This window comes from Staurois parvus, unplaced genomic scaffold (genome assembly GCF_062004578.1).
Source record: "Staurois parvus isolate SC_StPar_1 unplaced genomic scaffold, SC_StPar_1.0 ptg000054l, whole genome shotgun sequence".
NCBI classification, from domain to species: Eukaryota; Metazoa; Chordata; class Amphibia; order Anura; family Ranidae; genus Staurois; species Staurois parvus.
In genome coordinates, this window is record NW_028317850.1 from 4,969,708 (window position 1) to 5,083,256 (window position 113,549).

Consider the following 113,549-nt stretch of genomic DNA (forward strand, 5'->3'; position numbering starts at 1 on the left):
CTATTACTCTCAGGGACTGACTAATCCACTAACCAGTGGAGGATTAGCTACAGTCTGCCAGTGTTGGGCCCTTTAAATCTTGGTGGAGTGCTCATTCTCAAATGAGAGTATTTGCAATACATTAAGAAAGTGAACATTGTAGTCTTCTTTGGCAGACCTCTGCTCTCAGCAGCGCAGAATCAGCAGTCACCAGCCAACAAACACACAATGGTGGTCAATAGGCCTCTCATCACACTGATGCTCTGCAGATGTCCTCCTGGGTGCATTTTGTTTTTTGATGGCTGCTTCTACAGACAGGATGAGAGTAAAAAAAAAATCACATACGTCAGGTTGTTTTTTGGTGTTTGTAATGGACCACAGACACCCACGACTGAGTATCTCTGTCAAGAAGCTGCATCTCAGGCTCTGGTACACGAGACCAGTGAATCTGGCTATTGTTACTGCAAGATCCAGATGACACCAGATTTCAAGTAAACCAGAGGTAGACTACTTTATCTGAACACAGATACAAGATATATACACTCAGGGGACAATCCTCCCTCCCTGCATAATGTCACAGGGCAGGACAATCTACATTTACTAACAAGAGACACACAGGTATTCAAACTTCACACCAGCAGACAGTCCCATCAGGAGGGAGGGCTGCTGGAGACACCCCCCCCCCCCACTAAGCTAATACACATAAACACATACATCCCATAATAGTTTGCTCCCAAGGAAAACAAACAATAGAACAATGGGATGCAGCCACATAACATACAATCAACAACCTCCACCCCACCTATCTCCTAAACATGTCTACACAGTCTGAGACAAAGCCCACACAATATTAGGACAGATCACTCTGTACCCCTAACAGGCACAGGGTGATTTACACATAAGAGGAATATGGGGAGCTGAGACAGAGGTCTCCCCACCTCTCCAAAGTGAGCTGGGTTCCATGGGCCCCCCACCCAAAGTGACTCCTATCACAGTATTGTACCCTCAAATTTTGCGGCACCCAGGGCCCAAATCCAAAGTACCTTTATGATAAACAGACACTCACAATTGGAGGGAGATGATTGAATTGTAGACCACAGCACCTTTAACTGCGTGATCACAGACAAAGATGTAGACTGCACTGTCCTTGGCTGGACTCCACTCTGTTGGCACCCTTCTGGATGAAATCAGGTGAAGTGCCGCCTACTACACTAGGCCTCCCTCTCCATCCTTCCTACTTGGTGATCTGTGGAGTCTCCCTCTGCTCTGGGTGGCAAAGCAAAGCTCATAGTATATGTCATAGTCCTTCAGGCTCTCTGGCAACTCAGTCTCCTCTGCCTTGGACTTTTGCCACACTTGGCCCAGGCAGAGCACACAGCAGTCACATATGCAGCTCTGTCTCTGAAGCTCAGTAACTTCCAGGGCTCTTCACCTTGTACACATAACATCCCTCTAGGTTACCTTCTGCCCCCCCAGGACTGTCTCTCCCAGCAGTTTCCAGACCCTCTCTGGGCTCTCCATTCTCTTTCAAGTTCCGTGGACAGGGCCCAGTTCTTAGCCATGGTGGCAACCAATCTGATACCTCAATCTTGTTTATAGGGGCAGTATCCAGTCCCAGGCTGCATGCAACCTCATTCTCCTTTTGGCTCCCTTCTCCATATGCTGTTAGTCTCAAGCTGCAAGGGAGAAATGAGCCACAGCCCAGGTGAAAATGTTCTGCTATGCGGCTTAAAGGACCAGCTTCCACGGCTACGCATGCATATAACAATCAGCTTTCAGCCCCAGTGTCCCTTCTAACATCTATATGTACTATGTACATCTCTATGTACTTTTCTTCATAAAGAACAGCGATGTACTTGTATGCTTTACTAATGTATTTAGCACTTGCTTTGGGATTCTAAAACCAACAAAGCCTCATTTATTTTAATGAATGTGGAAAAAACAAACAAACAAACAAAAATGCCATTAGAAGAGAGAGTCCTGTGACATGACCTCTCAGGTGATCATTCCTTCCACCAATCACAGAGTTCTTTGCAATATAGTATCTGTATCTGCTCTCTGATATGAATAAACTTCTAAGAATCAGCTTACCTTTGCCCATGGTTTTCTTTAAGAAAACCTAGGGGTTAAGTGCTGAAGGAAGGTTGGATGTTAAAATGCAACTCCAGTTTCAAGTATTTTGCCACTTTGGGCCCACTTCCCCCTTTGGAGCACACCAGCCACCAAAAAATCTTTATACTCACCTTTTCTTTCAGTTGTGTTTGCTCCTCTTCATCCCTTGCTAGTGTGTGGATCCTGAATGCTGCAGAGGGTGTTGCAATGTATTTTCCAGTTAGCCCATGGTGGGGACAGAGCCTTGAAGAGGAGAGTAGCAGCATCATGGGAAGTCTGTGGAGAACAGCACTGGAGATCAGGTTAATATAGCAGTTGTAGCTGTGTTTTTATTTTAAAGCAATCACATCAGGATTTAAAGCTTACCTGCCGGTCGATTCCCAGTCATGAATCTCTGCTTGTGAAAAGGCTGACTGATTTTCAAGAAAATAAGATCTCTTTTGGGTGTTCCTATTGTGCAGCTTGAAGTGATTCTAAAGGTTGTAATTCTTTTAAAATAACAAATATGTTATACGTACCTGCTCTGTGCAATGGTTTTGCACAGAGCATCCTGTTTGGGTCCCTGCTGGTGGTCCTGGCTCCTCTACCCTGCTAAGTGCCCCCAATAGCAATCCTCTTGCTATGGGGGCACTCGAGCAGCCTCACACATAGAGTGTGGATCAGACCTGCGCCCCCCCCCCCCATGACTCACTGTCTGTGATTGAAAGCAGCAGAAGCCAATGAGGAGATAGATACCCAGGAGAGCCGCTGATCTCATATACAAGGGGTATAAGGGGTGAAGCTGGGGGGAGGGGCTACATCCACAAGGTTTGTTTACCTTAATGCACAGAATAAACAAAGTAAAACTTGAACTGGCATTTAAGTCCCTGACCTACTTTCTGTATCTCTGTCCCTGAATGGACAAGTCCCTGAATGCCAGTATGACTCCTGACTCTTCATCTACGTATGAACAAGTTGGTTTTATGCCTGCCAGAGAGGCAAGAAACAATGCCACCAGGGCCCTAAATGTCGAATACTAGTCCCTCTTGAGGACTATCCTATGTCTTTTTTCCACAGATCCTGAGAAGGCCTTTGAGAGGATCAACTAGTCAATCCAGTGCCTCATCCTTGAACTCATATGTCCAGGCCCCCCATATGCACACATAGATATTAGTGATCTATTCTGCACCCTCTCCAAGAGTCCAAATAAATAGTGTGCTGTCTGACCCCTTCCCTATTAGCAATGGGACTAAACAGGGTTGCCCTATTTCCCTAATGCATCATCTGAGCCAACCTAGACATTTCTGGAATGTAACTGGGTCCGCACCACCATAAAGTCATTGTTAACACAGATAATCTCCTGTGTTTGATAACCTTCTTAGAGAATCTATCAAACTTTCATATCAACAGTCAAAAATCAGAGTTTGTGAGTCTCTCCCTTACAAAAATCCAGCAAAACTTTCTATTTAAATGGACAGCTCTCCCTATCAACCAGCTGGGGATCCACCTCCCCAAAGCTCTTCCCCAAACGTACACCCCTAACCTCCCTCCTACCCTACAGAAGATTAAAGAAGACCTGCAGGCGTGGCCCCAGGGTAGGTTTGGTGGGTTTGGTCGATGTAAAATTCTTAAGCAGAATATCCTGCTGAGGATCTTGTATACTCTGCCAACAGTTGCCATACATATACCACAGTTCTTTTTTTCTTCAAAACAAGCCAGATGCTCTTTAACAAATTCATGTGGGCAAACAAATCTGCCAGATTGAAATACATCAAAATTAAACTTTACCATACAGTGATGTACCTTGCACAGATAGTAAATTTGTGTAGATAATAAGCTTTAACAATGGATATCTGTAAATCAGGCCCATTTCCCCATTCCTCTCCCTGTACTCCCATGGCGTAAGGACTCACCCCCCACCCCAACAGTGGGACCTACATAGGTGGTGGTTCAAAGGGTTTTCCCTGATAAGAACCTCCCACCATATCCCTCCCCACTTACTTCAAATAATTGGGAACTCTGTGTGTCCAACTGGACTTTCTGACCAAGCTTTCATATCTTTAAAATGGGCAGACAGGTTTAGAGTGAAACAGTTTATCATACTTCCGGCCTATCCATCAGATATGTCTCAGGATCCAGACCTACACACCCTGAGACAATAGGTGATGGAGACAACTTTTGCACTTTCTGTCCCCCTTACTCAAAGCAGCAAACTTTGCTCACCCCCTTTGTCATGCCCTCTGATGCCTCTCCAGCAAATGTAATCTTTTGGTAATGCCCCAAACCAAGCCAATTTTGAGATCAAGTTCATTATATTACCCAGAAGTTCACCAACATCCAGATCTCTAAAACCCTGAACTTATTTCTTCTACATCACAATCTATTCTTTCAAAACTTACAAGTGGTCTGTCATAATCCACCAGATCAATGCAGACAGAATCCTACGCTTCGGAAGCAACCAAATCCTCCTTCTTTAAAATAGTGGTTTAACAGCGTAAATTATATAAAAATAACAGATAAAAAAGTTTGCAACACTTGGTTTTATTGGTAAGACTACACCAATCAGCAGAATATAGATATCTCTGGAATTCCTAATACCCTATAACCATATTTTTGACTCTTACTAGCTCTGAAGTCCCCTCCTAACCCAATGTCCTTCCTTCTTCCCACCTCCCCATCATATTCCCCTTATTCCACTTCCCTCCCAACCATAACCTGTTTCCCTTTTACCCCTTCCCATGTCCCCCACAACCTCCCCTTACCTCTCTTTCCCCATCCACCTATGTGCTTCCTAACCAAATCTATGTTTTTTGCAGAATGCCAATGACACCACACTCTACCAAGCTTGATCCTCCAATGCACTGATTTGTGCCCTTGCACAACTTCTACACACCATCTTAATCGATCCTCCTAATCACCCCAGCCTCACAACCCACCCCCACACACACACACTTACCCTTGCCCTGATAAGCGAGTCAGCCCCTCCTGTCTCCTCGCTCATGGTGCCACAAGGTTCCCACTTTCAGGTTACTACAATACAAAGGTTGTGTGCCCCCTGTTTGTAAATGTTTGTTTGGTGTTTTATGTTAAATATGCAGTTATAAGACAATCTTGCTCATTTTTGACGCACTAATAATAATGTTGGATTTATGTTTACTCTGTACCTGACTGCAAAATTCTATGTCCTATTTCTTTTTTTTGTTACTGTATTGAAAACCCCTATATAAAACATTTATAAAAATGCACAGAAAATCCAGATTAAAAGATTATGCCTAAGGGAAGAATTGTGGTGTTTCCAGACAATGAGTCTGATGTTTACAATTTTTTCTTGTGCTTATGGGATTTACCATCTAAGAACCTTTCTCATGTAGATAGCAAAGCCAGTGTAATCAGACTATCCCTTGAAAAGCCATTATCCCTAGTGATACAAGATGCTGTGATTCCTGTCCTGCAACACTGTTTTAATCGAACTTAGAAAATGTATTGTTAATCATCCTCTTTATCATGAGGAAGTAACCCCTACTTGCAGTATAAATAAACATTTAAAACAATTTTTGTGCCACAGACTAAATTATTTTATCTTACTAATATAAGTGTAGTTATGTTTAAAGTGTTCCTAAAGCCAGGACCCTGCATTCACTATATCTGGTCTTCCACAGTACACACAACATGGAAATGCAATTATTTTAGTAAATTTAAACTGCTAAACACCTTTTCTCATCAGCAGTATATAGCAGTCTTGTGACTTCTATCAGTATCCAGTTGAGCACTGGTTAAAGCTTGTAGGAGGAGTTTTTATTCTGCTTTGCTTGTCCTATGAGACTACATGACCAATGACCCTCTGTCTGGACAGTGCTGATTGGCCTTGTGCAGATCACATGCACCTTCCCAAAGAAAAAAAAAACTCTCTAGCAATACACACTAAACTGAGCATGTGTAGAGTGACTCCTAGAGCTCTGTTCTATCAGCAGATGGATTGGGGACAGTAGAAGAAGGGGAGGATCAGAGAAGACAGGACCAAACATCCTTTTTACACAATGCAGAGGATTAACTTCTTCAGTTCCACAGTGAGTATAACAAGCATGCTTTACTGCATATACAGACTGATTTTACTGTTGTGGGTTTAGCAACACTTTAAAATTTAACAAATGCCACATAAAATGTATCTAGGATTCCCTTTAAAAGAAAAGTAGTCCATGTATGTTATCTGTTTTTTGGCTAGTTTTAGACAAGGGATGACAATTAAAGGTTACTGTAGAGCAGGGGTCTCCAATCTGTATGGAGGCCACATTATTTATATTTACAAATATTCATAAATCATTTTTATAAGTGAATGAATAAAATGTAAATGACTGAATCCATTTTACTTGGAGTTTTTACGTAATCAGCATGATGTTATTTAGAACAACAGAAAAACTATTTCAGTAAAACCAAAGGAATTCAGAATACATTTTAGCCCATCCATATATTTTAGTCCCCATCAGAGCCCCCTTACATCAGAGTCCCCCCTTAGATTAAGGTCCATGTCAAAGCCCACTCTTGCATCAAAGAGTCAGATAACACCTTTCAATGGGCAAGGTTTGGCCCGCAGGCCATAGTTTGAAGACCCCTGCTGTAGGAAATTAGACTTGCAAAGGCCCCCTGGTTGGCCACAAGATGTCTCCATTGCAAAGAGTGAACCTTGACTTCTATTGCCACCTGGGGGACATGGTAACCCCACCGCTGACAGTAAAGGGGCACCTTGGCATAGCATATGATATGTATAGAAATTCAGGTTGTCTGTGGAGTGGGACAGTGTAACTAGACTCTCTGCCTGGGGCCAGGATATGGAACATATTGTTTGCAGTAAACCAACAACACATAGCTTTGCCAGGACTTCAGATCATCTCTCTCTTGCCCAGTTATGGGTCTCTATCTCTCTAAGTTGCATCTCTGCCTATCTAAGTTGTTGTGAACAGTTTGCCACTACTGAAGTATTTTCCCACCAGGAGTGGCTGAATTTTTATGTTTGAAATGTTGATTAAGTAAGCATTCAGAAGAGACTTTTCTTGTATGGTCTGATTGCTGATTCTGCCAGAAGGGACCTTTTCTTGGATATGGACCTGTGTACTGTGGTCCCTGCCGGGCCCATTGCTTCCAAGGCCAGAGAATGTCAGAAGAGGGCCCTGGGGTCCTGGCCAGGCCAAGTTGGATCACACTCAGGGAAACTTTGGGAATTCTGAAAAGCCCCATGCCAGAGGACTCCAGTGGGCTACATGCATTGCAGTTAGACAACAATGGATCAAAGAGTGGGCATGTTCCTCTCACTACACAACAGTACTATCACTGAAAGACATTTCCAGTTATTTAAAACTAAACATCATGTAGTAGTGTGAAAGGTGCTAATCAGTTCATATGCTGTCAAGAAGCATGTTAATAGGAAGAGAAAGCAGAGTGAGAGACATGAGCTCATCACTGTGCTGCTTCTCATTTCACTGTCCATTCGAGGGTGGGGAGGGTTCAGGATGATCTGGGCTTAGAAAAATCAGGTGGAATGATGCTGGCCATCAGGCCGAGGACATCTAGAAGCAGAAGAAAAATACTGCAGGGGAAACCTCTAGATTAAAAGGTGAATATTGCAGCAAAAGCTGTTTTTTTGTTTTTTTTTAAATCTTTTAATGGGCTATTCCTTTATTATTTTTTCTAATTGATTGATTCTTATTAACACAGGTCTGCAGACAAATCTCAGGGAAAAATGGGTCAGATAAAAGGGATTTCCCCTGATACAGGACCAGCTCTAGGTATAAACACACACTTCACTCCCCCCCCCAAAGATTGTTTTGGAAATATCTTTCAGCAGTTAAATCTTCCAAGTTCTATTTGTTGCCTATAGCTAACCTTAAAATTAAACCTGTTTTATTTATAACTTTAGCAAACTAACCCAGTTACCCCAGAATCCTGGGCCCTTACTTGCACATATTTGATCAATAAACCCCCATAAGTGACAAATAGTTTAGTAAACAGAAATGATTGACCAGAGCTCAACTTTCTTTCCCAGTTCTGGCAGTTCCACATTAGGATGCCTGAACCTTCAGGACTTCAGGGGTGGTCAGGCAACTGTCTGAAGATCTGTATCGGGACATGTTGGTACCCATGGAGTCCTGAAACTTCAAGTACCCTAATATGTAACTATGTCAAATTCTTTGCTTCAATCTCCCCTTGAGTCCTTGCTCCAACAGTAGGTGTAGGCTTCCTCTCCAGTTCTTCTACAGCTGTACTGAAATTTCAGCATGCAAGAAAAATTGAGGACAAATTCCAAACTTCACTTTCTGATAAAACTTTATTGATCCAGTGCTCATTCTCCATCCACCTGAGCCCTTTACTGACACATTTCACTTAGGAAAAGGCTTTGATACACTGCGTCCTTACACCTAGGGGAGAGCTGTAAAGGTCAACTTCACTAATAGGAAAAAGTCAATGCAGGTTCAGCTTAGAAAATATTTCATAAACTAAAATTTAAGAGCCAGATGCTCAAAAGTGGTGTTAAATGTGGAAGCTGAAAAGAAAAACGTGTTCTGGAGTTCATTACATTTTTTTTTTCCTCATTTTGGTTTTCTTATTATTTCTCAGCAGCTCAGTTTGAAAGATTTCCTAAGATATATCTACCCTTGAAAATCACAAGATAAATTCAGTAAAATAAAATGGCATCTGCCCAAAATAAATGTAACATTTATCTAACATAGTCTTTAACCCACATATTGTTCATTTTCTATATATTCTTAATCACTCCCCTTGTTGAGTTCATCTGTTGTATTTGTAGAACACCGTACTAACCTTTTTATTATGTGAATCCTCTTATAATCACTTGTGCTGTGGGTTTTTTTTTTTTATGTTTCCCTGGAGCTTATTGTCAAGTTGTTTACAAAATGTGATGACATTAGTCTATATCCAAAACCAGCTGTCATCATCCACTAGGAAAGGACTCTGGGTCTTCTTTAACCTATGGCATGTTTTACTACGTGCAACGCTTCTTTTTCTACACAGATACAGGGTGACACATTGTTTTCTTCCCGGTTGTAGCCTGTGATTGGATGATTTCTAGAAAGTAAAGCTTATTCTCTACCCAGCTACCAAGGCAGAATTACAAACACACGCACAACTGGCGAGGTCAATCTGGGTTACAGTCAAAGTGCTAATGCTCTAATGGAGGAAGGGTTTAAGAGTTTAACACAGCTTCTGCATTGTTGTTTACTATCTGACCTGCTGAAAAAAATTAGCAAAAACAAAATCTGTAACAAAAAAAATTCCTTGCTTCTATTTGGGGATTTTTTGAGTGGCTCCCTGCAGAGAAAGCTATCAATAAATGCAATATTTGAGGAGTTAGAGTGGGCATTCGTCTCTTGCAGTCAGTCCTCATCACATCATAAAGACATGAACAGGTCATATGTTGCTTGGTTTAGCCTCCCAGTAACATTAGTTGAAGCAGTGCCAGTGGTTGGTGATTTTTAAATGGATAATACCCTTGTAACTCTTCACTGGCAGTGATACATTAATCAAATTAGAATATTACACAGAATTCAGCACCCAGCAACTTCCTGAAATTATGAAGGTGCCCTCCCTGATTTGCTTGGGTCACTAGGTCGAGAGAAATTAAAGTTATTAAACCATTTAAACACTGGAGGGCAAAGTATTGCCTATGAAAACTGTGAATAATTTGCATTCCTAAATTATTTTTTATATTTTTTTCCAATTCTTTGTTTTCATCACAAGATATCAATACAGGGAAGGCATAGCATAAACATCAGACACAACAACATGTCCATCTAGGGGTTCAGCAAGAGAGAACCATGTGCCAACATAGTCAAGTTTCAATTCAACACGATGTCCATTAGAGCCACGAGAACCAAACAGAGAGAGATAAATTGTGCATGCAAAAATACCCCAAGCGACTAGGTGGCAGGTTGTCTCTGTAACCTGTGTTTTTTGGTTTTAAAGTGTTACTAAACCCAGGACCCTGCATTCACTATATCTGGTCTCCCACAGTACACACAACATGGAAATGCAATTATTTTAGTAAATATAAACTGCTACCAGGGGCGGATTGACCATTTGGAAACTCGGGCACTGCCCGAGGGCCCAGGGTCAGTAGGGGGCCCCATGAGATGCCCCTGGTACCTTTTTCATAGGCTTTTTTGAGTTTGAGCAAGGACACAGGGGCCCCATGATCCCCTAGTGCCCGGGGCCCCATGAGTTGTCAGTCCACCCCTGACTGCTACATACCTTTTCTCATCAGCAGTTACAGCAGTCTTGTGACTTCAGCAGAGCACTGGTTAAAGCTTGTAGGAGGAGTTTTCTTTCTGCTCTAGGAGGATGTAAACCCTTGACCCTTTGTCTGGACAGTGCTGATTGGCTCTGTGCTGATCACATGCACTCTCCCAAGAAAAAAAACCTCTCTAGCAATACACACTAAACTGAGCATGTGCAGAAGGGCTATGGGTTTAGTCTGTCTTTTCAGCATGGGCATTTGAACAAGAGGAGGGGCAGAGAAGACAGGATCAAACAGCCGTTTTACACAATGCACAGGATTAACCCCTTAGGTTTCACAGTGAGTATAACAAGCATGTTTTACTGCATATACAGACTGATTTTCCTGTGTGGGTTTAGTACCACTTTAAACCAGCCTTTCTTTACCTTTTCAATGCAGAGGAACCCTTGACATAACCTTCCAGTCTCAGAGAAACCCTGCTAAAAATGGCTTTATCTACAATTCATGATACATCAGTGTGATAGTCACAGGTAAGAATGCTCCTTACACTTGTGGTCATTGGAAAGAATTACCCCCTTACAGATTGCTAAAAAGATCAAGGGTGTCAGTGGGAACTTACCTTAGAGGCAAAAATTGATCATTGCTCAAATAACTCTTGCCAACCTCTGGAGGAACCCTGGTTAAGAAACCCTGCTTTAAACTCAGGTAGGAAGAGGGGAGCAGGGAAGGCATAACAGGGGAAAAAGGGGGCAAGAGGAAAAAAAATGGGGGGAGGAGGAGGGGAGGGTGGGGTGGGGAGAGAAGAGAAGAGTATGGAATAGGATAGAGCCTCTGTCCACTTTTCTGTCCCCCCTGACCCGGCAAAACCAGCAAAGCAGCCTCCAAATTCCACAGGATGACAATTTAGCCATGAACTCAACACACTGCAGAACACCAGTCTGTTCTCTTGAAGGAAAGGGGAACACACTTCTAGCTCACTTATACACACTCTTCAAAAAGCATACAGGAACAGAACTGAGGCTGTCAATCACAGACTGCGCCCTCCCCTGTCACCATTTTTCTCTTGGTGTCAGGAAAACTCATCAGAAGTGACTCATGCTTATAGCAGAGGAGTGAGGCAGCAGAAAGAAATGACAATTAGTGCTCTGGATTGAGACAAGTACACACTATAGAGATATATGCTTTGTTCATACGTCATGTTTGAGGTTTAAAACCACTTACACTCTTGGTGTTCATTCACTTTACAGCATCATTGCACTAACCAACTGTGCACCATCTTCATTACATGGTGCAACACTTGTGGGGGGACACCGTGGAGCCTGTATCGCGCTCTCTAGCCCAGCTTTGCTGTCATCTCAATCCCAGTGACATGCTGTTGGGGATCCTCTTGCACATTCTTCCCTGTGACATACAGCTAGATACAACTGTGTTCAAAATAATAGCAGTGTGTTTAAAAAACTGAGTAAAGCTAAAAATTCTTATAATAGCTTTTATTTCCATACACGCAAATGCATTTGGAATACTGCACAGTCTATTCACAATCAAAACACAAAGAAAATGTTTCAAATTTGTTATTACTTTATAGAAAGTGCAGAAAAAGGAATATTAGGCTGTTCAAAAAAATAGCAGTGGATCACCTTATGCACATTTTTTGGACATGTAAACATTTGACTTGTTTTTGGCATTCTGTCTTCCTCTTTATCTCTAACACAACTGGTATTATCACACCATATGAACCTGGTCTTGAGATTCTAAACTTAGGTATAGATACATTTCCTGCCTCCTGCAGTACAGTAGTAATCCCCATTTTGTTAGCAGCTAGAATGCTAATAGTAAAAAATGGAAATCTAATAGAACACCAAATCTCTCAGAAATTCTGAAGATCGTACGAATACATTATCTTTATGAATCCTTGCTTGCTAATAAACGTGGTAGTAGAACTCTCTTTGAATGTCAATGGAAGATCTGGTATGAATACTCCCTGTTTAAATAAGTATCCATTTGTGACTCTGACTTGTCTTTTAATAACATATACCTCCAAGTTGCAGGAACCTCTCATACTTTTTGTCAGACCTACTGTTCACTGGTTTGTTAGGTTGTTTATTTGTTCTGTTTGAATCATTAGACTCTTTGTGCTGAACATGCTTACCTATTCACATAACCTTGTCTAAAAGATTAATGGCTAATTGAGTTTGAATCCTGTAAGCCAGCACTAATCAGTTCTCCCTTTCTTTGCCTTATCTTTTGTACCATTTTGTATTATTTTGTAACATTTTGTACTATTTCTGTACGATACCATTTGAAACTAGTAATAATTTAATGGAAAAAAAATAGCAGTGTCTGAATTTTTCTTTACAAACTTAACTATTTACTGTATAAATTGAAAAATGCTTGAAGATTTAGCTGATATGTTACATATTGGATATGTTTTATAGCAAAAAGTGAAAAATATAGTTTTTTTTTCAAAATTGTCAGTCTTTTTTTGTTTATAGCGCAAAAAAATGAAAAACACAGAGGTGATCAAATAACACTGAAAGAAAGTTCTATTCGTGGGGAAAAAGTGACATACATTTCATTTATGTACAGCGCTGCATGACCATGCAATTGTCAGTTAAAATAATGCAGTGCTGTATTGCAAAAAATGGCCTGGTCAGGAAGGGGAGTAAATCTTCTGGAGGGCAAGAGATTAAAGTGTAGTTCCAGCTGATTTAAAAAAAAATATGTCAGCAACTACAAAAACTGTAACTGCTGGCTTTTAAACTACAGACACTTACTGTCCCACAATCCAGCGGTGTCCTCACCATGGCTTGGTACACCAGCCGTCTTCTCTCCCCGGCGCTGGCATCTTCAGTATGGGCACCCGGCTGTGACAGCTTGTGGCTTCACAGCCGGGTGCCCACTGCGCATGAGTGAGTATCACTGCACTTTGTGAATGGTCCCGTAGTCTTCTGGGACCTGTCACATGTAACAGAAGACTATGGGGAGGGAACAGAACTTCCGGTTCCGATCACCTTAGGTGATTGCAGCGGAAGTTGGAGAGGGTACCTGTCAAATTTGGGTACCCGCTCCCCCCATTCCCCAAAGGTGCAAGTCCTTAATGGGGAGTGGGAGACAATGCATTAAACCGGAACCTCCCTTTTGGGTTGAGTTCCGCTTTAAGCACCAACACACTACCAGTTACTAACTTGTAGACCTTGGTAGCACACATCTCCTGCTGTACACCTGTTCTTTTGATACACCTGCCATACATGAACCCTTTAAACAGACTTCAGACCAGATACTTTGTAATTTAGGAACTTTTACGGAAGGTTCTGGCAATTACACAGTTCAGTCTTCCACAATTAATTACAGATGCAGTTCAGTTCATTCTAAATAACTAAACTAATTCAGGCTGATTCAGGCTGCCCATGCCATATCTCTTAAGCAAGGAAGAATCCTCTAACAGAGTCCATGATCTGGCTTCAGCCCCCCTGACTGTGTTTCCCAGAAGGGTGGCCACGGGTTCTTAGAGGAGCTATATCTTGCAGCAGGAGTTCCTACAAGTTCCCATGTGGGAACCTAAGAAGGTTACCTCCCCTTGTATTGTAATTGGCCACAGAGACAAGACCATGAACACCTGGAAGTTAGCAGCCTTAACCCTTTCCTACCTTCCTGTGCAGCCTAGTATATAGAACTCACTAATGCAGATATTACTACAACACAGTGCAATGCAATAACATGACATAATGTACACCCCAAAAGTAGGCACCTGCTTACACACTCATGAGTAAGATTTTATTAAAACCCAATAACCTAGCAGTATGTGTTTAGGTAGGAAGCCAGGGTACATGAAGAAAATACAGGATCCACTTATAAGCTCCATGCAAATAGCATCCTTGGCTAGAACTGAATCCATTATCTCAACCACTTTGGCACCATGTCACCCTTTGTGCCAACCACTGTGCCAATGTGCCTTACTGTGGTAGATTGGAAGCCAGTCAGTGAAATAAAGTGGTACCTTCCTAGGGAATGGTCCTTTAATCATGCAAGGCCTTGCAAAGTAAGTGAGGTGGCTCCACTCTTAGCCCTCAGACTGGGCACAATGAAGTGTATAGTTTACAGTGTGAGAAGAGCTGATAGAGGCAAATCGGTGCTCAATGCTATTTACCTCAAAATTACTCTGTTGTCACTGTTGGGACAGGTGTTACAGACAAGTGTAAAGGACATTGTGCTGTATGTGGGGCCCAGAAAAGTAATTTGTCCTCCAGCAATAAGGTGCCGCTAACCTGCATGTAAAACAATATAAATATAACAGCATGCAGTTCCCCCATGGTAACACCTGAGTACTGCCAACCCAAGCTCGGATGGAGTAGGGTGAATGGCATTGGCTGGTAAAGTAGCTCTGTGGTTAAACAATTGCCAAGTATATGTATGCATTTAAACCTGCCAATACAATCTGAAATTCCTGCTTGTAAGGGTGTGTGTGGCATATGTCTAGCAACATAACTCTTTCACTGTTGGTGCTGCCCTCTGCTTTGTATCTTACAAGGGTGAACCCATATTGGAATTAATATACACATTGCAGTCTTAAGTTTTTTCAAAAGGACACCTTCCCGATTCACATATTTTCTGAAAGACCAGGATCTGTAGGATAAAAAAAGGATTAACAATATTGTTCATCACATGAGAGTCTCGCCAGCATTTAGCAAAACAAAATTTTAGATAAAAATGCTCTATTTTTAGTGCATTGAACATCTCCAAAATTACTAAAACATATATAAGAATGAATCTTGTGAATAAATAGACATGTATACAAAACATGTTGTAAAACAGTAAGAATCAAATAGGTGCAAAACTGTAAAACAACTTATAATTTCACAGCCTCTGTGCACAAATCTTGCTTGACACAACCAGCGCCTGCACAGCAACTTTCTATAGACTTGAATGGGCTGTACCTTGGGCGCCTTGAGGTTTCTTCAAATGCCTAAAAATTACCCAAAAATTGTATACAAGCTAGAGGTGGATCAAAATACCACGTGGATCGCGCATAAATTAAGTGCATTAAATTTGACAATACATGAGTAATAATGCTTCACATATACAAAGTGAATAATTGTAACATTCAGTCCAAATTCAGAAAATAAATGCTGGTCATCATCCTATTGGTTACTATCAGCCAGATCGCATGATTCCCAGGAATGAATATTGGTGCCATTGTTGCCATCACGCATTGGGCTAGTCCCAAACCAGGCGCTTAAGACCAACCTAGAGATAGGTGGTCCACGGCTAACAGTGAGTGCACATCCATGTGGGGCACCAATTGAGCACAGAAGAACACCTGTCATTTTTTGCACGAAGTTCACCAATTAGTATTCAACACTTGGACACTTTATTTTTCTGAATTTGGACTGAATGTTACAATTATTCACTTTGTATATGTGAAGCATTATTACTCATGTATTGTCAAATTTAATGCACTTAATTTATGCGCGATCCACATGGTATTTTGATCCACCTCTAGCTTGTATACAATTTTTGGGTAATTTTTAGGCATTTGAAGAAACCTCAAGGCGCCCAAGGTACAGCCCATTCAAGTCTATAGAAAGTTGCTGTGCAGGCGCTGGTTGTGTCAAGCAAGATTTGTGCACAGAGGCTGTGAAATTATAAGTTGTTTTACAGTTTTGCACCTATTTGATTCTTACTGTTTTACAACATGTTTTGTATACATGTCTATTTATTCACAAGATTCATTCTTATATATGTTTTAGTAATTTTGGAGATGTTCAATGCACTAAAAATAGAGCATTTTTATCCAAAATTTTGTTTTGCTAAATGCTGGCGAGACTCTCATGTGATGAACAATATTGTTAATCCTTTTTTTATCCTACAGATCCTGGTCTTTCAGAAAATATGTGAATCGGGAAGGTGTCCTTTTGAAAAAACTTAAGACTGCAATGTGTATATTAATTCCAATATGGGTTCACCCTTGTAAGATACAAAGCAGAAGGCAGCACCAACAGTGAAAGAGTTATGTTGCTAGACATATGCCACACACACCCTTACAAGCAGGAATTTCAGATTGTATTGGCAGGTTTAAATGCATACATATACTTGGCAATTGTTTAACCACAGAGCTACTTTACCAGCCAATGCCATTCACCCTACTCCATCCGAGCTTGGGTTGGCAGTACTCAGGTGTTACCATGGGGGAACTGCATGCTGTTATATTTATATTGTTTTACATGCAGGTTAGCGGCACCTTATTGCTGGAGGACAAATTACTTTTCTGGGCCCCACATACAGCACAATGTCCTTTACACTTGTCTGTAACACCTGTCCCAACAGTGACAACAGAGTAATTTTGAGGTAAATAGCATTGAGCACCGATTTGCCTCTACCAGCTCTTCTCACACTGTAAACTATACACTTCATTGTGCCCAGTCTGAGGGCTAAGAGTGGAGCCACCTCACTTACTTTGCAAGGCCTTGCATGATTAAAGGACCATTACCTAGGAAGGTACCACTTTATTTCACTGACTGGCTTCCAATCTACCACAGTAAGGCACATTGGCACAGTGGTTGGCACAAAGGGTGACATGGTGCCAAAGTGGTTGAGATAATGGATTCAGTTCTAGCCAAGGATGCTATTTGCATGGAGTTTATAAGTGGATCCTGTATTTTCTTCATGTACCCTGGCTTCCTACCTAAACACATACTACTAGGTTATTGGGTTTTAATAAAATCTTACTCATGAGTGTGTAAGCAGGTGCCTACTTTTGGGGTGTACATTATGTCATGTTATTGCATTGCACTGTGTTGTAGTAATATCTGCATTAGTGAGCTCTATATACTAGGCTGCATAGGAAGGTAGGAAAGGGTTAAGGCTGCTAACTTCCAGGTGTTCATGGTCTTGTCTCTGTGGCCAATTACAATACAAGGGGAGGTAAAAATACCTGGATCAAAATACCATGTGGATCGCGCATAAATTAAGTGCATTAAATTTGACAATACATGAGTAATAATGCTTCACATATACAAAGTGTGTTGTGGTGGTTTATGTAAGGATATATATTATTTATAAAGGGCGTGTCCCTTTCCCTTAGATGAAATATTACAGTGCCTCCAGCCGTTAAAATACGGCAAATATTTAATAAACCAATAATTTGGACACTTTGATAATTTGATCACCACTTATTATTATACCTTGAATTCTTTTAGCCAATATGATTTCGTACCATACACACAAAATTTGCCTTATAATAGATAAATATAAAAATTTATTTATGTACAAAAATTATATATATATTAACACAAAACGCAAAAGACTGGTGATAAATGAATATTGGTACACACAATCAAAAATATATCCTACCAATGTAAGACACAATAATAAGGTCTGTAACTAATTACATCAATCACAAATTTTAAATGATATGATATTTATTAAATTTATTAATAATTAATAATTTCGAATATCTCAAAGGTTATATTCTTACAAGCCGTGGCCATAGGATTGCAAGAAGCAAGCCCTTGATATATGATACTCTGGTTATTAATATTCAATAAATTATGAAATATAAAAAAATTTATAATATGGCAATAAACAATTTTTTAACAGTAACACAGTATCTTTCTACATATATCTAACTACTCAATATTGTTATGATACACTAAGGTAATTTTATGATTCCACACAACAGAGAAAATAATTAATACAAAAATCAAATAAATATCTCACCACACCCGGAATTCAGACTAGGCAACTCTCCCGTGGATTTAGCTGGCAGTGGAACGCCTTTAGACTGATATATATGGCAAGTGATAGATTCAGTAGGGGAGAATGTAGGAAGTTATAAGATTAGAGGTTTAAAGTTTTAGGAAGTTTGAAAAGATGGAAGAGTAGTTATTCAGCAGATCTTCTTCAGATGTCAGGTCTTTCCATGAGGTTTTTATGAGGGATCTTTTTTTTTCTTAAAGCACATGGGCTTTTATATCCACTAGTCCATTGTTCTAAGATACCTTCCCACCAGGCTTCCTGATTGGCTAGTAGAGAAATGTGTGTACATAAGCTATTTCTCACCTGCCCGCCAGGTGGCGGTCATGTATCACAGAACAATGTGAGCATTTGAGATGACTCATACCTTGGGTGGAATCTTCAGGTAATTTCAGGAATAAAATATACGGCTCTTTCCAGATATAGCAGTGATCATACCTATATTATTCTAAATAGGGACCATGGAATATAGGTGTATATTCAGTTATTCCTCCTTGAAGTACCATCCTGTTTGTTTCCTGATAAGACATGTAACTAATGCTAGTCTATAATACATCTTACTTCCCATCATCTCAATACTCAAATTAGTGATATATAGTTCCCATTGCTGAGTATTTAGTGGTGTTTAAAATCTATAACATCTTATTTATGATATGTTTTTGTAGTATATTTTTGTCATGATATACAGTGAACTTTTAGACTTAAATGTCCTGAATTTCACCTCTTTGTTTCAGAATCAACATTTTCTCTGTGTAGGAAAAAAAAACTCTCTGTTTGCATGGCCCTTGTATTGGACTCATGGTAAACAATTGTTAATGCTTTCACCCTTGGTGAACAATAGTATATGGTAATAGTTTCAGAGGTCTGTTAGTTCATCACACTCTACAGGTTTTGGTTAAGCTTTCAACCAGTTGAGTTCCCGTCTCATTATTGTTGAAATGTTTAAAAGTCAAAGTCCTATCTGGCTATGTGTTTGACTTTTCTGTATGTGCATTCTTCTCAACCTCCATATACAAATAGTCCTTGTTGACAGTTCAAACAGTCTTATTGTCTTGGAAAAGTTTTACTCCCCCCATTCTCTTCATTTCTTTAACTAGAATTCTTGATGGTTCAACCAAGACAAAATTAACTCTTAGCATCCGGCTATGCTGAGCTGTTTGCCATATAATATTATGTCTTGATAAAAGTCATATTTTTGAGACATGATTCAAAAGCCCACAACAAGTGAATAATTGTAACATTCAGTCCAAATTCAGAAAAATAAAGTGTCCAAGTGTTGAATACTAATTGGTGAACTTCGTGCAAAAAATGACAGGTGTTCCTCTGTGCTCAATTGGTGCCCCACATGGATGTGCACTCACCGTTAGCCGTGGACCACTTATCTCTAGGTTGGTCTTAAGCACCTGGTTTGGGACTAGCCCAATGCGTGATGGCAACAATGGCACCAATATTCATTCCTGGGAATCATGCGATCTGGCTGATAGTAACCAATAGGATGATGACCAGCATTTATTTTCTGAATTTGGACTGAATGTTACAATTATTCACTTTGTATATGTGAAGCATTATTACTCATGTATTGTCAAATTTAATGCAGTTAATTTATGCGCGGCCCACGTGGTATTTTGTTTTTGTCTTATTGGTTCACAAATTAGGACTGTAGCGTATACTTATCAAAGTTGCATGAATATTTATTCCTAAGCGCAACAGCACTATATTTTATTTACAGGTGGATCAAGCCTGCCTTTCAGTTACACAAAGTCACAGGTTTTCATTGTGCACCATTACGACCTTCTAGTGACTGGCATCCAAAAAAACAATGACATCTTCAGTTTATAAGGAGGACAGTGGGCTCCTGCACAGCATCCTTTATTGCCTCTCCCCTGCCTCTCTCCATCAGTACTGGTGTCACATATGCTGAGTGATGGAGGAAAACTGAGAGAGAAACACTGGAATACTAGTCAGTACCAGTGTGCAAAAGTGTGTTTGATTTGGAAGAATAAATCACATTAAACATTTGGTACCCTATGTGTATGGATGTTGATGCATTATGTAAAACTATTAGAATAGTTTTTTATGTTTTAGAATGGGGTACCTCAAGGTTGTCCATATTTTTAAAGGGTGCCTTGAGATTGTCCATAATTTTAAAGGGTGCTTTGACTGGTTGAGAACCGCTGTTTTTTAAGAAGGTTACTACCCAGGTGCTGGCAGCAGTTCTTCACCACAGCTGTAAGCACTGTGAGAGGTGACACCTACTGAAAGAAGTAAGTAAGATGTGAGGAATTGAAGAAAAGGTGGGTTAGCCCTCCCTGACCTCCAAAGTTTTCCTAGGGTGGGTCTGGGTGTTATCATCAGTGATGTTCTAGGTGGAAGCAAAGGTGTCAAGACTGTATTCTGTGTCAAGAAGTGTTTGTATTGTTCGGAGTAGCGAAAAAGTAGGGTACCACGTGTATCTACATTTGTCATCTTTGTCATGGGAAACAATTACATCAGTCCTGTATGGTGGGTGTGTATGTTTTTTTCCAGAATATCAGAATGATCATCCTAGCAGCATCGGCTAGATGTATTTGTTGAGGTCCATATAATTCAAATACAGAAATAAGTAAGCAGTGTATGCAGTGGGCATCATGTTGGCTAGTATGGGAAATAATGGGGTAATTGCTTGCCAGAACAGTTATTTTGAGCCATGTCCAAAGTAGATGGAGTCTCATCAGAGTTGAAGCAGCGTCACCACAATGGGCTTGACATAGGAAACATTTTTGAGGGCTTTCTTTGCAGTACCAATGAGAGAGTAATTTGTAGCCTGATTCTTCTTAGAATCAACTTAAAAATACAAGTTTATGTGTGAGGGAGAAGATCGTTCAATGAGACTGTGAGCGCTCTGTTAAGCTCCTTTTCCCATGTGCCGCAGAAAGCAGGCCTGTCTGTTTTATCAAAGTTAAGCCTTGTGGAAGAAGATTGTTTCTGGCATATTTGTTCTAGAGATGATAGCGATCTCAGAGTTTGATCTCTAAAAAAGATTAAGTTGATGAAGTGTTCAATCTGTAAGTAGCCCCATATGTCAAGTTTATGGCATTCTGTGGTGTTCTGGATTTCTGGTGGAGGAAGGCACCTTTTTGAGAGTGGAACATTGAGGATCCCTGCTTCTTTCCAAATAGTAAAGCTGTCATTCCTTATACCTGGGGGAAGAAATGGTTTTCAAAGATGGGCTGGAAGGAAGAGGGTTTAGGGGATAGACAAGCATTCTTGCATCATTTCACAAATGCTTTTAAGGTACTATCTACGTATAAGGGAGTGAGGGGCAGAAGACAGGATACTTGCAAATGGGAGGGAAGAGAAATTTTTGGGGAAACAAGCTTTCGTTGCATAGCCACCCAATGGTTTGTGTGAATGTGGCAGGGCCAATCTATTGTTCTGGTCAACATGGTTGATGTCCAATATGGAAGAAAATTTGCAGTTTCTAATGCTTGGCTAGGCTAAATAGTTTAGGTTGAAACCTATTTTTGGCTCCAGATGAATTTAAAGGTCTGTGAGGTCAAGATGAAAGAGAAGGAAGGGTGATTGGGAGAGTTTGGAATAGATATAGAAATCTTGGTAAGATTTGAGTAGGAGCAAAATAATTGCAAAAGGAAATGTCTTTAGGATTGCATTTTAATTTAGTGCCTAGGTAGGTGAGACCTTTTGGTATCCTTTAAAATGGGAAGAACTGTTTTAAGAGTTAGACCAGGGGTCTCCAAACTATGGCCCTCCAGCTGTTGAAGTACTACAAGTCCCATCATGCCTCTGCCACTGGAAGTCTTGCCTGTGGCTGTCAGAATCTTGCAAGGTCTCATGGGACTGGAGGACCTGGATAGTTTGGAATCCCCTGAGTTAGACAATGGGGGATTCAGGGTTATGTTCATGGCTTATGATTTGTCGTAGTTTATTTTGAGGTAGGTGAGGGAGCAATATCGGTCAAATTCTTTAACTATTTGTGGTTGGTGATATAACATAATAAATCATTGGTGTAGTGTCTGTTTTAGTGTTAAGTCCTGAGATGTTGTGAGGTGATCTGATCTGATAACAAAATGGTTCCAGGCTAAGAACAAAGATTAACAGGGACAAGGGGTAGCCTTGTCTGATGCTAATTGAGATGGTAAAACTGTCCGAGATGCTGTTGTTTACTTTCACCCTGGTGTGAGGTGAAGAGCAGAGGGACATAATTCACTGTAATTTATATTTGGGTGTTTGAAGGATAAAATGCCATGCTTCCCTATTGACTGCCTTCTAAGCATCTGTCAATAAACATGTAAGCAGGTTGAAATTAGCTAGATAGGTGCTGCCCAGATGGGAGGGTAGGGGTTAATACCTTTCCCAGTTCTTTGGTTTTTGGCTGAATCTCTGGGTCTGACCCACTGCACCTGTGGCTATAATAGGGGACAGTGGGTCAAACCCTATAGTCTTTTTGCCTCTGAGCCGTTTTGGTCTTTGTTCTACCTTTTTCCTGATTCCCTGAGGAAGAGCCGCACCCAGGAGGAGTACAGAATGTCACTTCCTACTACTTGGATGTAAAGTCGTCAGAACTTGGGGTTTGCCTTGAAGACACCAGCTGCTGGAGAATGAATCTGATGGACTCTAATTACATGGACTCTAGCTTTTGCAGGTATGCAGGGGCAGCACATAGCCCGGTTAGGACTAGGGACATACGATTTTGACCGTTTTGGTTTTTTTTTTGTTCTACTGGACTATCGTGTCTGCTTTGGACTCTTTTGTAATGTTGCATGTTAATTCAAGTAAAGTGTTAAACTTTGCTTTTTGCCTGGTCTGAAGTCCTTGAAACTGTGCATTGCAAGTAACCATCACTATCAAACACTTAGTTTACAACTTTAAACTGCTAACTGAGGCCTGGTAGGATATCTGTTTCTATGGATCATCAAAAACTCTACAGATTAACACTTCCCTTTTGTAAAAAAAACAATGACAAAATCTGTCAGTTCTGTCGCACATGATGTGTAAGGAAATTAAAGCACTAGGAATGCATAGCATGCCCCTAAAACGTCTACCCAGAAAGCAACCGGGCGTGGGTGACCTCTCTGAGACCTCTATGCATTAAACAGCTTAACAAAATCCACACACAATTGATAAAATCCAACCGGACAAAGACACAATAATATTAAGTATATATTTGAATGGGCACTATCATACAGAACAAATCAAGATCAAGATCAAGCCAGCACATGCGAAAGGGGAGATACCAGTCTCCTTTCTCCTGGGTGACAGACTCATCCGAAATACTTTGTGTTTGGTGTTCCTAGACAAGAAATGTAATACTGAACAATAACCTACCTAGTTTCCAGATTATAATATCAGGATAAACAGCTCTTAGGACCTCTGGTGGAAATTTTATCACAGGTAAAGATTTCTTATCAGATCCACTGTAAGTTGGTGACAATAATACTGCCCCATAGGCTTCAGTAGTAGTTTATTTAAAAGCATGAAGACAATTTTAAAACCAGGAAGTAATGGATGCGAGCGAATGGTACCAAATTCCAGACTCTGTGGCTATGATGGAAGATCAGCCATTCTTCATTGGGAGAAATGGGCAAAGATGTCACAATTGCCAAAGTGGGGAAATGACAGTGTCCATTGATGTGGTGACTGTCTGTCTTGGACGGGAGCAGCGGGGCGCCAGAAGTGCTGTAGCCAAGACCCAGAGAGCAAACCAGAAGCAAGCCACAGGAAGCCAGAATGGACTGCAAGCAATCATGTTGCCATTTTGTTGTTGTTGCAGTTTTCAGAATATAACCTGTACATAATGAAAGATTTTAATATTAGTATATAACTGTGCGTAAGGCTAGGTCCACACCTACACAGGCTGTATTTAAGCTCTTTCTGCATTGCGTTTTGCACTTTTTGCGCGTTTTTGATGCATTTTGCATTTATTTTTTGTATTTTTCTTGCAAAACGCATCAAAAACATGACAAAGACGCAATACATGCTTTTCTGCAGCGTTTCCATTGAAGTCTATAGAATCAAAAATGCAACTTTTTGTGTTCAAAAAAGTCCCTGACCCTTTCCAAAAAACGCACCGGGTGAAAACTCGCAGATGTGAACATGTCCCATAGGAAATCATGTTAAATGGACTGTAACATTATTATTATACAGTATTTATAAAGCGCCAATAGTTCGCTCAGCGCTGTACATTACAAAGGGGAACAGAACATGTGACAGAACAATACCAATACAATGCAAAACATGAGGGGATTGATAGTGGTACAGGAGGAGATAGCTGTGGGGGATGGAGTGGTAGGAAGAGTGGAGGAGGTTGGCAAGTTAGCAGGGGGTGGGGTAGGCTTCCCTGAAGAGATGGGTTTTCAGGGTGTGCCTAAAGGAGAGGAGAGTAGGTGATAATCTGATGGGTTGGGGCAGGGAGTTCTAGAGGATGGGTGACACCCTGGAGAAGTCCTGGAGGCGGGCATGGGAGGAGACCAGGGAACTAGAGAGAAGGAGGTCTTGTGAGTAGCGGAGTGTGCGTGCTGGGCGGTACTTGGATATTAGGTCAATGATGTAGTTCGGGGCAGTATGGTGGACAGCTTTGTATGTCATTGTTAGGCTTTTGAATTTGATCCGTTGCGCAATCGGAAGCCAGTGGAGGGATTGGCAGAGGGGGGTGGCGGAAACGGAGCGGTTGGAAAGGGGAATGAGTCTGGCAGCCGTATTCAGGATCGACTGAAGCGGGGATAGCCAGCGGCGAGGCAGGCCAGTGAGGAGGGAGTTGCAGTAGTCGAGTCGTGATATGATGAGGGAGTGGATGAGCTGTTTAGTGGTTTCTGGGGTTAGGAACGTGCGTATTTTGGCGATGTTGCGGAGGTGGAGTCTGCATGAGTTTGTTAAAGATTGGACTTGGGGCTGGAAGGATAGGTTGGAGTCCAGAATGACACCAAGTACTCTGGCCTGTGGGGCGGGTTTGATGGTGGCGTTGTTGGATGTGATGGAGAAGTCAGTGGGGGGTGGTGTCCGGGCTGGGAGGAAGACAAGAAACTCGGTTTTGGAGAGGTTCAGTTTAAGGAAGTGGAGCGACATCCAATCTGATATGTCCCTCAGTAGGTGTGTGATTCGGGCAGAGACTGGGGGGGTGAGGTGGAGGGTTGAGAGATAGATTTGTGTGTCATCGGCATAGAGGTGATAGTTGAAGCCGTGAGAGTGTATGAGTTGGCCAAGGGAGGAGGTGTAGATGGAGAAGAGAAGGGGCCCAAGGACAGAGCCTTAAGGGACCCCAACAGAGAGGGGGAGGTGGTAGCATTATAGGTAACTCTGAAGGAGCGTTGTGACAGGTAGGATGAGAGCCAGGAGAGAGCAGAATCTCTGAGGCCGAGGGGGTGTAGTTTTTTGAGGAGGAGGGGGTGGTCGACTGTGTCGAAGGCCGCAGAGAGGTCAAAGAGTAGGAGCACTGAATAGTGGCCATTAGCTTTGGCGGTTAGCAGGTCATTGGAGAGTTTGAGTAAGGTGGTTTCGGTGGAGTGTAGGGTTTATGATGAAAGATTATTTATTTGCAATATTTTATAAGAAAAACACTTTTTTTCAAAATTTTTGGACTTTTTCATTTACATAGCAAAAAAAATAAAAATCCCAGCGGTGAATAAATACCACCAAAATAAAGCTTTATCTGTCTCAAACAATCGTCGTAAAAAATTCATATAGGTACAGTATTGCATGACCGCGTAATTGTCATTCAAAGTGTGATAGTGCTGAAAGCTGAAAATCGCCCTGGACAGGAAGGGGATAAAAGTGTCCGGACATGAAGTGGTTAATGTGCCAGGATGCATCACATTGTGAAGAACTTACTTTAACCTCCCTAGCGGTATGATTATGTCAGTATTTCTGTGCTCAAAGCGGTACATTGTTTTCAATGAAAATATGTTTTTTTTTTATTGAAGCCTTGTAATTCTTAGGAATAACTCACTGAAATCTGTCCGAACAAGAGTCTAGTAAACATCCCGGGTATGATAAAATTTGAAACACAAAATCATAAATTATAATATAATAATCATAAAAAATAATAATATAATAATACATTTACCATATTTTTCGCTCCATATGATGCCTTTTTCCCCCAAAAAAATGGGGGGAAAATGTCAGTGCGTCTTATGGAGCGGCCGGTCCGGTATTTCCACCGTGTCAGAATACCGGGCCGGCCACTCAGCTCTTCTCAGCAGCAGGACCTTACCTGTTCCTCGGTCCAGCGCTGTACAGTCTTCCCGCGCCGGCATCTTTAGTGTGGGCACCCGGCTGTGACAGCCAGGTGCCCATTGCGCATGCATAAGAAGAGCTGCACTTTGTGAATGGCCCAGCGTCTTCTGGGACACATGGCAGGTCCCAGAAGACGCCGGGCCATTCACAAAGCGCAGCGCTTGTCGCCCATGCGCAGTGGGCAACCGGCTGTCAGCCGGGTGCCCACACTAAAGGGAGGACAACTCTGCGGAAGTGGGAGCGGGAACCTGTCAAATTCAGGTACCTGCACCCCCTCCTTCCCCAAAGGTCCACAGTCTCTGGTCATCTCTTGTACTGTCTGCAAACTCTTGGTCATCCCCTGTACTGTCTGCAATCTCTTGGTCATCCCTGTACTGTCTGCAGTCTCTTGTTATCCCTGTACTGTCTGCAGTCTCTGGTCATCCTTGTACTGTCTGCAGTCTCTGGTCATCTCCTGTACTGTGTCCGCAGTCTCTGGTCATCTCCTGTACTGTGTCCGCAGTCTCTGGTCATCTCCTGTACTGTGTCCGCAGTCTCTGGTCATTTCCTGTATTATGTCCGCAGTCTCTGGTCATCTCCTGTACTGTCTGCAGTCTCTGGTCATCCCTGTACTGTCTGCAGTCTCTGGTCATCTCCTGTACTGTGTCCGCAGTCTCTGGTCATTTCCTGTATTGTGTCCGCAGTCTCTGGTCATCTCCTGTACTATGTCCGCAGTCTGTGGTCATTTCCTGTATTATGTCCGCAGTCTCTGGTCATCTCCTGTACTGTCTGCAGTCTCTGGTCATCCCTGTACTGTCTGCAGTCTCTGGTCATCTCCTGTACTGTGTCTGCAGTCTCTGGTCATTTCCTGTATTGTGTCCGCAGTCTCTGGTCATCTCCTATACTATGTCCGCAGTCTCTGGTCATTTCCTGTATTATGTCCGCAGTCTCTGGTCATTTCCTGTATTATGTCCGCAGTCTCTGGTCATCTCCTGTACTGTCTGCAGTCTCTGGTCATCTCCTGTACTATGTCCGCCGTCTCTGGTCATCTCCTGTATTATGTCTGCAGTCCATTGGTTCAGAATATTTTTTTTCTTTTCACCTCTAAAACCTAGGCGCATCTTATGGAACGAAAAATACGGTAATTCAATAATGTAATCACACCAAAAATACTGAAATTTGAAACAGAGCGCCAAGTTTGCACATCACTGAGCTTAGTTGCAGAATCGTTTTCAGTGTCTGATGATGAATTTCCCCACAAATCATCACTCAATTCTGCAAGTGGTTCTAATTTACTATCGCTGTTCTCTAGCTGGTCTAAAATCATTTTGACCTAAAGGGACACTTTTTGGACGCCATGGATGTTTCTCAGTTTCCAGGCAGAAAGAACGATAAAAATGTAGGCAGGGCACAGGACAAAGCACTCGGGACAAAATGTATGTGAAATGGTTTGATACAGTAATGCAATACTATCAGATTTTAGTGTATTGAGTGAAAGTCACATTTTTACATTTTTGAAATTCCCGCCAGTTGCGTCCCCCGTACGTCCCGACGCTCACAGGGAAAGGAACCCGGCATCTGCCGGAGGACATTGCCGGGGACGCTGCAGGGGGGACATCACGGGAGCGCAGGACAAGGTAAGTGAAGAGATCCCGGAGCAACGCTGCAATGTATTCCAGAGTGTAGCTCAGGGTTACCTCTTCTGGTACTGAAACATTACCCCGAGCTACACTCAGTAATACCGCCGGGGGGGTTAAAATAAAAACCCTCCAGCACCGCACTGTCACCGCTGCAGAGACTTCCATCTTCATCTGGTCCTCCTTCAGGGTTCACAATCTCCGGCTGACAGGACGGGCCTCGATGACATCACTCCTGCACATGCGTGCGGGAATCCTGGGCCACGGCACACAGCTCTGAAGGAACGGCACAGGTACGACGAGCACATGGACCAGCTGCATGTTTAGATGTTCATTTTGGTGAACTTTATTGTAAGCTTACCTGTAGGTAAAATAAAAAAAGAAAAAACTAGTTTACTACCACTTTAAAAAACGCGAGTGTGCATGGAGCCATAAAGCTACTTCAGCCCATTCCTCCAGGACTCCTTGTGTGAGCAGCTTCCCTCAGCTGGAGGTGCGCCGAGCTCTCCTGGACCCAGCCTCAGCCCCATCCTCAGCCCCAGCCTCAGCATTCTACAATAACAGGATCGGTTTGGAGCAACCAATCCACTCCAGTTCAGAAACAGCGGAGATCACATGACCTCATCCACACTGAGTCATCGAGGATTCTCGCGAGACTGCTGCATGGCCGTAGCATAGCAACTGAACGCCGGCGCGTAATTGCAACATGAATCGTGCAATGGCGGATAACCGGAGACCATCGGTGTCCTCCCGGAAGGTGAGCGGCTGTGGAGACGGTGATATGTCCGTGTTGAGCGCTGTACAGACATGTTATATTTCTCAGACGGGAGCCCCCTGAGTGGTTCGCATTCTCGGCTCTGGAGACAGGTGTATGGGGGGTGCAGCGACCAATCAGATCGGATAGTTTTCCGATACATGAAGCACTCAGGCCTATTCAATAGAACATTCAATGGCAACCAATTCACCTCCATCCTGCATACAACTGAACTAAGGCTTGCTTCTCTCCATACATGCACTCTGGGGGGGCATGACTAGAATTTTGGGGGGCACAACCCACCCCAGCACCCCCCTAAATCCGGCCCTGACACCCACTGAGCACGACCCATTCAAGCAAATGAAAACTGAAGCTACATACAATGCAAGTGGTTGCACCTTCTCACCACTCATCAAATGCTCTTGGAAGAGTGATCTGAACGTGTATCACTCTTCAGAGACCGAACCAAGTGTGAACAAGCTCTAATGATGGCCATACTGACAAATGATTGCTAGCTTTTCCAATCAACCTCTCCTGATTGGAATATTAAATCTAATTGTAAATATCTATATCGACAACCCATTTGATACAGACAGGGAAGTGGATTTTGTTTGATGTTTGGAAGATAAGGTCATGAGTTTGGACTCTTTCAGGGAGATGGCAGTGCTTATCGCCCACTGAAAAGTGATCTGCGGTGGAATGGATTGCTTTTCAGTGCAACAGGGGCAGACAGGCATATTGTGTGTGTTCTCAGCACCTAACCTACGACTAGTTTCACATCTATGTGTTTCGGGAACCCACACAACGGTGCACAGAAACATGCTGCAGAGGAACAGTGGTTGCCGTTTGGTAATTGTTAATGGCACCCTACACATCTGTAAGGCCCCTTTCACACGGGTGTTCCATCTGTGTTTCATCCATAAATGGACACCCATGTATTTCTATGGACTAGCAGGTGTAAACAGATGATCATCTGTTTACATCCGTTAATGTCCGCATTACGGATGTAAACAGATTTAAATAGACAAAAAATGGATGTAAATGGATGAAAAATGGATGTAAACTGTCAAAAACTGATATAAATGGACAAAAATGGTTGAAAAACTGACTTAAACTGATGAAAAACGGATGTAAACTGATGAAAATTGATGTGAACTGATCAGTTTTTTTCTTGGAAAAAACATGACTAAACTGAGGAAAAAAAAAGAAACGCCCGTGTGAAAGGGGCATTAATGTGAGCATCTTCAGTTTGGTGCAGTGATTTTTTGGAAAAAGAGTAAGGGCTTCTTTTCTTCGTTTCTTGCACATAGGACCCTTTCACACGGGCGTTCCGTATGTCCGTTTTTCATCTGTCCGTTTACGGATGAAAAACAGACACCCATGTATTTCTATGCACTAACGGATGTAAACGGATGATCATCTATTTACATCCATTAATGTCCATATCTGTTAACATCCATTTTTTTGAGCGGAAGATAACCCTATTTTTCTTCTGTTAAAAAAATGGAACGGATGTAAATGGACAAAAAAATGGATTTAAGCGGAACAAAGACACAAAATGGATAAAAACCAGATGTAAATGTTCAAAAATGGATGTAAACGGACAAAAACTGATATAAATGTATATAAACGGACAAAAAACTGATATAAATGGACAAAAAGAGATGAAAAACGATTGAAAAACAGATGTAAACTGATGAAAAATGGATGTAAACTGATGAAAAACTGATGTGAACTGATCTGTGTTTTCTTAGAAAAACTTGACTGAACTGATGAAAAAAACGGCATGCCCCTGTGAAAGGGGCATTAATGTGAGCATCTTCGATTTGGTGTGGTGCATTCTTGAAAAAAGAGTCAAAGACTTCTTTTCTTCGTTTCTTGCACATAGGACCCTTTCCCTTGGGCTATCCATATGTCCGTTTTTCATCTGTCCGTTTACAGGTGAAAAACAGACATCCATGTGTTTCTATGGACTAGCAGATGTAACAATCCGCATAATATGAGGTCAAGCCTGAGCACTTTCAATTTGTATGCAGTCAGGCAGGTTATTGCACTAAAGTACTGTGACGAACGCAAGATCTCTGCCACCAATATGTGACGAACGCGGCGTCAGACCCCAGCCCTTCTCACCAAATTTGTGACCGAAGGACTAACCAATCTAAAACCGCGATGTCATTACATTACATTACATTACATTGAGTTTATATAGCGCCAAAGGGTTTGCTCAGCGCTGTACAATAGAGGGGGGGACAATACATGAAACATTACAGCAGCTACGAACAGCACACGAGGGGTAAGAGGGCCCTACTCTTTCCACACCCAGCTGCACAACGATTTTCCAGCTAATTGGACCACAATCTATGTACCGGCAGCCTGAGCGATTGTTACTGGGTCAGGTTAATTACGCAATTAACCCTTCACACTGCCACCACCTCCTTTTTGTACAGAGAAAGAGGAAACTCGGCAATCTCAGCAATAACACTATAATGGTTGAGATAATCGTCTCTATTACACAGTCACCGCAGGCTGGTTATACAGAGGGTTAAACAAACACAGTAGCGCTCTTTTAGAGGCAGGAATTCGTAAATTGCCATAAAGAGCTATAGAAACAGTTCAACACTTTCAGAAGGAAAGATTTATTACTGAAAGGTCAAAAGGGTGCAATACAAATATTTACAGAAAAAAGATGTAACCAATAATAATAATAAATATACAGAGAACAACAGCACAGCAAAGAGGTAACAAGGAGGTTAAAGGGTTAAAGTACTTGCCAATCAGCCTTGGTTTTGCAGATCAAGTTTCAGAGCGAAAGGGTACGGGTCTCCCCAGGTGGTTCTGATGTTAAAATGGGAGACTTCTTCAACTTCCCTTTTTCTTAGGGCTGACAACCCAATTTGTAGTTCCCCAGCAGGGGGTGTCTCTGAAGTCAAGGACCAATGTCCCGTTTAGGGAGGGATCGTTTGGGCGTAGGCCTAAATTAGAGCCAAAATCTCTTGTAGTTCATACTTTGGCTCTTAACTTTCCATATGCAAAAGTGACACAACACCCGTGGGTAGATTATTATGTGGACACGTCTGAGGATTGATTAGATATGAATTATGAAATTCTATACTGCATGGTTCACGAGATCTATTCCAACCATGGAGAGTGACATCAAAATGTTCGTCTCCTCTTGGCCAATCTGATGATATGCCTGGTTTTTATGTAAGTCTCTCATATTCCAAGATAGGAGACATAGGGGAAAAATTTATTTTTTAAAAAGGTTATCTGGTTCAATGTCTTTTGAACTGCTGAGAAGGCTAAGTTATCTTTTTACGAGGTGTTAAATTGCACAGGTTCTTTGGACAGTGAGGCACTTCGTGGCTCCCTGCTGGGCTCTGGCCTGTGACACTTTTAACACACACACACACACACACACACTGGCCAAATGTCACTGTGACTCTCAGAGAGGGAGGGGGGAAAATGAGGGGGAAATATGTTTGCCAGGATGGTGACACTGTGTTAACCCCTTTGCCAAGATGGAGGTTGAAGCCAAAATGGTTGAACCGTGTCCATCTCTGGGTGTACGCCTGCCACAAGTACATCTATCTCTATCTATCCATTCAGTCGTATCCGACCCTTTGGCGATTGCATGGACCGTCACTCGTAAGCGACTTTTTCCATAAATTCTCTTAGCAATTATTTTACAGGGTAGGTTGCCAGGTCTTTCCCCAACCCCTACCATGCAGGAGATTCCGCATGGCCAGGGATGAAACTAGGACAATTTAGACAGGAGCCAATTAACCTACCAGCATGTCTTTGGAGTGGGGGGAGGAAACCGGAGAACCCGGAGGAAACCCACGCAAACACAGGGAGAACATGCAAACTCCATGCAGGAGGCGCCATGGTTGGGAATTAAACCCATGACCCAATTACTGCAAGGCAGAAGTGCTAACCACTAAGCCACTGTGCCGCCCCTACAGTACATAGTGGAAGATAAATCCTAAGGAAATTGAATAAGAAAATTGTATAATGTATGGTCAGCTTTAGGCAGGAATTCTACTTTTAGCCTCGGTTCACCTTAGCACAGGTGGAAGGCACAGGGGAACCCGCACTTTGTCCCGCAGCTGCAACCACCCTCACACAAATGTGGGACCCCACGGCGAATGCTATTATTTTAATGGCACGCTTTCTGCACTGGAAATTGCACTTGCATTGAGAATCTCACTGTAATACGGTTTCCAGTGTGGGCTGCGATTTCTAGAAAGGTGCAGTGACCTTTTCCCGCGTTTTGCAAGGCATGACACCCCATTCAAATGAATGGGCAGCTGTATCGTGTTCCACAAAACCACACTAGTGTGAACCAAGTATAAAGTGGTTGGAAACCCTTCTATATACCCGCTGATGTGACTGGCCTCAGGTGATACATAGAGATGAAACAAATCCTCCCACTTAAGATGTACCTGTTTATCTGTAGCACTCTCTACTTGACAGCCGTTTATTAATATTATTATTATACAGTATTTATATAGCACCAATAGTTCGCTCAGCGCTGTACATTACAATGGGATACAATACATGAGACAGTACAATGACAATACAGTGTGATACACGAGGGGTTCGAGGGCCCTGCTCCTTGGAGCTTACAATCTATGAGGGAGGGGATAGTGGTACGGGAGAAAAAGCTGTGGGGGATGGAGTGGTGGGAAGAGAGGAGGAGATCGGCAGTTAGCAGGGGGCAGGGTAGGCTTCCCTGAAGAGGTTTAGAATGCTGAATTTATAAAGCTTGTCTGAAAGTTCCGAACAAAGGGGACGAAGAGCTGAAATTACACTCTGCAGCGCTCAATGAGGAGAACTCATTGGAGGGAAGAGACACACCCCCATCTCCACACACCTTTCCCTGTCACCAATATTCTCTTGGTGTCAGGAAAACATGTCAGAAGTGATTCATGCAGAGGAATGAAGCAGCAGACAGAAATTGCACTTAGTGCTCTGGATTGAGACAAGTACACACTATAGAGATATATGATTTGCTCATATTTCATGTCTGGGGTATACAACCACGTGGATGCGTCTTTTCACATTTTTACAGCACATTTTCAAATTGCGGGCAGAATCACGGCGGTTCCGCCTACTATTTGAAACACCCTAGTGTGAATAGAGCCTAATGTTACAGAATAAGACCTTGTTCACCATGTTTTGCCTGCACAGGTGTTCCATGTATCTGTGTGTAGGCAGTCCTATTCATGTCAACTGGGATGACATGGACACAGCCGCTGCTCCCAGTTTGACATCTGTGTGGGTGCGTGTTGCTGAATGCAGACAGTGGGAGTTAGGGGACACACGTATGTTGAATAGGGAACAGCAACTGTGTCCCAGTTGAACTCCGTGTCCCAGTTGAACTCCGTGTCCCAGTTGAACTCCGTGTCCCAGTTGAACTCCGTGTCCCAGTTGAACTCCGTGTCCCAGTTGAACTCAGTGTCCCAGTTGAGAAGAAAAAAATTAGGCAGATCACTGTTATCAATCACTGATATAATGCATCTATCTATCTATATATATATATATATATATATATATATATATATATATATATATAAAACACTTAATTTTTTTGCAATTTGTTTTTACATTTTAAAGGTTTAGGAGGGCAACATAAAACTGTTGGGATATTTGACACTGTTTTTGATACATTAATACATCAACATCTGGTTCAATGGATGTAGTATGAATTCTCAAAGTGCTCATCAGATATTTTGGTTCCAATTTTTCTCTTTGTGTACTTAATCCTTGAAAATAGTTGCTCACAAATATAGGTGCTGCTGAAAACTGATGACATGAATAAGGAGTGATTGTGAAGAGTGGGATATTTTTCTTTGGGAAGATAAAACTTATAAAAGTCCATTAAAGAGACGCTGTCAGATTTTTCTTTGGCCACATGTGTTCACTAAGCGTAAATGGATTTTTACAAAAAAAAAAAGTAATTGTCTTCACCTCCGCAACATCTCCAAGATATGACCGTTCCTAACCTCGGAAACCACTAAGCAACTTATTCACTCCCTTGTTATATCTCGCCTTGACTATTGTAACTCCCTCCTCATTGGCCTACCTCATCGCAGGCTATCCCCTCTTCAGTCTATCATGAATGCTGCTGCCAGACTCATCCACCTTACTAACCGTTCTGTATCTGCCACCCCTCTCTGCCAATCCCTCCACTGGCTTTCCGTTGCTCAACGGATAAAATTCAAAACATTAACAATAACGTATAAAGCCATTTATAACTCTGCCCCAAATTACATCACCGATCTTGTCTCTAAATATCACCCAAACCGTACTCTCCACTCTTTGGAAGACCTCCTACTCTCTAGCTTCCTTGTCTCCTCCTCTCATGCTCGTCTCCAGAGCTTCCCCCATCCTCTGGAACTCTCTACCCCAATTTATCAGACTATCGCCTTCTCTGCTCACTTTTAGGCGATCTCTGAAAACCTATCTCTTCAGGGAAGCCTATCTTGCCCTCAGCTAATACTGGAATCTTCTACTCTTCCAATCAGTCCATCCCCCACAGTTATTACCTTTTGTACCACTAGCCCCTCCCTCCTAGATTGTAAGCTCCAAGGAGCAGGGCCCTCAAGTCCCTCTTGTATTGAACTGTATTGTTACTGTATTGTCTCCCGTTATATTGTAAAGCGATGAGCAAACTGTTGGCGCTATATAAATCCTGTATAATAATAATAATTGTAAATGTAAAATATATAAGTTTACAATTTTGTGTTGGGCTGCCTTCATACCCGTCCTGGTGTATGCCCATGATGCTAATAAGGTTTTCAAGCAATCGAGGTCTCATTAATTTCTTTCAAGTAAACATTTGTAAAAATATTTCTTTTAGGGGCGAAAGACAAATGGCACTGGTCAAGTTGGTCCTGAGTCTGTTAAAAAGACCACACAAGACAGTCTTTTGGCAAAAGAAGAAGAATACAAGTATAGTTTTCTCTTGGTTTTACCATACCTTTTATTCCTGCTGATTTCATGTATTAAATGTGTCTGTTGGTCAAGGTAGAATAATACATGTTGATTTATTCTTCAGTCCATTTCATCTTTATTGTTCTAGGGCTCTATTCTTCAGTGTCTTATGTACTTACCTTCTATTTGAATTTGAAGAGCTTTATATTCACACTTTCAAAACACTAGCTAAAACCACTGCTATAAACTAGCAGTTCATTAGCTCACCTCACCCTTTGATGCTCACAAATTGATAAAACATAAAGTCTCTATGTAGCTGCTCTGCTTTTGAATTTTCTTTCTATTACATTTTGGCATACCATAGCAATTGATGTCAGAAGTGGGGGACTGACAGTGGGACTCCTATCCATATGGTGTTTGCCAGCTTTTTGGCAAGGAATTTGAAAAGAGCCTCCAGCCAGACTGCAGCCTCTGCCTGTCCATTGCGGCAGCTGGGGCAAGAAGTCGGAGGAGAGCCAAAGGGTCATGGCTACACTCCAGGGCATGATTACACTATTTAAAAGGTAATAAGAACGTTGCTAGTAGCTATGGTATTTCATCTTTAAATTATAAAAATGAAAAATGAACATAGTGTTTTTAAAGGTTCTCTTTTTTTTTGTGTTTAGTTTTATCTCCAGTTTTTAAAGTAGTGCATATATAAAAGCAAGGTGCAGTGCTACGTGTTGGCAAAGCAGTAAACAAAGTACATAATTAAACCTAGTAATTAGGGCTTGTTCACACTGAACATTTAGCCTCAGTGCATCAGGCTCCAGTATGTAGGTGTAGATGGAAGGTTCAGTTCACAAGGTGCTGGAATTCAAATGCCGATGGAAGGTACAGGTGCACCGTGCAGCTCCGCTGCCGGCAGCTTATAAAAGTCTTATCAGAGGCTGACAGCTGGTACAGCGAGCATTACTTACATTTATTGCAGTGTGTTCCCAGGCAGTCTGCGTTCTGGGCATTCGCCCCTTGGGCGCATACTGTGCTAAACATAAGTACCACTGGGTGCACCATCCAGCTGCAGCATCTGTCAGCCTTTCATCAGCTGGACCTTCCACCTGCAACTAAACGCCAGAGCCTTGTACACTGGGGTTAAAACACAGTGTATATGAGGCCTTAAAGTGGTTGTAAACCCTTACATATACCCAGTGAACTGGCTGCTCTCAGGTGAAGTGAAACAACAAGAAGCGCACCAACCTTGTGCATTACCTCAGTAACCAAAATTTTCGAAGGTCATGCCTTCTTCCTCAGAGCTGAGTCAGCTCTGAGGAAGAAGGCATGACCTTCGAAACGCGTCAGCTGGACTGAGTACCTACACCCATGATGGGATTCGCGCTGGCCTCTTACCTTTGAAGTCCCTTGGTGGACTTACATGCCTGTTTTTATTCGCTGTTTGTGAGTACCTTTCCTTCATTAAATAAATTTTGGTTACTGAGGTAATGCACAAGGTTGGTGCGCTTCTTGTTGTTTCACTTCGCAGTTTGTTCGGGCTTCCCCAGCCTTGGTTTGGAGCTGCACGACCTTGGATACTCCGGTGGAGTATCTCTCCACTTCTCCGCTTCTCTGGAGGTTTTAATTCCATCTACTCACCACCGGCCTGGGTCCCAGAGCGCAGGAGAAATCGCTTTTGCTCTCAGGTGATACACAGAGATGAAACAAATCCTTCTACATAAGTTGTACCTGTTTATCTGTGGCCCTCTCATCTCTATATCTGTTCAAAGTCCAGAATTTATAAAGCAGGGATGTCAGAAAAAGGGAGTGGAGAGCTGAAATGACACTTTGCAGAGTTTAGTGAGAAGAGCCCTGAGAGCTAATTGGAGAGAAGAGACATATCCTCCTTCACACACCTCACAGGAACAGAGCTGAGGCTGTAAATCTGCTGGAGGTCCCTCCCCTGTCTCCATTTTTCTCTTGGTGTCCAGACAACTTGTCAGAAGTGATTCATGCTGATGGCAGAGGAACAAAGCAGCAGATACAATTGACACTTAGTACTCTTAAAGTAAAGCTTTAGGCAAATTTTTTTTTTTTTCATTTTGGGTAGAGTAAGGGAGGGTTATAACCCGTCAGGTTTTTTTTTTTGCCATCTGTGTCCCATTGCGGAGATATCCCTTCACTCCTGTCCCATAGTCAAACAGGAAGTGATAAGAAGTTCCTGCAAATTAAGGGGATTCCTTGTGGACCCCCTAGGTCACCAGAACTAATGCCCCCATTGAAAGATCTCCCCTCTGTTACTTTTCTGGGGACAATCCAAAATTAAGGATTCAATGATAATGGTAAACAGGACAAAAAGAGAGGGTGAATCTCTTTAATGGGGACACAGACATCAATAAAACCTGACAGGGGTTCTAATCCCTCTTCACTCTATCCAAAACTTAAAAAAAAAATGATTGGCCTTTAGTATACTTTAATAGAGATGAGTACACATTATAGAGAGATATGCTTTGTTTATACTTCATATTTAAGGTTTACATGCACTTTAAAAGATGAGTTCACCTTTTCTAACATGCGACACCTATATTCTGAGTGTAACATGTAACATGTTACTGCTGCAGCTGGCCCCTCACCCCGACTCCCCCCGAAGTCCCTGATGTGACAGCGGCTGTCAGGTTGTTCTCAATGAATTACCAGGGTGCTGTTGAGAACTGTGGTAGTTTAAAACTGCCTGCTTGTTCGAGGTACATGCAGACGGCTTACTCACAGAGTCTGCAAGAGTCCCGCATAGCAATGCAATGCTTTACAGGATCCCAATAAAAAAATAAATACACATTTTTTTTACCTGCAAAAAAGATGTGCATTTATTCTGTTTTTTGAAAAGTTAAACTTATCCTTTAATAAATTGGGATGTTCACACAAAAAAAGTCCTTTCTCTTAAATTATCCAGTCATGTATATATGAAATAATAAAAAAATAGCTTTTTACTTATTTGGATAATTGAAATGAATCTGCATCCTGGCTTGTGTGTGAACATTCTCAACTTCTATAGTAAGTAAGCCTCCATATCCATTGAGCTGCACTTTTTTGCATACCACTGCACATGTGTAGTGTGAACAGGGCACATAGAAACAATTGTTTTTGGTGTGCCCTGTTCACACCATACATGTACAGTGTTAATAATGCAGCTCAATGGACATGGTGTAAAGAAGCCCTTAAGGGACATTGTCCCTACTCCCAAGAATGCCAGCACATACCTTCCTGCAAAAACAGTTATTGACTCCTTACTTTTTATTTTTGTGAGTATTTGTGAGTGTGCCTAGGCACTCCTGTGTCTTCATTCTTATCTGCAGGGTATGTTGTTAGAGGCAGTAGCGCCTTACCCCTAGTCTCCCAAGATTTGATGAAGTCACTACTGAAGTCATTACTGTGCTGATCACTGTTTTTGCTGGAGGCTCTGTCACGAGGAAGCAAAATCTTGCCTCCACCAAACAAATGACTCAAGGAATATGACTACAATAATACAGAGAGACAAGGCACTGGAAGTCCTTAGTGGGGTAAAGATCAGGGAGACCATAAGTGATACTAGTTACTTAGTCCTTTGCCCTCCAACTGCCTATATATATATATATTTTTTTTTTTGGGCACAGTTTCTATAGTTCAATTACTCTTTAAAGGTATTGTACACTTTCATTGTTTTGTTGTTTTAAAATGGTTGTAAAGGCTCAAGTTTTTTACCTTCGTGCATTCAAAGCACGAAGGTAAAAAACCTTCTTTGTGCAGCAGCTCCCCTAGCCCCCCTAATACTCACCTAAGCACACTCTCGATCCAGTGATGGGCACTGGAGTCAGGCAATCCTGGGACTCCCTCTCCTCACTGGCTGAGACAGCAGCGGGAACCATTGGCTCCGGAGCTGTCACGCACGGCAAGTGAGCCATTAAGAAGAAAGAGGGGGCAGGGCCAAGCCACGGCTCCATGTGTGAATTGACACACAGAGCAATCGATGTCCCCATAGCAAGGTGCTTGCTGTGGGGGCACCCAACAGCAGAGAGGGGCCAGGAGCGCCAGTGAGGGATCCGAGAAGAGGAGGATCTGGGCTGCTCTGTGCCAAACCATTGCACAATACCAGTGTTTGTTTGATTTTTTTTTTTTTTTTTTTTTAATTAAGCCTTTAATATTACTTTAACTAGGTAATACTGTAGTTATATTCCCTGTGTCATTTGTTTTCCTTACCTTGTATTGATGGGCTCACATGTTGTGGCTGCGGTTTGCAGTGTTATGGCTCATCAATTCACCTATGTCCATATCATCATTCACCTAGCTTGTCCCTATTTGCTAAAGTAACAAACAACCTCTTTTTCTGGGTCACAGTGAGTGCACGTGATGAAAACACATCTCTATCATTGGGATCTCTCTGTAAATGTTCTACCGCTTTGTGGCTGTGCCAAATCTAATTGCGGCACTTCACCAGTGGTAGACTGCAAAACCAGGGGTTGTAGAATATGTAGTTTCTCAGATTACAGAGAGAGGTCATGTGCAGTTAAAGGAGTGAAAGGGTGCTGCGCTACTTAGTGAAGCGCTACTTAGTAAATGAACAGTAGAAACCTAAATACAATAAACTGAATAAAAAATATACACCTCATCCAAGTTAAAACATAACATATCCAAAAAACGTGAATGGGTGCAAAAAAATGACAAATGACAATAACAGCAGCACAAAAGGCTATAAAGTGCTGGTGACAAAGGTGAATACATCAATAATGATGATGTGTATGGTACATTAAAAGTGACTCAGTCCCAAAAAAATCAATAAGTGACTCGGTTCCAAAAAATATATATATGGCAGTCCCAAAAACTCAGGGAAAAAAACACACCGTAAATCTTCAGGGCACGCCGTGAAACATCCAGTGCTCCAAACATATACGAAAATATCCTCCACCTTTTTATCATCATTTATTAGATTACTTTGCTGTATCTGGGATTGTATTGCTGTACCATGGTCTTGTGATTCCCAGAATTAATCACCGCCAGTTAAAAAAAAAAAAAAAAAAAGAAATTTTCAGCTCCGAACAATGTAAAAAAAGAGTAGAAATTGATATTAATGATCCAAATTCCATTGTATTTTTCTTTATATAGGCGCCTGAATGCTGAGTTGGAGGCAAAAACAGCTGAGCTTGTTCGCAAAGCTGAAGAAGTGATGGTAAGTACAGTATGCAGGTGTTTATCTCTGTCAGCACAAAATCCAAGTGGAATTTCACCCTTCAGTTGTCTATAGTTTATGGTTTGAAAAGTGTGAAACATTATTCAGGAAAAATATGTCCACAGAAAAAAAGTTAATTTGACATGTAAGAATGGAGCCTTGTGGTTGAAAATGGGAATCTGAAAAGACAGCTTTTTACCAAACATCAGTTCTCCTTTTGTTTTAATTTCTTGGCTGGTAATGAAAGTAAATGTAATAAACAAATGGAATATCAATGGCAGGTAAACCCCCAATAAAGTCCTAAGGTTCTCATATCACTTTCCTACTAGAACGGGTCAAGACGTAAAGTACATTGATCATACTGTTTGGTCATCCAGAAAATGTTTTATTATAAAATATTTTATTGGAATAGAATGAAAACCAACCATAGTACATTTTTTTAAAAGGCTCAAGATACACAAAAAGACTAATCTTCTATGCTTTGTAGGTCAAAGATTAAAAAAATTGTACCATACCAAATATCATAATACTTCTCAGATTCGAGTACCGTAGAATAATTCTGCAATTTTGTCCACCTGTCAGCAGTGATTCTTTGATCATTGTAATGGCCATTTGTGTCTTTCTCTTTGCAATTAGCACTTATGCAGCAGGAATCAAATGCATGTCACAGGTCTAAAACCAACATAAAATAAAACAAACCCCATAGATTTAATGATTTCCCAAAGCAGTTGCATTCAAGGCATACTCTGATTGATAATGGCATAGTGTGAATGGTTGGACTCTCAACTAAATTGTCAAGCCACCAGGTGGCTGGTGTCATAACTGATCACATGTGTAGCACCATGGCAATTGTAGATCAAACAGAGGCTAAGATGGCAGCTTCCAAAGGATGGGTTGGTTTAGTTCTGTTGTAAGTATTTTTTTAGTTTTAGTCTGCAGATTGATTAGAACTGCTGTCATGTGTTTATCAATGCACCAGCTTTCAAAGCTGCTGGTGCTGAGTGATGCCTTACCCTAAGGCTTCATTCACATTATAGCATTTTGACATTGCTGCTATTTATCACTTTCTCCTCCATAGAGTAGAGCCACCCAGGTGGTGACTGGCAATCTACAATATATTACATTTTTGTTTTTGGGTTTAGATATGCTTTAAGCCTTACCAGCCAATCAGATTTTATCAGTCATAACTGGCGTGGATTATGGCCATTTGTTCTGATTCTTAACATTAAACAAACTTTATTGTAATGAAGAACAGGTACAAAAGTAAAAGAAAAACATGGTACATCAATGACACTTGTTACAGCAGTAGGAGATTACATGTTTTGAAACAGGGAGCATATCCAGGAGAATTTGGAATGACTAAAAAAAATGAGACCACAAACATATAGATCAAACAACATGGCAAAGTGCACTGATATTGAGTGCCTGTGGGTAAAGTGATACAGAATTCAATGGGGGGGGGGGGGGGTGGGCTGGAAATCCAGCCATGAATATCGCCATTACATCAGGTTGCATAGGTGGTAGGTGAAGCAAGCCATCTATCCCATATCTTGTTATACTTCGTGGGGCATCCTATGTGGATATAAATACGTTTCTTGTACAGAAGAGTTGAATTAACTTCAATCAACTATAACAGAAGAGTAGGGACGATTGTTTGCATCCAGTAGCGTGCAACTAATTTTCAGGCACTAAATAGCGATTCATGTAAGAGGGTAACAAGGAATTTATCCTCGGACAGGTCTGGGAGGAGACCAAGAAGACACATCCTGGGATCTTATTGTAGAGGTGAGCCCATGTGATCAAGCAGGAACTTGATGATTTGTTCCCAGTACATCTGAATAATTGGACAGGACCATATGAGGTGAAAAAAGGTACCAGGGTCCCTGAGGCATGAGGGGCAAAGAGGGATCTGCTTAGGACAAAATTTAGAGACCTGAAGTGGGGTAAGGTAAGCTTGATGCACTATATAGAGCTGAATAAGTCTATTGGGGAGTCTCGGTGAAGCCAACTTGGTGCCCTCCAATATCTCATCCCAGATCTCTGTCTCCAATGGCCCGATATCTGGTTCCCAGCGGGATTTGGCCCCCTCCACCACACAATGCAGTATATAAAACCGAAATCGGCTTGGTAGGCTCGGACCCAAGCACCACATCTATCAAAGTTATGGGTTGAGGTACAGGAGCTGGCTCTGGAAATTGGGCCCGCAAGGCATGATAAAGCTGTAGATATCTAAATAACATATGGTTAGGGAGGTCAAATTCCTCTTTTAAGGTTTGTAACGGCTTCGGCCCAGAGGGTGCAACCACCTGATGGACATATATGATTCCCCTAGAAGACCAAATCTCAGGGTTAGGGATAGTGAGGATTTCCGATTTAGCTAGGTGAAAAGAAATGGGAAAGCTGTGCCGCCAGATAGTAAGCATGAAAATCCGGGAGGGCTGCTCCCCCCATTGTAGTGGGGTTCTTGAGTACGAGCCAGGAGAGCTTGTGTCTACCCGATCCCCAGATGAACGCTTTAAGAGCTCCTTCAAGTGTTTTGAAGGTTTTTAGGGGTAGCAGTATCGGGGAGTGCCAGCATATGTAAAGGAATTTAGGCAGGAGGATCATTTTAACGATGTTAATCCTTCCCATAACCCCCAGTGGGAGCCTTGCCCATGATTGGATGCGTGCCGTAAGGATGGTAAATAATGGCTAATATCACAATGACGTCTGAGCAAAATTGCTAGGGGTTCCGCCGCAAGCACGTACAACAAGGGGGACAGAGGATTTGCTCTGAATCTTAACTAAGCCTTGGTAGTTGACCCTTGGAGGAATGGTGTCATAAGAGAAATATGTAGGTTTCCAATGCTGAAATCCCCTTTGTGAAAATACTTTTATGGCGGCCATACATTAGACTAAAAATCATTAAAAAATCTCATTTGGATAGTTTGTTTGTATTTTGATCAGTTAATGGGCACAAATCAAAAGGAAAAGTTTTTGGAAAAGTTCTTCCGAACAGATAATAAATCGAAAGGTTAATGTATTTCTAGCCTGTTAAAAATGTAACTGTTGATACTGTGCATATGTGACCCAAAAGCAAAAATGGGTGAAAAATAGATTAATTTATGTTCATTGAACGATTTATCGTTTCGAAATTTGGTCAATGCATGATGGCAATATCATTTGCTGTCATGACCATGTGTTTGTTTTTCGAAATACCATTCAAAAGATTTTCTGACTAGTGTGTGGCCAGCATGATTATCAGGACTGGCAAGAGACTGCCAGGGTTTGCAGAATTGGACACTTCTAGGCTAGAAACAGTGAACAGGATCATGGTTGATAACTAATCGCACTGGTAAAGGAGGAGCTGAAGATTTAGATCCAAGCACAACTATTGACAAATGGCTTGAGCAAGGTCATCTGCCTACAGCGGTGCCATTTCACATACACTGCAAGCATTTTATTAGTCCTTAATTGCCTCCCCCCATCTTAATTGCTCTGCAGACATCATGTACCAATGACAAGATTCTAAGTTGCACCACAAAAGGGAAACTTAAGGATTAATATAATCAGAGAACAAGCAAATGGATGGCAAGCTAACACTGCAGCTGAAGACAGAAGTGGGGAACCAAGCAACAAGCTGAGGGACTGAATGCATTAACTGGATAGCTGTCGTGTAAGAGAGACCAACTTGGGTATGAACAGGATAGTGCAGGGGGAATGGGGTTGCGAAACCTTGAGCAAGTCAGTCAGAATGAACAGCATAGTATAAACTAGAAAAAAAAAGGGAGCTAAAGATGAGACCAATAAAACATGAAGATGCTAGGTCATAAATAGTTGCTAGGGTCAACTACACTGAGCAGAATCAGCCAAACAGCAAGTGCTGGGACAAAAGGTTTGCCACTCTGCTGAGAAATGGAGTGCAGACCCCAGAAGTCGCCTAAACTCAAAGTGGGAAGCAGTTATAAAAGTTAAATCTGAATTCCAGGAATTATTTGTATTGCATACCTATATTGGTCCAGCTTGGCAAAATCTACTGTATACATGCCTTCTTGAATGTGATGGGGAACTTCAAAATCAATGTAGGATGACATAGAGATTGTGGTGTCACCACTCCTCCTCTTCACCTCATCCAATCAAAGTATGTCTTGTTCATTGAAAAAAAAAACCCAAGGTGCTCTATGAATGGTGGTGGTGACAAGCAAGTGACCCCCAGTGGTCGGCGTGCAGAGGGTAAGCTGCTTGCACGGAACCTGAGGGGACCTGAAGGATCGTGGCTATTACTGTGGTAGCTCATACAGTGATGATCAGAGGTCAAGGTGAATTAATTCCAGGAGTTCAGCTTTTCTTTTTTTCCTTTTATGTTTAAATGGGAAATTCATTTAAACAACATTTTATACATTAACACCATTGGGACAATCCGCTACACAGGATGGAAGACAAAGCTAAGAAAAGGAAATATCAATAATACATAATATTTAAACCAGAGTGAAAAAAAAACATACCCCCCCTCAAAATCAAAAAATAAAATAACGGGACCTAACAAAAAGAGAACATATGTTTCATCCATTGAGGCCATATAGCATTACATTTATGCATAGAATTTCTCAGATAATAAGTATGTTTTCTCATAAGAAATATAGCTATTTAGATCTGTTATCCACTCAGAAGAATTGGTGGGTGAGGGGAGGCCCATTTTAGTGCAATCTACCTACAAGTTCTAAAGAAAGCTCATGGCTAATAGAGGAAGAATCAATATGGCCTAACAGTCACGTAAGAGCTTCTAGTAGGTTAATAGTCCCCAATATGCCATTTAAGGTACCTACCACCTCAGCCCAAGATTTCTTCAACTTGGGACATCTCCACTTACGGTGGATAAGGGATCCTGAAGAGTGACCACACCTATTACAATACGGGTTATCTCTCACCCCAATTGTATTTAATGATTTAGGAGTTCTATACACTCTATGTAGAATATATAGCTGAATCCATGCATGTGAAGGACAGAGACAAACCTATTGCACTGATTGTAACATATCTTTCCAAAAGTAATCTGAAATACTGCCTATATTCCTCTCCCATCGTGCTTTAAAAGTTAACAGGAATCTCAACAAAAAGTGGTCTTTTAATGCCACATACGTGACCGTGATCAAACCCTTCGTAAACTACAATGTACAATGTCAGTTATATGCTTGTGAGAGAAGAAGACAGAAGCCAAGTTAGATTCTACTTGTATGGCATGCTTCAGTTGGAGGAGTTCAGCTTAAACAAGGGAGGAAGAACAGAATATGTAATAGTTTGTTTCTAGTCCTGCTTGAGGTGATTATAGCTGTATTAGTGTACTTACAACAAAACCAATTGAGTACTGTCTGTGATACCTTTTTTTAATTTGCACTAACATGCAATTTTTCAAGACACGTTTTCGGAGTGTACTCCCTTCTTTAAGGTCCAATTATTAGTACTGCTTGGACCTTGAAGAATGGGGTACACCCCGAAAGCTTATCCTGAAAAATTGTATTTCTTGTCCTAATTGCTGCAAAAGCAAATGTTAACATTTTTCCTTCTTTCAGAGAGAGCAACATGAGCTGCTATCACAACCAGCACTGACACAGGTTAAACTTTTTGATGAAGATGAGGATGAAAGCCTGAGGTTAGTGTTTTTGTTTTGTTTTTTTTATATACAGTTTAATAGGGTTGAGATTTTTGTTATTTGTTTTTTTACAGCACGCTCAGCAGGCAATTCTGTTATTGAATGAAATGGTTTGTTGTGGCCATCTTGGCCCCAACAAACTATTTAAAGCCATAGTAAATTTGGAATTAGGATTTAATCTGCAGCAGAGGAAAGATGACTCCAGGATGTTGCCCTCAATAGTAGAGTTTCAAGGAAATAGAAGCCAGATCTGAAAATTGCAAATAGAAAGCAAGGGATAAAAAGGGCAAAATATAAGAAAACTGTGGTAGGTGACAGGGAAAAATATCATGGATGGAGGAAAAGACTAAGGGTCTTATTTATGAAACAGCAGATTTGACAATCTCTTAACATTCACTGCAGTTGAAAATTACAGGTGCATGTATTTTAAATGGCATTGGTTCACCAGCAGAGAATGTTTGTAGAAATCATATGGTCACTTGTGATATAATTAAAGTCCCACATATCTACATACCTTCCTTGTTCGAGTTTTGGGATTATACCCTGGTAGATCATGTGCTTTAGGTTACTCTCTGAACATTTCACCTCAGTATCCTCAGTGTTTGTAGAAAGTTACATTCACTACTTGATCCAAATACCACACACCTAGGGGTCTATTGATGAAGGAGCAGAACATATGTGGGCTGTAGAAGAAATAAAAGCCTTAGGCCTTGATGGCCTTTGTCAAGCATGATAGAAGAACTCTAGTGGTATGGGATAGATTTGGTGCTGGTAAGGCTGGAGATGTACACAATGTATAAACAATAATAAACCTGAAAAGTTAACACTCTGTCTTACAACAAACTGCCATCCCCTGTGGTCAGTGCTTGACTGTAGCAATTGTTTTCATGCAGCAGGACAATATTCTGAAACATATCTATATGGCCACTTTCATATGAAGCTTCCAGTCAGGTCCACCTGGCTGTTTTTCAGGTGGGTCCAATAGGAACCTCCATTCTCCTCTGTGAAGCAGCGGATGTAAACAGACATGTCTGTTTACACCCTCTGACATCCAATCTGATCCGCGAAAAACAGACGGATGGGGATCCCCTTCCATCTAGCAGATCGGATCAGATGACAGTCAGGTGTAAACGGACAGGCAGTCCATTTGCATCCAACCGCCTATAGAGGAGAGCCTGCTGTATCCGTGTTCGTTCTGCTAAAGCAGAGCGGACATAAATCTGTTATACGCCTGCTCAGCAGGGATCAGTAGACAGATCCCCTGCAGAGAAAACGGATCGCAGCATGATTCTGCCCCTTGTGAAGGTACTTTCTTTGATTGACTGGCCAGCACAAACACTAGATCTTAATTATTAAGCTCTTGTGAGAAGGAGTCTCCAAATGGGTCCAAAGCTTTATTCACTGGTCACATCTTATTACAAAAGCAACGTTTCGGAACCACGCTGGGCCCCTTCATCAGGAAGGGCCCTGCGTGGTTCCGAAACGTTGCCTTTATAATATGAGGTGACTACTGAATAAAGCTTTGGACCCGTTTCGAGAATCCTTGTTGTGCTGGTGACCCATTTCCTACTTTGTGACACATAGTCGCATGACAAGTCAAACCACACTAATTTCAATAGGTGCTGTCAATAAATACGACTCAAGTTGCAACAACAACAACAAAAAAAAAAGTTCTTGCACTAGTTTGGTGTGACTTGAGTACCATAGACTGCAATGTTAAATCACTTAAGTCGCAAGCAAGTCTCACGACTTTGGAGTCGAAGCAGTGTGAACTCAGCCTAAGCAGGTGTAAACTCAATTACTAAACACTTTCCCTTTTAATAATTTTCCTTTGGAATTAATAAAATATTCTGGTTCTTTCATGTAAACAGCCTTGTCTGCATTGCTAAACAGCCCAAGCTTACATTTACACACATAACAGAAATAGAGCAGCAACTAATCCCTCTATCCAGCTCCATCTGAGATTTCAGCAATACAAAATGAACCTCAGTGTAAACTGTTTCTGCGCTGCTATGTCTAAAAATACTCGTTGTGCCCCAGAACCTCATTATCATATATTAAATAGTTATTTTTAAAACAACAATTGTGTAAAAAAAAATAAAACCATTTCAAAATGTATATAAATAAAACTTTAAATGAAAGTTACCACAAACCAATCTCTTTAGATCTTTCCCATGTTTCCAAGCATCATGACTTCAGATATTTGGTGAAAAAGTTATATGTCATCCTTCTTTCTATTTTTTTTTTAATATCTGTTAGGTATTTGTTGTCCCCTGAAGTACCAACTTTAACCCTTCCACGGAATACGGTATGGAAATGGTTCACTTGTATCTATATTTTTACAGGCTTGATTTTTAAAAACTGGAATAATTTTTTTTAATGCAAGGTTTTTCAAATGTAAAGCATTGATTTATTCTTATTGGGTTAGATTTCTTGGCAACTAGCAAAATCTGTGACTTTAGGGAAAGAAATAGATTGGTATGTTTCATGGAGTTGGTATGTTCTTCTGAGATGTTTGGGTTTCCTGTGGTTCACCCAATTTCTCCTCATGTTACAGAAACATACTGACGGGTTAATGTGCTTCCTTCTAGATTAGATGTGTTTTTCTGTGTGAATTTCATAAGGACATTAAAATCATATGCAGGGCAAAGTAACAAATCCCATCAAAACAATATATAGTAACCTTGATTACCCTCTAATCAATAATTAGTGAATAAACATAAAGTCCAAAGCCCCAAAAAATCTATAAAAATATAAAAATAATAAACAAAAAACCAAAATCATCCCAAAAGCAAAAAACAAAAGGTCCAAAATAAAGTCCCAAATGATGATTGTAAAAAAATCTTTATCTGTGATATCTTAATTCTTCATATCCCGAAATCCTTGTGATATACTTCATACCAAATCTTCATATACCTCAAAGAAAAAAACTCAACATGTGTGATATCTTCAAAGAAAAAGGGGTATATAAAAACCGTGCCACACGTGTTTCATGCACATAAAAAATATATTAACGTGCCACCACAACCGTGAAAGAGGAAGTCCCTCAGCCTTAGGAGTCAATCCACTGCATACCACTAGCGGAAGTGTATAGTTACCCTCAGAATGGTATCAAGGGTCTAAGTACTTCTTTCCAACCTTTGAATAATCCTTCAGCCTTTCAGCCGCTTCCCACAGACCTCATAAACAGACCAGGGATCAGTATGTGTCATAAAAATTATAGCACTTTATTGTAGTAACTTACATTCAAATAAGGTAACATCAGCTTCCACATCACAAACGATATGTTCACAATCCTGCCTCTCCTCATAAGTGTATAGATTCCACACTCTCTCACTCCCAAGAGGGAACCGATTGCCTGTGGTAAGACCCCAGTACCTCAAGGTCCCATGAGGATTCCAGGACGCCACAGCCGCATGTACCAGAATCAGAAATGGCCGCCGCCGCACTTCCGGAAGAGCGTCACTACGTCACCACGTCACGTGCCCCGGACGCGTTTCGTCACACCGGACTTTGTCAACAGGGATACGGACGTGTCTCCTCATTCCCCTTAAGTACCAACTAGGGCGGGGAAATAATCACCGCGGCCATCTTACATCCTGGAACATTGGGCATCCTCACTCTCCTATATGAGGCATATCAGGGACGGTGAGATGGAACACAGACAAGCCATTAGTCAGAACGGCAAAACTGTCACCAACACACCCCCCAATATATAAACCGCATTTTCACTAAGACAACATAATCCTTCATAAAGCTAATGTCAACCATAAGGGTTCAATAATAGACCCATATACAGACAAGTATTATAAAATAAATATATAAATTTTAAAATTCAACTCTATTCCCTCCCAATCATCATGTAAACAAAGAATCCTCTTTTAAAAAGTATTCCACCCCCTAACAATATATAAAAAACCCTAAATAATACAACAATAATCGTAAATACTCAAAAATGATCATAACCTAATCTAAATACAATGGAACACTAAAAATTAATAAATAAAAATAAAATAGAAAAATTTAATAAAATAAAAATATATTAAAGAATATATATATTAAAAGAAAAAAAAAATTAATAATATATTTATATTCCTGGTTATAGTGAGCATTCAATTACTGGTCAGAAATAAAACAATTTAGGTCTAATTCAATATTTAGACCCTTGGGTTTTAAAGTATTAAGCCTATAAATCCAAAAAGTTTCATTTTTGGATATCTCCTGCACCCTATTGCACCCCCTCCAATGGGATTCCAGGACATCGATACCACAAAACTTTAGAAGGCTCGGATCCGAACCATGAAACTCACGAAAATGTTTGGATACGCTGTGTTCTTTTTTCCCTTTTTTTACATTTTCAACATGTTCCTTCAATCTAGTTTTTAGATCTCTTTTAGTTCTCCCAACATATTGAATTTTACAGGGACATTCTAATAGATAAGTCACATATTTCGTATTGCAAGTAATAAATTTATTAATTGCAAAAGATTCTCCCGTCACACAAGATGTAAATGTTGTAATTTTCCTCTCTTTTATACCTGTGATTTTACAAATTTTACACTTTTTACAAGGAAAAAAACCTTGGAGTCCGAACATCTTCGGCTTCTTAGGGGGAGAGATCACCCCTTTTACCAATAAGTTTCGCAAGTTCTCACTTTTCCTATAGATAAACCGAGGTTTTCCAGGTAAAATCTTTCCCAACATGGGATCTTTATGTAATAAAGGCCAATGTTTCCTAATGATATTTTCTACCCCTTTGTACTGACAGCTAAATTTTGAGATGAAGGCACAGTCCACTACATTGTTTTCTTTACCATCACGACATCTTTTACTTATAGTGTTCTTTATCTTCCTATCCCCTATATAACTCTGACTCACTTTATATCTAATTTTCTCCAATTGTGTAGGATCATATCCTTTAGACACAAACCGATTTTTAATCAACTCTGATTGTATAATGTAATCCTCCAGCCTCGAACAATTCCTCATAACACGTATGAATTGGCCTTTTGGGATTCCTTGAATCCATGAAGGATGGTGGCAACTGTTGGTGGGGATGAACCCATTCCTGTCTGTATCTTTGAAGAAAGTTTTAAAACACAGTTGTCTGTATATGTGTCTATTATTGAACCCTTATGGTTGACATTAGCTCTATGAAGGATTATGTTGTCTTAGTGAAAATGCGGTTTATATATTGGGGGGTGTGTTGGTGACAGTTTTGCCGTTCTGACTAATGGCTTGTCTGTGTTCCATCTCACCGTCCCTGATATGCCTCATATAGGAGAGTGAGGATGCCCAATGTTCCAGGATGTAAGATGGCCGCGGTGATTATTTCCCCGCCCTAGTTGGTACTTAAGGGGAATGAGGAGACACGTCCGTATCCCTGTTGACAAAGTCCGGTGTGACGAAACGCGTCCGGGGCACGTGACGTGGTGACGTAGTGACGCTCTTCCGGAAGTGCGGCGGCGGCCATTTCTGATTCTGGTACATGCGGCTGTGGCGTCCTGGAATCCTCATGGGACCTTGAGGTACTGGGGTCTTACCACAGGCAATCGGTTCCCTCTTGGGAGTGAGAGAGTGTGGAATCTATACACTTATGAGGAGAGGCAGGATTGTGAACATATCGTTTGTGATGTGGAAGCTGATGTTACCTTATTTGAATGTAAGTTACTACAATAAAGTGCTATAATTTTTATGACACATACTGATCCCTGGTCTGTTTATGAGGTCTGTGGGAAGCGGCTGAAAGGCTGAAGGATTATTCAAAGGTTGGAAAGAAGTACTTAGACCCTTGATACCATTCTGAGGGCAACTATACACTTCCGCTAGTGGTATGCAGTGGATTGACTCCTAAGGCTGAGGGACTTCCTCTTTCACGGTTGTGGTGGCACGTTAATATATTTTTTATGTGCATGAAACACGTGTGGCACGGTTTTTATATACCCCTTTTTCTTTGAAGATATCACACATGTTGAGTTTTTTTCTTTGAGGTATATGAAGATTTGGTTTGAAGTATATCACAAGGATTTCGGGATATGAAGAATTAAGATATCACAGATAAAGATTTTTTTACAATCATCATTTGGGACTTTATTTTGTTTTTTGCTTTTGGGATGATTTTGGTTTTTTGTTTATTATTTTTATATTTTTATAGATTTTTTGGGGCTTTGGACTTTATGTTTATTCACTAATTATTGATTAGAGGGTAATCAAGGTTACTATATATTGTTTTGATGTTATTTGTACTTCAGGGGAAGGATTGTGTTAGTAACTTGGTGGGAATTTCGTTTGTAAAAGGATAGTGCTATATGCTGAATAAAGTAACAAATCCACTTAAAGGAAAACTCCACTTTCGTTGGAAAAAAATTAGCAAATAAACAATAAATAAATAAGAATTAAAAAAAAAAAAAAGTGTGTGTGTGTATATATATATATATATATATATATATATATATATATATATAATACAGTTACGACACAAGGCATATTGTAATTGAATGTTATTAAAAATGACCTTTCCTTTTCAATCTGCAGCGCTGTAATTCTCTGTAAAATACAATGCAATGCAATGTGGCTACCTGGAGGCTTTCTGTACACAGATGGTGATTTCCTGCTTGTATGATTGGCTCACTGATTTTCCCAGAAGTCTGCACTAGGATACAAATTCAATTTTGAGCATCCCCTGCAACAAAAAATGTCATTTGGTGAGATAGTCCCAAAGGAAATCACATTTAAAGGGATGCAGACACTGCACTTTTCCTCATTAGAGCCTTGCAGATGCAGCAGTTGGTTGATAATTATACAATAAATACAAAATGGGGCACCATCCAAAACCCTGAAGGATAAAAAAGAAGAAATAATAGTGCAGGGAAGCAGCTCTTACAGTGTGCCAACACTCTGTATACAAAAATATCTATGAAAAAAAATTGCTATTCCCATTCTGATAGAATGATAATCAATAACGTGAATATTACAAAATATATAATTATAGTGACTTTTGATTACGACCATAAACCATATAAAAATAGTCTCTGCAAGAAATAATCATCATAAATCATAATGTCCATAAATTAATTTTATCCATCCAATGACCTTCTGTGAATTTTCACTCAAAATGTATTCCCAGCACCTGTGCGAAATTCCACTTGGTGTCTATTCACCACCACGTGTGGTAAGATAAAAGGCTTACTGGATCTACTTTAATTCATATCACATAATCAGGACAGTTCAGAGGAGACAGATGTCACCAGGATCTTCTTTTGTTGAACAATATCATTGTGACAATACACACACTTCAAAAGAAGAGATTTCTCCCATAGCGTTTCCTCTGAACTTTCCTGATTATGTGATATGCATGAATTGAAGTAGATCTGGTAAGCCTTTTATCTTACCACACATGGTGGCGAATAGACACCAAGTGGAATTTCGCACAGGTGCTGGGCATACATTTTGAGTAAAAATTCAGAGAAGGTCATTAAATGGATAAAACGAATTTTATGGACGTTATGATTTATGATGAATATTTTGTGCAGAGACTATATTTATATGGTTTATGGTCGTAACCAATGTTCACTATATTTATATATTTAGTAATCAAATGTTATTGATTATCATTCTATCAGAATGGGAATAGCACCTTTTTGTGTTATTGATATGGTTGATAATGATAAAACTACTCCCATACAGATTCACTTTGTACATGCACGCAAACAAACAGCTATTTCTCCAGAATAATAAAAGTTAAGTCTGCAACAAAGTTTGTTAAAAGCCTTTCAATGTACATCAATCACCCAGAAGGGAATTTGATTTGGTTTTTTTTTTTTTTTCTTTTTTCAACAAAAGTGGAATTACTCTTTAAGTGATCCTCCCTCTGCCTATATTTCCCTCTCTCTGCCCCACCACTTTGTTTGCCTGTGGGAAATAAGAGAGAGAGCCCAGTATAAACTGTAATGTTTTCCCTGGTTGGCACTTACACCAGCTTTCTCGGTCCCAACGTGACATCACTGGGTCTTGGTGATTGGCTTCTCAGGCACTCAGTACTGCAAAAGCCACTTATTCTCCATACTGGGTATTTCTCTTCCCTCCTGGTGGTTGAATGAAGAAGCTGGATATATAGCACTGGGGAGCATTTTACTGGACCTGGTTTTTGTCCTGCATGGGTCACTGTCTTGGAAATATTATAGATAGGCAACTTCTATGCTAATATTGATCTGTGGTTTCAAATTGATATTGACTACTGTAGTTGGGAACAGACACAAAAAGATACACTTGGCATCTTTACAAATAACTGTTCTGTTTATTCGGCACATTTTGAGATTTATTTTTTTTACATAGGTATCACATCAATATTACAATTGTAAACAGTACATAGGCGGGCTAGTGTTTTTTCATGGTCTTTGGAATGTGTGTAAGTAGCATAAGAGATACGGTAGTATAATGCCAAGGTCATTGGTTGCTGTGGACAAAGCATATAAAATAAAATACATGTATAAACAGAATTTAAAAACTAATTCACAGTGGGTTAGGCTCTTTCATGGATGGGGACTGATGTGGATGATCTGCCTACATTGCAAAACACTGTAAAATATGTTAACATAGATATAAAATGTGAAGTTAATAAATGTTTTTGTGGGATAGTGTAAGCAGTGACAAAAGTTAAACACTAGAGAAGCGCAAAAATGACTATTGAACTTAAACTTTTATTGTGCTTCTTTTTGTATGTGCTAGTAATATGATATTGAGTTTGAAATGTTTTGCAAGGATTTAACAAAATTTATAATTTTCTTGTGGAATCCCTGTAGATAAAATCATATAATTGGAGGGGACCCTCCTGATGAAATTCATTTTTTTTTGTTTTTCTAAGTGGAAGGAAATTAAACCAACTTCTTCTAGGAACAACCATACCTATTACAGGTTTCTTAAAATTCGAATGCCTGGTTAATATTTGTTTTTTTTCAATTTAGCACATTAGAACAAAAGTGTGGTTTGCACAGCGGCTTGGTTTGTTTGTGCAAAGAACCACATTCTTTTTATACTTGCTTTTTTACTTTTGTGTTCACTGTAGAATGTCTTTAAATATTGATGAAAATATAATCCAGAAAATAAAAATTGTGGATTTAAATATACAGGGATGAATGCTTACGATAAAAAGGAACTAAAGCCATCCATTTTAACTGTTTCCCAAAACTGTTTCATTTAAGGCATGCCATGAATGATAACTTTTAGAGTTGCTTATGCTCTTAACCAAACTGTCAAATGGCTGGTGTCATAGCTGATCACATTTGCCGCACCATTGCAAGTGCAGATCAAACAGAGGCCAAGATGGCAGCTTCCTTGGCTGTAAAGGATAAGCTGGTTTACTTTCACCTTAAAGGATAAATTCACCTTTTGGACCAAAATAATAAATGCACATTTTTTTGCAGGTGAAAAAATGTGCATTTATTATTTTGGTCCAAAGGAACCTGTAAAGCATTGCATCAGCAATCAGTAGATCGCTGATGCCATGCAGATCTCCTGCAGACCTGTCAGAATATCTGCTTGCCGTACAGGATGTACGGTCAAGCACATATACTGACAGGATACTTCAATGAACTACCACGTTGCTCCACAGTGCCTTGGTAGTTCATTGAAAACTACAAGCCGACAGCCGCTAAGGCTGTCTGGATTTGTAGGCACTCATTCACGGAACTCTGTGAATGAGTGACATGGCTGTGTGGGCGGCGCCTTGCATGGCCATGCTGTTTTCAAATCTGACAGTACGGGAAACTTCTCTCCGTATTATATGTCAGAGGGAGGGGGGTGGGCGGGCGGCGGCTGCGGCTATGGGAACATGTTACATGTTCCAAAGGTAGACTTATTCTTTAAATATTCAGAAAAAGAAATCAACAAATTAGGATGGTTAGTTAGCTTGGGGCAGAGTGGGCAAGATGGAACTGGAAAATCCTTCTTCTAAGACACTACAAAGTGCAAAATGCCTTTTTGAAGGAAAAAGTATTCTAGCACAGATCTAAAAAAAACAAGGGATTATTTCCCCGTTTTGAAGACAGTAGGCAAAACCATGCCAATTCATTCTTTGTTTCTTTTGCTAGGGTCCATTCCCACCCAGTGCACTACAACACATGCGCAACATAGGGCAAGCACAAGATACAGGACACCATGGGGGTTATATCGGGTTTTATCGCCAAAGCTTAATTGAACAAGCCAAAGTTAGAAGCTGATTGGTTACCATGTACAGCTGCACCAGATTGTGAGTGCTCCAGTTTTAGTAAATCTGTGTTGCAGAGCACATGAAGTTTAGAGGTGAGTTGGGGAGCCATTCGCAATGGCTTCAATGCTCCAGTGCATGTTGCAGTAATGTGCGGGTCATTATTATTATTGCAATGCAATGTTGTGACTGATCTCTTAATGTAGCCTAGTGTAAACGATCAGCTAACTAAACTTTGCTTTCCACTCTGTTTGGGTATTGGGATACATATTAGGTATGAGGCAGCTAAGACTTTCAGGAGCAGCAGACATCTGGGAGGACACAGAGTGGCTTGCAAGGTCAATGTAAGTGTACAATGTAAAAACTGATAATTCTGACTTTCTGTGTAATGATAACTTCTTCATTTTATAGAATGACAGTAAACCTAATACAAAATCCACAAAGTCATCAGCTCGGAGCAGGCCATTTTCTGCAAACAATGGGAAAAAACAAATGCCTAGGTAAAAAAAAAAAAAAACTACCCTTTTAAATGTATTTCTGTTTATTTGTGATACCACTGATTTGCAACTTTGTTTTTTGCTCCTCCTTATCACCGATGTGTGCATTATGATGAAGGGCATGTTTCTGTTTTTCTTTCAAGACCTCGACCGAAAACTACCGAGACACAAGCTGCCAGTGACGTTGCAATCCCTACAGATATCACAGACTTCTCCCTTGCAAAAACCATTAGCAAGATTGAATCTAAGTTGGAGGAGGGAGAGCTGCCAGAAAACACTGAAGATGATGTCATTCTAGGAATAAGCAATGAAATTGGTGCAGGTATTTGGCTTTCAGTTTTAACACTGAAGAAGAAAAGGTTTATATATAGATTTATAACAGAATCTCTGGTTATTGTTACATTTATACGTGTGTAATGTCTCTAAAGTTCCCTGTTGAAAATATCAAATAACCACTTGCTGACCACCAACAGTACTTTTACAGCGGACGGGTGGCAGCTACAGGCAAAGCAATGCACTGGTATATCGCTCTGCCTGTACTAATACACAGTGGTGCCCCGCTGGGGCGCACAGCATGTCCCCCCCCCATGACCGCTGTGTCCACCGGACACAGCAGAATGTGGATCTCAGTAACTGGGACCCGGTGATCATGTGATCGCATAGCTAGCAGGCTGTTATGACTCAATCTGACCCATGACAGCTTTCCTTCTGTTTCTAGTGAGCTGTTATTGGCCCACAGCTCTCAAATGTACTAGGCCAATCACAGCACTCTGTACCATGTGTCCAGCTTTAGACAATTACAGATCACTGTATTTTGAACTGTTATGAACTTAACCCATTCATGACAGTTCAAAGTAAGCATTGCATTGCTGAGCAATAAACCTTATTGCACCTGCAATGCAAAGTGTATCAATATATTATGTGTTTGTGCATTCAAATTAAAAAAATTAATTTTTTCAAAAATGTTTGTGTTTGAAAAATCACTGCGCAAATACTGTGTGACATAAAACAATTGCGAAACCCACCATTTTATTCTCTAGGGCCTCTTCTTTAAAAAATATATGTTTGGGGGTTCAAAGTAATTTTCTAGCACAAAAAATTGACTTAGCATGCCTCTCAGCAAATTCCTAGGGTGTCTACTTTCCAAAAAGGGGTAATTTGTTTTTTTTTCTGTACTGATCTGGTATTTTAGCACCTCAGGAAATGTGACAGGCAGTCAGAAAGTAAAAGCTGCGTAATTTCCTATATATATATATATATATATATATATATATATATATATATATATATATATATATATATATATATATATATATATATCATAGTTTGTAGGCACTATAACTTTCACACAAACCAATAAATATACACATATCGGGATTTTTTTTTTTCCCCAAAGACATGTAGCAGAATACATTTTGGCCTACATTTATGACTAAATTTGAATTTATTGCATATTTTTTATGACAGAAAGTAAAACGTCATTTTTTTTTCTAAAGTTTCTGTCTTTTTCATTTATATCACGTAAAAAATAAAAATCAAGATCAAATACCACAAAAAAAAGCTCTATTTGTGTGGAAAAAAAGTACATGAATTTCGTTTGGGTACAACGTTGCATGACCGTGCAATTTGCAGTTGAAATAGCGCAGCTCCAAATAGCAAAAAATGGTCTGGACAGGAAGGGAGGTAAATCTTCCACAGGGCAAGTGGATAAGGTTGGCCTATAGAAAGGGAAGGACCTTTAAAAAAGTAAGCATAAGGAAATTATTTGTTTACAAAGGAGCTTGAGGGAGCTTTTGTCCATAATGAACATGGTATTGACACAGCTCTAAATGATCCATGTTGGCTCACAATTGATATGATTGATATGATCCAAAAATATTTAGACAGAATAAAGGTGAATAAAGCACCTGGACCGGATGGCATACACCCACGGGTCCTTAAAGAATTGAGCTCTGTCATTTCAAAGCCATTGTTTCTAATTTTTTGGGACTCTTTAATGAGTGGCATAATACCACTGGATTGGCAAAAGGCCAATGTGGTGCCAATATTTAAAAGGGGTCAAAATTTTACCAAGTAATTATAGACCTGTTAGTTTAACTTCTATAGTTGGGAAGATACTGGAGAGCTTCATAAAAGACCACATAGATGAGTTCTTACTGGAAAATAATATTTTAAGCAACAGACAGCATGGATTCATGAAAGACAGAAGTTGTCAAACAAATCTTATTTCTTTTTATGAGGTGAGCAAAACCTTGGACAGAGGGGTGGCTGTGGATATGGTATGCTTGGATTTTGCAAAAGGTAAAGTCTACAGGCTTGGAAAAATCCATATGTAAATGGACAGAAAACTGGCTAAAAGATCGTATTCAGAGAGTATTGGTTAATGATTCATACTCTGAATGGTCTAGGGTTGTTAATGGTGTATTCCAAGGTTCAATGTTGGGACCCTTACTTTGTAATATATTTTGAAACTGTATTTTTAATCCCAGACCCTATATTGTTTCTGTCTCTATCATCTTCTTCTTCTTCATCATACATACTAGGGGGGTACAACTGGGGGAATCAGTGGTGGAGAAGGATCTGGGAGTTCTGGTAGATCACAAGATTAATAATGGCATGCAATGCCAAGCTGTGGTTTCTAAAGTGAGCAAAATCCTCTCTTGTATTAAAAGTGGTATAGACTCCAGAGAGAGAGATATCATATTACCCTGGTACAAATCATTAGTAACACCTCATCTGGAATATGCAGTTCAGTTTTGGGCATCAATTCACAAAAAGAACATTGGATAACTGGAGAAAGCACAGAGAAGGCCCACCAAACTGTTAAGAGACATGGAGGAGCTCAGCTATGAGGAAAGATTAGAGGAACTGAATTTATTCTCTCTTGAGAAGAGGAGATTTACACCCCGGGCACATCGGGTGCAACTTGGCATGTGATTTGCATGCCCTGTGACTTGCAATTGCAGTGGTCATATCAGAGCAGTTCCAAATTGGTCAGAGCCACACCAATTTCCAAAGTAGTGCATGCACTATTTTTTATGTGATTTGCATAGACATCTGTGTCAGATGTCTATGCAAATCGCATCTCAAATCGGCATGTCACCTGACTTTGAAATCATGCGGCTTCAAGTCGCACTATTTCAAACTCGTGACCGGTGTGTAAGGGGGGATATGATCAACATGTGTAAATACATCAGTGGTTCATATAGTGACCTCAGTGTAGAGTTATTCACCCTGAGGTCATCACAGAGGACAAGGGGACACTATTTACATCTGGAGGAAAAGAAATTTAATCTCCAAACACGGAAAGGTTTCTTCACAGTGAGAGCTGTGAAAATGTGAAATATACTCCCTCAAGAGTTGGTTATGGCCAGCTCAGTGGATTGCTTTAAAAAAGGCCTGGATCTTTCTTCGATACACAGAATATAACTGGATACTAACATTTATAGGTAAAGTTGATCCAAGGAATATCCGATTGCCTCTCGGAAGATCAGGAAGGAATTTTTTCCCTGCAGGAGCAAATGTGTGGGTGTAGGATTATAACTTTTTTTTTTTTTTTATAGTATGGTTGAACTGGATGGACTTTTGTCTTTCTGCAGCCAGACTAACTATATAACTATGTCATATTTGTAGATTTATAACCACTTTCTATGCACCTGCACAATATTTGTGTTTCATTTTACTTGCAATGCTTTCCATCTCCCAAAAATTCCTTCTCACTTTGGTCTGCCATTCATTATTTTTGCCAACTAAAATTGTAAATGGAGCCTGAAGAACTGCTGGAGGAGCTGTTTTGTTGTGTGATAGTTTTTGTTGTCTGAATCAGTGCCAAATACCAGAACTTGTTTTGTATCAACATCCAATCCATAGTACTTAAGGAATACCTGGTAGAGACCGTCATTTCTGACCTCTTCTGAAAATACACGTTGTTGAGCTATTATACTTGGCCTTCTTGCTTCAGTACTTTAGTACTGAGTGTTAAACAATCAAAGCAAGGTAAAATGATTTCCTGAGCCATGTGAAACTGAAGGGACACTTTAGGCCCCTTTCAGATGGGGAGGACCCATTGGCGGATCCGCCTGTTTAGCGGGGGATCTCTCCGTTGATCCACACTGAGCAGGTGGATGACAGGTCCGTGATCGCCTGTCTGTTTCCATCCGACTAGCATGCGAACTGATCCACCAGACAAATGGGGAACGGATCCCCATCCGTCTGTTTTTGGCGTACAGGATTTGGACCGGCAGGTCCACTAACACACACCGGCCCATAGAGGTCTATGGATGGTCCGATCAGGTCCGCCTGAAAGCCGGACCCGATCTGTGAAAGGGGTCTTAAGGTGTAAAGATGCAGGATAGTAGTTTTCCCCTCTCTAAATATTGAAATAAAGGTTTTTAGTAGAGCGGGCTTAGGTCTCACTCAGTCCTTGATTGTAGTTATAGCAGTTTTTAAGGTGCGGCATTTAGTAGCAGAGAAGAGGGATTAAGAGTCCTGACAACCCCATTTAAAGATTACATGGCAGAAAAGTACATCTCGTGTTCTCTGATGTCTGAGTTGAGATCTTGAGGAAGAGGTTAAAATGTAATTTTCAGCTTCAGTCCAAGTAACCTGTCTTTATGACACAGCCTTTCCCACCTATTCAAAACAGTGTCCACAGTTCCCCTTCACATCACAGACCCCGCTTCACATCAGTGTCCTCCACTAGCCCCACCCACACACTTTCTTAATTCATTGTCTTTAGTCCCTTCTTTACATCATGGCACAGAAGGTCTGGATGGAAGGCAGGGGCTGACCAATTTTTCATGTTAATAAACAGGTGATTGGTTGCTAGGACTGTCTCACATTCCAGCAACTAATCTCCTGCTTGGTACCTTAAGAAATGTGGCATTGCCCAACCTCCATATGGACCTGCTGTACCTCTCGTTCTTTGTCTTGCTGTGAGGGTGACGGTGGCAGCAGGACGGGTGGAAGGGTACGCACCGGAGAGGACACCCAGGCTGCTAAGTGGAGTGGCTATAGTTCGGACAGGAATGTCAAAATTGTAAATTATATTAAACATCATTATAAACATGCTGTTTGGGAATAACTGCACATCTTCAGGTGAGTGTGTTGAACGGAAAACTGGGTTGGACCAGACTTTATCACTCTTCTTGTCACAGTTAGTCTAAAATGTATTTCAACTTTTGCGGTCCAATTTGAGAAAACCCCATTTATACAATAGGTATAGAAAAAGAATCACATTTTGCTGCTTTGCAGCCTGAAATTAAGATAGACGCTGTTTTTGTTTTATCCAGCTGTATTTATTTGCAACTTCTGACATCCAAGTGAAAGATATAACACCAACATGTCAGAAACAAATTCAAAAACACTCACTGAGTTAGAAAAAGGATCATCCCCTTGTGTCAACATTTTGTTGAACCACCATTTGCGTTAACCACATCAATACTGGTCACTTATACCCCCTTCCTGCCCAAGCCAATTTTCAGCTTTCAGCTTTGTCGCACTTTGAATGACAATTACGCGGTCATGCAACACTGTACCCATATGAAATGTTTATCATTTTTTTCACACAAATAGAGCTTTCTTTTGGTGGTATTTAATCACCAGTGAGTTATTTATTTATTGCTAAATAAAACAAAAAACACCTGAAACTTTTGAAAAAAAACGCACTATTCTTCGTTTCTGTTATAAAATTTTGCAAATAAATAACATTTCTTAATAAATTTAGGTCAAAATTTATTCTGCTACATTTCTTTGGTGAAAATTAATAATAATTGCATTTGTATTTTTTTTCAAATGTTTCTATTTTTTTTTTTATTACATTTTTTTTTCTTTTTTTTTACTATTTTATTTTTCAGCACACTGTGACCAAAGCAATACAATGTTACCATAATAACATTGAACTACTCTGGACAAGTGATCAGTATTTTTTTTTTCTTAATATGTTATGATTGCTAATACCAACGTATTTCATTGATATTTGCAATCGTTACAGAATGAAACTGATTCATTCAGTCTTTTGTTGTGATTAGCTGTGATTGGGCAAAGCTGATCACATGATACAGATGGGATGTGATTAGCCCTGTCTGTATCATGTGACTGCTAACAAGACAATTGTATACAATGAATGGCATGACAGGAAGCCATCCATTGTATACAATTGACATGTGATCTGCTGTAATTGGGCACAGCGATCACATGACACTGGCAACGGGCCAGTGTAGTGATATGTCATCGGCTGTGTTCCGTGTACACAGCCAGTGACAGATTGCACCACCGCGTGGCCCCACGGGCGCGTGAGCGGCTCGTTTTGACAGGGCGTCATGACGCACAGTCACAAAGGCGAGTGTCCCGCCCGGTTGTCAATCTGCTATATACCGGGCAGGAAGGTGTTAAATACAGCCTTTAGTCTGTTGGGATATGTCTTTACTAACTTTGCAGATCTAGACTTTGCAATATTTGCCCACTCTTCTTTGCAGAACTGCTCAAGTTCACTTAAATTTGATGGTGACCATTTGTGGATTGCAGTCTTTAAGTCATTCCACAGATTTGCAATGGAGTTTAAGTTTGGCCTAAGCCGTGCAAGGATATTTACTTTTGTTTCCTTCTATCCTGACAAGTGCTCCAGTTCCTGCTGCAGAGAAACTCCCCCATAACAGGATATTACCACCTCCATGCTTTACTGTAGGAATGGTGTTATTTGGATGGTGAGCTGTAATGGATTTATGCCAGACATCTCGTTTAGTGTTGAGGCCAACTAATTAAATTTTAGTCTCATCTGACCATAACACCTTTTTCCATTTGGCCTCATAATCTTCAAGGTGCATTTTGGCAAAGCTCAGTCGTGACTGCATGTGGCCTTTCTTGAGTAGTGGCATTTTTCTTGCAACCCTCCCATACAGGCCACATTTGTGGAGAATCGGTGATATTGTTGTCACATCCACGCAATGACCACTCTTTTTCATTAATTCCTGTAACTGCTTCAAACTTGCTGTAGGCCTCTTGGTAGCCTCTCTGACCAGTTTCCTCCTGGCTCTTTCATCCAGTTTGGAGCGACATCCAGATCCAGGGAGGACCTATGTTGTACCAAATACCTTCTACTTCTTAATAATAGACTTGGCTGTGCTTCTAGGCATTGATAAAGCCTTTGATATTTTTTTTTATTCATCTCGTGACTTGTGCCTGTCCACAACTTCTTCCCGGGGATCTTTTGACGCTGCCTTGCCACCCATAGTTGTGTACTTCATTTGCACTATCAGGGACTGAAATGCTCCAGGAAAGTTCTTTTCATGCTGGGCTAATCAAAGTGACCACAGCTGATCTCAGTTAAATGTCAAAATGCTTTGTGTGCCATTTAGAAGGTGATTAGCTACACCTGATTGAGTTTACAAGTCATTCTTAGAAGGGGGATGATCCTTTTTCCAACTCAGTGATTCTGTTTAGGAATTTTTTTAACATTTCTCTTATTTTATTCATTAACGGACACAGCATCTTCTTTTCTCAATCATAGGGGTATATCTCCACCTACAGGAGTAGTACACTAGGCAGAAAAAGAAACTTTGCACCGCCTATGGGCAGTCCCGGGTGATATAAACCCACTCTCTGCATAAGACTCCAGTCCTTTCTGCCTATTATAGGAGTAGTGACCTAGCTCCCTGCTGGGACCTCCTAGTTCCATAGTTTAATTTTTTTTGTCCTTTTTCCTGGGATTTTTTCTTGTGGAGATCTTCAATCAACAGCTGGACTGGGCGACGGGCTGAATACTCTAGATCCAGCGGTCACCACAGTTTGGCCACCGAGCGCACGCTCAGCACAAGGTTGGCCACGACAAAGCCCCATCCTGGACTGGGGCAGGCCAGCGAATTAAACATCTCGTGGGGACACATGACCGGGTGCCTGTAGTCTGTATCACAGTGTTACCCAGGCTGACAGCCCCCTCCCCCCCACTTTGGTGGTGAGGAGGTTCTCTCGGAGAGTGTTACCTGCAACTCCATGGATCGATAAGTAGATGCCCTCCCCCGGAACGTGCAGGGCACGAGTACTCCCTGGGGCGGTTAGCCCTGCAGGGTTCTAGCCCACCACCTAGGCCTGTCCTTCCTGTGGCTCCATCTATCATCTGGGGCAAATGGCATGATGTTAGGGGTCCTATTCCACTAGTCTCCTTGAATCCCAGCTGCGTCACGGATTGTTGGTTGAGGGATGTGTGCCCATGGCTGTCTCCCCTCATGGCTGGCCCTTATCCATACCCCTGGATGAACAGGTGCCCCCTGATCTTAGTCAAAGGGGTCAGATGGTACCTGGCTGCATGCTGCCTGTGCACCTTCCATCTCCCCTCCCAGTTTGCTTGAGCACTCCACATAGTGAGGGGTAGGGATGTTCCAGTCTCTCCTTCTTGCATGGGTCACCTACTTTGGCCCTCCCATGGGTGAGTCCACCACACGGTCGGGCTGTCCACACCTTAAGGCTGCGGTCCTGTGGCCTTCTGGTCCAGGATGCGACACCCTGCCGTTTGGAATCTGAGCAGCATGCCGTGATACGCCAGGTGCCCTCCTCCGGCTGGGCGGGGCTGTAGGGGGCATGCCCTGTGAAGGGTGGTTGCTGCCACCATCTTGCTTTCCTACTTCTCATGACCTGGACGCTGAGAGAAGGAAGGAAGGAGCAGGAGGAGCAGTGTGTCTCAGCATGACTATGGTTTCCCTGCTTATCACTGCAACTAGCACTGTACGGGGCACCCTGACACTGCAGTACTCACCCGATTTCAAGAAGTGCTTCTTCTCCACTATTCTGTCTGGGGGGGGGCTGTGACCAAATCCAACTGCGAGCTGATTCATTCCGTGGGCTCCCTGTATTCACTGACAGCCAGCTCTGAGCTCCTCCCTGAATGTTCACCTCCTATAAAGGCCTGTATCCTAGGGCTGGGGATCCACAGCACTGCATTGTACTGGATCCACAGATATACTGGCATTGTAGTGCTTCAGTTGCTGGTGCTGGTCTAGTTCATGTTGCTGCCTAACGGCTTCCAGGTTGTGAGGCTATTGTGAGGAGAATAATGGCATTACCACTGATAATGGGCAATTTGGATTCCGTTTTAGGCTTCTCACCCAGTCTGTGACCCTTGCATTTCTACCGAGGCGTCCTAGCCAGACCCTTACTGAGCCTGTTTTGTAGTTTAGTGTTGCTGCCGTAGTTACTGGGTTGTTCCCCTCTGTAGCACTGTAGTGTCAGTATGCTGGTAAACATCCCAGATTCCCCTGATCAGAGGGATGAGACCCCCTTCTACGTTGCTGCGCACACAGGTGCTGGTAGCTGCAACTTTCACCTTGGTGCAGGGAATGTTAAAATCTGGGGATAACTTGAGGGCTCTAGTAAGTAGCCATCCTCCCTTTGAGGAGGCCGTACTGGCCACATAGGTCTGGATGCCATGCTGACATCCACTGTTTGCGAAACCGTTAACCACATGGTCCAGGGCCTTAGGTGCGTGTATAAGGCACCCTTGGAGGTAACCTTGCTGTGCTCCCAGCTCTCCATCTCGGTGCAGGTGCTTAGGCGAGTCCTTTAGCTTGTGTATGGTCCACTGTCCAGGTCAACAGCCCGAACGGACTTAACCTTCTTCCGGTGGCATCCTCCAATGGACTAAGCAGATATGGGAACTGCATCGTATGCAATGTCCTCCTTCTCTGCTCCCGGGTGTTTTCATTGCCTGGCCCTTCATATGAGGGATCTGAGCCCTTCCAGGCCCTTTGGCGAAGCCACTCTTTTTTCTGCACAGAAGAAGTTTTTTTTTTCCTGTCTCCCTGGATCCGCAGATAAGGGTTCCAAGCCGTTTAAGGACTCTTCTGTGGGATACCAAGTGACCCTGGACTTCCAGGCTGGTCAAGCCCATGGACAAGTTTTCCTCTGCATGTAGGATCGCCCCACCCATGTCCAGGGTGGGCGTCGTCTTCGCTGGTTTGCGCCCCCTCGGACTTCCCTTATTTCTGACAAGTAGGTCCATGACCTGTTCCTGTCCGGGTACATGATAGAATTCCAATCTTGTCCCCCAAAGAGGGTTTTTCCTTCCAACCTGCATTTTTCCCTGGCTCGCCTGCTGGCTTTGTACAGGGGTGCAGGATTTGCTGAGTCAAGGGGAGATTGTTCCAGATTCGACTCCAACCTGTTTACGGTCCTAAAGAAGGATGGATGGTTTTGCCCGATCCTGGATCTTAGTACCCTGTACTGCTTCGTGCATGCGCAGAAGTTTGGTCCGTGGTGGCTTTCCTTCATCAGGGAGATTTCTTGGCATATATCAACATCAAGGATGCCTACCTACACATCCCCATCTGTGCTGGGCACCAGTGTTTTACCCCTCAGTTGTTGGCACTGCTTTGGGACTTCCCTAAGTTTGAGTATAGAGGACGCTGTGTCCGTCAGTGAATGTAAGAGAAAACGGGGTATTTTTGTTACTCACTGTAAGATCCCTTTCTCTGAGTTAATTGACAGACACAGCACCCACCCCTCTGTGGAATGTTTTTCCTCTGACACTGCTTGTGGCTAACTGGATTGCCTATGCAGACAGGGGGTTTATATCAGCCAGGACTGCCCATAAGTGGTGCCGAGTTTCTTTCTCTGCCTAGTGTCCTACTCCTGTAGGTGGCGATATACCCTATGGTTGAGAATAGAAGATACTGTGTCTGTCAGTGAACTCAGAGAAAGGGATTTTACAGTGAGTAACAAAAAAAATCTGAGTAAATATATCTGGATAAAACAAAAACGGTCTGTCTTCATTTCAGGCTGCAAAGCAACAAAATGTGATTATTTTAAATGGGGGTGATTTCTTTTCTATACCCATTGTATGTTTATGTGTTCCTTTTCCACATAAATGTAGGTAATGTATACCTAAATGCATATAGTCTCTTGTAACAGCTTGTCTTCCAATTACCTCCCTCTCATGGCAACATTTTGTTTTAGGGGCAGGTGTATAAATAGTGACTTTTGAAAACCCAGTATTTTCATAGAAACGTCTACAAACTGGCAGGTTTTCACGTTTGTCTACTGAAGCAAAATCTGCTCAGGTTGATGTCATTCTATTCAGCATTGTTCTTTGATGGCTATGTACATCTTCAAGTTCAGAATGTGTCTAGCAGTCCTTCAGCTGTCTGTTATAATCTATGGTTGCACACATTAATTTTACACTAATTTAGGCTACGTTCACACTAGCGTTGTGTGCAGGCAGCAGAGAGGCGTTTGGGAAGCGTTTTTACCGCTTCCCAAAAACCTCGGACAATTCTGCACATTGCAGCACATGGTGCTGTTCTAACGGGAGCATTAGCGCCGCGGCAAAACGGACGCCTCTGGTCGAGTCAGGAGGCGTTGAAGCCTCCTATTCTAGTCTATGGTGCCGCTCCGCAAACGCCCGGCCGGCAAACGCCGGACCAACACTTGCCAAACGCTATAGGGGCGTTTGGCAAGCGTTGGTAAAACAGTCAAGTGTGAACGAGCCCTTAGAGTTAAGTGGTGTATCAAGAATTGTCTCAAAAGGGCTTAACAGCCTTACAATTTGATATTGTTGGGTCCATCCTGTGTAGTCACTTAAGGTGTAAAGTATATCATATTTGATTTGAAGAATACCACATGAAAATATTTGATTTTAAATATTTTATAGTTTATCCCAAGGTATGTAAAGAAAATATTATCATCAAGAGCACATTGAGCTTTTAGATTATGAACAGAAAGAACACCACTATGAAAAGCTATGAATGATAATCTTGATACTGTAATTACAGTAGTTCTAAAGGCAGAAGGCAATGCATTCTAAGCATTGAGGTAAGAAACCTTCTGCAAGCAGGTCCCCCCCCCCCCCTAAATATCTGAGCCCGATTTCGATCCAGCGATGTACATGAGAGCAGCAGCTCTCTCGGCTCTCTCTCTCCTCATTGGCTCAGACACAGCAGCGGGGGAGTCTTTGGCTTCTTATTCTGTCATTCACAGCCAGTAAGGAGGGGGCAGGGGCGAGCCGTGTTTTGAGCCAGCTCAGAAGCGAGCATTCAGAAGTGCCCCTATAACAAGCAGCTTGCTTTGGGGGTGGGAGTGCCAGCGGGGTACCTAAGAAGAGAAGGATTGGGGTTAATGATTTTGCACAGAGCAGATAAGTATGACATGTTTTTTATTTTTTAAAAATAAAAACCTGTATTTGAGTGTCTGTATGGTAAGGATATGGGAAAATGAGGATTACACTATAAAAAGTACAAAGGAATTCACTGTTTAGGGTGAATTAAATGTTTTGGCCACCTCCAACAATGCCAGAGCAGCCTGCATTAAAAACAGATGATCAAGACTAGCCCTCAAAAACAAGGTTTTTTTAGAGCAAGATAGAAACCAAGTACAGGAGTCTCTACGCAATAGCTGGGTTACGTTTTATGTGAATGTGAATAACCATTACTGCTAAGAAATCCATCAGATGTTTATATTGGATACATTAAGGACTCCCCTGTGACATAAATTTGGAGGGTTTGTATGTATAGGGCACCTTGCGGTAATTTGCCACCGCACAGAAAGGTTATCCATATTTTTACAGAATTTAGGCTGCATCCACACCTGAGCATTGTGTTTTTTGAGTGTTTTTCAGGAGTTTCGCTTTTTTTGCGCATTTTTGAGTTTTTTTCTGCTTTTTTTGTACAGTGTTTTTAAAGTGTTTTTGAGCTTTGATGTTTTTTAATAGCCAATAGAAAAAATATCATCTGTTTCATCATGTGTTGCTATGTTTTCCAGCTTTTTTAGCTTTTTCATCAGCTTTTATGTTTTTATTTATTAATTTTTGTTTTTATGTTAGAAGTTAGGGTTACAGGTTAGGATTAGAGTTATGGGTTACTTAATTAAATCATGTAGTAGTAGTAGTAGTAGCAGTAGTAGTAGTATTGTATTGTATTAAACTAAATAAATTATAAATTTATTATTAATTTTTGTTTTTATTTCTTTCTTAAGGTTAGGGATTAGGTTTAAGCTAGAGTTAAAGGTTATGGTTACTGGTTAAGGATAAGGGTTGTGTTTAGGGGTATGGGGTATATTTCTTTAATTTATTTATTATTTAATTTTTGGTTAGGGTTAAAGGTTAATTTATTAATTTATTAATTTTTTTCAGAGTTAGGGAATAATTATATAATTTATATATTTTTTATTATATATTTAATTTATGATTATTATTATTTATTTGATATTTATGTAATCATTTATTATTATTATTCATTTTATTTCAATTATTGCATTTGAGCAGAAAAACGTACAAAATGCATGAAAACATTCAAATCGAGCATTTTAATGCATCTCTTTGGAGAAGAAAACACTTTAAAAACACATCAATCTGCCTGAATTGAACTACAAAAGTAGCTCCAAAACTTTTTTGAGCTTCAGGCATTTGGCTTCAGGCAACTTTGATTGGAGATGTGAACCATGTCCATAGAGAATAATTGATTTTTCTTCCCTGAGCGTTTTGGAGCTTTGAATTTCACGCTAAAAAAAGTTCAGGTGTGAATGGGGCCTTAGATGATATTCATACGTGTGATGGTTTAATTCCGTGTCTAGATTTCCCCTCAACAGAAATGTTTGCCATGTTGGATGTTTGGTAAAAAAAAAAATGTGTTAAATTACTAGTGCAAAAACATTTTAGAAAACTTAAATCTTTGAAAATATCATTCCAGGTTATTTTAAATGTTCAGTCTATTAGAGAGGCGATTATGCTACCATCTTTCTAGCTGTATGGTCTGTTGGGAAAATAATGGCTCTGTCCTAATTACAGTGCAGATGGATTCAGTTAAACTGTACATCTACATAGAAAGATATTTTTTTTTTTTCATTACAGACGTTTGTATAGTGCTGACAATTTAAACAGCACTTAGCATATTGTACTTCCACATCAGTCAATGCCCTCATGGAGTTTACAGTCTGAGGCTCCTATCCATACACATACTGGGGCCAATTAACCTACCAGCATTTCTTTGGAGTGTGAGAAGAAATTTGAGTACCCAGAGGAAACCCACACAGGCACAGGGAGAACACGCCAACTCCAAGCAGATAGTGTCCTGACAAGGATACGAGCTGAGGACCACAGTGCTGCAAGGCAGAACTACCTTCTGTCCTTCGGGCCTCTTACTAATAGACCTCACTTACTGCCTTTTGACTGGTAACCTAAACTCTGGTATTCAGCTGCATAAGGCAAGTGAATATGGCCATGCCACAACCATCCTGCAACCACCTAACCACCTGCAAAGCATGCAGTTGCGGTATGGTGGGTTGCCATTTTTTTGAAGTTTAACCACTTCAATACTTGGCACTTATACCCCCTTCCTACCCGGGCCAATTTTCAGCTTTCAGTGCTGAAACCTTGCTAACTATTTACTATATCTACAGTCATTGTACATTGGTGTAATAGGTAATGGAAATAATCCTCCTCTTACAGAGAGTTGAAATGATATTGATGTCAGTAAGAACTTATCGAAGACGCATACATTGCTGCTTGCTCAAGGAAGCCCTAGCACCCTCTGGAGGAACCCTAGCTGAGAAAGGCTAGAGCATAAAAATGTATTAACACTTTACTGTCTCCTGCACTGCAAATGTTTGGCTATTTCAATCTATTGTTTATGGCCAATGCTAACTTGCAGGTGGTCTGTTTTAGTGAGAATGGTTTAGCACCATATGATAGCTACCACTGAAGATGAAAAGTCAATATGCTGCAGATCTGAGGGCTCCATGGTCTGCTGAACTTGATCTCCAGTTGGTGCCTCCAGTAAAGGCACCTGTCAGTTGGGGATCTGTTAAAGTTGATTGGGTGGGGAAATACACAATGAATGGAAATCTCGGAGAGATTGCAAAGATGTAGAGCATGGAAGAAGGCAACTTATGAAGGCAGTTGCATCGAGGTTTGTTTTTGCAGTCATCAGTGCTCCCATGCAATGCCACTACATTGGTTTAAAAAATCTGAACCTTAAATGTTTTATAATTAGTTTGGTAAAGCACTGTAAATCATGTAAAATTGCCATAATTTTCCCATAAAATACTGTTTTCACTTTTTTGTCATCTTTGTGTTGCTCCAGTAATCCGCTCCAGCTTCTTCCATCCATTTCCTAACTTCATACCCCTGCATCGGTTACACACCATCAAACATCATGGCTTTATTGATGCCTGATTTACTTAAACATTTACCTGCTCTCACCTGCTTTACTGATTGTAACCATGACTGTGCAATGTATAATGTACCTCCTGCGCTATTAAATCCCCTATCACTAAGCAGCTAGCACTTAGAATGCCACAACCAGGACTGTGCAATGTGTGTAGGCACAGCAGCTTGTGGTCTGCACCAGGGGCACATTTGGCAGGGTGTAGACACAGGAGTATGATTTGGACATGTTTTTCACCCCATAACAGGAAGAGTTTAAAGGACCTTTTTGGGGACATGCCGATTTCAGGAGATTGAAGCTAACTTTTACGATTAAATTAACATGTATAGTTTATATGAGATTTTAATCATTAAGTTTATATTTACTTTAACTGGTCTTGCCAAACCCTGCTAATCAGAGGGAGAGGTAGTTTATGCTTAAAAATTCAGTATGTTTGTGTGCTGAAGACGCCCCGGTATTGAACATGTTCTTAAGTCTTTAGATTTAAACAAGTTTAAATGCACCATGTGCAGAACTCTTGGATAACTCATTAAATTAAACTTCTGTGGTGGACTGCCGTTGTTGACTTCCTTCTATAAAAAGCTATTTGACTAGATGCTATGCTGATCCACTAGCTTCTCTTTATTCTGAATCTCTGATCTAGAACAAGTATGCCGATTATGAAAGTTGAAGCAAACACATCTGCATATTTGTCATTAACTCAAAGTGTTGAAACAAGAGGGTAAGCATGATAGAGCAGCAACTAGCATTATCTGGAAGAGGAGTTGACAATGGGAGTCTCAATGAACAGAAAAACCAGTAAGTGGCCTTTCAAAAAAATTCTTAGTTCAAGATAGTACAGTAAGTATAGCTAAGCAGTCCCACTTACAGTATAACCACAATGGTTAAAGTGTGGGGGGGGGATGTTGATCATTTTGACAGCATTGCAGCAAAGCCCATGTGGCTACGAGTTGTTGGAGTGTGAGTAATAAATTTGCTTCATGTCTCATCCAAAGGATGTCTGTCACCTCCGCTACTTCTGGTCTCCCTTGATATTGTGCTGCAGTGTCAGCATTGGGCATGAGCCAATGCAACTTGTGTGTGAGATGAAACCATGAACCTCAGACCCTGAGCTGGCTGTGGCAGCATATGATGCATATAATGTTCAACTTTCGTGTTGGAACAGTGATCAAGGAAATATTTTATTAAACGCTTTTGTCAGTAATAACTCAAGGTTTTGAAAACTCTGCTTTCTGCCAGAGTGATATCAGGTCATGGGATTCTGTCATATCTAATTCTGGCTTCTGTGTGACTGTTCTGTTGGTTGCTGACAGTGATCCTTTCTGCTCCGTAGCTCTGCATGCTTGTCGTATTTAGTCAGGTGTCATATATTTGACGTTTTGTCCAGGCAGTGCCGTTTGTATAGTCAAATAAATAAGTATAATAAGCCCATTTGCCATCCATAACTAATGTTTCACTTTTAGATGTCAAAATGCCAAATCCTTTTTCAGACCAGAACAGAAAGGACATAGCAGGACTTGAGATAGATGGAGAGTTTGCCATGAAGAAAGATTAGCAAACTCTATATTTTTATTTCACAGAATGCCCTAACAGTAGATCGCTTTAATATATTTAAGTGTTGGAAGTCAGTATAAAAACTGCCTCATGAGCTTTTCATCTTAGCAATTAACAGTAACCTCAGCATAGACTTAAAGAGAAATCAATTTACCATCTGCATAGAAGGTGATTCTTTACTGTAAGTGTGGCCATATTTTGGAATTCTCTGCTAAAGGTGATGATGGACTACAGTACAAGTGAATTTAAATCTCCAATTTAATTATAATTTCTATGTTCCTAAAAGATAAAATAACCTAGTGAGTAATTCAGTACAGCAGTTCTCAAATATTTCTAAATTGTCAGATTTGGATTGGCAGATCTATTAGGTTTACTTTGAGAGAATTTACCCACTTCAAGACCAGAACGTTTCCCCACCCCTTCTGCCCAGGCCATTTTCTGTTCTGTTTGGTTTATGATGCATGCAACCTTTTAAATAAAACTGACTACAGGTCAGATTTTTTAGAAAGCTCTGCCGTCTGTACTACCCTGTTCCCAAGAGAAGGTGATCCGCCACCTGAGCTAACCCCCACATATGGTGGAATTTTTGAGGGCGACTTCCTGAGCAAGTGGGAAGATGGAGGAGGTGTTAAGAGCCTTGCTGCAGGCCATGACAACCGAGCAGGAAACCAATCACCAGTTTGCAGAGGCCACTGCAGCACAGCAGGAGGCGAAACGCCAGTTTGCAGAGGGCCAACAAGCAGACCGAGAGCTCCTTAACCACTTGCCTACCGGGCACTTATACCCCCTTCCTGGCCAGGCCAATTTTAAGCTTTCAGCGGTGTCACACTTTGACAATTGCGCGGTCATGCAACACTGTACCCATATTACATTTTTATCAATTTTTTTCACACAAATAGAGCTTTCTTTTGGCGGTATTTAATCACCACTGGGTGTTTTTATTTTTGTGCTATAAACAAAAAAAGAGCAAAAATTTTGAAAAAAACACAAAGAAGTTTTTTTTTGTTTCTATTATAAAATTTTGCAAACAGGTAATTTTTCTCCTTCACTGTTGTGCGTTGATGAGGCTGCACTGATAGGCAGCACTGATAGGTGGTACTGATGAGCTGGCACTGATATGCAACAATGATGGGCACTGACTGGCGGCACTGACTGGCGACACTGCTGGGCACTGATGGGTGGCACTAGTAGGCACTGTTGGGCACAGGTGGGAGGGAGAGATTACGCCCTGTAGAAGCGTCAACGAGCATATCTCACAGATGCAGGATAGAATCGCAGCCGTCATGCTGCTTGTACAGGAACATATGGGGCAAGCCCAGGAGGCCCAGAGAAGGATTTATAACCGGGGTGTCAGGATCCTTCAACTCTGGGGATAGAGTGCTGGTGCTAGTTCCCACAGTGGAGAGTAAACTCCTCGCAAAGTGACAAGATCCCTTTGAAATTATGGAGAAAATAGGTGAAGTAAACTGTAAAGTTTACCAGTCAGGGAAAAGGAAACCTGAGCAAATATATCACGTTGATCTCTTAAAACCTTGGAAGGACAGAGCGCGTTTACTGGCAGTACCAACCTCCCAAAAAGACATGGCCCCCAGGACACCTCAGGTACCTGTAACTGAAACATTGTCAATGGCCCAACAGAATGATGTTAAGGAGTTTGTCAGAAAGAATGGAGACTTTTTCTCGCACCTACCCGGATTGACCACAGTAATGCAGCATAATGTAGTTACACAGTTGGGTGTCCGTGTAAATGTAAACCCCTATACAATACCCAAGGCCAGGTGGGAAGCAGTGGCAAATGAAATAAAGAACATGTTAAAGTTGGGAGTGATTGTGGAGTCCCACAGTGATTGGTCAAGTCCCATAGTGTTAGCCCCAAAGCAAGTTGGAACAATCAGATTTTGTAATGATTTCAGAAAATTGAACAGTGTGTCTAAGTTCGATGCTTACCCGATGCCTCGGGTGGATGATTTCAATGACAGGTTGGGAACGGCCCGATACATAATTACCGTAGATCTGACTAAAGGCCATTGGCAGATACTCCTAATGGAATTTGCAAAAGAAAATACAGCATTCTCTACCACTGAGGGGTCCTCCCAATATAAGCGGATGCCGTTTGGTTTGCATGGTGCTCCTGCCTCATTCCATAGACTGATGGACAGAACGTTAAGACCACATCGTCAATACGCAGCTGCCTATTTGGACAATGTAATCACCCACAGCCCAGATTGGGAGTCTCATTTGCCCCGGTTTAGTAAATTCACTTAGGAAAGCAGGTCTTACCACCACCCCCAAAAAGTTTGCCATGGGCTTGGAGGAGGCCAAATACCTTGGCTACATTATTGGTGGAGGACTGATTAGGCCTCAGATCAATAAAACATGTGTGAGACTTTTTCAAAGCCTAGATGCATAGAAGGGCAAAAATCCAAGGAGCACCTTTTGAGCTTTAAAGGAGCATAAATCACACGTCTAGCTTCCTGGCTACCTGTGATATTTCTTGAGTCTGTGAAATGTCAGAGCAGGAGAAATACCCACAAAATATCCACATTTTGGAAAGCAAATACCCCAAGGGTTTCATAGTGAGTCTTTTAAAATGTCATTTTGCCACAAGTTTTTGGAAAATGCAGGAAAGAAATTTAAAATGCTTTTTTACACAAAGTTGTTAATTAATAAGATATTTCTAACACACATCATAGGCATACTTGGAATTACACCCAAAACACATTCTGCTACTCTGCCTGAGTATTGGGATACCACATGCGTTAGACTTTAGAGGGGCCCAAAATCCAATGAGAACCTTCAGGTTTTCTAGAGGCATAAATTATGCATCTAATTTCCTGACTACCTATGACGTTTTTGGAGGCCTTGGAGCACGAGGACAGTGGAAACACCAAAAATATTACTACATTTGCAGAGTTAACACCCCAATGTATTTTTTAAAGGACAAGTTCACCTTTGGAACATGTTACATGTTTTTAGTGGTAATATGTTACAGCATCTGCACCTTCTCCCCCTGATCCCCTCCTGCACTCGCTGTCACAATTTTGAAAACCATGCGGCCTTGCAGGCCCCCCTCCTCTTTTGATACTTTTTTTTTTTTTAGGGATTGTGGGGGGAGCCACACCTTTTTCTGGCAGTTATCTACTTCCACTTCTGCTTGAATCACCTAGGCAATTTCACTGGAAGTTCTGCACAGTATTTGTAGCTGCTGACTTTTTTTTTTATTTATGTTGAATTGATTTTTAGCACATTTTTATCTCTTTATAGTCCTATACCCCACTTGTTATAATTTGTGACTAATCTTAGCTAGGGATGCCTTAAATACCTTTTTATTTAAGCTAGAACATTTTCTTCCAGCCTTCACACTGCACAGCCCTGTGCTAGCAGAGGTTTGTAACAGCCATACCTCTCAGCACAAGCTTCATAGCACAAGTTTTTGATTAGGAGAAGGGGAAGGAGTGTGTCTGACCAGGTCATTTACAGTGCTAAGAGAAGTGGGTCTTATAAATGTAGTTGGAGATAGATCTAGGTACAAGCAATCATAAACAAGTGATTCTTCATTGATTAAATTATTGAACGATTGGTTTCACACTTTGCAAAGATGTGGTCTATACATTACAAATCAAGATGATCTAATAAAAATCATCCTTTTGTGATCAGTTCTCTGACACACACATGCTAATATTTGCATCTAAATCAATCAAGAGCTTATTCAGTTGATCAAATGGAGGAACTTTGGTTTGCGATTTTTAGTCAATTTGATCAGTTTATTTGCATTGAATATTTAAACCCTCTGCACAGCTGCAGTAGGAAACAAACTAATCTCATTACATATTTATTTCTATGATTTTAGCTGGGCTTTAATTTTCCATGTAACTTTTCCTTTGAAAATTAAGTACATTACAAATATACGACATTCACTCTAAAAATGTATAGTTCGGAAAAATCATTCTTTTAATCTTGCCACAAATTGACCTCATACAACTGAACATACAAAGTATAGTGTGCATACATAAGTCTATCTATACGATGCATATATGTTTTCTATTCACAGAAGCTCAAATTAGATTTCTGAAGGCAAAGCTGCGAGTCATGCAAGAGGAGCTGGACAACATAACTCATGAATGTAATAAAAAGGTAAAACCAATGTTCCAGGCCTGATAGCACAGTTGGTCTTTTTCTAAAGACCATGTATTTAGTCCTGTCAAGTTAAAGGAAAACTACACCTTTGTCTTAAAGGAGAACTCTAATCACAGCAGGAAAGACACGACTGTAAAGCAGAGGCTTTATCGGAACAGTTTTGATGTCTTTTGACAATTCCCTATTATCTTAAAATGATTTTAAAGGCCTTTTTTTTTTTTTTCTATAACAAACACACAGAGCAGCCCAGATCTCCTTTTCTCGGGTCCTCCGCCAGCGCTCTTGACCCCTTCCTCCTTTGGCTGTGAGCTAAATCCATTGTTTACAGAGCATTGTATGAGAAATACTGAACAAGTTTAAAAACCTCACTGTATATACTATACTTCTTGTCCAATGGTACACATCATTTGTGGTACAAATTACCTATATTTGGGATCTTTTCAGTCAGGATACCAATGGGGACATATTTAATTGTGAATTGCTGCAGTAGTAATATAAAAACTTGGGTAAAATAACCAAAAAATGCATAAGTAAAAGATGTGCAGGGTATTAAAATGGTGCACAAACAAATCCTTATATATCCTTAATAGTATAACAGTTACAGTTGCAAGAAAAAGTATGTGAACCCCTTGGGATTACGTGGAGTTTTGCATGAATTGGGCATAAAATGTGCTCTGAACGTCATCTAAGTCACAACAATAGAAGAACACAGTCTGCTGAACATAATACTACACAAACATTAGATGTTGCCATGGTTTAATTGCACATAACATGTAAACATTCACAGTGCAGGGAGGAAAAAGTATGTGAGTTGCTAGCTTAATGACTTCTCCCAGAGCTAATTGGAGCCAGGAGTGAGCCAACCTTGACTCCAATCAGTGTGATGATATTGGATGTGTTGCTGACAGCTGTCCTGCCCTTAAAAAACACACACCTGTTTTGGGTTTACTGGTTTCAAGAAGCACTGTCTGATGTGAACCATGCCTCGCAGAAAAGAGCTCTCAGAAGACCTACGATCAAGAATTGTTGACTTGCATGAAGCTGGAAAGGGTTACAAAAGTATCTCCAAAAGCCTTGATGTTCATGTGTCCACGGTAAGACAGACTGTCTACAAATGGAGAAAGTTTAGCACTGTTGCTACTCTCCCTAGGCGTGGTCGTCCTGTAAAAATGAGCTAAAGAAGAATCCCAGAGTGTCAGCTAAAGACCTACAGAAATCTCTGGCACATGCTAACATTTTTGTTGACACATCTACAATAAGGAAAACATTAAACAAGAATGGAGTACATGGGAGGACACCGCGGAGGAAGCCATTGCTGTCCAAAAAGAATATTGCAGCACGTTCGAAGTTTGCAAAAGAGCACCTGGATGTTCCACAGTACTACTGCCAAAATATACTGTGGACAGATGAAACCAAGATTGAGTTGTTTGGGAGGAACACACAACACTATGTGTGGAGAAAAAAAGGCACAGCGCACCAACATCAAAACCTCATCCCCACTGTAAAACATGGCGGAGGGAGCATCATGGTTTGGGGCTGCTTTGCTGCCTCAGGGCCTGGACGGATTGTTGTCATTGATGGGAAAATGACTTCTAGAGTTTATCAAGACATTTTGCAGGAAAACGTACGACCTTCTGTCCGCCAACTGAAGCTCCGCAGAGGATGGGTGATGCAACAGGACAATGACCCAAAGCATTCAAGTAATTCAACAAAACAATGGCTGCAACAGCACAGAATACGCCTTCTGGAGTGGCCCAGTCAGAGTCCTGACCTCAACCCGATTGAAATGCTGTGGCATGACCTTAAGAGAGCGATTTCACACCAGACATCCCAAGAATATTGCTACACTGAAACAGTTTTGTGAAGAGGAGTGGTCCAAAATGACTCCAGATCGCTGTGCAGGTCTGATCTACAACTACAGGAAACGTTTGGTTGAGGTTATTGCTGCCAAAGGAGGGTCAACCAGTTATTAAGTCCAAAGGTTCACATATTTTTCCTCCCTGCACTGTGAATGTTTACATGTTATGTGCAATTAAACCATGGCAACATCTAATGTTTGTGTAGTATTATGTTCAGCAGACTGTGTTCTTCTATTGTTGTGACTTAGATGACGTTCAGAGCACATTTTATGCCCAATTCATGCAAAACTCCACGTAATCCCAAGGGGTTCACATACTTTTTCTTGCAACTGTATTTAGGTAAATAAATGAATCACAGGATTAATGTCAAGTTAACTGATGCATACTAAAACTGTTAAATCTGAACTCAAAGAATGTTCTGTTTTGCATACTTTCAGTGGTTCAGCTTGGCACAAGGCAAATAGGCATATCTCATAACTTATGGGCCACTGGGAAAGCTGAATATCACTGTAATAGTTGGCACTACTGCAGTGATAGCCACGATATTCCGTGTCCTGCGTGGGTTCTGTGTGAGTGGTTTCCCCTCTACATACAGAACATAGGTGGGTCACTTGAATTCAGTGAAGATAAGGCATTCTCTAAGTGATTGTGTGAAGGGCGGTACCATTTCAGCTAACACCGTGATAGTGCTGAATACTGCTGTGATTTACAGCTTCCCAAAAAGCCCATCAGGTATGAGATATGCATGCTTACATTGTGCCATGCTGGGCACAGCTAGGCTTCAACCTGACCTCTGATATGAAAGTATTGCACCAAAAAATAACACATTGTTCATTGTAAATAAAAGACCTGTTTTTGGAAACTTCCATGTGTATTTCTGTTTGGTGGCGTTTATTTCTTAAAACACTTGGCTAATCTTACCTGTTCAGTCATGCCTCTAATTGTAATTGGCAGAGAAAGGAGCATCAGGAGCTTAAAGGTAGTGCATTGTAGCTTGTATTGCATGTCTAGAGAGCTGAGCACAGTACAGCACAGATTAGTGTTAGGATCTTTAACCCTATTGACTGTCTAATTTTTTTCTTATACAATTGTAATGCTTATTGACAACTGTTCATTTGGCTTTTTATGTAACCAACAGGATGATGAGAGCCGAACACTTCTGACTCGTGTAAAAGAACTGGAGGAGGAGCGTGTACGACTACAGAGAACAGCAAATGTACAGCAGACCCAAGCAGAGAAATATAAAGCTTTATCTGAGGAAGCAACTAGAAAGAATGATGGATTCCAGCTTCAGATTTCCTCCCTAGAAAAGGTACAGTAACAGTTAGGCGCTCTTTTCTATTAGATGTACTCGGTAAAACAAAATACAGAAAAGGTCTATGTTCAAAGTGCAATACCTATAGCAACCAATTAGAATCCATCCTGTATCGATCTGACTTCAGCAATGTGAGTTCTGATTGATTCCTGTGATGTACTACTCTTTGCATTTAGGAGGTTGCTTCCTTGCACTTTTTATTGAACACATGAGGTACCAAAGAAAGGCCAAAACTGAATTAGTAGTGAAGGGGCCCCTACGGCTAACCTGAAAAAATGTTGGCACACTGGAAAGATGGAAACATGTAAGTAAGTATCTTTGATGTCTGCAGAATTCAGAAAGTCTCCCTGATGAGGAAAAGCAATGACAGATCTGGTAGATTCCATCTGGTACTGCACAACTATCAGGCCAGAGTGTTCCTTCTCCAGAAGAAGCTTCAGTCATTTAGGTTTCAGGTTCGAACTCTTCAGTCCAAAAGCCATCCAACTCTTCAGTTTTGCACGGGGTCTTGGAACTCATGATAGCCTCCTTCAAGACAGTTCCTTTTGACAATTTTCACTCCAGACCACCTCTGCAATGGAATGTTCTGTTATTATGGAATGATTCAGGTCTGTTTTTGGACAGGCTGATTCATGACATCAAGGATCTGGCTTGGTGGCTTAGGAATCTGGCTCTGGAGGATGGGAGGGGGGGAGTGTTTTCTCCTTCTCTTATGGAAAAGTTTCATAGTGGATGCCAACATGACCAGTTGGGTGGTAGACTTAGTTGGCGATGGACACTCTTCTCCCAGTAAATACCTTGGAGCTTCAGGTGATTTTTATCAATTCAGTGTTCAACCAGCCTGTTGGAGGTTTAGAGAGTTCGGAAAGTTGTCTCTATACCTAGAAGTGTTGAAGAACCTGTGTCACGGGTGGGGGATGTTGAATGTGGATCTCCTGGCATCCTGGTTCAGCAACAACCTGGACAGGTTTGAATCTAGGTCCAGGAATCCACTGGTGGAAGCAGCGGTTCTGTAGGGTCTTTCCCCTAAAACTTCTTTTGGCCTGCTCTACAGGATCAAGATAGAGGGAATTCTGCTGAACTTCATTGCTCTGGATTGGCCCAAGCAGATGTTAGACTACCTGGATTTAAAGTCCCAAGGGCCAATTTGCCATCTCACTTTACTGTTGCTGGTTTTAGTGGCATAGCTGTTGAAGCCCAGGTTCTGAGGGACTGAGGTATCTTAGTCTGTGATTCCTATGATGCTCAAGGCTATAAAGGCCATTTCCCACACTGTCTATCTTTGAACATGAAATACTAACATCACTTGGTGTAAATCTACAGGCTTTCCCCTGGGAAACTAATCCTCTCCTTTCTGCAGTTGCATCTGGGCCGGCATTTGGCTCTCAGCACCATGGGCGATAAAGTCTCGGCTCTTTTCATTCTCTTGCAGGGACCATTGGCCTCTCACTCTTTGGTTAAGACTTTTGTACAGTTGGCTGTCCCATGTGAAACACATGTATGCTCCCTTGTGATCCCATGGGATCTGAATCTAGTTGAAGCCACAGTCTGAACCCATTAGAGACATTCCTCTTTACTGTCACTCACAGGGTTGCTGTCTTTGTAGACTGTGAGATGAGTGTCCGAGTTGGCATCATTATCTTGTAAAGAACCTTTTTTTTGTCTTGCCAAAAAACGTGCCTGATGCTGAATAGGCCCAAGTGCCTCTTGGGTCTCTGTTTCCCAATTTGGTAAGACTGCCACCTTCACCTTCTATTCACATGTTCTCTAAGTTCTACCAAATGGTCATATCAGCCTCAAATAATGCCAGCCATGTGAAAGGTCCTTAAGGCTCTTTTAGCTACAGGCTTTTCCCAGTTCCTGTTGAGAATTATAGCTATTGTTTGTTGTGTTTCCCACCCCTAAGATGGACTGCTTTTGGACAATATGAAGGTTTATGACTTCTTGCGTCCACAGTGGACAAAAAGGAAAACAGAAAATAGGTTTTTGGACCTAGAATTTTTTGTTTACCAGTGGAAAGGATAGTAAAAATATATAATGTTTCAAATATCAGTTGTATATTTCAACAGCCTAACAACAAAGATAAATTATCCTACTCCTGACATTCATGACGATGGGTGTGCATTTTTTTTTCTTTTGATTGTACCCTTAGTAGGGCACAGAAACAATAATGCGAATTTTGTTGAAAACAGGTACATGAATTTGGGTAAAGCAATGACATTTATTGAGGCGCACTGAGGCCAGATTGTCCATACATACAGTATTACAGTATTTTAAAACCTATTGCCATGCTTTGTACCTGAAACTATGTATGTATGTATATGTGTATATATAGTGGTGAGTATTGGATGTGCCCTTGTCAACCCAATCTTATCTTAATTCTATGCAAACAGCTGATTTTTTCCTGCAATTTAGCATCAAAAGCAGAATAAAGCTCTCCTAAAGTGAACTGTAAAGGTTCACTTTGACCTTTACCATCCTTTTATGTTATATTTAAATTGCACTTATGTGATATAATTTTAAACAGCAGATCTTAAAGTGATTGTAAACCCTCACCTTGTAAAACAATCTATTCAGTTTCAAATAGAAATGAAAAGCAGAATACTGGTGTATAGATATAAATAAAGTTATGAAATATTTTTTTCCCTTTTTTTTTTTTTTATTAGTGATCACATACTCTTTGTTCTCAGCTTCATAAAAACTAGGGGAGGAGAAACAGAAGCACACTGGTCTTCCCAGTGAATGGCTGTGCAGAGGGGGCATATGGCTGTGCAGAGGGGGCATGGTGGGACAAGTCTGATCATTGGAGGAGAGCAGGGTGAGTTCTCAGCACAGCTAAAGAACTGACCACAGTGTGTTCTCCTGTTAGTGTGGTAAGTTTTAATACCAAGAGAACAGGATACTTTTTCATACAAGTCCATGGTACAGCAGGCACATATCAGGTTTCTGAAATGTTGGGTTTACATATTCTTTAAGGGCTATACTGTGGGGGAACTATCTGGAGGTGTGCAAAGTACGTAAAAGTTGTGATTGGATAAAGGGCACAAAGGGAATATGTGGGAGTATTGGTAAGCAGATGTTCTGTCAGATAGGCAGGGCCAGTGTAGGGTCTGAAGAATTTGGGAGAATGTGGTAGTGACAGGGGCTGGTGGGAATGGTGAGTAGACTGGTTGCTGCATTTTGTTCCAGCTGCAAATGATGTAGTTCTTTATGGAGGAGACTGTAGTAGAGGGAGGTGCAATAATACAGTCTGGGTCATACAAAAGCATGGATTAATTTTAGCATATTCTGCTGGAATCAGATGTTTGATTCTTGTATTTTTCTTTAGATGATGGAAGGAGGACTTGATGGCAGCTGATACCAGTTACCTAGTTGATAGATCAGTGTTCAGGATCATGCTCAGGCTATGTTATGGCACGTGTGCAGATGGCCTGGCTTTTGGGTCCTGGCAGAACCATTCAGCAGGAGATTTCTCGCACATGCGCAGAGACAGTTCAGTTTTAAAGGTTTGGTTCACCTCAATCAAAAAGCTACCTATGCAAGTAAGGGGCACCTGTATAAAAAAAACTGTGCAGCTTTAACTAACGTCAGAGAGTGCCCTTGCTATAGGTGTTGGCTATTTACATACTTCTTGAAGCCTGACTGAAAAAATCCCAGAGATGGCATCATCCTATCCTGCCTAGTTGCTATGAAGATATTCCCAGTCATTATTGCTCCCCTCCACCATCTCAAACCTTATCATATGTGTGGTCCTCTATCTCCTCTGTCGCAGTACTGCTGAACTCAGCACTACTGTGACAGGTAGAGAGAGTACATGCGAGGGGTGTCAATCTGCTGGAAGTCTAAGCACCACCTTAACAACAAGGCAGGATGTGATGATACCACTTTTGGGAGTTTTTTGGCTACATTTGAGATTTATGCAAATGGCTACACCTATAGCACAGACATTCAATACCAGGCCAATTCTGACAGTCTCATATATGTAAAAATGTAAATTTGTTTGCTAGAAAATTACTTAGAACCCCCAAACATCATATATTTTTTAGCAGAGGCCTAGAGAATAAAGTGATGGGTGTTGCAATATTTTATGTCTTAAGATATTTGCACAACAGTTTTTCAAACACAATTTTTAAAAAATACACTTTAATGGATTTTGTTGCAGAGAGACAGTAAATAATAAAATTTTTTTGTAAAATATAAAATGACGTTATGCTGAATAAACAGATATCTAGCATGTCATGTTTTAAAATTGCTTACAGCCATGGAACGGCACCAAACTTTGGTACCTAAAAATCTTCATAGGCAAAGCTTTAAATGCCTTTTACTGGTTACCAGTTTAGAGTTACACGGGAGGTCTGGAGCTGGAATTATTGCTCTCTTTATAAAGTGCGTGACAATACCTCATGTGTGGTGTAAACACAGTTTACATATGCATGCATGACCTACATATGTGTTCGCCTGTGCAGGTGATTGCGCTTTAAAATATTCTTTTTTAAGTTATTTCATTACTTTTTTTTATTTTCACACATTTCCTTTATTTTTTCCCCCTTTTATTGTTATTACAAGGAATGTAAACATCCCTTGTGATAGCAATAGGCAGTAATAGGTACTCTTTACTGAGAGCCGACACAGATCGGTCTAATCAGATGCTTTCTTGGATGCTAACGGCCAGGTAAAAAAAGAGCCGAAACCAGAAGTGACTACATACTCGTTGTTTATGGTTTTTGGGGTCACAGAGTAGGAGGAACAATGCCATTTCCTATCTCTCTCTCCATGTAAGGCAGCTGTTGCTTCCGGTCAGAGCAGTCCCAGGCTCCCTGATCGGACAGGAGAGCCTGGGAGAGGTTGCAACAAGATGGAGGCCACCCGCAGAAGTGATCGAGTGACTGTTCAGCTACTCAAATTACTTCTGCCTTAAAGGGAATCAGCAGCTGTAAATTTTGATACCAGTGCAGGCATCATCTTGGTATAACCACTTCCCTTCCAGGACATCATATTACGTCCACCTGGGGAAGTGGTTAACTTTGGTCAAAGCTGCACAGGTTGTTTTTACCTATAGATTCCCTTTATCTGAAAAGGCAGATTTTTTTGGTAAAGGTGTACAAACCCTTCAAACTGTTAACGTACATATGGCCCGCCAGACCATTTCATGTGGCATTCACACCTTTCCTGCAGCTGCGTTAGTCCCCTAGTCTCTGCTCCCAACTTGTCTCAGTAGTCAGCAGCAGAGAGGAGGACAGAACTTGTCTGCCAGATCCTGCATATCTCCATGCAGCTGCAGAGAGGCTCATCTCAACCCCTTTATCTCAGCAGTTGGTAGCAGAGAGGAGTGCAGAACTCCCCCTACAGACCCTGCACCTCTCTATGCAGTCACAGCACCCCCTCGTCTTCACTTCCTCTGGTCTCATCATTCAGTAGACTCTAGCAGCTGGCTCCAGCCCTCCTTTGGTCCTCCTCCAGACCTTGCACTTTCTGCTTCCCAGCTCAGCCCCCTGCTTCTTCCCAGCGGCAGCAAAATGTAAGGCGGGTGCATAGTGATGTAAGGGAAGGTGGGGGACTTGACTTCTGATGATGGTGGGGGGGGGGGGGGGGTCTTGACATCTGATGTAAGGGAAGGTGGAGTGCTCTGGACATCTAGTCTTACAGATACAACCGTCCCTTTGAGGGCAACCATAATGCTAATGCAGCCCACAATAACATTGTGTTTTACACCCCCATCTTAATGTGTTCAAGCAGTGCTTTTCATGTGTATTTTGTGGCATGTTTGCTGTGTGGTTTCTATGCACTGACCTTCTCTGTGTGATCTGCGCTGCAGAGTATAGATTGGGAAACACAAATGTTGTTATACATCACTCTGGTTTTTCAGTAGCTTATCACCCTAGTTTTTTTTTATTGCTGCTGAAGATTTGTTAATTTATATATTCACCTTGTATCTCAATCTTGTAAAGAAGGGTTAATTGGGTATAACTCTATATTTCATGCACAGCACCGATAGCTTCTTGTGCTGTCGTAGCAGCTAAATATTACAATACAGATGAAGGTTAAAAGCAACTTATTCCCTCAGGAATGGGAGTGAGGAGGGATATGAGGTCATTTTCTATTTTCTTGCTTTTGAAATATTAGCTGAAGTAGGACCTTGGAAGAGAGTCGGTAGGACTTGCTAATAAGGGATGATGTAATGATACCCATGATGTTCTTGCAGTACTTAAGGCACGTGGTTAGAATATAAATTTGTAATGGGACTTTTGGTGGGGAGGCTGACATGTTTATTTTTGACATAACAAAACACACACATTTTGGATTTTAATGTGCAACTTTATTGAAGTAACTAATTTGCTGCAAGGAAACATTATTTGATTACTTAATTTGATTAATACAATTTTGTTATAGTGTTTGCTAGCCAATAGCTACGTTGGTTCTGCTGAAAACTTTGTAAAACATGTTGGATGTTGGAATTCACCAGTGGAAACGTACATTTCAAAACAAGTTAGAGATGCAGTGCTGTATCCTTGCGTTGCCCATTTTCTTTATTTTTATTTAATATGTAAGATATGGGTAAAGCATCGCTAAGCATTTTGATAAGGACAAGTGAATATATTGGGGGCTATCTTATAACATTGATCAAATAATAATTCATGTACTGTATATAGGAGCATAGTTTACAGTCTGTCTGAAATACAGATTTTTTATTATTATTATACAGTGTTTATATAGCGCCAAAAAGTTTTCTCAGCGCTGTACAATATAGTGGGGAACAGTACATGAGATAATACAGTAACAATACAATACAGGAGGGGTTCGAGGGCCCTGCTCTTTCCAGCTTACAATCTAGGAGGGAGGAGATAGTGGTACAGGAGGAAGTGGCTGTGGGGGATGGAGTGGTGGGAGGAGTGGAGGAGATCGGCTGTTAGGTGAGGGTGGGGAAGGCTTCCCTGAAGAGATGGGTTTTCAGGGTGCGCCTAAAGGTGAGGAGGGTAGGTGACAGTCTGATGGATTGGGGTAGTGAGTTCCAGAGGATGGGGGAAGTCCTGGTGAAGTCCTGCAGTCGGGCGTGGGAGGAGGAGACCAGGGAGCTAGAAAGTAGGAGGTCTTGTGAGGAGCGAAGAGTACGGGTTGGGTGGTATTTGGGTATCAGGTCAGTAAGGTAATTTGGGGCAAGGTTATGAATGGCTTTGTACATCAATGTTAGTAGTTTGAATTTAATGCGTTAAAGATAAAGTACACATATCAGTTGTATACCTTTACAGAGACACTGCACACATTGACAGGTTGCCTCTGCAACGTTTATTTCTATTTTAATTGATTTTATTTCTATTTTAATCGGAGTTTCAGCATTGGAATATATAAAAGTTACCCCAGAAAGGTACCACCTGATAAAATTCTTGATGCCTAAATAGTAGTGTGAGGCTGCCGTCTTAGAATGATAGATTATTACTTTATCAGAGCTATAGAGTCTCTGCTGCAATCAAGAACGGATATAGAAATAATTTCAGCAAAACCTAAAACATTGTTCTGTGCAAACATTATTATGATGTAGAAGCATAGTGAGCTGAAACATTTAGTTTACTGTTTCTTTTCAATATTTTTTATTTGCTGTCGCTAGAAAATGAAGAACAAAGTAGTATTCAATTAAACAATAAAGTATGCAGCAGCTAGTGTGCAACCTGAACAGCTGTCCTGATCCCTTCCAGGTGGGGGAGCTGTAAAGTCATGGCTTTATGTAAGCAACCTTAAAGCGAAACTCCACCCAAAAGGGGAAGTTCAACCTTAAGGCCCCCCCCCTCCGGTATTTTGGCAATGTTTTGGGGATTGGGGGAGTGGGTACCTGATAGGTACCCACTCCCACTTCCACTCGGATTGCCTAGGCGATCTGAACGAAAGTTCTCCTACTCCCCCCCCCCCCCCCCCACTGTCTTTTGGGGCATGGCACAGGTCCCAAAAGACTGCGGGACCAGTCACATTGCGCAGTTCGCTTTGCTCATACACAGTGTGAATGCTGCAAGCTGTCACAGCTAGGTGTCCACAGTTATGATGCCGGCAGACGGCCCTTGGCGCCCCCTCGGGTGAGCACAGTGCTGGATCCAGGTACAGGTAAGTGTCTGTTTATTAAAACTAGTTGCCGACCGCAGATAGCCGAATGACGGCTGCACTGCGGCCAGCCAGTTCTGGGTGGATGTCATATGACGTCCTCCTATAACGCGCTCTCCTGCGCGCACCCGGCTATCTCCGTGATCGCTGTGTCCTACGGATACAGCTGATCACGTGATGTGGTAAAAGGCCAATCACGGCAGCCTTTTACCATGTGATCAGCCGTGTCCAATGACATGCTGGTCACTGGAAATGCAATTGCCGGTTCTTGGCTGCACTTTCCTCACGCTGTCAGAGCGTGAGGAAAGTACTGCCCAGAACCGGCAGTTGTCAGAGCAGGGATCGGCACCGATCATCAGGGCACTTATGATCAGTGCCCTGATGATCGTTGCCCAGCAGTGCCACCCACCAGGACCACCCACCTGTGCCCAGCAGTGCCACCCACCAGTGCCCAGCAGTGCCACCCACCTGTGCAGCCCACCAGTACCCATCCGTACAGCCCAGCAGTTGCGCCAGTCAGTGCCCAACAGTTGTGCCAGTCAATGCCGCCCATCAGTACCACCTATCAGTGCCACCTCATTAGTGCTGCCTATCAGTGCCCTTCAGTGCTGCCTATCAGTGTTCAGGTGGGCCACCCTCTCAAATGGAGAGAGTGTCTAAAAGCAAATTACTTTTGCAGTGCTCTTGCTTTAGAATACCCATAAACTCTGTAAAATATGTTCATGCAGACAATTTTTTTTTGTTTTTTAAGTAAAGTATGGAAAGGCTTTTTATTGCAATGTTTTCTTCATTTCCTTTCTGCTGATACCACTGTCCCTGTGAAAGTAAGTAACATTTAAAAAAATGATGTGGCAAGTCACCACAGTGTGTATACATGTACTGCAAGTGGTATGCTGGCGTATTATCCGTCATTAATTAAAGAATATATTTGGATTTAAAAAAAAATTAAAAATTAAAGAATATATAAATCAAATCTTTAAAATTCCTGATATGTGCCTGCTTTACCATGCACTTGTGTTAAAAAGTATGCTGTTCTCTTTGTGTTGCTTCCTTTGTGTGAAATACCTGGTATTCCTTCAAGTCCAGCTGCTTTCCTATTAAAAACTGGCCACACCAATCATGAAAGCACAGCGTGGTCAGTTCTCTACCTGTGCTGTGAACTCTGTGTGCTCTTCTCCAACGATCAGACTTCTGCTGACACCCTACGCCCCCTCTACACAGCCATTCACTGGGAAGATCAGTGTGGATGCTGTTTATCCTCCCCTAGCTCTCTAAACTCCTTATGCAGCTGAGAACAGAGGGCATGTGATCACTAATAAAAACAAGGAAAAAAAAGTATTTATACTGATTATTTTTGTATACACAAATGTTTTGTCTTTCATTTCTATTTTATACTGAATGGGTTGTTTTACAAAGGGAGGGTTCACATATACTTTAATGATCTATGACTGTCATACAAATCTAACTATGTTTTTTCACTTCTATTATGAACATTTCATTTTTTAATATAGGAATTGGAAAACTTTAAGAGAGTACAGAAGCAATCTGCTAGTAACCAGAGTGCCATTGAGGTTCGCTTGAACAGAGCCCTTGAAGAAGCTGATAGATATAAGATGGAGCTCAGTAAGCTAAGACAGAGTAATAAGGTACTTATTTCTTTTTCTTGCTTTGTTGGTTTTTAAAGCAGAACTCTGTTTATATGTCATTAGTGGATCATGTCACAAAGCGTTAGTGTTACCCTGACACATTTGTCATCTCTTCATTCCCATACTATTATCTCTCCGGGGGGCATGTAGCTCAACAACTAGAATGGGTAGTTTTACTGGCGTTTTACTTTCATTTTTTTAATGTAGCCCTTACTGTTTTATTTGCTCTAGCTGGATGCATCACCTTGCATTGACTGTCAAATGTACCTTAACCACCTCCCGCCCACCATATAGTAATATGACGGACGCAAGGTGGTTCTCTTGTTCTGGGAGGACGTCATATGATGTCCTCCCATTCTCACTGCGCATGCGCAGCTCAGGGAGCACGCAGCATGGCAATTGGCGGTGTGCTGTGTCCTTCGGACACAGCGGACCACCGATCATGGAAAGAGCCGAAAATGTCGGCTCGGTCATGTGATCAGCTGTGTCCAATCACAGCTGATCACATGTAAACAGGGAAATGCCGGTTATCTGCATTTCTATCCTCTCGAGCTGTCACGCTGACAGCGCAAGAGGAGAGGAGAGCCGGTAATCGGCTTTCCACGGAGAGGACATGTACACTGATCATCAGGGCACTGATGATCAGTGTGCCCTGATGATCAGTGTATCCCCAGCAGTTCCACCTGTCAGTGTCCATCAGTGCCTTGTGTCAGAGTGCTCATCCATGCCACCTGCCAGTGCCACATAAATGCCACATATCAGTGCCTACAGGTGCACATCAATGCCACATATCAGTGCCCATCTGAGCTGCCTTTCAGTGTCACCCATCAGTGCCACCTATCAATGCCAATCAGTGCCACCTATCAGTGCTGCCAATCAGCACCACCTATCATTGCCAGTCAGTGCCGCCTATCAGTGCCATGTATCAGTGCTGCCTTTCAATGCCCATCAGTGATGCATGTCAATGCCCATCAGTGCCACCTACCAGTGCCTCCTCATCAGTGCCCATCAGTGCCACGTATCAGTGTCCATCAGTGCAGCCTATCAGTGCCCATCACTGCAGCCTCATTAGCGCACATCAGTGAAGGAGAAAAATCACTTATTTACAAAATTTTATAACAAAAACTAAGAAAACATTTTTTTTTCAAAATCTTCAGTGGTTTTTGGTTTGTTTAAGAAAAAATAAAAACTCAGAGTTGATTAAATACCACCGAAATAAAGCTCTATCTGTCACAAAAAAATTATAAAAATTTCATATCGGTACAGTGTTGCATGACTGCGCAATTGTCATTCAAAGTGCAACAGTGCTGAAAGCTGGAAATTGGCCTGGGCAGGAAGGGGGTATAAGTGCCCTGTAGGCTAGTGGTTAAAGTTGCAATAAGTGAAACCTAATGCATTTATGAAAGGAACTAAAATTTACTTTTTTCACTTCAGTCCATTTCCACCAGGAGGACTGGCAGCCTAATAGATAAAAGATGTATCTAAAAAGGGGGAGGTATGAATACGGCCTTACTCGCGTGTCACACATTTCAAAAATTGGCTTGACTGTGTGGGGCTCTGCCCACATAGCTGCGTCATTCTTTCAAAGCAATCTGTGAATGAGAAAACTACAAGCAGATAGCTTGTCGTTTTCATTGAACTGCCAGGGTGCTGATGTATGTGCTCGTAGTTCATTCACAGGCCCTGCAGCTTCAAATTGAAAGCGTGTACATAGGTAATGGCAGAAAGCTGCAGGTGCCTGACAGTGCACCCGCAATCTACTGATCATGGGTGCAATGCTCTGCAGGCCCCTGTGAAAAAAATAATAAATGCACAAATACTGTATGTGCATTTATTATTTTTTTCACAAAGGTAAACTTATCCTTTAAACCACCTGCCAATTTATGTGTTGTGATTTCCTGGGTATGCACTACTGCTTTACCTTTGAGGGGTTCTCTTTGTTGGATTTCTTATGTACTTCTAGGTGGACCACTCTGGAACTCTGGAAGGAGGATCTCACAGGTGGCATATCCAAGACATATAAGAAAACTGGAACTGACTCTTACCACTTAAATGTAAAATACCACTTTTGAGTGGATTGACTTCTTAAAGCTGAACTCCTGGAAAAGCAAAAATGGTCCCTTGCACAGTTCAAATGTTGAATTCTTGGTACTCAGAAAACCATTTTTCATTACCCCATTCTCTTCTCCCACTGGCTCCTCTATACTGCTAGTCTACTTCTTCCCTGCAGTCTGGCATTCTAAAGTCCTTTGATGTCATCATGACCCCTGCAGTGCCCATAGACCTGCATTGGACATGAGGATGCTGAGGAACAGTCATTGTCAGAGCATAGAGGAGCACCGTCTGCTGGGGAAACAGGGGGTCAGGTAAGTAAAAATGCTTCTCCCATCCCCTGGACAGTAACTAGCAAGAAGCATTTTTACTTGGGGTTTTAAATTGCTGCATACAGCCCAGTCACCTTTTGAGTAGAAATGTACATTGGTGTAGCTATAAAATGTCACCAATATATCAGGTCAGTTTCCTTTACTAGGTGCTTTTTTTTTTTTTTCTTGAGAACATTGTTTCTAGTTCTTATCCTTGACTTGAGACCCTGCTGTATATTAGCTGAGGTATGAAAATGTTTTTTTCACAATTGCTCCAGATGTGTATTTTGTTTATGACGTCTACAAATAAGACAAAAGATATCCAGCTGATACAGCAATAAAGCAGATGCCTGGCTTTAATCTGTGCACAGATTGCATTTTCTCTTAGCTGCCTTTGTCTAATTTGTCAGTGTAGCATACAGTAGAGTCTGAGGCTTCTAAATTGGTTCAAAGAAAAAAAAAGGATTACGATAGATATGATAGAATAACATCATAGAAACGTTTAGGATTTTATTTAATAAGGATTCAAAGGGCAATAATGGGTATAGTGTAACATCCAGTTATAGTTGACTTATTACTAGTCTGACTGCACTGATTTGATGAACGCTTATTGCTGATTGGTCATTAGATATATCCCCATACAGGTTAGCATAACTTAGCAGTTGACATGCAATTCTAATGTGTTTTTTCACTAGCTCCATTGACGTCAATGGGGCAAAAAATGCCCCATTCTGCTTCAAAAGTAGCTAATGTACCTTTTGGAGCTTCAGGCATTAAGCTACAGGTGCCTGAACACTGAAATGTGAACAGGAACAATTTAAAAGCATGCCATTTGGCTTCTTGAGTATTTTGGAGCTTCAAGCAACAATGCACAGATGTGAATGGCAGCTTACAGCATTGATACAAGCCATTTAACACTAACAAGGGTGCATACAATGATCAGCTTTTATTTATTTATGTATCATTAATTACAGTTAGTTGTATAGCGCCGACAATTTGTACAGCGCTTTACATATATATTGTACATTTACATCAGTCAAGGAGCTTACAGTCTAAGTTCTCTAACTCACATTTCACACAAATCCCAGGGCAAGTTTAGTCAGGAGCCAAAGCTCTTTTGGCTGTACTTCTCCTGTGGGTCACATGAGTGCACTTAGTTCTGCACTCCTGTGACCCAGATTCAGCCAACACTGGGTTAAAGTCCCTTGTCGGCTGACATCACTCAGCCAGTTCAGACTCTCTAGGGATCCCGACTTTAATGTCAAGATCCACCCAGATGCCTGACCAGCAGTTGGCTTAGTCTCCCAGCACCCCCTGCACAACCTGGCATTCCAGCGAGCACTGACAGTCACCTCTGTGTTCGGTAAAGACCAAGAACTGAGCGATCAGCAGTCTATGATCACTCAGTTCTTGGCTTAGAGGCGGCAGGGGACAAATACAGCATTGAAGCAATGCTGCATCTACCTAGTAGAGTATAATTATTTTTTTTTTCTTAACCCATACTTCTCTTTTCAAATGTTGTCTTTTTTTCCATGGCCGGAAATGTTAAGCCAGCCATGCATGAATCAAAATTCATCAGGATCCACCAATCAACTTCTGTTCAATCACCCTGTTGGGTTCTTCATTGCTCAGTCAGCGCTGCAGGCTATAGCTGGCTGCGCCTATAAGTGTTTTTCCATGACGGGAAAGTCTCAAAATACAATAGCTCAGCCGGAGGATTTCCACATCCACACACTTGACAATTGAACAAAAAAGAGGCCTCATGTATCAATTGCCTGCGGTGCTGCATACAACCACTCATAGATATGAATGGCTGTATGCAAGAAGTCTGCATCCTGGACATTCATCTCTGGGCACATACTGCCCTAAACCTTCATACTGCTAGGCGCACAGTCACAGCAGCTGTCAGCCTCTTTGACAGGCTGCCAGCAGCGGGGCTGGACAGAGCATCTTTGTCCACAGCTAAATGCCAAAGGCCCATGCATCGGGGCTAAACACCCAATGTTCACGAGACCTTGTTCTTTTGCACTCACTATGAATAATGATACAGATATAGTAGAATATGCAACCTGAATAGAGAGCTTGGAAATGGCACCTCCATGTTTTTTTAATGACAGCTTTCCTCTCATATATTGTGGATGTTTAATAAACTTTACCGAAACAGGTTCTTTTCACATTTGTTTCTCTAAAAAGGATGCTGTTTGTATTTTTAACCTGAATAAACCACCAACATGTAATAGTTTATAATACAATATTATAGTATTTATTTTATTTTCTACTACTTGAACCATAGGAGTAACCTACATTATGCTTTCAGTTTGCATACTGTTTGCAGCATTTTAAGGTGGCAGACTGGTATAAAATGGGATTCCACTAATGCAGCGCTGCTTGTTTCTCCTAGGACACCGCTTATCAAGAACGCAGAAAGATTGATGAACTTAAATTGGAAAACAAGAAGCTGGAAAAACAAAAAGCAGACTTGATGGCTGGATTTAAGAAACAACTCAAACTTATTGACATTTTAAAAAGACAAAAGGTGAGCATGTTATTTATCTTTTTTCTGTTTTGAACCCCCTGGAGCGACTTGGCATGCAGTTTGCATGCCCTGCGACTTGCAAATTGCATGCAAAGTCGCACCCTATTGTCCGCAATTGGAGCTGTCATATCAGTGCGGTTCTGAGTTGGACAGAGCTGCACCGATTTCAAAAGTAGTACATGCACTACTTTTGGTGTGATTTGCATAGACATCTGTGTCAGATGTCTTGCAAATCACACCTGAAATCTGCTAGCCACCCGACTTTGAAATCGTGCAACTTCACTGTAAGTTGCACAATTTCAAAGTCGCCTTGATGTGTCTGGGGTGTTAACACTTCGTGCTGTTTGCATCTAAACTACACGTATAACATAATTCCAGTATAATCACAGAGAAAATACTTACCCTTTATGAGGAGGAAATGTTTGAACATCTTTTATTAGGTAGGAAGCTTAGCATGGCATTACAGTCAACTGTCCATGCATCTCTGGCTTGTCTCCTCCTCACTTCCCAGCCAGAGGTTACAGAATGAAGGAGCGAGGAATGGTTTTCCTCTCTGTGTATTCTGGTTTGTTTATATATTAGGAAATAATATGGAAGAGTTAGAACTTCTGCAAGGTTTATATTGCTCTCTTTGTTCCCTTTTTGCAAACTTTTTTTTAACTTCTTGTTCTAGTTTCCATACTGGAAGTTAGGGGAAGGTTACCAATATGTAGTAGTAGAAAATGCAGATACTGTACTCCAATAGAGACTGCTCTTTCGCTGTAAAATTAGGATTTTTGGTTTACCTGGTACATTATTTTCTTGGAACTGGCAAAAAGAAGGCAGAAGTCTCCATCTAAGCATAGCTTCTTCCAGCTCAGCTAATCTTAATTTTTTGTAGCAAGTAACGGACATAAGGGGAGGGATCTCTGTGTCCTCTGTTACTTCTAAATAGATTTTTCAGGTAAACCAAAAATCCTAATTTCTTAATCGTACATAACAGAACACAGAGGATTTCATGTTCATGACTACCTGGAATGTTCCAAAGCACTGAACACGAGCAATGGGCAACACAGCAAGAAGGCCAAACATGCCCAAAAGCTTAAAACAACAGGGACCCTTCTACAAAGCCGCCTGTAAGACCTTGCCAAAAACTGGCAGAACCTAGTAAACGTGTGAAGAGATGACTATGTATTAGCCATAAAAACAAACAACAGAAGCTTAATACTGAATCGCCCAGAAGGTACTGATACTCCTGGTATACTGGGCCATGACAGGGAAAGAAGGAATTAGACTTTCGAAACAAAGCTGCAGACTTAAGATAAACTTAAACAGCGCGAACAACATCCAAGGAGTGACGCTTCTTCTCCTTAGAATTCCTAGGATTAAGCAAAAAAGATGGCGAAACAGTGTCCTGTGGAATGAAGAAACCACCTCAAGAAAGAAAGAGGACCAAGGCCTCAACACCACCTTATGCTTGTGAAGAATTAGGAAATGTTCTTTGCAGAAAATCACAGCCAATTCTGAGACCCTGCTGGCTGAAGTAATTGGAACATGACGTTCTTACATGTATTATTATAATTATACAGGATTTTTATAGTGCCAACAGTTTACGCAGCGATTTACAACTTGAGAGCAGACAGTTCAGTTACAATGCAATTCAATACAGGAGGAATGAGAGGGCCTTGCTTGTTGGAGCTTAGAATCTAAAAGGGAGGGTCAAGTGATACAAAAGGTAATAACTGTGGGGGTTGAGCTGATGAAGAAAATAAAAGTACAGTTAGGTGGAGGCAGAATAGGATTCTCTGAAGAGAGAGATTTTCAGGGAATGCCTAAAAGTGGACAGAGTAGGAGATAGTTGGACAGATTGGATAAGGAATTTCTTGGGATGGGAGAGGCTCAGGAAAAGTCCTGGATGCGAGAGTGGGAGGAGGTGAGAAAGGAACTAGAGAGCTGGAGGAATGAAGAGAATGGTTAGGTTTGTATTATGTAAGGAGCAACAAGGGAATCTCTCAAAAAGGTGCAAAATGAAAAGTCTGTAAAACACACAATACCAAATTAAAGTCCCATGGTGACAAGGTGGGTGGGTAGCAGGGCGCACACAGAGGAACAATTCGTGTGACACCCTGCACAGTTTTCTACAAAGGGATAAGTCTCTGAAACAGAATAGCCAAGGCCAAGATCTGTTGCTTGATGGAGCTTAAAGCCAGAATCATATCCACACCAAACTGGAGAAAATCCCCAAATGCACCCCACAGCATACAGTCAGTGATGAAAGGTATGAGCCTAACACCAGGCAAAAAAGCTTTCCAATTATGGCGGTACACCTTCCTTGAGGTCAACTATCTTGCCTTAAGGAGGAGGGGGTTCCAGAGTCAGAAATACTCATATCCCTCAGTACTTAGTCTTCAACAGCCATGCCGTCAAAGTCAGCAATTATAAAGCAGGATGGAAGATCACACCCTACAACAGCAAATGTGTTTGATCTGGAAGAGCTCACAGATCATTTTCCAAGATTTAATATATCTGTATACCACATTCTTCTTGGCCAAGCAAGTGCAATCAGAATCACCAGAATGCCCTCTACATTTATCCTACACATCAGGCCAGGCAAAAGATGCAGTGAAGGAAAGGCATGGATAAGAAAGAACTGATCCCAAGAAGTCATTTAATCATCTACTGCAAATGCTTGAGGGATTCCTGGTTTGGTACACAAATCTGTCTAGTTTGTTGTTGAATCCAGACACCAAGAGATCCACATCCGTGTCCTCCACCACAGACCAATCTCTGAAACAGCTACTAGGTAAAGGGTCTAGTCTCCCAGATTCAGCTGTTGATGGCTGAGAAAGTCCACCTGCCAATTTTATATGCTGTGACTTTGCACAGTAGAGAGAGCCGGAACATAAAGTTCTGCCCAAGATAAGATCAGGTCTGGATCTTCCTGAGCAGCTTAATGTCATGTCCTTTCATGTATGTTGGTGTATGCCACAGCGATGGCATTTTCATTTTCCCACTGTACTCTGATGAGGGACTTCAAAGGTTGACACACCAGAGTGGGGGAGCCAGCAGAATTGCCTAAAGTTCCAGTATGTTTATCACCAACTTGCACTCCTCTGAGGACTGGGTTCCTTGAACCTAGAAGTCAACTAGAACACCTCCCAAGTCTGACAGGCTGGCATCCGTTGTCAAGACCTTCCAATTCATCGAAAGAAAGGCTATTGCAGCATCTAATAGGGTATCCACCATTCCAGAGCTTACTGGATCTTGGTGGTGACATACATCAGCAGGTCCAGGGACACCTAATGATATTTGCCCCAAGCCAACATCATATTGACCTGAAGAGCTCTGGAGTGAAACTGGTCATATATACTACATCTAAGTTGGCTACCATCTTCCCTAGCACCCCACCTATTCAAGCCTGAATCATAAGACTTTACAGTGACTTCAGGGACTCTACTGCTTCAGGTGTGTTGGAACCAAGATTGACTTCTGAAGGTTCAGCACCAACCAAACCTTTCCAAGACCTGTACTGTCTGCTGGACATGGGCCATCAGCTTCTGCGCTGATTTCTCCCTAAGAAGAGGGTCCTCCAGGTAGAATACCCCAGGTCCTCAACAGCCCTAAAACCAGAGCCAAAACCTTGGTAAACACTGTAGGGGCAGTGGACAGATCGAAAGGCGAAGCGACAAAATGATAGTGATGATACTCCACTGTGAATTGCAGAAACTGTTGGTGAGGTCGGAGAACTGGGATATGTAGATATGAATCCTTAATCTCCATTAACGCTAGGACTTCCCTGTGATGAAGCAAAGTAATCACCGATTGGGTGGTTTTCATCCTCAATTTCAGTACTTTAAGGAACTTGTTAAGGCTTTGAGGTACAGAATAGGCTGGACTTCTCTGTTAGGTTTGGGAACTGTAAGCAGGATGGAATAGAAGCCTTGAGACCTTTTCCCCTTTGGTACAGGTGTGATGACCCCCTGGGAATAGCAACCTTTCCATAGTTGCAATGAAAACTGCTCTTTTTTTTGTAGCTCTGAAGAAACCCTTGAGAGCATAAAGTGTGGAGGGGGAAAGCAGTGAAACTCCAGCTTGCAGCCTCTGGTCATCACGCTGTAGACCAAGTCACCTGTGACTTCTTGAGCCCAGATGACTGTGAAGGCTGATAGACGCCCCACCCCCCACCCACCCATGCAGGTTGCGCCTAAGGATGGTCCAAACAAGTGTTTGCCCTCAAAGGGCAGTGTCTCAATTTGCTTTTTTACAATGATCAACATTTCAACCATAGGACCCTTTCAAATGTGGACAGACATGGTGTCCACCTGTGAAAGGTGCCATTTAGAATCCTCCTAGGCATTTTTCAAGAACCTCCGATTTCTTGGAATGCTCTTGGAAAATATGCTAAGGACTGTCAGATGGCAGGATCCCCAGTCCGATTCTCTGGAACGGAACATAAGCTTCGCCCACATGTTAATGGACTGGCAAAGTCCCATCGCAGGCTGCAGAGATGCTCCTGCCTGAGAGGAGGAGGCTCTAAAGAGGGCCTCTAACCTCTTTGTCTGTGGATTGTTTAAAGACAAGGTATCTTATTTGGTAGGAAATAGCCTGTTCAACAGCCAAAGAACACCATTTTTTTTTTTGCAGAATTCTTCCTCTATGAGGTCAGGTTAAGCAAAACACTTCAGAGTTAAAAATTACTTCTCCAGCTGAGCCCAATTCGCTTGCATCACTTGCTGCAAGTGATGGTGCACTGCAAAGGACTTTGGGATGTTTTGGCAGCTGCCAGGGCCCAATACCAGTGACTTTAGGGGAAGAGGATTCCGGAAGTGGTAACTTCAGGTTAGTGGGCAGCACATCCACCAAGCCCACAGCGGTCTTTCATGTCTGAGACAGTCCTGGATCTAAAGATTTCTCCTGAGAGGAGCACCCACTCTGGTGTCCCAGGTGTTCAGATTCAGAACTAATCTAAACCTTCAGAAAGCTACTGCAGGATGAATTGTACAGGGGGTCCTCCCTACCTGATTGAGGGATTTTGGAGTCCAACTCATGGCTTGTTGAATACCTGTAGGTCTGTTATACCCCAAGGGGAGCACCCACCTAGCTGAGAGGGGTGTAGGCACAAGTCGCAACACCAAAGTGGCAATCAACCCTTGTGAAAAAGTGTCCCTGATACTTGCTGCACCCTCTGCTGAAATTTGGTACACCGTGTGGTGAGTGTAGCTGAACAGCTGGACATGCTGAGTTGCAGGAGCCTGGAAACACATTGTTGTAAGCAGGGAACCAGCAAAATGGTTCCTGTGCATGTGAAGATACTCGCAATGTTGATGCAACCCTTTTGAACACTGGTACTGCAATAAAGCAACCCGCCCAAGAGACAACAGCTTAGTAGCCCAAAGCAAAAGGGGCCACTGTAGGAGAATGCTGCTACCTGCTTTACGTATCCCAGAGACACTCAGCAGTCCAACCTGCAGAGCCAGCTAGCCCAGTCTTCACACATCATGAGAGGCATCCCCCCCCCCAGGGCCTTCAGGGACCAGACTTTCCTCCAGGGGGATCACTGTGGATAGACATACAGTGGAGGAAATAAGTATTTGACCCCCTGCTGATTTTGAATGTTTGCCCACTCACAAAGAAATGATCAGTTTAAAAATCGAATGGTAGGTGTATTGTAACACTGAGAGACAGAATAGCAACAAAAAATTCAAAAGAAATGCATGTCTAACAAATGATGCACTGATTTGCAGGTTCATGAAGGAAATAAGTATTTGATCCCCTTCACAAAACATGACTTAGTACTTGGTGGCAAATCTCTTGTTGGCAATCACAGAGGTCAGACATTTCCTGTAGTTGGCCAACAGGTTTGCACACATCTCAGGAGGGATTTTGGCTCACTCCTCTTGGCAGATCCTCTCCAAGTCATTAAGGTTTGGTGGCTGACATTTGGCAACTCGAACTTTCAGCTCCCTCCACAGATTTTCAATCGGATTGAGGTCTGGAGACTGGCAGGCCACTCCAGGACCTTAATGTGTTTCTTCTTGAGCCACTTCTTTGTTGCCTTGGCCGTGTGTTTTGGGTCATTGTCATGCTGGAACACCCATCCATGACCCATTTTCAATGCCCTGGCTGAGGGAAGAAAGTTCTCACCCAAGATTTGACAGTACATTGCCCTGTCCATCGTCCCTTTGATGTGGTGCAGTTGTCCTGTCCCCTTAGCAGAAAAACACCCCCATGGGTGTCATAGGCAGCATTCTTCCTCCTCCAAACAGCGAGTTGAGTTGATGCCAAAGAGCTCGATTTTGGTCTCATCTGACCACAACACTTTCAACCAGTCCTCCTCTGCATCATTCAGATGTTCAGAGGCAAACTTCAGACGGGCCTGGACATGTGCTTTCTTGAGCAGAGGGACCTTGCGGGCACTGCAGGATTTCAATCCTTGTCAGGGTAGTGTGTTACCAATTGTTTCCTTGGTGACTGTGGTCCCAGCTGCCTGGAGATCATTGACAAGATCCTCACGTGTTTTCTGGGATGATTCCTCACTGTTCTCATGATCATTGACACTCCACAAGGTGAGATCTTGCATGGTGCACCAGACCTAGGGCGACTGACAGTTGTTTTGTGTTTCTTCCATTTGCGAATGATTGCACCAACTGTTGTCACCTTCTCACCAAGCTGCTTGGCGATAGTTTGGTAGCCCAGTCCAGCCTTGTCCCTGACATCCTTGGACAGCTCTTTGGTCTTTGCCATGGTGGAGAGTTTGGAATCTGATTGTTTGATTGCTCCTGTGGATAGGTGTCTTATACAAGTAACAAAATGAGATTATCAGCACTCCCTTTAAGAGACTGTTTTTAATCTCAGCTTGTTAACTGTATGAAAGACACCTGGTAGCCAGAAATCCTGCTGAATGATAGGGGATCAAATACTTATTTCCCTCATGAACATGCAAATCAGTGCATCATTTGTTAGACATGCATTTCTTTTGAATTTTTTGTTGCTATTCTGTGTCTGTGTCTCAGTGTTACAATACACCTACCATTCGATTTTTAGACTGATCATTTCTTTGTGAGTGGGTAAACATTCAAAATCAGCAGGGGATCAAATACTTATTTCCTTCACTGTAGATACCTGGAATGAATTTTAACATCAATTCAAAATTCAACATTCTCTTAATAGGCATTGGTTAATTGGTTGGCAAGGGTTTGTCAAGCATTCATCAAAGTTTACCAGATACCAGCTAAAAGAATCAATGTTGTGCTACAATACCCTCCTAACAAAGTACAAAGGAATGTTGGGTATATGAAGTGAATTGTACCATTTCTTGTGAATTCAGGCATGGATCACAGTTCCATGTGCATCTTAATGCCACCTCCTGGAGGACACAGTCCTGCTCCCTAAACACCACATGAATGCTGCTACGACGTTTGATAGTTTTCTATAAAAATTGTATGTTCAAGCAATGCCTTTGCTATTAAAACTATAGGATCTTATAGAACTATATATATATATTTAACACTAAAGATGAAACTGCAGTAAAAGTGTTTTTTCTACATTTAATCTGTCATCTGCTGACAAATCTTGCTTTTTCCATGTACTACATAGTTACTAAAACAGGCTTCCAGTTCAGATTAACACTCCTTATTATTTAATGCCATTTTAATTCTCAGCCCTGGGAAAATACATGTCAGCTGTAAGAACACACTGTGACTCAGAGCCAAATATTGTATAATCAGTGGGAATTATGACTGACTTATTCCAGCTTGATAGTTAATCCACAATAACCTCTAAACTATTCAATAATAGAGATTGCTCTCATAAATCAGGGTTTGGTTTAATTTTTACTGGCACTTGCATTACTTTTGTTCCCTCGAGCTCCATTCACCATTTGCCCCCTAAACTGTCAGATAGAGGACCGAAATGGTTCTTATTTCCCAGTGATTGCTGATGTCTACAAAACTCCTTTGCTCATTGGGGACAAGAAAGGTAATTGTTTGGCTCTAAACTGATCATAGGGAAACCAGAAAAGCACGTTCCCTAATTCCTCACCTCTTTGTCAACATGCTAGTTACATTTTTGATAACATTTTCCTTTTTACCTTTTATTTATTCCAAGCATTGTCAGCACTGGGTCTCTGTGCTTCTCTGTGCTGGCAGATCATGGCTAGCGGGAAAGGCTGTACATAGCTTCCTGAAAACAGCAGACCTCTCTAGGCAATACCCACATGTGATGCTGAAACTCTATCATTTAAATTCTGTGTATGAAAGGAGAAGCCAGGGACAGTCAGACTGGGGAGAAAACGGCTAGATGATACTGGACATTTTTCTACTTCCTAACTAAGGATGTCCGCAGCACTCTCTGCTTCTTTACAATGTGAGTGCAGGGGCCATGGTTACAACCTACACGTGCAGAATATCCTTCATCAGACCAAGGACATCTAGTGGCAGAAAGGGTGAGGGTGATAATGGTGGAAAATAGCTTACATTTTGGTGACTTTTTTTTTGTAATGGTGTGACACCTATTTTCTACCTGTTGTCAAACAAAAACAGTACTGATATCAGTCAACATGACATGTAATGAACTGGAGCAGATCGTACAAAACAGCTTCTCAGACTACAGAAAAAGGGCAACCAATCACACATCGCATACTGACTCATTGTGACCAAAACTAAGACCGGTAATACAGGATGGTTTCAGCTCTGCTCTCCACCCGCAGCAGAGGTCTCTCAGATGTGTTTTGCCCTCCCCAAGGTGAGATTTATCATTGAGGTCTCAGCAAGACCACTAGGAGGTAAAACACATCTGAGGGACCTGCCCTGCGGAGAGAGCAGAGCTGAAACCCTCTCATATTACCTGGTTTAGTTTTGGTCACAGTGAGTCGGCGTCCTGTAATTGGTTGCCATTTTTTCCATATTGTAGTCTGACAAGCTGTGTTGTACGATCTGCACACTTCATTACATGTCAGGTTGACTGATATCAGTGAAAGGAACATTAGAGAGGTACTTTTGTTGTTTGTCTACAGGTGGAAAATAGGTATCACACCAAAAAATAATAAGTTAGGCTTTCATTTTCAGTTTTTACTGGAGTGCTTTAATTAGGACTCCAGATCAAATTCAAGAATTAGGATTAACAAACGAAATCAGGGCTCTTTTTCAGTTGAACATTGTTCTATAACCCATAAAGCTGACCTCCAGGCAGACCGCTAAATACACACATGTAATACATTTATGAGAGCGGTTTTATTTGCCAGAGGATTTGTATTTTGGTCCATTCAGTTTGACGTTTACACAGTAAATCTTTGGCAGAAATGAATTCTTGTGTGTAAATTGTATAACAGTCCACTAGGCTGACAGCATCTCAGTAAAATTTTTGCCCACTTTTTCACGCAAAATTCCTTCACTTGCAAGATGTTTGTGGGGTTTTTTTAACATGCCTGTTTCCAAATCCCTCAAGTTTAAAGTGATAGTAAAGTCTATTTTATATGTTTTACCTGCAAGTAATCCTTTAATAAGGCTTACTTGTAGGTACTGTAAATATCTCTAACCGTGCACCATTTAGGAGATACTTACTTTAGCAGAGCCACTGATGTCACCGGCATGTGTACTGCACTCTCAATGGACAGCGTGCCATCAATTGAGAGAGCCGTGCCGTGGCTGAGACTCCCGTGTGGCTTGGCCAGTCAAACAGGCACAGCCCGCGAACCTGGAAGGAAGACCGGGGGGAAAATGGAACCCCTGGGGGAGCACGACAGTGCTCCGCTGGAGGGCTTCGTTTTCAGGTAAGTCTTTCATAATGTGCTAGGATGTGATGCATACTGGCACAATATGCTCTTAACTTGCAGGAGAATATTTTTTAGTTTCATTTTTTGCAGTTTACTACCACTTTAAGTGCTTAGGTGTAACTTAAATTTTTTGCACATTTTTTTCCTCTAAACTTTGTTATTGCATAGGGACCAATAGCCCCCTATGTGATTATTATTATTATTTAATTATATTTTTATAATTATTATTTAATAATAATAATGTGATAGCACACTGTAATAATACGATCCATGGTCTCTAAAGATGGACGTTCAGTGATCTCCCTCCCCTATACCTGGGGACACTTGCCATGCAGGTTTCGGATCCACGGGTGGGTTTACTAGACCCCAGCATACTGGCCAGAGGAAGGGGGGAGTTGCGCCACTTCCGATGGTCCGTGGAAGTGATCGGGCAGCTGTACAAGCACTAGGCCACTTCTATCTGAAAGCTGACACCGACATCTGTAGTATAAGGCTTATGTCAGTGGTTGCAAAAAGGTTAAATCCCTTGCCAGACTTATAGGTTACTACAACTTTCTCTCTGAGGGCCTTAAAAAGCTCTGTTGATCTTGGCATGATAAATCATACGTGTCAGTAGCAAAGAGAACACTGTAAGCTACATGTCTGAGGTTTATATAAGCTGTGTTCCACCTGCTTATGCCCTAATTACCTTCCAATCTGGAATACGGGATTCTAATTTCATGGATTTTAAGTGGTGGTAAAATGTAGGGGTATTCTATACCATGTAACAAATTTGCATTTTCGTTCATTTAGTGCATAAAAATGACTCCACTTTGTGATTCAGAACATGCCAATCTGTAGGCATGATCTGAATCAGGATATAATGTTTGCCTGTTCCAATAAGTTGAAAAAGTCAACATTTTCCATGGAGTGTACTTACTTTTTAACATGTTTTTATATGTAGGAGATGCATTTGTTGTTTTAGCCCCAAACCAAATAACTTTGTATTTGCTTACTCCAGTATTACTTTTAGAATGGCCTACTATGTGAGTTGCTGCGCGGTTTAGTTATTGGCTGGGTTTTTACGTGGCAGCCATTTTGATGTTCCCCTGGGGAGCTCTAAGTACAAGTAACACCTGTCAGCATAAAGGAGTGTGAGAGTACAAAATTCTGTAACATTTCAGGTGTTTTCTGTGTTTGCTGTTGTCTTTGCTCTAAAAATATATTTTATGTACAAGTTAGTCCAAGGGGCATTTTTCACATGAAATTCCCATAGGTCTCTGAAATCTAAAATAACTTTCGTCTCTGCTACACCACTGGCAGGAATAACTGAGCTGTAAAGAACTTTTTACACTTCGACCTTTGAAAAACTCTGTGGCTTTTACTTGTTTTGAATAGGCAGAACTAAGCGTGAAAGGATGGCTGTCTGATGTGATATCAACACAAAAAGCATTTGAGTGATGGATGAGCATTGTACATGCAGAGACTTTCTCAGTGTGATTTTTGTCAAAACGGTCTTTAGCCCTTTCGCTGCCAGAGCCGTTTTTGCACACATTTAAAAAAAAAATTACTTTGGGCCTGAAGATCATACAAAACCCCCAAACATGATATATGTTCTGAAAGCAGACACACTAGAGAATAAAATGGTGGTAGTTCCAAATTTTTTTTTGTCACATGATATTACCGCAAAGGTCTAGGAAACACAAACTTTTTGTAAAAAACACACTAAAGTGAATTTTAGGTCAAAGAAACGCAATAAATTACCCACCTTTTTGGTAAAATATAAAAGATGAGGTTGCGCACAGTAAATAGATACCCAACATGCCAAACCTTAAATTTGTGTGCGCCAATGAAATGGGGACAAATTTCAGTACCCTATATTTTCTATAGGTGACGCTTCAAAAACCCCTACAGGTCTTATGCTAGAATTATTGCTCTCAATCCAACGTGCGCGGCGATATGTAACGTGTATCACAATTGACGTTTTCACTTGTAGGCACCCCAATGTTTACGTTCGTACGTGCATATATGTGGGGCTCAAAAATTTTTTCTGCAGGGGGATATTATATGCTTGGGCGTAACTTTATTTTTTTGAAATAAAAGAAAAAGTAACTTTTTTTTTTTCATCACATAGGGGACACAAAGTACCATATGTGATGATTTGTAGGTGACAGGTTCTCTTTATTGAGACATGCAAGGTCTAAAAGACCCTGCATGTCTCATCTGGGCTCCACTGGATGTATTGTAATGCATATCACATTGCAATACATCTCTCCCCAGCTATTATAGCCAGGGAAAGTGACAGCCGTGACCCAGACGTGATGTCGTACACATTGCCTTCCGGGTCACAGAAAGAAGGAGAGGAGAGCAGATGCTCTCTTCTCTCGCCTCCACCCTTCAGCGCCCACCACGGTGCCCCCAGGGCCCACAGATGGGCAAGCAGGGTCCAGATACATGTCGGGAGTGCGCACATAGGGGGCACCGATACCAGGGCACTGTGGAAGCAATCCGTGGCACACAACAATCGGGCTGCAGCCACTGAAATTTGCATAAAACCCCCTGCTGTCAGGTCCATACATCGTATGAATCTGGTGGCAAAAGGGTTAAAGTGGTAGTAAACTCTCAATTTGTATTTTAACCTTAATAAAGCTTACAGTAGGTTAAATGAATGAGCTCTGAAGGAATGGCCAGGGGTATGCTGTTCCTTCAGAGTCCTGTCCACTAGAGCACGGGAGTGACATTATTGCAGCTTAGCCATTCAAATGGCTGCAGCCCACAAACCTAGAAAGAAGACCAGGTGAAGATGGAAGCCTCTGCAGCAGTGTCAGCATGTCACTGGAGGGCTTTGTTTCTAGAGAAGTCTTTCATAATGTGCTATTATGCGATGCATACTGGCATATCCTGCCTTTGCCTTGCAGGAAGGTTTTTTTTTTTTTTTTTTTTTTTTTTTTGTTCATTGTTTACTACCTCTTTAAAAAGTATGTAAAACCAAAACTGTAAGTGATTGGATAGGTCCTCAAAATACAGTTTTGGTAAATCTAAAGTTTATTGTACAAAGATTGCAGTTCTCTGAGCACTGAAGGCTCTGCAAATGGTAAACCACAGTATATAAATGTTGTCGGTAGGATTCTGTTTAGACACCCCTTCATTTAGACTCTTAGGCCCCTTTCATACGAAAGGTCCAATCAGTTTTTCAGGTGGATCTGATTGCACGGTCCATTCACAACTATGAACACAAGTCCATTTACACCCACTTACCTCCTAATCTGATCCGGTCAACAAAAAAAAAAATGGAAGGGGATCTGTTTCCCTCCACAACTCTGCCCCCAGCTACATCACCAACCTGGACTGAAAATTCAACCAAACTGCTCTCTTCAATCCTCCCAAGACCTTCTGCTCTCTAGTCCCCGTGTCACCTCCTCCCATGCTTACCTCCAGGACTTCTCCCTAGTTTCTCCCATCCTTTGGAACTCCCTACCCCAATCTGTCCGGCTATCTCCTAATCTATCAACCTTTAGACGATCCCTGAAAACCTTTCTCTTTAAAGAAGCCTATCCTGCTTCTACTTCGTAAACTGCCATTTATTTCCTCCATTTATTTCAGCTCATCCCCCACAACTATTACCTTTTGTATCCCTCAACCCTTCCTCCTAGATTGTAAGCTCTAATGAGCTGGGCCCTCTGTTCCTCTTGTACCAAATTGTATTGTAACTGTAATGTCTACCTTCATTTTGTAAAGCACTGCGCAAACTGTTGCCGCAATATAAATCTTGCATAATAATAATCAAAGGGCAGTCTGGTGTAAACGGACAGCAGAGTTTGTTTACACCTGTCCACCCATACAGCAGAGCAGTCTCTATACATGTCCGCTCTGCATAAACTGAGCGGACACAGACCTGTCATGTGCCTGCTCTGCTCAGCAGACCGATCCCCAGCTGATCAAAACGGAGTCCACCGCGTGTGAAAGGGGCCTAACTCCTCTTACACAAAAAGTAATATTATACTAAAACTATTTTCTATAGGAGGGAAGGCAGTCAGCGCCTTCAGGTACAAGTGAAATATAATCAATAACCTACAGGAAGACTCTTATCTTTATTTATTATTTATTTCAGGTACTTATGTAGCACCATCAGTTTACGCAGCGCTTTAAATACATATATTGTACATTCACATCAGTCCCTAACCCTCAAGGGGCGTACAATCTAAGGTCTCTAGCTCACATTCATACACAGACTAGGGCCAATTTATACATTAGCCAATTAACCTACCAGCTACCTATCTTTACATTTCATGCCCTCGGTCTGTGGTTATGAAGTAGCAGTTGGAGCAAACATATATATGAGGTCCAGACTTGATTGAATACCTGTCAAAATGAGGACTGGTCACTAGAGAAGGTCCTTGCTGTAGTGGTAGTTACCAATTTTTCTTGTGGTGCCGCTGGTCTCTCACACGATTCATACAACAATTTTGTGCCAAGTTAAGTAGTAGATGATTTATTCAGTAAATGATGGCAGAAGTGAAGTTACCCTGAGCAACCAGTAGAATTTACTGAAGTTGGACAAGAACAAGAAAGAATCTGTTTGCTATTAGTATAATATTTTCAGTGTACACTTATTGTGAAGCTAATCCGTTATTTTTTTCCCCCCAACCATTTCTAGATGCACATAGAAGCAGCAAAGATGCTTTCATTCACAGAAGAGGAGTTCATGAAAGCCTTGGACTGGGGAGTTTCTTAGTGACTGTCATTATTTGCAATGAGGTTGAAGGCTTTATGCATGTTGTTTTGTTGTAGTATGTGCCTTTCTCAGACAAAGATGCAAAGTTTTAATTTATCTGCAAATAAATATGCTTTTATCTATTATTGTAAAGAAGTATATTATGGTGTCTCACCTAAGTTTTGTGTTTATTCTTGCCTTATCTCATATGTTAAACTGTATGTCAGTTTTAACATAGTAATTGTATTCTATTACTGCTTTTTTAAACATGCAGCCGTAGAATTGTATGCTAAAATAAAAATATTGTACTCCCCATAAAATCCTTTTCTTGGAGTCTATTGAGGGACAAGGAAGACATATGCTGTTGGGAGGATTGGACACAAATAAAAAACCTGTAGGCCAGCCCAAGGTAACCCCCCCTTCCTCTACTCAAAATCCTCAGTTTGTACCAAGCAGTACCCGTCTCCTAGAGCGGACACAAAGCAGTCACACTGCCAGGGGAGGGATCAGTGGAAATTGATAGCAACTAACTCAGCAGACCCCTCCTGGGGAAGAGAATATTCAGAATCAGCATTAACTGAGGATATGGAATTTCCTGGATGAATAGAGGGAATACCGTTGTAGGGTATGGTTCCCAAAGGCATATTCCTAATAAGACTGCAACCTAGGGAGAGTAAAGGTTGTGTAGTAGCACAGGAGGGCATCTATAGTGCAGATGGAATAGATGTCATCTAAACCGAAAAGAGCTGTTATGAGCATCCAAAAGCCAAAGAGGCGCGATACCAAGGGACCCATCTGGCTGTGTGAACACTTAAACATTGGGATGCACCTTCACGTCAAAGGTGTTTGCAGATCTCCAGCTTCTGGACCTGCGGTCTGAGCAAAAGTTAGACTCAAAGGGGTTAATTTACAAAAGCAAATAGGCTTTTCACTTTGCAAATTAATATACCTTCATTTTTCTGTTTCGATACATTTTTAAAAATTTTAATATATTTGAAATTGAAAACAAAATTAAGGTACAAGTGAGTATCCAGACCAATAAGTAAATGAGCAGATATCCTCAGTCTATAGCAAGTCAGTATAACACATCTGGTGAACTACTATTTACAGGTTAAGGGCGTAGCAATGGGGGCTAAATTTGCCCCCGGTCTCGCCAACCTCTTTATGGCCCACTGGGAAGAGATGCTGAATTTTTAAAGAGAGTGGCCATAACTCACTTTTTATAGGCGGTATATAGACGTGTTCTTGTTATGGAATGGGGAGGAACAAGCCCTTATTAATTTTTTTACGACCCTGAATTATGATTTAAATATTGATTTAACTTACTCATACAGCATAAAGGAAATCAACTTTTTAGACCTCACACTTTTAAATCACAATGGGGGCTTAATTACAAAATCTTTTTTAAAAAAATAAGACCGTAACAGCTTCATTCCCAAGAACAGTTGCCACCACCCTAGGTGGCTGTCACACATACCAAAAGGACAATTTGCACGGATACGTAGAAACTGTACGGATCTGGATACCTTTTACAATCAATCCCTAATTTTACGAAACAGATACCTGGAGAAACAATATAATGCAGATGATTTGGACTCTACCATTAACCACAACTTAACAGGGAGGATTTATTAAGAGATAAAGTAAAAGAAAAGAAAGGTCAAATCTGCCCATTCATTACCACATACTCTAAGCAATATAGGGCAGTCAATCATATTATTAACAAAATTGGAAGATATTAAAGACTGATCCAATCTTAACTAAAATACTGCCGTAAAGACCTGAAATTGTTTTTCATAAAGCTACCAGCTTACGGCATTTTCTAGCGCCCAATGTAATTAACCCACCGGAAAGTATATCTCTTTTTAAAGATATGAAAGGGTATTACCCATGTAATAAATGTGTCGTTTGCACATGTGAGAGAAGTAGGAAATATAAACAAACTAAGTTTATGTCACAAATAATGGGGAAAACCTACAATATAGATAAATGCATCACATGCAATAGCAAATTTGTGGTCTACCTTTAGAGTGCCCTTGCAAATTACAGTATATTGGTCATACGACAAGACAACTTAGGGACAGACTACGAGACCACGTTAATAATATCAAACGTGGGTATAAGGAGCACTCGCTTTCAAATCATTACAGGCGAGTTCATAACAAAGACCCAACAGCCTTAAAATTCATAGGCATTGATTTAATAAAACCCCATTGGAGCGGTATACACAAAAGAAGGGCGGTATCTCAGCTTGAGATGAGATGGATCCATGAGCTCCGCTCCCTGCACCCCAATGGTTTAAACATTGAGGTTGATATTAATTGTTTTATTGAAAATAGCTGATTTCCTTTATATTTGTTCATATTTTGGTCATTTTTATTAGATACATTTTTACCTTGTGTCTACTCTATTCATTTATTAAAATATAAGGGGTTTCTTAATTTTAATTTTATTTGATTTTTTAATAATTATACAATTTTAGGGACTATTAATTGACATATATTGATGATTATTATTTTCAGCTCAGTCCATTTTTGGATTCAATTTTTGTGATTTTGTATATGCAGGGTATTTTGAATGAATGATCACGATGATTATTATTTTTAACATTTATCATTCTTACTTTTTTAATGTGTTTTTGTGAATGATATGGTAATAGATTCATTTGTATTTATATATTCATAATTTCATGCTATATTTATTGTAATGATATTTATAAAATTTCACTAATAGATATTGGGACTTATATCTCAATAATATGAACCTTGGACGGTTCGCACATGCGCATCAGGTACCGTTCTATTATACACTACCCTTATCTGTTTATCCTATTCTAAAAGTGGGACAAGTAGATTTATTGCCTTAGTTTTCAAACATATAATATACCATTTACATTTTAATATAAAATACACAGATATTCAGACAATCGTCTGCTTTGTCTACAGATCCCAGTTAAACCAATGGAAAATGGCACCGAAGCCTTCATGCGTGCGCAGTAGATAAACAGGGTTCAGACAGTCATTCATCTGCCCTGTTACATAAGGGAACTAACGAAAAATGGCGCCCGAATGTGCGCGCCTGCGCAGTACATTCTGTGCTTCACCAACATGGCCGTGGCTTAAAGCGCATGTGCCGATTTTCTTATAAATATCTACGGCGGACGGCGCGGTGTGATTGGCGAACCCCCTCTGAGGACGTGTTTGTACACGATACGCGTCAGGAGGAGCCACATCACGCTGTGACGTCACACAGCCAGAGCAACATGGAGCTCCGGCGGCCATCTTTAATACCAGATGGTTAGTCCTGTCTGTTTTATCTTTTCTGATGCATCACAATAAAGTTGTTTATAACTACTACAC

The 113,549-nt window shown here is 41.3% G+C and overlaps 1 protein-coding gene and 1 long non-coding RNA gene across 3 annotated transcripts; one reads left to right on the forward strand and one right to left on the reverse strand.

Moving 5' to 3' along the window:
- Positions 1–23,214: 23,214 nt before the first annotated feature.
- LOC149470051 (uncharacterized) lies at positions 23,215–28,496 on the reverse strand. The gene is made up of 2 exons (XR_016311267.1): positions 28,274–28,496; positions 23,215–23,852 (listed from the first exon to the last, which is right to left on the reverse strand). It is a non-coding gene; the product is annotated as an uncharacterized LOC149470051 (long non-coding RNA).
- Positions 28,497–28,533: 37 nt separating this feature from the next.
- Positions 28,534–110,510, forward strand: TEX9 (testis expressed 9). 2 transcript variants are annotated; one of them, XM_089667968.1, is made up of 12 exons: positions 28,534–28,669; positions 35,529–35,620; positions 40,709–40,772; positions 46,322–46,401; positions 48,661–48,709; positions 57,017–57,105; positions 57,246–57,424; positions 77,854–77,936; positions 80,937–81,110; positions 90,713–90,847; positions 95,612–95,746; positions 110,134–110,510. In XM_089667968.1, exons 1-12 carry the CDS (start codon positions 28,619–28,621, stop codon positions 110,209–110,211), a joined length of 1,209 nt encoding a protein of 402 aa, XP_089524094.1. In that variant the 5' UTR covers positions 28,534–28,618; the 3' UTR covers positions 110,212–110,510. The 2 variants fall into 2 exon arrangements, with proteins under 2 accessions (XP_089524094.1, XP_089524101.1); XM_089667975.1 differs by lacking the exon at positions 35,529–35,620 and having other exon boundaries at positions 28,565–28,669.
- Positions 110,511–113,549: the final 3,039 nt, after the last annotated feature.

Bases quoted from the DNA above. Each gene is read 5' to 3' on its own strand.
- TEX9 (XM_089667968.1), top strand. From the start codon at position 28,619: ATGAATCGTGCAATGGCGGATAACCGGAGACCATCGGTGTCCTCCCGG. The intron at 35,621-40,708 runs GTATAGTTTTCT...TTCTTTATATAG, and splicing joins GCAAAAGAAGAAGAATACAA to GCGCCTGAATGCTGAGTTGG. The intron at 77,937-80,936 runs GTAAAACCAATG...TGTAACCAACAG, and splicing joins CTCATGAATGTAATAAAAAG to GATGATGAGAGCCGAACACT.